General features: G+C 39.5%; 6 protein-coding genes across 16 annotated transcripts in view; 4 read left to right on the top strand and 2 right to left on the bottom strand.

The window, feature by feature from the left end:
* Positions 1-32,816: 32,816 nt before the first annotated feature.
* On the bottom strand, positions 32,817-37,923 carry LOC116053734 (vimentin-like). The gene is made up of 7 exons (XM_035998199.1): positions 37,560-37,923; positions 36,186-36,225; positions 35,034-35,129; positions 34,624-34,785; positions 33,557-33,686; positions 33,082-33,265; positions 32,817-32,970 (listed from the first exon to the last, which is right to left on the bottom strand). Exons 1-7 carry the CDS (start codon positions 37,805-37,807, stop codon positions 32,904-32,906), a joined length of 927 nt encoding a protein of 308 aa, XP_035854092.1. The 5' UTR covers positions 37,808-37,923; the 3' UTR covers positions 32,817-32,903.
* A 9,962-nt stretch (positions 37,924-47,885) lies between these two features.
* Positions 47,886-73,135, bottom strand: LOC116053728 (GTPase IMAP family member 7-like). Of its 9 annotated transcripts, XM_035998189.1 has the most exons (6): positions 72,924-73,135; positions 72,651-72,734; positions 49,386-49,749; positions 49,127-49,182; positions 49,008-49,037; positions 47,886-48,820 (listed from the first exon to the last, which is right to left on the bottom strand). In XM_035998189.1, exons 1-6 carry the CDS (start codon positions 72,931-72,933, stop codon positions 48,252-48,254), a joined length of 1,113 nt encoding a protein of 370 aa, XP_035854082.1. In that variant the 5' UTR covers positions 72,934-73,135; the 3' UTR covers positions 47,886-48,251. The 9 variants fall into 9 exon arrangements, with proteins under 9 accessions (XP_035854082.1, XP_035854084.1, XP_031160715.1 ...); XM_035998191.1 differs by lacking the exons at positions 49,386-49,749; positions 72,651-72,734; positions 72,924-73,135 and adding exons at positions 56,019-56,024; positions 72,314-72,631 and having other exon boundaries at positions 49,127-49,176; XM_031304855.2 differs by lacking the exons at positions 72,651-72,734; positions 72,924-73,135 and adding an exon at positions 50,026-50,242 and having other exon boundaries at positions 49,127-49,186; positions 49,399-49,833.
* LOC116053729 (GTPase IMAP family member 7-like) lies at positions 50,077-51,345 on the top strand. Of its 2 annotated transcripts, none has more exons than XM_031304860.2 (2): positions 50,077-50,248; positions 50,396-51,345. In XM_031304860.2, the coding sequence occupies exons 1-2, from the start codon at positions 50,230-50,232 to the stop codon at positions 51,088-51,090; spliced, it is 714 nt and encodes a 237-aa protein (XP_031160720.1). In that variant the 5' UTR covers positions 50,077-50,229; the 3' UTR covers positions 51,091-51,345. The 2 variants fall into 2 exon arrangements, with proteins under 2 accessions (XP_031160720.1, XP_035854095.1); XM_035998202.1 differs by having other exon boundaries at positions 50,171-50,244; positions 50,395-51,345.
* Positions 73,060-74,104, top strand: LOC116053730 (GTPase IMAP family member 9-like). 2 transcript variants are annotated; one of them, XM_031304861.2, is made up of 2 exons: positions 73,060-73,145; positions 73,293-74,102. In XM_031304861.2, exons 1-2 carry the CDS (start codon positions 73,127-73,129, stop codon positions 73,985-73,987), a joined length of 714 nt encoding a protein of 237 aa, XP_031160721.1. In that variant the 5' UTR covers positions 73,060-73,126; the 3' UTR covers positions 73,988-74,102. The 2 variants fall into 2 exon arrangements, with proteins under 2 accessions (XP_031160721.1, XP_035854096.1); XM_035998203.1 differs by having other exon boundaries at positions 73,067-73,141; positions 73,292-74,104.
* A 13,388-nt stretch (positions 74,105-87,492) lies between these two features.
* LOC118494352 (NACHT, LRR and PYD domains-containing protein 1b allele 3-like) lies at positions 87,493-94,130 on the top strand. The gene is made up of 2 exons (XM_035998201.1): positions 87,493-88,687; positions 92,940-94,130. Exon 1 carries the CDS (start codon positions 87,543-87,545, stop codon positions 88,263-88,265), a length of 723 nt encoding a protein of 240 aa, XP_035854094.1. The 5' UTR covers positions 87,493-87,542; the 3' UTR covers positions 88,266-88,687; positions 92,940-94,130.
* Positions 94,131-103,561: 9,431 nt separating this feature from the next.
* LOC118492929 (LIM zinc-binding domain-containing Nebulette) overlaps positions 103,562-144,179 on the top strand; it is a 54,850-nt gene continuing 14,232 nt past the window's right edge. Inside the window, exons 1-2 of the mRNA XM_035998204.1 lie at positions 103,562-103,900; positions 110,457-110,551. Of these exons, the coding sequence (XP_035854097.1) occupies positions 103,832-103,900; positions 110,457-110,551 (164 nt within the window). The 5' untranslated portion in view covers positions 103,562-103,831. The remainder of the gene's footprint in view (positions 103,901-110,456; positions 110,552-144,179) is intronic.

A 144,179-nucleotide genomic window follows, 5' to 3' on the forward strand; every position in this document is an offset into this window, starting at 1 on the left:
AAAGTGTCTTGAGATAACTCTTGTTATGAATTGATACTATAAATAAAATTGAATTGAATTGTTTTTTTTTTTGGTATACTTTTAGAAATAAAAGGACACTTGTTTCAGGGTGAATAAAACTACTCTGCCATGTTGGGACTCTTTTTCCGGCTGCTCTAAAAACCAAACGTCCTGTTAAGTCAGACTCATTTCACCTCAGGATGATTCCATACACATCCCGGTTTGTCACTGGACAATATCGGACCCTTCCGATCCAGGATTTAAAATTTTTTCAGAATGCTGCAAATGCTGGTATAATATGAAAATGGCTGGTGGACTTAAGACACAAAATAATAATTAATTGAACAAATCAAATTTCAATATAAATATTTTTTGTTGTTTATCGAGCTTCAGTCCAAAACCATTGATATCGGATTCTGCTGTAATCGCATCAAAGACACAATGAAAGTGTTGGACAGCAAGCGACAGGATTTTGACCGTTTTCACGTACACTTTGAGGAAAGGTGTGATGAGATGGAACTGGTTCACCGCGAGACACTAGAAGGGCTGTTAAACAAAACAGCCCTACTACTGCATTCTGGACAATGTCAATGTTCAGATGAAGACCAGGTTTGTGGATAACTTTTCCGATCTCGACTTTATTGGACTGGTAGATTGCAAAACGTTTGAAGAGATGCTGCACCAGTTTGATGACAACAAACTGGAGAAGCTGTCAAAGTATGCAAGGTACTTTGACTGTTGAAAAGTGATATTGTGGGATTGTATAACTCACAAGAACTAAGGGGCAAATCACGGACACAGCTTCTTGACTTTTTAAAAGAACATGACTTGGAAGCAACAGTTCCTGAAGCAACAAGGTTGCAGCAACTGGTCTTGACAATATCAGCCACTACAGCTTCGATGGAGTGCACAATTTCCACCCTGAAACGGGAGCTAACGGGAGTCTAGCTAGTTAAAGCATAACTCTCGCCAAAATGCAACCTAGGGTCTTTTTGTGAATGTACCCGAGTCAAACTTTCGTTTAAAAGCATAATTAGGACGAATCGCCACTTTTAAGATTTACCGTATTTTCGTTTTTGGGTCAAATGGCCTTTTGAATGGGAGTGCTAGGGGCACTTTTATGCTAGCATCAAAATCGCTATTTTTAAAACACTAAGAAGGCTCGACACAACATGAGACTTTGCTCCAAGTATCACCAGGGGCTCTACACCTTAACGGAAGCATTGACAACATTGGTTGTGTTCAGAGTTTACTAAAAAGAAAGGTTTTGAACAACTCACCATAGCTCTTGTTGTTTCCGGCCGCTACCACCTCGGCAGTCAAAACGAGTCGATATCCGAATGCGAATGAACAGACTCCATATGAGGCTCCTTTTTCAACTACAAGTTCAATATTGTTTTTCAAAACAAGAAATAATCCGTGCATTTATATGGAACTAAGCTTTAGGAGTTTTCCATCTTTACTCTCCTCCCTGTTATGTTGCATTCGGAAATCGATTGTTTTTGATAAAATGGCTGAGGCCGGAAACAACAAGAGCTACAGTGAGTTGTTCTTTTTAGTTCTTGCTCTTTTTAGTAAACTCTGAGTACACAGACAATGTTGTCAATGCTTTCGTTAAGGTGTAGAGCCAGTGGTGATACTTGGAGCAAAGTCTCATGTTGTGTCGAGCCTTCTTAGTGTTTTAAAAATAGATATTTTGATGCTATTATAGTAGTGTCCCTAGCTCTCCCATTCAAAAGGCCATTTGACCAAAAATCGAAAATACGGTCAATCTTAAAAGTTTGACTCGGGTACATTCACAAAAAGACCCTAGGCTGCATTTTGGCGAGAGTTATGCTTTAACTCGGGAAACTGACAACAACAAAGACGAACACTAAAAATACCTCAACAATGGGGGATAAAAGAACAAGAGACCAAGGTAAAAAAAAAAGCAACAAGTTGTTCACATTTTCCTCAAACAAAAACGTGACAGAGGACGTCATGGAAGTGGTGAAAGCAGGAGATATGCACTCATATACTAACGCTGACTCAGAAGTAACTGCACTCCCAGACTCAGCGCCAACTACTCCGGCTACAAAAAAAGGGAAAACAGAGCCCGCTCTCTCTGAGATGCAAGATAATATTGTAAGGCTTGTGGCTGAAATAATTAAAGAAAATGATGACTGCCTCACAATACTGATAAAGAAGAATACTGATACAATTGAGGATCTGAAGAAAACATCAGTTTCTTTTCCAAGAAGTATGTGACACGAAAGAAGAGATTACAACAGTCAAACAAGTTAGTGATGACCATCAAAAGAGAATAACAGTAATGGAAGATAAGATGAACGAGATGGAACGATACCACCGCAGATGGAATGGCTATATGGATGTGGAGCAACATGTCGTGGACATCTGCAGCGCAATCATACCAAACGCCGGAGAAGATCTACGCTTCCACAGTGACATGAGCCACAGAATTGGGAGAGAGAGCGGTAAAACTAGGCCAGTGATAACAACAACAAGATAACACGATTTACATCCCGATCGACGTAAGAAATGCTGTGGAAATGTACAAAGGAGTCTGAGTTCCTCAAGATAAAGAAACTGAAATTTAGAGAAGACTTGACCACAAAAGACAAGGAAGCGCGCAACAAATTTTGGCCACGAATTGAAGAGGCACGCAAGCAGGGAAAAAAAGCCTTCTTTGTCGGAGCCAGAGCCTTCGTTGATGGTAAAGAAATCAGAGTGTAATAGTTGATGGAAAATAAACTCCACACAACTGGGGGGGAAACAAATATGAAAAGTTACATGTTTGCTTTGTTGAAAGCTTAGTTCTAAAGCATAGATCTATTCTAAAATAAAACAAAAGAGAATGGTGTTCTGAAGTAATTGAAATACTGAGATTCCACTTTTTAAGGCATTTTCATCCCAAAAGCTATTTTCTCTATGTTAGGAAAGCACAGTCTCAGGGGTCAGAGGTATATATTCTTATGCCTGTTTGTTGCAATTTATTTATATTCAAAAGGTGAAGAAAAGCATTTTGCACAAGGATCATTTAACACCAGTTTTTCTAGATACTTTTCTGCTCTATTGTTCAACCTGTCTTTGTCACTTTGTTCATTTAATGTAAGAAGTATACAAGAACAGATGGAGGAAGGCTATTTTTTTTATTTTGTAAGAGTTTCGAGGCAGATTTTTATTTTCTTCAAGAAACTCATGCCTTACCTTCGGATTTCAATTTTTGGAAAAGTCAACAGGGAGATGACATATGGATGGCTTATGGTAATAATAACTCTGCTGGTGTAGCTATTCTAAAAGGAGCCTTTCAGGGAAAAGTACTTAAAACAGTTTGATTGATGACAGCTCATGATTCTGGAAGGTGGATTATTTTAGTTTCTGAATGTTTGGATGATATTTTCATTGTGGGTAACATATATGGATATAATAACAGCCAAAGAAACACTATTTTATTTGAGGAATTTGAAAATGAAATCTATACTTAGAAGGTATTCATACTATACTGAATACCTTCATCAATGCTAAACTACTGTTGGGATTGGACTAGTATCAGCAATCCTACAAAAGATTGTCACCGTCAAAGATTTTTAAAAAGCACATATGAAGAATTTAATAACGTATGCTTGCATCTTAATTGTTGTGACATATGGAGAGTAAATAATCCAGATCACTTGGAATAACAAAGATTTATCAAAAAGATCCAGGATTGACTTTTGGCTTATATCAAATGAATTAACAGATAAAGTAAAATAAGTCAAAATACAACCTTCAATCTTTACTGATCACAAAATTATATCTTTAACATTGCATACAAAGAAGCAGTTAATTAGATGTAATCCAAATTTCTGGAAATTGAACAATACACTTTTATGTGATAAAATCTTTAAAGAAAAAGCAGAGGAAATTATATATACAAAATTTCCAATTCAGAATATGGCAATTAAAAGGGGTAAATAATTAGCAAAAGAGAAAAGATTTGAACAAGATAGAATACTTAAGAATATAATTTATATGTATGAAAAAGACAATATGTCTCAAACAGATAAGTTACCTGAATTACACTCTGAGTTGGAAAATGTATATCAATATTTAGTATGGGGTGCTTTTATCAGGTCTAGACGGAGATGGATAGAACATGGTGAAAGGAACACTGAATATTTTCATAGTCTGGAAAAAACCAATGCCAGTCTTAATAATATACATACATTTAAGATTAAAGAGCAGATATCTGAACATTCCGCTGAAATCTTGAATTTTGTGGAAGAATTTTATAATTTCTTTTATTCCGAGCAAAATACATCAGATTTTTTCATCTCTATGACAAACGAGGCATGAGGTATTGACCAAACTCAAAAAGACATCTGTGATCAAGCGTTGTCACTCTATGAATTAAGAAAGAATATTAGTAAACTGAAAGATAATAAAGCCCCAGGTATTGATGGCCTCACTTACTAAAGTGCAATTTTGATATTGATAAAATCTCTCTTCAGCTAGCTAACTTTCATAGACAGGTCCTTTTATGTTGGCTTCTTAATTATAAACACAATTTTTCAACCTACAAACATTTGATATGGAATAATAAAGATGTAAAGTATAAGAACAAGTCAATATTTTATCCCAATTGGGTCCAAAACTATATTTTATTGATTTCCCAGTTGATTAATGACAACGGTCAATTACTTAAAAATTCAGAAACCTTGATGAAGTTTAATATTCCAATAATTGCACGAGAATATAGCATAGTATTTGATGCTGTACCCATGGGTTATGTAAGACTGCTGCAGGGTAATGTGTCTAATGACCAGTCAACATTTAGAACAGATGTTTTATTAAAGGTGTTAACGTTACTTCTTGTTGACGTTCAAAGTATTTTCAAACAAAAGGAAGACTAGCTCGCTCCTCCCTCCGCCTCATCCTGTTCCCTTCCTTCTGTGCTTCAGCGCACTAACCCCCCCAAAAATCCTTCTTGTCCATTATTGGCTGAACACTGGAACACGGTTTGTGTATGTTTGCATGGTCCAGAGGCCTGTACTACGAAGCAAGATTTGGTGTTAACGAGCTAACTTCAGGTTCAACCCAGGTTTTTCTGTATCACGACGGTGGATTTCTTGTTACCGGGTTCAATCACCGTGGTAACTTATGCTGAACACCTAACCTGCTTGGGAGCAGGTTAGGTTGGAGATTAGAGATCAACCGGTGTTAAAGCACCGCCTACTGACCAATCAATACTCGATTGATAATGGCGTCACCGTTCTTAGAAGATCAGCTGGAGCTCGGTGGAGAGAGAGAGAGAGAGGGAGAGAGAGAGAGGGAGAGGGGGAGAAAGGGGTGCGCACATAAAAGTTAAAACATTTGGAGACCGACAACCCCGTTAACATTCCCTGATGTGTATATTTATGAAATACATAGATTGTAATGGGAGGGAATTACATATCAGCTCGGCTTCTTGAGCCGTGTGTTGCCAATGCACACATCAGTTTGAATTATGTTTTTATATATTTTATTTGATCTCACGATCGCTTCCACTGCCAGGGTTGCAACTGAAATAACAGGCTAAAGCAATGGCAGTTTATGGAAAGTGCACAAGGGTAATTATGGTCAGATCTAGTGCCTGACTGATGGGGAAGTGATATGGATAAACGTTGTGATTTACACATCTACAGCATCGGCTATTCTTTTGCCAGCTTTCCTCCTGTTTTAGGAAGCAGCGACTGTATTGCGTTTTGCCTGCAAAACCGTGTCTGTGTTCTTCATATTTATGTAGAATTATAATTTCCTCTTCTTATGTAAAATATGCGGTTCTGGTAGATGTTTGCGATTGGTCGTGGTGCGCAAACACCGCCTCTTTTATGTGAACGCGCGCGCCGCTGGATTGGGAAACCCTGGGTTGACTGAACTAGTTGATAACCAGCGTCGTGATACAGGTTATGCGGGACCACGGTTGTTAGGTTAGTGAAGCCGGATCACTGAAAGAAATCCTGGACATGTTGATCTTGATTCGTAGTACAGGCCTCTGGTTGGACCACTTTGTTTTTGTTGGCGTGTGTGGACCCTAGGCTGTCTACAGAGACTGCGTTTTTTTTTTTTTACAGTGTGTTTAGGGGACCGGCAGCTCGTGGATAGTGAGGAGAGGTTTGCTGTATGGGACAAAAAATGTTGTAGCCTAAAAAACGCGTCACATCGCTTAGAGCACCTTTAAATGGCATTGACATAAAGGATAAAAAGTGCAATAATAGATATTTTAGACATTTGACACATTGCCCCACAGATGCTCAATGCAAACATTATTGGAATAACCACTTTGGGAATATCAATTGGAATTTGATTTTGACCTATTATAATAAATATATTGTTAATAATAAAGTAAATGAAGTATATTTCAAAATTGTCCATTTCATCTACCCAACAAATCAAATTTTAAAGAAATATAAACATGACCTTTCTGAATCCTGCATAGTTTGTGGTGTTTTCACAGAGAAGAGTGCACATTTATTTTGTGAATGTTTTTATGTCAGATTGTTCTGGATTGATGTGGAGGAAGTATTTCATGTATTGTGTGGCTTGAGGAAAAAACTACAACGTAGAGACATTATTTTTTACAATTTAGGAAATAATTTGAATAAATGCCATGTTTTCATTTTGAATCTTTTAATTTTATTTGGAACATTTTATATCCATAAATGTAATGGTCTGAAAGAAAACTGAATATTCACCAATTTAAAAATGACATAAAATTATATTTTGAAACTTTAAAAGGACTGACAAATAAGAAAGCCATCCGGACTCTGAACATTTACAATGCGTTACAACCTCTTTAATGTAAATTTCATGCATCCCTTTTTCATGTAGCCTACTGTATGTATTAATTTAATGTTTTCAATGTATATGTGTATCTGCACTTGAATAATAAAGTTTTTTGAAGAAAAAAAAAGAACGAAAAGTGCGGAGCCGTGCCTCTAACTCACTAAGCCTCGCCTCCAGAGCAGCGAAAAAACTACATTTATTACATGTATCTTTATCTCTAAAGGAGGCAGAGGAATAACTAAACATCTGACACACAGAGCAAGAGAGAGCAGGAGAGGGAGAGGAATTATCCATGGCTAATGGCTAAGCTAAAGTAGCTAACAGCGTTTTAACAATTGTGAGACCAGCGAGGCAGTCGCTGTAAGAGAAGAGAACTATAAGTGCTTGAGCAGTGGCGCAACTACACAGTGTCAGAGGGGTATGCAGCGACAATTTTGGCAGAGCTCAGTACGTTTGCTGCAGCAGAAAACTAGCGTCCGTGACACACGGAAGCACCGGAAGTAAGACAATACGCTTACCGTAAACGTCAGCAACATGAGAACGTCTACAACGTACCTCATCAATCTTGTTATCTGCATCAATGACCGTCTCAGGGAGCGTGGAAGAAGAGATCCCTGAGGTACAGAGCAGGAAAGACGCCAAGGAACCAAACAGAGGAGGATTAAAACATTGGCTATTTTAAAAGTATCAGATATACTGATGATGCTCACTCAGCTCCCTTGACTGATTGTGAACACAGAAAAATGAAAATGAAAATGAAAGTTGAAAATTAATCAGTAAACTCACCAGGAAGGAGTCTATATGTGTCATGCCTCTAAGCATGAGTCAGATGAGAGGTTGGGACTTAACCATAAAAGACCAGAGAAGAGAGGGAAGACTGAATGGAAGTGGGACGATACACACTTCCTGAAAGAGGTCCACGTTTACAAAAAGACTCAACTCTTACTAAATGTAATAACCAAACAAGTATGTTCATTAACCAATTTGCCAGAATAGATAAATAAAGTGTGGGGGGCAGAGAGCTTGCTGCTATCAGTGTGCCAATTGGGTATTGTGTAAATAAGTCAATTTAAATGAGTAACTTTTATAGTAGATTTTAATTGAATATGCTCTACTTTACTTCTGGTTATGTGAACGAGTGAAACAATAAGAATAACCCTAACCATTGTAGCCTACTATTCTCAGATATTAATTAAAAAAAACAGCTGGAGCAGAAGAAGAACTCTGAAACAAACTTGTGTATTCAGTTACAGGATCAACACTGTCAGCCTGAACCAAACAGTAAACTATAACTGGTGAAATGCCGTAATCTACTGGACATTTAATGTATAAGTTCTTAATGTGCTCACTTCTCAAGGAAAAGAAGTCTTCATGTATAAATCACTGCTTTAATCTTTTGACATTCGAGTTATATTTGAAAGAAAATAGCATACAATAAAATACCCCAAACCTTTACTAATTAACCCTTGTGTTGTCCTTGGGTCAAATTTGACCCGTTTTCAAAGTTTTTTATAACAAAAATATGGATTTCTTTCAACCAAATTGGCCAAAAATAACATGGATGCATGATGTCCGTTGTATAGAAACCATGCAACATTCTGCAGGCAAACTTAATGGTTACTTTCATTGCATTTTAGGTGTTTTATTCAATTATTTAGCATTTTATTTTTTAAATGGTTTTAAAACAGTATTCTGACTAAACTTTGACATATACCAGTCTGTGATCCACTCAACATCCTCTGATCTTAAGTATTAGTCAAAATAATTAATAATGTTTTAACTCAAATCAGGTATAATGTCATTTAAACTAGGTTTATTGATCATGTACAAAGAAAGCGTTAAAACAATTGACAAAAACAAGCGTTAAAGCGTTGAAAAAGCGCCATAAACAAAGACAACAAGTTCATGATGGACAGGAAGACAACACAAGGGTTAAGTACAACACTTGAATAAATGACCTTAGTTACTTTCCACCACTGTTGAACAGATGACATTTCATAAAAGCTATTAAACTATAAATACTAACACCAGCTCAGCCATTCCTCACGTGATGATGTGATAAACTTCCCAGATAAATGAACTTGCTATAATCTTCCTTTGTAAGTACTACATGTATGACTACTACATGTCTTGAGAAAGGCCCTTGACAGAATCGTTGATGACCATTAAATCAATGTAGAAGTGTTTGTGGGACTTTTCTATTTTCTTTGGAAATGGATCTTTGGGGGAATGAATTCCCTGCACCACAAAAAAGACAAAGCAAGTTGTGTGAGTGTTGCTTTCTAATCATTTGGTTTCAACACTGTAGTTATATATATATATATATATATATATATATATATATATATATATATATATATATATATATAGTGTAGACAACTCATGTCCCCTACAGAGGACAAGACTAAGACCATGAAGGTGTGTCCCAAATTTAATGGCAATCCATCCAACTGTTGTAGAGATATTTCAATAACAACCCAAAATGACAGAATATTAGCTTGTATTTGCTTAAGGAAAACTCAGAAGGATTACTGAAGTCATTAGGATGCATCTTTTGGGGAACTTGAATATCTGCATCATGGAAACCCATCTGATAGTTGTCCAGACATTTTACCCAAATATCAACCTCATGGTGGCGCCAGAGTAAACATTAAAGGATCAGAAGTCAAGGACCGCAGTGCATTGTACAGATAATTGTTTTCCTTGATAAATGAGCTCTTTAGGAACTTATACATCAAATGTCCAGTAGATGGTGATACTTCACCACCTATAGTTGACTGTTTGGTTGAGGCTGACAGTGTTGATCCTCCAGAGTCAAATTACAGAAGAAGATTAAAAAGGATTACTCATACAAAACAATATGGAAGGTAACGACTTTTGGGAAAACAAGTGCTCTAAATCTATACATGCACCTTTTCATAACATCAGTTTCTTTGCAGGTGGAGCCTTGAGAAGTGTAGGATAATGATTTAAATCACTGGTGGCAATGTACTGTATATAAGTACTGACCCTTTTGGGTATATGTAGGTGTGTATGTATGTATATATGTAGAAAGTTTTCTGGGTAAGTATGTTCTTTAGTTTTTTTGTATGATTTATTTTTATCTTTCTTGTAAATTTTTTTCCTTGTCACTTTGTTTGTTACTCTTAAAACATGTGAGATGGTTGGGCCTTATATAAGCTGAAGCTTCTGACCCTATCCTTTGGTTACGACCAATACATTCATTCATTCATCCAGAGGAGCCACCAAATGGAACTTTTGTGAACAAGAGTTACTTAATCTCCAACATCCTGTAAAATAAAATGGCATCAACAGTTTACAGTAACTCATGTCAGCCAGCAGGTGGCTCTAAACATCCTCACAGTTTCCTCTCATGTTCAGTCTGTAAAAACAGCTCAGGGAGATTCCCCGAAGAAAAAGTAGTTCACACAGCATCATCAAAAACCGGAAACCCAATTTAACTAACCAGCTGCACTATTAGAGGCCTACTATTTAGCTCTTATATTTTAACACTTGATCAGATACAAATACACTTTTATGAAGAAACTGGGCTATTGTGTTCAAGGTCTCTTGCAGAAAATACTCTTAAAATGAATGCATCACCTGTTCATTTAGCTTCAGATCAACCCAAGATGTTCACAGAGAAACGGGTCGGCCTCACAGAGGAACTCAATCATTCCATCAGCTCCATTTCCCTGGATTTATCCTGATTGATTCCTGGCATAAAACCTGCTGCATTGTTTATCATTCCTGTTTCTGTGAGGGAACCAGGTGGAGGTTGACCTAACTTGTAGCCAGTAGAAGCGTAGGTATATGGAGAAACACTGCCAAGTTTCTCACAGATTTGTTTTAAATGCATGTCTTGTGAGCTATTTGCTCCTGTGAGGGTGTTTCTCAGTGCGTGTGCAGCATGCGGAAGAAAGTTGCTGGCTTTTTTACTTTTGGTAGATAAATCTACATGCCGTTCAATGTCAGAAACAGAATCAGAATCAGGATACATTATTGATCGCATCCAGGGAGAATAAGACAGAGGGTATTCAGATGAGTTGTGCTCAGCAGGAACATGTGGCAAAATTTGTTCAAGAAAATTATGATCACCTCCAGGCTCACTTTGTGACTCCACCGGAAATCCATATGACTCTTTTTTTTGTTTGTCTCCAGTGCTGGAGCTTAAGTGCTGAACAGAAAAAGGAAAACGTGTAGGTTTAAAGCTGGAGTTGTCATATTCTGACTCGCTAATTTTCATGATTTGAGTCGGTTTAGATCGAGGAGGTTGTGACGTAAATGTGGGATCTAGAAGAACATCTAGAGGATGATGTAGCTCTGGCTCACACTGGATGTCTTTGTCAAGAGGGACAGTTGTTGGTAAAACCTGATCTCTTTTCTCTCCCAGTTCAGCTTCAGTTTTTCTACTGCTTGATGATTCAATTGATTGGGGAGGGGAGGACAAAATGGGGAAACGATGAATTTTAGCTGCAGACCTGCCTTTTTCAACAATGGAAAAGGGACGATATCTGCTGACATGTTGGCTTTGCATCTTATCCTGAACATCCTCCTCTGAAAACTTCTCATCTGCATTCATCTGTTTTTCTGAGATCAAAATTGGACTTCCTTGAATCTTTAAGTCATTTCTGTCTTCATTGAACTCCTCCTCCTCCTCCACCTGTGGTGCGTCACCTGTCCTCCTCCATCTGTGTGCGTCATGCCCAGCAGAAGGGCGCAAGGGAGGCTTTCTCTTCTTTCGTTCCATCTTTCAACTTGATTTCACACAGAAACCTTTAAAACATCTTCTTCATGTTGGCTGCTGTTTTTTCTTTCTGGTTCCACACCCTAAAATAAAGCAGAGAATGGAACATTGAAATCATTTTTAAAGTATAAAGATCTTTTCTTTATTCCCTTTTTTTTCTTCCGATGAAATTGCAAGTTGTGTTTTTTTTTGGTATACTTTTAAAAATAAAAGGACACTTGTTTCAGGGAGAATAAAACTACTCTGGGTTAAGTGTTTCTATAGTAACCAAAAAGGCTCAGGATTCTGCAAATGCTGGTATAATATGAAAATGGCTGGTGGATTTAAGAAACAAAATAATAATTAATTGAATAAATCAAATTTCAATATATCTGTCAGTGGCTGGAAGATCTTATATCTGATCTTATATATCTTATCTTAAAATAATTTCACATCCTGGCCTGGGACACGCATTCATACGTTTTGATAAAGTAGTCTACTTAAATTGTTTTGCACGTGTCTTTCGCTGTACGTTTTGTTGGTAAATGTGAGATGTTCAGAAACAAGGAAATGAATTTGGCAATGCACGTGTGTTACGTCAACTTGTTCTCACACTGCTTGGTCAGAGGCTCTCAGCGTCACATACTGACGCAAAAGTCTGCTACGTGGAACTGCTGTGATTAGTTGAAGTCACGGGGAATTCCGGTTATTGGTCAAATTTGCGGTAAAGTTAAGGTATTTTAACTGACTGGTATTGAAGAAAAGATTGGCTATGTGGCTGTGCTAACAGTCAGCGGCTGTACTGCTTTTTTTCAACGAGTCAGACTGTTTGGACTTCAACGGGATACTGTGATTTGAACAACCTGCCGGCAGCTTTAACCAAGCATGAAAAGTCGTGAAAAGCAACATGACATCATGACTTTGCGTAAACATACATGCCACTTTCCGCATGCTATCTGTACGCATTTTGAGCTATCCGCGCGTATGTCTACGCCGCGTGTATGTCTGTCCAGCCTGGTCTCACAGCAGTTTGTGTAAATGTCACGTTATTTTAATCTATTAATACGTGTTCACAGGGACGTTTTTCTCGTTTTTTTATGTGGTGGCAGCACAAAAATGTGAAGTAATGTATTTCAATGGGAAGCATATTTCATGGCCACAAAAATGGTAGGGAGTAGTATAAAAAGCCGAAAACAGGACTTTCACCTGGGCGAGCGGGGATCGCGTCCCGTGTGTGGCGCTTTGTTTCCCATAGGGTTTTTCCTAAACCCAACCTCCGCCATCCCGTTATTGTGGCGCGTCCCCCGTCCCCCGTGGCCGCCTCCCAGCCGTCTCCCGGCATCCTTTCCCCGAGAAAATAACGTGACATTTACACGTAAAAAACGAGAAAAACGTCCCCGTGAACACGTATCAATAGATTAAAAATAACGTGACATTTACACGAACTGCCGTGAGACCGGGTTGGTCTGTTGTATACAGCAAGTTGCATTTTGAGCTATCCGCGTGTATGTCTATTCACTATTGACAATGAGGACATACTTCATGGTACATTGCTGTCACGTGACGATTTGGGAGGTGTCTGAGCCCGCTTACCATTTTGGGATCCTATGCTATCGGTTGCCAGGGGCAACAGTGTAAGAGCGACACAGAGACGGAGCAGGAAAGACGGCTCGAGGAATTAGCATCACTGCGAACGGGTTGGGTTTAGGAAAACAAGAACGGGGTTGGGTTTAATAAAAGAAGAAAGCAACGGTTGAGTTTAGGACATGTGACACGCGGGACACGATCCCCGGTCTCCTGGGTGAAAGTCCTGTGGTTTACCCATCCACCACCCTGACCAACCTCCCTACGGATTTTCGCCCTTTCATACTACTCGCTACGGCGTAAATTCACACGCAATTGCAAGGTAATGTAAGTCAATGAAGGCCAAACGGCGTTGATGAACACACTAAAAAGCGAGTATTCGTCTTGATAACACGCCAATAATGGCATATGAATTGGCGTACATATGCCACTTGATGAAAAGGTAAAGGAAAACCGAGAGGTATTGAAGGATCTGATAAATGCGACCTGCTTCCTTGCAAAGCAAGAGCTTGCTTTTCGTGGCAATGATGAAAGCGCTAGCTCTAGCAATAGGGGCAATTACATTGAGTTGCTGGATGTGCTAGCTGGGAAAAACGAGAGGTTGGCTAGACATCTTCGTACATCTACTGTATAAAACGAGTTTTACAACGCTGTGATCGACGTCTTCGCGAGGAAAGAGCGGCGGATTGATTTTATGTAGAAATAATCTACCGATTGGTGAGTCAGAAACAATTTTGGGCTTAATATACCTATCAGAGAATGTTAACGGGGTTGTCGTCTCTAAATGTTTTAACTTTTCTGAGCGCACCTCTCTCTCTCCCTCTCCCTCTCCCTCTCCACGCACCGAGCTCCAGCTGATCTTCAAAGAACGGTGACGAAGTTATCAATCGAGTATTGATTGGTCAGAAGGCGGTGCTTTTAACACCGGCTGTTTGTGACTTTGCCTAAGATTAAGTGACAAGTGTACTCGCCCTGTTGTTTATTTGGACATTAGAGTAGCTTTCAGTATCTCCATGCAGCATTCATTGGCTACTCTTACGGCATTTTAATGCAGATACTGCAGCATTGGAATGTGTGCAGCAAAACTGCCCTTAGAGCAGCCAATTCATGTTTCATGCAGATACTAAAATGTGTCCTGAGAACAGTATTAGAATATGTGTGAGTAAGGATGCAGAAAAATGCCCTTAGAGCAGCCAGTTCATGTTGCATTCATATAAGGTGCCCTCAGAGCAGCATTAGAATGCATGCAGCAAAAATGCCTTAAGAGTAGCCAATGAATGCTGCATGGAGATACTGAAAGGTGCCCTGAGAGCAGTATTAGAATGTATGCTGCAAAAACATCCTTAGAGCAGCCAATTGTAGACCTAATGTCATAAGGTGCCCTAAGAGCAGTATTACAATGTGTGTAGCAAAAATGCCCTAAGAGCAGCCAATGAATGTTGCATGGAGATACGGTAAGGTGCCCTGGGAGCAGTATTAGAATTTATGCAGCAAAATTGCCCTAAGAGCAGCCAATGAATGTTGCACTGAAATACAACAAGGTGCTCTAAGAGCAGTATTAGAATATACGCAGCAAAAATGCACTAAGAGCACCCAAGAATTTTGTTGCATGTAGCTATGACAAGATGCCCTGAGAGCAGCAAGAATACCGCAGCAAAAATGTCCCTAGACCTAACATAAGGTGCAATGAGAGCAGTGTAACTTGCAATCATTGTTAGGCTCTCGGTTTGACCCAAAACACAGAGACAACCCCACGGACACAGATAACAGTTTGAAGAGAGTTTTATTGGATAGTCTGTCTTGAATGTGCAGTGAGGGCAGAGTCTGGGCAGGATAGCTTCAGGACGGAACTGAAGCACGAGGCGGGCAGGCAGGGGAGAATCAAGGGCAGGACTGAGACTCAAAGCAGGCAGGCTGAGAGAGTCCACTCTTGACTCACCGAGGAATCCAGTTGAGAGAGATGAGGGCAGTGCTGTGTGGAGGTTGCTAGCACAGCAGACTTTTTCTCACCAGGCTAAGGTAATTAACAGAATATAAGCTAACATTAGCTATGATCCTGTAATTTCTTAGAGCTAGCTAGCTAAGCTAGTTAAATAACAGCTCGATAGAAGAACAAGCTTCACTTTAATCCAAATACTTTAATATCTTGACATTTTCTAATATAGTTCAACATAAAACATACCATTACCTTAACTGCAACAATCTCCTTCTGTTTGGGAAGAGTAATGTCTCCTGAGTCCTGAAAAAAATTCAAATAATCCTTGTCCCGCCTCCTGCTCTCGCTGATTGGACGGCTGCGAGAACCATTAAGATGCAATGCTGCCCTGAGAACATATTTCAATAACTATAAGTCCAACCTGCAATGAGCGCCTGACTTGAGCTCAGTGTGCTGTGGTAAATGCAAAAACCACAAGAGGAAGCTTCAGAACTAATGCACAACACACGACTTTGTCACTACTCATCAAATGATATGAACATATATTTTCCTCAGCAGAGTTTGGAAATAATGCAGAATCATTCACTTGTTCATTGTCACTGATACACACGTTTAACAGCAGTGGTGGAAGAAGACTCAGATCTTTTATTTAAGTACAAGTAAAAAATACCACAGAGTAGAAAAACTCTGCTACAAGACATATTTTCACATATAGTTAAAAGTACATATTTTATCTGCTGGGTAGCTTCTAAATTTGCCTTGTGGATAAAAAATGTATAACCTTAATCTGTGATATTACATCATAATATATTCGTTGATTATATTATGTATTATTAATCAGAATCTGCAAAGTAGTTAAAGATATCAAATGAAAGTAGTTGAGTAAAAAGTGCAATATTTCCTACTGAGATGTAGTAGGGTAGATTAATAAAGTAGCATAAAATGGAAATGTTTAAGTTAAGTACAAGTACCACACAATCATACTTAACTTAACTCTTGAGTTAATGTACTTAGTTACTTTTGTTGAACAGTTGACATTTCATAAAAGCTAATAAACAATAAATACTAACGTCGCTCAGCGTTTTCCAGCACGCTCAACTTTTTTCCATGTGATTAGAATAAACCAAACTTAAAATAAAGAAAATAAATGCACTTCCTATAATCTTAAATTCTTACCAACTCACAAACACATCACATGTCTAAGTATTATAAGTTGTAGCTGATAATGAAGATGTTATCACATCAGTTTAGTCTCAGACTTACCGGTGAGCTGCACAGGGAGTTCAGACTTCAAACGTTAAAAAGACAAAAGATCAAATGTCAGAGATGGTTGATGAGTCTCTGATTACTTCCTCCTGCAGTTTTCTTCTCAATGTTCACAAAACCAAAACTTAGAAAAACTAAACAGGCTGAATTTGAACAAGAAGTTAATTTCATTCTTTCATCCCTCCATTAAAGAACAAACATATAAAACAAACATGCAGCCTCATGTTGCTGTAATGTTTCTATATAATAAGGACTGAGTCTCTGCTTTAATGAGGTGAATTCCTTTTTTAACTTTATGTAACATGTTGGTGTGTTATTGATCTATTCATTACGGCGCCCCCTACTGCAATTAACTGACAATACAGCAGTGGTTCCCTGGGAACCCTGATATGTTTGTCTTCTACACAGAACTGGGAGTTTCAACACTATATGTTTACTGAAGTGTAGATAGTCGACTCATGTCCCCTACAGAGGACAACAAGACTAACATCATGAATGTTGTACCAACAGTTCTTTGCTCCCACATGGTTAGATGTTATTTAACACAATGAGAAACATGATTATGAAATTATATTAACAGAGAGGTTTAATATTACGGTTATTTTCCAATTGCTAAAACACAATTTTGCAAACTAGGCTGGTTTTATCAAATTACTTAACACAACTCACAAAACCACACACCCAAACTGCAAAATACCTCATATATCCTGCAAAATGAAGCACTGCAACCAAAACTACATATAGCATTATCAAAATCAAACTTTTGCACCACATTTTTGTCTAAAAACAACTACACACTGTTGGGCATAATGAAAAGCACTCTCATCTTTAGTATGCTTTGCCATAATACTAAAATAGTGCAAATTGTAGAAAAATCTTCAGATTGTTCAGATGCACAGAAATATTTGCACACACACACACACACCCACACACACACACACACACACACACACACACACACACACACACACAGTGCGTGCCACTTTGTGGGGACCTGTCATTAACATAATGCATTCCCTAGCCCCTTACCCTAACCTTAACCATCACAACTAAATGCCTAACCTTAACCCTTACCCTCACCCTAACCATAACCTAATTCTAACCCTAAAACCAAGTCTTAACCCTCAAACAGCCCTTTAAAGTTGTAGGGTCCAGCATTTTGGCCCCACAAAGCTATCCGGACCCCACAAGTATTATGTATTCCCGGTTGGACCCTACGAATGTAGTTAAACAAGAACACACACACACACACACACACACACACACACACAGAAAAAGAAAAATGCAGAATAAATGTGCAGAAAAAAGAGGTGCTCATCTGTAGTCTTTTCATAGTGCTTACTTCCTGATTGAAGTAGTAACAATGACCCATTGAGGTGATTGGCCAGGTGGTACATATATTGACCAATCAGCTCATGTAGTGTCATTTTGAATGGCAGTGTTTTGAAATGGCAAACATGTGACTTTATGTCAGATTGTTGTGTCTTATGCAGAGAACTGTGTTCGGTGCATTTATAAAGTGCCATTTTGAATTGCAAAATGTATGTAAAGTAGAAAATGTGTTTAGACTTTTGGAGACTTGAGAAGAGTTTTTTTTGTCATTTTAGTGTGTTAGCAATTAGAAAAAACTGTAAATAGGTTTTTAATGTTTAGACTGAAATGTAACATAATCATTCATCTAATACACAAAATATAACCCAAAATATTACACCAGAATATCTCCTTACATCTCCAGTGTTTTCTGTTAACAAAGACAGACATAAAAGTATGTTGGTAATATCAGTGCTGGAGGGACAATAAGTACATTTACACGTAAAAAAAAAACTACATCTGATTTACATGATTAAGAAATAAAATGAATTACAAAACATTAAAGCAGTGCATTGTACACAATGTTTATTTTCCTTGATAAATTACCTCTTTAGGAACTTATACAACAAATGTCCAGTAGATGGTGATACTTCACCAGTTATAGTTGACTGTTTGGTTCAGGCTGACAGTGTTGATCCTCCAGAGTCAAATTACAGAAGAAGATTAAAAAGGATTACTCACACAATACAATATGGAAGGTAACGACTTTTGGGAAAACAAGTGCTCTAAATCTATACGTGCACCTTTTCATAACATCAGTTTCTTTGCAGGTGGAGCCTTGAGAAGTGTCTGGACTATCCCTTTAAAGGACTTAAGGAAATGGACATTTACACATTTACATTTTATGACAATTGGACAAACTCTCATCAGCTGAGGAACTTGTTTGATACAATCAGAAGCTCCAGAGGAGCCACCAAATGGAAGTTTTGTGAACAAGAGTTACTTAATCTCCAACATCCTGTAAAATAAAATGGCATCAACAGTTTACAGTAACTCATGTCAGCCAGCAGGTGGCTCTAAACATCCTCACAGTTTCCTCTCATGTTCAGTCTGTAAAAACAGCTCAGGGAGATTCCCCAAAGAAAAAGTAGTTCACACAGCATCATCAACAACCGGAAACCCAATTTAACTAACCAGCTGCACTATTAGAGGCCTACTATTTAGCTCTTATATTTTAACATTTGATCAGATGCAAATACACTTTTATGAAGAAACTGGGCTATTGTGTTCATGGTCTCTTGCAGAAAATACTTAAACTGAATGCATCACCTGTTCATTTAGCTTCAGGTCAACCCAAGATGTTCACAGAGAAACGGATCGGCCTCACAGAGGAACTCAATCATCTCTGAACTAGCAGCTTCACCTTTCTTCCTCACTGTGTCGACAACAAAACGAGCTTTGTCTCTTGTGTTTTTCATTGAGTCCGCTGACTCCCTCTCAGAATCAGCCATCACCTTTTTCTCCAACAGTTTGTCCAGCAGACTTTTGAGAACAGGTCCTGATATCCCATCAATGAAGCTGCTCCGTATGTCCAACAGCCTGTCATTAGGACGGAGATTCACAGTGTTCTGCACAAAAGGCATTCTTACTACAGTGGGGAAAAGAGTAACCTCCCTTTCCCAGACACTGTGGGAGCTGTTGGTGTCCCTCAAAAACAGCTTAATGTCTGTAAGGAGCTTTTTTAATCTCACCTGAAATGATGGGAAGAAGTTGTCATAGTTGTCACAGTCAAACTCTGCTTCTGTTGGTTGAACTAGAACTGAGTCGTCTTCAGGACAAGTGGACAGAGAGTATTCCTGCTGTGGGTGCAGTTTACAGTGTGGGGATGTCTCTATGTAGCTCTCATCTCCAACTAACTTCTTCCGGATGCGCAGCACATCCCGGAGAACAACGTTCCTCGGTAGCAGCAACACATTGAGGATGGATCTAAGTTCAGGATCAGCTGGGGGCCTGTAGAACAGCAGAACCAGCGCTCGGACCAGGTCAGGTGGTGAATCTTCATCCTTGACATTACCGAAACCAGAAAACCCTGTGATGTTTATAATAACATGAGTTTCTGTTATCCTATGAGGGCTGATAAACTCAATGTCCTCATCGTTCACATGAGCAACTGACAAGAAATCACATCCACCTGTGGAGCGGATCTCACAGTGTGGGAGATGAAGCTGACACACCGACTGCTGCAGACATTTGATGTCAAACAGGGGTCCTGCAGGCTTCTTGTGATGCTGGGCCAGTAGCCTCCTGTTCCAAGGGACAATCCTGTAAACCACATCCCCTTCTCCCTCCATGTGGAACACCAGGCCGGTCACACTGCACTGGTACAGGCCTGGGCAGGAGCATTGGAACCTGTAGGTTTCATCGCTTTCATCAGCAGTGATATCAGGTGTAAACTCCTCAAAGCTGGTTTTTAACAGCATGTCAGGTAAGCTTTCAGCTCGTGTAAAGGTCTTGTTCTTTTCAGAGGTTATTTGATAGGATATTTGGTTATTTAAACAGGGAGTGTTCTGGCCACCACAGTCATTTGGTACACTATATCGGCTCATGCCATCTTTAACGTCATAGGGGTTGGTGAGGTACTGAAGGTTGGAAGGAACAGCTGTGCCAGGTGGCTCCATTTCCATTGGAGCATCACTGTCACCTATTGGTTTGCTTTCAGACTGCACAGGCGAAAACTGAAATGCATTTTTTGTTCTGCTTCCTTCAGTGCAGTGAGGTGCATACTGGATGACTGTGGGTCTGACTTGTGGACATGGACGTGCAGCATCATTTGGGGCTATGGACTGAGAGCAGGTCGGTTTACTGACAGTAGAACTGGAGTTAGAGAAGCTGGTTCCACCATCATCTGTTTCTTCACTTTTTGGAAGATGTGAGTTAGGGTCTGATAAAGGAGAAGAACTAAAATGAGCTTGTTTATATTTCAGAGTTTCCAGGTCATCACACCCAAACAACCTACCAATGCCTCCAGTAATACTTCCACACTGATTTCTCTTTCTGAACTGGCGTTCATCAGCGTAATGATCTAGATGAGACTGAGTTTCCTGGTCAGCACAGGCATTTGGTATGCTATATAGGCTAGCCATATCAGATGACGCATCCTCAAATGAGCTTAAAATATCGTCATAACCATGGTCATCAGAGGGGTTGGGGGGGCAGAGGTACTGAAGGGTGGAAGGACCAGCTGTTGCATGCAGCTCCATTTCCCTGGTTTTATCCTGACTGACTCCTGGTGCCGAAGCTGCTGCACTCATTCTTGTTTGTGTGAATGATGGAGGTGGAAATTGATCGTACATGTAAACAGGGGAATTACTGGTAGAAGCACATCTAAGGGAGTAGTTCTTATATTTTTCGGATGTTATGTGACTCGGTGTAGGCATGCTCTTAGAATGAAGCAGGCGACGGGAGTCTCTTCTAATCCAACCAGGATCTGCAGAACTGGAGTTAGTGAAGCTGGGTCCGCCATCATCTGTTTCTTTACTTTTTGGAAGATGTAAGTTAGGGTCTGATGAAGGAGGAGAACCACCATGATCTTTAGATGTGCGAGTTTCCAGGTCATCACAGCAAAACAAGCTACCAGACGACCCACAAGTGGTAAGAGGAATACTAAAGTGTCTTGCCTTATTTTTCTTCTTTCTTCTCAAATTCTTGTAACTGGATTTTCTAAGATCTAGAGGAGACTGAGTTTCCTGGTCAGCACAGGCATTTGGTACGCTATATCGGCTTAGGTCATCTAGCTGGAATAAAGAAGGTTTAAGGTTAAAGCTGGAGCTGCCATATTCCGACCCGCAACTTTTCATGATTTGAGTCCGTTTAGATCGAGGAGGTTGAAACATACATGAAGGATCTCTTTTCTCTCCCAATTCAGCTTCAGTTATGATGCTGCTTGTTAAATGAAGTGATTGGCCAGGGGGGTACAAAATAGGTAAAGAGACGCAAAATGGAGAATAATAAGAGGGTGAGGGAGAAAGGGAAGAAATACTGAAGACAGTTTGGCTTTGCATCTTATCCCGAACATCCTCCTCTGAAAACTTCTCATCTGTATTCATCTGTTTTTCTGAGATCAAAATTGGACTTCCTTGAATCTTTAAGTCATTTCTGTCTTCATTGACCTCCTCCTCCTCCTCCTCCACCTGTGGTGCGTCACCTGTCCTCTCACAACTGCCTGCGTCATTCTCAGCAGAGGAGGGCAAGGAAGGCTTTCTCTTCTTTTGTTCCATCATTCAACTTGATTTCACACAGAAACCTTTAAGACATCTTCTTCATTTTGGCTGCTGTTTTTTCTTTCTGGTTCCAGACCCTAAAGTAAAGCAGATAATAGAAAAGTTTATTTCTTCATTCCTTTTTTTTCTTGCGATGAAATTGCAGGAGACAGTGAAAATTACAAAAAAAAAGTTGTGATTTTTTTGGTATACTTTTAAAAATAAAAGGACACTTGTTTCAGGGTGAATAAAACTACTCTGGGTTAAGTGTTCCTATAGTAACCTTACCAGAAAGGCTCAGGATGCTGCAAATGCTGGTATAATATGAAAATGGCTGGTGGATTTAACCTTAAAAATTTGACCCATTTTCAAAAAGTTTCTACATCAAATATTTGGGTTTCTTTCAACCAAACTGTCAAAAAAAGTAACGTAGATGGTTCCATACAACGTTCTTTACAAGTAAAATAAATGATAAGTTAACTACGTTAATTGAATTTGGGTGTTTCATTCAATTTTATAGCATTTGAAAATAAAAATTATAACAGAACGTTGAAAAAAGTGGGAAAAAACAACAAAAACTTCAAATAAAGTGCAGAAGAAATCGACAAAAACATCGGAAAAAGTGACAAAAAAAACAGGAAAAGTGACAAAAGTGTCGAAAAAAGACGACCAATGTCATACGACCCAGAAAAACTAAAAGTTGCATTGTCGACAGGAAGACACAAAATAATAATTAATTGAATAAATCAAATTTCAACATATCTGTCAGTGGCTGGATGATCTTATATCTGATCTTATATATCTTATCTTAAAATAATTTCCCATCCTGGCCTGGGACACGCATTCATACGGTTCGATAAAGTAGTCTACTTGAATTGTTTTGCATGTGTCTTTCGCTGTACGTTTTGTTGGTAAATGTGAGATGTTTGTGTCACATACATCTCATCTTCATATCAGAAACAAGGAAATGAATTTGGCGACGTACGTGTGCTACGTCAACCCGTTCTCACACTGCTTGGTCAGAGGCCAAAGTCGCAAAGACTGACACGTGGGACTGCTGGGATTGGTTGAAGTCACGGGGAACTCTGGTTATTGGTCAAATTTGTGGTAGAGTTAAGGTATTTGGACAAAATTGCAAGTCACACTAAATTCAAAGAGATTGGTTGAATTTGCGTGAATTGATGCGATTGCGACATCACAAATTCTGATTTATACAGCACTTTTCATAGATGAAAATCACAGTTTAACAATGAAATGAAAAAAAGACATAAGAATACAAAATAAATTAGTTAGACAGCATAAAAACCCTTGTCCAACTAAAATCCTGTTTAAATAACAAAGTCTTTAACTGCTTTTTAAAAGAATCAACTAAATTGAAAGAACATGAAATGTGAATGTATTCTAAAATGAACTGGTAACCAGTGAAGTGATGCTAAAACAGGTGTGATGTGCTTTTGCTTGTGCAAATTTTACCCATTCTCATCTGGTCACCCTAAACAGTGTAAATAATCAACCTGAGGGAGGAGTTGAAGAGTTTGATGGCCACAGGCAGGAAAGATTTCCTGTGGTGCATCACGGTGGAATAAGTGCTTCCTGTGTCGCCACTGTGTCATGGAGTGGGAGACATTGTCCAAAATGACACATACTCTGATCTCAAACTGGGACAGCGTTCGGGCTAGCTGTTGGGGCTCCATCCCTGAATGTTTTCCCAAAAGCCCCAAATCTTTTAGGGTTTTAAAATAACTTCAACTTTGTGTCATTTCACCTCAGTCTCTCTGACTCAACATGTAAATCAATGGAGTAAAAGCTCTATTACTGGGGGGAATATTGCCTTTCCTTCTGTAAACTCTACTCTAACATAGTATAAAAAAAATAGGTTTCAGGCTAACTTCCTACCCTACCTATGTTATTTATGCTCCTAACTTAAAAATAGTAACATCAGACAATTTTTGCCTTTCTTAGGTGGCAGGAGTCAAAATGAGTCATCCTCAACATCTGTTGATCTGATGACGACCGCTGGAGAACAATTAAATACAAAACAGGCTGTGTACGGTGTAGGCTCAACAGGATTATTCTTTCTCATGGCAACGATCCTGTTTTTCCCAAATGATGTACAGATATTTAGGAATTCTGTTAACAAATGGCTTAAAAAAGTGTGCATATAAAATGATGTAAATGGGAATAAAATCTCCCTGGGGGAACATGCCCCTGACCCCCTACATTTGGGCTGAGCCCCAAATTTTTACGTCTGGCTCCATCCCTGATCCAATCAGTAAAGCACTCACTTATCAAAGAAAAGAAGCAATCTGACAGGTGTAACAAATACAGCGGTCAATTAAATGTCGAGATATAAAAAATACAGTACGACTAGAAGAATAAACTAGCAGATAATATTTCATTCCTCAACATTTTACAGTGTTTAAAGAAATGTACTTAGTGACTCTGGACAACTGATATATAGCCTACAACATACTTTTCATTCAACATACCTCATCAATCTTGTTATCTGCATCAATGACCGTCTCCGGGAGCGTGGAAGAAGAGATCCCTGAGGTACAGAGAAGGAAAGACGCCAAGGAACCAAACAGAGGAGGATTAAAACATTGGCTATTTTAAAAGATATACTGATGATGCTCATTCAGCTCCACTGACTGATTGTGAACACAGCAAAATGAAAGTTGAAAATTCACCAGTAAACTCACCAGGACGGAGTCTACATGTGGCATGCATCTAAGCATGAGTCAGATGAGAGGTTGGGATTTAACAAAAAAATACCAGAGAAGAGAGGGAAGACTGAATAGAAGTGGGACGATACACACTTCCTGAAAGAGGTCCACGTTTACAAAAAGACTCAACTCTTACTAAATGTAATAACCAAACAAGTATGTTCATTAACCAATTTGCCCGAGTGGAGAAATAAAGTGTGGGGGGCAGAGAGCTTGCTGCTATCAGTGTGCCAATTGGGGTATGTGTAAATAAGTCAATTTAAATGAGTAACTTTTATAGTAGATTTTAATTGAATATGCTCTGCTTTACTTCTGGTTATGTGAACGAGTGAAACAATAAGGAGCCAAAAGAATAACCCTAACCATTGTAGCCTACTATTCTCGGATATTAATTAAAAAAACAGCTGGAGCAGAAGAAGAACTCTGAAACAAACTTGTGTATTCAGGTACAGATCAACACTGTCAGCCTGAACCAAACAGTAAACTATAACTGGTGAAATGCCGTCATCTACTGGACATTTAATGTAAGTTCCTAATGTGCTCACTTCTCAAGGAAAATAAGTCTTCATGTATAATGCACTGCTTTAATCTTTTGCAATTCATTTATTTTATAATAATTTAAGTTATATAAGAAAAAGCATATAATAAAACACCCCAAACCTTTACAGTCCTACTTAAGTACAACACTTGAATACATTTACTTAGTTACTTTCCACCACTGTTGAACAGATGTCATTTCATAAACGTTATTAAACTATAAATACTAACACCAGCTCAGCCTTTCCTCACGTGATGATGTGATAAACTTCCCAGATAAATGAACTTCCTATAATCTTCCTTTGTAAGTACTACATGTATGACTACTACATGTCTTGAGAAAGGCCCTTGACAGAATCGTTGATGACCATTAAATCAATGTAGAAGTGTTTGTGGGACTTTTATATTTTCTTTGGAAATGGATCTTTGGGGGAATGAATTCCCTGCACCACAAAAAAGACAAAGCAAGTTGTGTGAGTGTTGCTTTCTAATCATTTGGTTTCAACACTGTAGTTTATATATATATATATATATATATATATATATAGTGTAGACAACTCATGTCCCCTACAGAGGACAAGACTAAGACCATGAAGGTGTGTCCCAAATCTAATGGCAATCCATCCAACTGTTGTAGAGATATTTCAATAACAACCCAAAATGACAGAATATTAGCTTGTATTTTCTTGAGGAAAACTCAGAAGGATCACAGAAGTAATTAGGATGCATCTTTTGGGGAACTTGAATATCTGCATCATGGAAACCCATCTGATAGTTGTCCAGACATTTTACCCAAATATCAACCTCATGGTGGTGCCAGAGTAAACATTAAAGGATCAGAAGTCAAGGACTGCAGTGCATTGTACACAAAATTGTTATTTTCCTTGATAAATGAGCTCTTTAGGAACTTATACATCAAATGTCCAGTAGATGGTGATACTTCACCAGTTATAGTTGACTGTTTGGTTCAGGCTGACAGTGTTGATCCTCCAGAGTCAAATTACAGAAGAAGAATAAAAAGGATTACTCATACAATCAATATGGAAGGTAACGACTTTTGGGAAGTGCTCTAAATCTATACATGCACCTTTTCATAACACTGAGTTTACAACACACTCACACGAATCAACCCAAGATGTTCACAGAGAAACGGGTCGGCCTCACAGAGGAACTCAATCATCTCTGAACTAGCAGCTTCACCTTTCTTCCTCACTGTGTCGACAACAAAACTAGCTTTGTCTTTCTTAGCTCTACCTATAGCACAGTTTGGAGATAATGCAGAATCATTCACTCGTTCATTGTCACTGATACACATGTTTAACAGCAGTGGTGGAAGAAGACTCAGATCTTTTATTTAAGTACAAGTAAAAAATACCACAGAGTAGAAATATTCTGTTACAAGACATATTTTTACATTTAGTTAGAAGTACATATTTTATCTGCTGGGTAGCTTCTAAATTTACCTTGTGGATCAAAATGCATAACCTTAATCTGTGATATTACATCATAATGTATTCGTTGATTATATTTTGTATTAGTAATCAGAATCTGCAAAGTAGTTAGATATCAAATACAAGTAGTTGAGTAAAAAGTGCAATATATTCTTCTGAGATGTAGCAGAGTAGAATAATAAAGTAGCAGAAAATGGAAATGTTTAAGATAAGTACAAGTACCACACTATCATACTTAACACTTGAGTTAATGTACTTAGTTACTTTTGGTGAACAGTTGACATTTCATAAAAACTATGCACTGGAATGGTTTACAGGGATCGTTAATCTTATTAGTTTCACCTGTGCTTTTTCCTGACAAGTAAAAATGTCCTCTATGAATAATGTAGGCTGTATTTGCTATTATTGGTAGAAGAAGCATTCAAATCATTTGAGTAAAAGTAAAGGATGCAAAAACTATGCAAATACTCCATTACAAGTAAAAAGTCTTGCAACTAAAATTGTATAAGTAAAAGTATAAGTATTAGCAACGGAAAGTATCAAAAGTATAGTTTCTCGAGGTAGAGCTTTTAGGCTGCATGTACAGTAGGCTTCTGTTAGATAGATAGATAGATAGATAGATATAGATAGATAGATAGATAGATATAGATAGATAGCTAGATAGATAGATAGATAGATAGATATAGATAGATAGCTAGATAGATAGATAGATAGATAGATATAGATAGCTAGATAGATACGTAGATAGATAGATAGATAGATAGATAGATAGATAGATACGTAGATAGATAGATTTTTATTGATCAGACACACAACACACATACAGAATCTACATGAAATAATAATAGGATAGAATACAAGAACAAATATTTAAAATATATACAAGTTGGGAATAAAATGTACAACTACTTAAATAGTATTACTAAAGATACTATACTGTTGTATACTGTTGGGTAGTTATAGAACAATGCATCATCTTTTATAAACTGATCATGTTTTTGTATGAAAAATGGATCTTAAATGTAGTAAAGTAGAAGTTCAAAATAGCATAAAAACGAAATATCCAAGTAAAGTACAAGTAGGCCCTACTTAAAAAAACAAAAAACAAAACAGTAGCCTACTTGGGTAACTGTATGTGTTTTTATTTTTTTATTTAACCTTTATTTAACGAGGTAGGCCGTTGAGAACAGGTTCTCATTTGCAACGGAGACCTGGCCAAGAATAAAGCATAAACGTGCAAGACAACATACAGTTTCACATTCAATACACTATAAGAATACAGAGTACAATAAGCTATATGAAGTGGAGATTAAGTAGGCATTACAAAGCTGGCGCAAAGTGAGGTGTAAGTAAGTCGGTGGATATGCAAAAGATGAAATAAGATAGACTTTATTAATGCCACACTGGGGAAATTCATGGGCCTCAGCAGCTCAAAAGAAAAAAATTCAGAATAACAGAAATAGACATAAAGTGATAAGGTAATAACACAATATACATGAATACAGAGTCTATAACACTGCTGAGATATAGTAAAGAGTCAAGAAACAGTTAGTGCAAGTTGTGGTCTAGTTAGTGATGTAGGTCAGTGATAACACAGAAAGCATGAAAAGACTATAAAGACTAAGTCTATATAAAATGCTGAATGTGGTGAAGAGTCAATATACAGTTAGTGCCAATAGTGGTTTAGGTGGTAATGTAGGAATAATACAATATGCATGAATAGACAGACTGTATAAATGCTGAAGGAGTCAATGTAAATATGAATAGAGAGACTATATAAACGCTGAAATGTAATTGTGTGTAAAGCACACAGCACAGTATATTATGATTTCTTTGCAACAAATGCACATTAAACCAACAGGTGAGTAACTTCTTACGTTACAAGCTCAGTAACAGTTAATCGTACTGTTTTGTTGACCATCAGAAGTCTTTTTCTTCAAAGTGCGTTTAGCTCCATTTAGTCTTGTCTGCTCAGCACCTCAGACAGCACCTGGCGGGGAACTCTGCCATCCTGTTTGGCAGCTTCTGTCTGGGTCTTCCTAGCCTGACCAGCCAGACCCACATCCAGATGTTGGGTCTGGGAACTCCCCATTGGCAGGGCTCAATCCGAGGGGCGGGATAAATGGTTGTCTTTCAAATTCTGTCTGCACGCAATAGGATAGCGCTACAACCAATCAGAGCAATGCTTCTTTGTTTTCAAGTAGCAGGGAATTCACGCAAATTACATTTGCTGCTACTAGGGTGCATCTAGATTTCTAGGCTAGGGTCCTCCGGCTCTGAACCCACTTTCACCAACGCGTTTCTTGTCCATGTTAGAGCAGAAGTCACCGAGCCCATCACCAAAAAAAGGTTAAAAAGCTTCAGTCAGAATCGGTTACTCTGAGTTTACCTCTCATGCCGCTCAAAACCGTTTGAAACTTGACACAATAAAACAAAACAAAATGTTGTATATCTATGCTTGACACCATGTGTGTTTAAAGGAGAATTCCGGCCAATTTTTAGGTTAATCTTGTAACTACCGCACTACTGTTTTTTTAGAGAATAAACTTCAAGACGTGACATGACATGTTCTCTGGGGGACATAGCCAGACCACCGCCGCTCCGTGGATTGTTGCCTGGGGGAACACACTCACCGGACGACAGCTAGCAGCTAGCAGCTATCGGCAGGATCGAGACAGGGACCAGGGTAAGTGAATTTAAACAATGTCTGAGTTGAAAACGCATCTTTTGTGTGGAGGCAGGGAATAGTGGACCCAAACGCAGAGATGAGGCAGGCAGGCGGGAGATAGGTTGAGCTTGATTATTTAATGATAACAAAAAACGGCAGCTCATGGACTGGAAAAGAACACTGAAAAACTCACAAAGACAGGGCAACGGACACCAAAACAATCTGACAAGAGGAAAAGGGAACACAGAGGTTAAATACACAAGGTAATGAACAAATGAGGGACAGGTGATACAACAGGTGAAACACATCAGGGCGGGGCAGGGTAATCAACAAAGGCGGGAAACACAGAGAGTAAAACTAGACCTGACAAGACAGAAAACAGACTATCAAAATAAAACAGGAAACAGGAACAACAGACAGAAAACATGACATCAACTAAACGCAGACACTTGACACAACACTAAACACCGGGGAGGACAGAGAACACAGGAATAACAAAACATACACAATTCAGAATAAACACAAAAACAGAAAACCTACAAAACAAGGCATAAATCTACAGAATAAAATATACAACAACAGAACATACACAAATGAACAATACAGACAACAAAAATGAACAAACCGTAACAGCATCTTGTTGTCACGTAAGGGCCCTGTTCGTGTTGCACAGACATTTTAATTGCATTTTGTGTCTGTTAAGAGGCACAAAGGCACTCTAAAACTTGCCCCGACAACTGCCGTTTTAGCTCAGTGGAAGCTTGTACGTAGCTGCAGCTACTCCGTGTTGCCTGCACCGATTCGGGTTGTTTTTTTTTCAAACGAAAGTACACGCATATTTATAGCCATCAAGATTAACGTAAAAATTGGCCGGAATTCTCCTTTAACTCGGCGAAACCAACGAACAAACCCCACGTCTGTCATTCACAACCCGTTAGCTTGTCATTTTTAGATAAATTCACCGACAGAAAGATATCAAATTGATTAAAGAACATAAAAAGTTTAATCAGAGAATGTCGGCATGTCTCCCTCGGTTTGTGTCTCCTCCGACAGACACGTCACATACGTAAGTTGCTCTGCCGACAAACGCGGATCTCTCGGGCCAGACCGGCGAAAACAAGCAACATTAATTAACTGCCAAGTATCCCAGATTATTCAAATGGGCAGAAGGACACATGCACTGACTTAAAGATGCCTAATATTCTTTATGATAATCATAAAAATATGTTTTTAATTTATCTGGGATGAATGTGATTTTATCAAGCATCATGCTACTTCTGAAAAAAACGTCTGCTGTAAATGATCCACCACTGAAGGTAGTTCAATTTGCATTAATCACCAACAGATGGCAGTCAAATGAAGTATCTTATTTTCCACACATTAGATCGTATCATTGGGTAGCATCAATCATCATGATCTGAACAAGTGACCTGTGAGTAAAGGAGCATAACTTTGTAATGATAAAATGTTATTTTGTCAAACTTGTGTAGCAATGCAACAATGTAAAATATCTCCATGACAGAGGCCTGCATTCAAAATCTTATTTGAATAAAAGCACAGCAGTGTTATCTGCAAAATGCACAAGCATCAAAAGTAAAAGTACTCAATATGACGCAGAGTGTCCTATTGTGTTATAGGAGGCTACTGTATTTGATACATGTGTGAGAAGTACTGTAAGCTGGTTGAGGTGCAGTACGGAGTTTATATAAGATGATACTCTGACGTCCCGTTCCCATGAAGGCAGCACGGAGCTGCACCACACAAAGCCTAAAGAAACACTAAAGAGAAGAAGAGTTACGATCCACCGTCTCGTCCCGTCGAAGTGCTGTAAACTGGCAGCTTTTAATGTTGCAGGCCACTGTTTTTTGCAAGTAGTTTAAAGTGTAAACTTGTATTGTTGTGATTCGTTGGTGTAAACTCGCCTTAAAACTAACGCCCCCCCAAGGGCATCTCAACACATAAAAATCATGATGACTTTGTTAATACATCTGGACAATTTTGTCTCCAAATCAGAATTAAGAATAATGTAAGCTTTTTAAGACTGGTTGCACAATTTAGTTACTAGCAAATGTGGATGTTGTTACTTAAAATATGACAATTTCCCCCTTTTATTCATATGAGGAATTATTTTACTACTTCTACTTCATCACCATAAAAATATTACCAGCAATACCAGCAAATACCAAATACCAGCAAAGTATTACACCTTGTGTGCACAGTATTGAGATACAGTCCTACTGGTTTATTGCAGCATACAGGCAATTGTGACATATTTAGCATACAGATTTCCTGGAGTGTGCATACTGTATTGATAAAAAAAATTCTACTTTGGTTACAAAGAAAGATTTTTGTAGATGTCAAATAGGATTTCTATGTTATCTATGTCATTATTGTGTCTAAACAAATGTGACAAAAGAGAATACAAAAGAGGAGGACGCAAAATACAGTCTGTGTCAACTAACAGGCTTACTTGTTCAACACTTATAAAAGGCACTTTTCAAAGCTGTTTGCTTTTTGTGTTGATTTTTTGTTTGCTTGTAGCCCAGGTGAAATGTGTTTCTTAATATTGCTTTGTTGATTATTTGGCAAACACATTATTACTTGAAGAGGATCTAATGGCTCTGGAACCTTAGGCCCTCAGGCCGTCAGAATTTTGACTCCAATTACCCTTTCTCTAAACCGTCCCCTTCAGCGTATTCGTTGATCCTATTAACCGGAGGACTGTAATAAAATTAATGAGACAATAGATTTGCAGTTAACACTCTTTAGTGACAGTATTTTAAGATTACAATACACATGTGGGCTCAAAACTGAGACTAGGTATCCCTGGCAATCAGACACAAAGTACAGGACTCAGATCCACGAAGCCTCCAAGATTCTGAGCCCTGAATTATGACTTGCCCTGTCTATTTATCCTCCTCTCCGGGTACTCCGTCGGGCTCTTCTTGCTCCCCGTGACCTTTTCACCGGGCGCCTGGACACACACACACACACACACACACACACACACACACACACACACACACACACACACACACACACACACACACGTGGGGACCCGCCATTGACATAATGCATTCCCTAGCCCCTTACCCTAACCTTAACCATCACCACTAAATGCCTAACCTTAACCCTTACCCTCACCCTAACCATAACCTAATTCTAACCCTAATCCTAAAACCAAGTCTTAACCCTCAAACAGACCTTTAAAGTTGTGGGGTCCAGCAGTTTGGCCCCACAAAGCTATCCCGATCCCACAAGTATACTGTATTCCTGGTTTTTGGACCCCATGAATATAGTTAAACAAGACCACACACACACACACACACACACACACACACACACACACACACACACACATATCTACCAACTGTTTCCTGCCATTGACCCAACTGCCATGTCGTGTTGTTGACCCAACTGCCATTTCCTGCCTCTCTTAGACACACACCCATATCCACAATTAGTACACCACATTTAGATGAAAATTACTTCTATTTTAATGGTGGTGGTAGTGGCGGTCCTTGAAGCTTCAAGCCATCATTGGATATCTTGCTTTTTTCCCCCTCCTGAACAAGAATGTAGAGGACAAAGAAAAGGTTAGCAAGGTTGTCTGAGCTTAAATTATCATCAGAAAACTACTTCATTGATTGAAAATCACTTGAAGTGGATTCTACCGAGGATTTTGGTTTGGCGGTGGCGATTCTGGAAATAGAGAAATACAGTCCAAAATCAACATTTGTGTCCTTGTTTTATGTGATGAATGTTAATAAGCATCTCTGTCAGCTAGACATTTTGAAGATCTTCATCCTTCACCTTTCCTCCTCTACTTCCAGCAGATTCTTGTAGAATGCAATCTCTGCGTCCAGGTCCATCTTGACATTTAGGAGGTCCTGGTACTCCTGGAGGTCACGGGCCATCTTGTCATTCATTTTCTGAATGTCCTCCTCCAGGCGGCTGACGGTTTTCTTCTCCACTGAGAAGTTGTCCTCCATCTGTGCTAGCTCGTCGTTCAAGGATTCGATCTGGGACAGCAACCAAATGGGATCGAAATGATACTTAGGCAGTGAAAATAACTTCAAATAGAAATAAAATAAAAGGGTGATTTTTTTTTTTTTTTTTGCTTTTGTGATCTGGATGTGTATCCATTTGCTGTGTCATTAATTAAGCATGCAGCTGTTTCTGAACTTTTTGTGTTCCATTTGTTTGATTCCAGCTACAAATGGATTGAAAAATGTAGGGTTTTGCATTATTATCTTGTGCAGTACACTGTAAGCCTAATGTTGCATACTCACAGTTCCTTTAAGGTCATCCACCTCACGAGTAAGTGACTGAACTTTGCGCTTATGTTCATTGGCCTCTTTCTTGGCCAGTTGCAAGGCATCATTATTCCTCGCTGCCGCTTCGGTGAGGTCAGCAAACTGGTGATCCCAGTGACAAACACAGAGAGCACAGGGTAGAACTGAGTCAACTGTTCAATAAATGATGAGTCAGAGATTGAGGAAGAGTGACTATGGCAAATAGCGTGAAGCATGTAATGAAAGATGTGGCCACAAGAGGCTTGCCGACACTAGCTGGGTGGTTGAAGCAGTTTTGAGGTGACACTGTTCATGACAATCCAATGTTCAATGGTCATAAAGAAAGGAAGGTTCTACTTTACTGCATTGCTTTTCAGTTTTTTGGCAGATGATTTAATGCCTTTTTTAAGAAAAAACTTAAAAACAGCTGATTTTTGGGGCCACATGGGGCAGTGGAAACACGCTGTGAACACAATAACTTTTTAGGTTGATATGGGGAACTTGTTAGCAAACAGTCAACACCTATTTACAAATCAAGCAGATGAGGAGCAACATTATCATTCATTTGGAGTTGTGTTTCTGGCCACCTGATGAATGTAAGTCCAATATTCACTCTATTTTAGCTGTGTTTTGGTCTCTACTAAGTCCTGGGGGAAATATGTGTCTCCTTAGCTGCTAAATGCTCCTCAGAGTTCACCAGTTAGTAGCTAACTTTGTCAGCCATCTGGTGCTGGGCAGGTACTGCCTACTGCAGCCAAAAACAGTGCTGACGAGGGCCATGAAAAATGATCCAAAACAGTACAGTTGGGGGTCAGAAAACCAAAACAAAGAGCTGAAAGACACTAAAATGCTTTGTAGAATTAAGGGGATCTGCAGAGTCAGGTGGGTTTATCGCTAGGACTAATAGTTTGCAAATCCAAGTAGTCATGTGATCAATTACTAGATCTAAAATGTGCAGAATGTGGGATTATATTCAAGCTTTAGTCCATTCATCCTGCTGCTTTAGAATTTCTTGAACATTTTTTAAATTACACCACATTCTCTTGTAGAAAATCTTTACCTTGGATTTGTACCGTTCCTCAGACTCTTGCATGTTTTTGGAGGCCAGTTTCTCATACTGCTGACGGACGTCCCTCAGAGCATCTGTAAGGTCAGGTTTAACCATCCCCCTGTCCACCTGCACATACTGCTGCTGCGGCTGGGTCTGCAGCTCCCGTATTTCCTGCAATAGAATCAATAGAACTGTCATGTACAAATACTTTTTTGCTTACTCAGATGACATACAGTACATTGAGGACAGTATTGCGAGTATGTAGACTTTTATTTTAATGTTCATTTATATACTATTCAATGAGTTTCCTAGCTGTATATAATTGCACTGATGCATTCAACCCTATATTTGGTACTCTGACCAGATTAAAAAATACCTCAAATTATTTGGCCCAGTATTAAAAAAAAAAGGTAGCTTACCTCCTCATGCAGCTTCTTGAGGAAGCTGATTTCTTTCTTGAGTGACTTAACCTTCTGCTCTAGGTTTAGTCTGATGATTGTAGCATCGTCCAAATCCTGTGTAGTGACACTCACTCTTAATAAGGTTACTTGTGAAAGTGACATAAATTATGCATTATGTGTTTGCTGACATAGAAAGAAAATACTCTCTCAAACATGCTGTACAGACACACTCACACAACAACCATGTACACACAATGACCCATTGCGTAGCGAGGAAAGGTCACAAACACATGCATCCAGTAGAAGTCAACTCCAGGCACCTGACAAATGTCACTGCCACCAAGTCCTCCAAACTATACGACCATATAAGCCGTTTATTCCTAACTAGCTTTTGTGCAGCTAACACCTAGCCTAGCTCCAAGGAGCTAACGGCTAGCTTGGCTGGGCGTAACCAAGCAACCACGGGTTTTGCCCCTCCCCCTCCTATTTTCACATACACACACACACACACACACACACACACACACACAGACATGGTCACTACATGTCTGTCGTTTGCTTTGTTTTGTTGTACTTAAAAGAAACGTATATTGGTTTTAATTGATCAAAGGATTATTGATTGACCATTGAGAATTTTGAAGTTAATAAATTCTACTATACTTTAATTAGCAGTTGTTTGTGATTATTTGTGTATTATTGTATTAATTGCTGGTTAAACACAGGTCAGTGCTCGGATTTCACCCTTCCACTGACAAATGAGACTATTCCACAGTTCAATATTGGCCCCTGAAGTTTCAGGGTGGTGCCCCGTTTTGATTGTTTGTTGATTTGATAAAGTTATTAATGACCATATTCATAACTAATATTGATAAACATCTTTGATAATATGCCAATAATCTGATCTGTACACATACCGGAACCCAACATTGCACATGCGCGTGACATACGTCACGACCAAACGTTAGTGATTGGTTATGGCAGATCCAGAGTGGCTCTGGGCAGATCCAATAGTGTTAAACTTCAACAAGGTTGAGTACGCGTACCCACCTTCAAGGAAGTTAACACTTGTCAATGGAGAGGCCAGACTCTGTACAAATGAAATGTACCAGAGTCTGGTAGGACCAGGCTAATTATTACTCTCTTTGCAAAAATCCTGAGGCAGAGATGTACCTGACATGCCTTCTCTCGGTGGGTTATCTCAGCCTTCAACCTACAGAGACAAAAAGCAGGCATTTTATTATTATAGCTGATGGGACTCTTCCCTTCCACCTTAACCCTCGTGTTGTCTTCCCGTGGACCATGCAACTTTTTGTTTCTTTGGGTCAAAATTTAAACTTTTATTTAACGTTTTGGACGTCTTTTCGACACTTGTTGCTTTTCCACCAATGTTTTTTTCACTTTTTCGTAACGTTTAACGTTTTTTTCTGCACCTTTTGTCACAGCCTGTCCGTGACTCAGGCTGTGTGTTTCCTTTTTTTTGGGTTTTCGGTGTGTGTGTGTGTGTGTGGGAGTGTGTGGAGTGTGTGGGCAGGCGTGGCTTCCTCCAGGGCACCTGGCTCTCCAGCGCAGCAGCAGGTGATCTACTAATCAAGCTCCAGCTCTAGTACTCCTGTTATCCAGGCAGCCAGCGCCAGTTTGTTCAGTCTACCAAGTGGTAACTACTCTCGGCCAAAAGCTCTAGTCTCTAAGTGAACCTGTTTCAAAGTTTTTCTTTATTTTAACACTATGTCGTTTTTTCTGTGCGCAGACGTTGGAGGTCTACAGTATCTTCACTTCCAGCCACGCCACCTGCTGTGTGTGTTTTCGAGCCTGCCTTGCCTACCTCCGCTCCTACACTCCATTTGGATCACCACCATCCTGAGTTATATTGCAAGATTTCTGTTCGGCTAAACTTTCATTAAAAGAACTGTTTTCAAATTCCATCCATCTAGTTTGTGTTCGCTCTTGGGTCCAGACCTCACCCTAACACCTTTGACGTTTTTGTGTGTGTTTTTCCCCCACGTTTTTTAAGCTTTTGCCAACATTTTTTTCACTTTTTCAAAGTTCTTTTATAAAAAAATATATATATATATATTCAAATGCTATACAATTGAATAAAACATGTGAAGAGCATTGTAGGGAGCCATCCACATTATTTCTTTTGAAAATTTGGTTGAAAGAAACCCACATTTCTGATATAGAAACTTTTTGAAAATGGAGGGAGGACAACAGGAGGGTTAAAAGCATGACATTAAACTATTTTCTGCCTCCCCAGCTCTGTTTGCCTTTTCTGGCTCTGGCTTTACTTCTTCATGAGTACATTTCAGTGAGAGAGAAACTTCACTCAGACACAGAGCTGGTATATATACTGTATATATTTGACTAGTTACTAAAGTATAACCTGTAATTAAGTCTATATAACAAGGTTATGAATAAATGGGGTATGCACATAGGCTTACTGATAATAACGAATCTGATTTATAGGCTTACAACATAACAAAATCTGTATGGAGTTTCTTAAACATCACACAGTGGAGAACAGAGACATCACGCCACGCCTCCTACTTCTCTTTCAGTTTATTCCGGTCAACTTCCACCCGGGTCTTCGCTTCGGTGAGCTGGTCCACCTCCTCCGTCAGGTCCCGTATCTTTTCCTCGTACTGAGTTCCAACCCGGGATGTGCCTTTGCCCCGCAGCTTCTCTAGCTCCACCTGTTGTTTCTGGTTCTGCTCCTCCAAGAAGGGGACCGTAGCAATGTATTTGGCGAAGCGGTCGTTGAGCAACTTCAACTGAACTTTCTCGTTGCCAAGCATATTGTAAGAAGACTGTGGAGCTGTTCCATACAATATTTTGCTGGTATTTTTTCAGACAGTAGCTCGGTGTTGCTCGTGTCCTGACTGCATCAATGGAGTGTGCCTGGGAAGGCGTTTCCTAACCCATTACTTATTTATAGTCTCCTCCTCATGCAAATAACTCAACAATGACAAGTAATAACTTGATGATCCAGCATGTAATAAACATACAGTGTATCAAATATGTCAGGGGAGACTCTTTCGCTCCCTGTCTGTCTTTCTTTCTGTTTCTCTTTCTTTCTCCCTTCGCTCCCGAGCTGTCAGTCCTCCAGTGCTGCTGACTAGCTGAGATTCAGTGATTGTGAAGGGAGACGCAGGGCAGCTAAGCCAGGGACACTCTACACCTCTCAGCCACACTGCACTGGTGCTACTGGGTGCACTGTGCTCTTTACAAAACACAACAAAAGAGGTTTTGTTATGTTTGTCGACTAGATAGCAGCCTGAACACACAAATATTTATTTCACAGAGAGTATTTCACAGAGATCACATTTTTGCTTTGAGGGCTCAGGTGGCAGCAGTGGATTGAAGTTGGCATGTTGCCCCTAAGACATGACTGTGCAGGGACAAACCCAGCTCAGTGAGCTGGTCTTATCTTTGTAAAGCATCAGAGGCTGGGGAAAACATCAAACTATAGTCTGGCTTTGTCTGAGTTAACAGTTTAAGTTGTATCCTTATTGTCTGTATCGTACTAAACAATTTAGTTTACTTACAGTATCTGCAAGATCATTAAAAAGATAATTTTTTGTAACCCACATATCTACATTTAGTTTTTTTTCCCTCCTGTTGTATGCAGTGGTGGAAGAAGTATTCAGATCACTTACTGAAATAAAAGTAGCAATACCACACTACAAAATACTCCGTGACAGTCAAAAGCCCTCCATTCAAAAACAACTTTGATTAAAAATACTGGCAACAAAATGTATAATGTATTAAAAGTAGTGATTATGCAAAATGGCTCCTGTCAGTTTTATGTCATCATATTACTAGATGATTATTATTGATGTATTCACTTGTACTTTAATGTTGTAATTGGTCCAGATGGAGCTAATTTTATTTGCCTATATACTTTTGGGTATAATTTAGGGGTGTGCAAAAAATGAGATTCAGTCTCTACCGATTCAAAATCGATTCATAGAATTCCAAAAATCGATTAATATTTTTTTTTCTTGTTTTGACACTATTGTCCTGAAATGACATTACCTGGCCATTCCCATAGATGGCGCTGCATCAACTGAACTGTTGATCTTAATTCATTTCTGAGCCTTGTCCTATCTAATGTTGACTGTGCTGATGTTTTATTAATGCTTCATTGTTTTTGAATGTTTTTATGAATTATTATTATAAAAAGTATATCTCAGCATTTGACTCAGGAATAGGCTAAGTGCTGTGGTGAAATTAGTATTGAGATCTTTTAATTTAGGGGAAACTGTATGTGTGTATGTGTGTGTGTGTGTGTGTGTGTGTGTGTGTGTGTGTGTGTGTGTGTCTGTCTGTCTGTGTGTCAGTGTGTGTGTGTGTGTGTGTGTGTGTGTGTGTGTGTGTGTGTGTGTGTGTGTGTGTGTGTGTGTGTGTGTGTGCCAGTGTGTGTCTCTGTGTGTGTGTGTGTGTTCTTGTTTAACTATATTCATGGGGTCCAAAAACCAGGAATACAGTATACTTGTGGGGTCCGGATAGCTTTGTGGGGCCAAACTGCTGGACCCCACAACTTTAAAGTGTGTGTGTGTGTGTGTGTGTGTGTGTGTGTGTGTGTGTGTGTGTGTGTGTGTGTGTGTTTTTTTTTATGTTTCCTCATTCCCCAAAACTCAAACCAACACTTGATTAAGTGTCTGTAAGAAGAAGCAGGCACAGAGCCAGAAGTATGAGGAAACAGAATATCAGACCCATCAGCAGATGAATGGGAAAAGGTGTATTTGGGCAGACATGTTCCGGGACCTCCCTACATAGTTGGAGATCTCAATGTTAAACCCAACACCCTTCTGTCAGACAAAGCAGGTGGAGAACTGAATGTGACTTTGCAGCTTCTCTCGCTCCCATTGGACCGAGATCAAACGCTCAGAAAATTCACCTAACCGCTGAGTGGCAGCAGCCGGAGTCTGAGAAGGGTGGGGGAATATTTGTGGAATTTGTTTCAACACAATTAAACTTGACATGATTGATATGAGGAACACATCAGGTGATGCTGTTGCACAACAACACTGAACCAACTGGTTCATGGGATGTAACGTTTACTTTAGTTTTCTTTGAAACTCTTGGACTGGACCAATGTCAAAGACTGTTGTTTCCATCAGTCACTTAGACACAAAAACATAGGAAAATAATAAAAACGTTTGTGCGAATTTGAGGACGTTTTTTCTCTCGAATTTTGGCATTTCCATCAACATTTTCTAATGTGATACTTCTAAATGCGCATAAATACATTGATGGAAACATGACTTGTGTCAGATAAAAGCAAGTGCCTTGCAGTGGAAGGTGGTAAAATATGTGGACAATTTATTAAAGGGAAAAATCCCACGAATTTGAAAGTACATTTGAGAAGCGTGCACAAGGAGGCTAACCTAGCTTACCTTAACAAGATAAAGGAGAACGCAAAGCCCCCTTTGCCTGAAACAGAAGGGTCAGTGTATCTTTTGGTCATTTGATTTTCATTTCGAAAACACGAATGATTTTCATTTTAAAATACAAAATTTGAAATTGAAATACAAAGCGTTTTTTTCCTTTTCCTGGTTAAAAGGGCATGAGAGATATTTTAAAATATGCTTTGATATTCATTTTCTATTTCATATAACAAAAAATAAAATCACTTGAAAATAGAAATGAAAAAAGGCCTGTTTTTTTCATATTCAGAGACCGGATGTTGTCATTTCCAATGCAACAGCGCCAGTGTACCAGTGATGCTTTCAGCACAGGCAAAAATGACTTTGGAACATAGACTATTAATATTAATATTTACACACTATGCTTTGGAACCCTACTCTGATGATGCTTGAGCGGACTTTTATTTCAAAATGTCACATTTATTTATTTCTCTCTCCCTGCCTCCCTCCGTCTCTTAGTACCGGCATTCTGCATCATGACCCCACACAAATTGCAACAGAAACTCTTTCAACTGATCTAGCCTCATAAAAGTCTCCTCTATAACATATAAAAAGTCCTAAGAAATCCAAGTGGTGGAAAGTATTGAAAAATAGGTGAATAGGGAAAATATTTTAACTAACAAATATCTCCATTAAACTTCCCCAGTTGATTATTTACATTAAGACAATCTTGTGTATTACAAGTATTCTGAACGTGTATGTTTAATTATGCAAATTACTGAGGCATTGACTTTTGAAATATGTGCTTATTTGCATAAATAATGGTGTTTCAGTAATTTTCAACTTGGACTTGAACTTATATGTTATAGAGGAGACTTTTATGAGTAAATAAACATTTGTCAGATTTTCTGTTGCAATTTGTCGGAGATTCACTCCTTTTTTTCTCACAAAATGCTTTTACTATCTCCCCTGAAATAAATAAAAGTAAAATTTAGGCTATTGAACTATATTGACTAATTTATATCTTTATATGTATTGCCTCATTTATTCATTTCAGAATGTATTTCATAGCCATATTTATGTATGTTTATGTAAAGAGTTGCAAAAAAACGGAGGATCAGTCGCTCAGGAAGTTGGGCTACAAGTTTCCCTCAACTGCAGAATCAGACGCTGCGAAGCGGAAGCTAACTTCAACGTGGTGTCAGATGAGTCTATACAGTCTATGGTCACATCATGTTTGCGCCATTTTCAGCGCAAAATCTCCTCACATTTCTTGCAGAAAATTCTCTTGCACCCCCACTTCCCTGTAATATGCGCACAGAGATTTTCTGCACATGACAGAGTAAGTAATTTTAAAGTTATCTTTAGCCTGTGCTGAAAGCAACACTGGTACACTGGCGCTGTTGCCTTGGAAATGACAACATCCGGTATCAGAATATAAAAACACAGGTCCTTTTTCATTTCTGTTTTCTAGTGATTTTATTTTTGTTATATGAAATAGAAAATGAAAATTAAAGCATATTTTAAATTCCTCTCATCCCTTTTTGACCATGAAAAGGAAAAAACACCTTGTATTTCAATTTTCAAATTTTGTATTTTAAAATGAAAATCAAACAATCATTCGTTTTTTTGTTTTTTAATACCTGTTTATGAAAGAAAAAAAATGTAATGACCAAAAGATACACTGACCCAGAAGCTAACCCCGGTACAGGGTATGGATGTATGTCGATTTAAATAAAAACAAATGAAAAATGCACTTTTAAAGAATCTGGGTCTGAAGAAAACATAGCATCAGATTGAATGACATACCCATCAGTGAAATCACGGAGTGTACCATCTTCAACCAGAGGTGGGTTAAAATTCTGCTGAGCTGCACTTTCATCTTTGAGCATTGCTTTGAGGCTTTGCAGTATTGGGATATTATGACGGTGCTGTTCTGCCCTCTATCATTGTACCCAAGTGAGATTTCAACAGGCTGAACATATGTAGTTAAAGTGTGTCTTGTAATATTGCAGCCTTTGATGGTGCGCAGTAGCGGAGATAGTGTGGGTGCATGTGTGCGGCCGCCCCAGGGCCCCGTGCCAATTAGGGGCCGGTCAAACGCCGCCGATCTTGCGTCACTTGACGAGAACGGGGCCCAAAGTGACACGTTGCAGATTATTATCTGAAAGAAGCTAATTACGTTCTCACGTTGTGATAATCCAGCTCTTCTTATCAAACATATAGATAATAGTGCCATGTCAGTTATATAGTGTGGCACTGATTGAGAGCACTTGGCCTGTTCAGGACCATCGCTGTCCATCAGCTGTCGCTGTCCGTGGTGCTGAAACATTTTTACTTGACTGGCAAGCTGTTTTCTTCGTCAAAACGTGTGTCTTTTCTTTGTGTTTTATTTGACATATAGGCTTACTTGGCTCAACAAGTGACACATGCATTCATCAGTTATTTTACCGTTTTTTTTAAATTTTAAAATGACTTGGTAGCAATGAGCCCCATGATGAAGCTCCGCCCCCACTGTACTGAGAGTCTAGCTCCGCCCCTGATGGTGCGTATTGTTGTCCTGTAGGAAACATGGTCTAGAGGTTCTTCCAGTGGTCCAATAGGCTACAGTGCCCTGCCAGGGGACTGCAGATGTAAATTAGCCTGTTGCTAACTCTGGTACAATGCATCAAATGGTAACATTTATGTTTTAAATTGTACAAAAAATAAATAAATAAATAAAAAGAGAAATTATTGACCCATCCTCCAAATTAAACGGAGTCACTCAGGGCAGAGAATCAGGAGGAATGATAATTTGGTATGAATCTGAATATACCGATTCAATAGAATTAATCAAAAGAAGTGAATTGTATATCAGCTGACAAAGACATATGCATCTGCCCCACATACAGTACATTCTAGACTGAATGTTGTCATGACATTGTGTAAAGACATTGTTGTCGTGTTTTTTAAGTCAACTGTTTTTAATGTTTCCTCATTCCCCAAAACTCAAAACAACAGTTGATTAAGTGTCTGTAAGAAGAAGCAGGCACAGAGCCAGAAGTATGAGGAAACAGAATATCAGACCCATCAGCAGATGAATGTGAAAAGGTGTATTTGGGCAGACATGTTCCGGGACCTCCCTACATAGTTGGAGATCTCAATGTTAAACCCAAAGTTACACCCTTCTGTCAGACAAAGCAGGTGGAGAACTGAATGTGACTTTGCAGCTTCTCTCGCCCCCATTGGACCGAGACCAAATGCTTCGAAAAGTTACCTAACCGCTGAGTGGCAGCAGCCGGAGTCTGAGATTAAACTTGATCTGATTGATATGAGGAACACATCAGGTGATGCTGTTGCACAACAACACTGAACCAACTGGTTCATGGGATGTAACTTTTACCGCCGAGACCACATCACCCCTGTTCTCCACAAACTCCACTGGCTCCCAGTCAAACACAGGATCAACTTCAAAATACTTCTCCTCACATACAAAGCACTTAATAACCTTGCCCTTCAATACCTCTCCGACCTCCTCACCCGTCACACTCCTGTGCCGCCTCAGGTCCGTCGATGCAAACACACTCAAGACCATCAGGACTAAGCCCCGGACCTGGGGCGACAGAGCCTTAACAGCTGCTGCACCAACCCGGTCTCACGACAGTTCGTGAAATAGTCACGTTATTTGGATCTATTGATACGTGTACAGGGACACGTTTTTCTACTTTTTTTCGTGGTGGTCACCACAAAATTGGAACGTTACTATTTTTCGAACTGCCATGCAACTGGGGGAGATGGTGACAACATGATCCGCGGTCTCTTGGGGACACAACAACCGGGAATTTAAATGCTGCATGGCGGAGACAACTGCCATGACACTGGCCTGCTCTGGGGAATGCAAAAACGGTGACGCCACACGCGGTAGACGGTGACAACAACGGCCGCCGGGACACGATCTGTGGTCTCTGGGGGACGCAACAACGGGGGACGCGCTACAACAACGGAACGGTTGTGATTAGAAAAAGAGAAACGGGGAAAGGTTGTGGTTAGGAGAACAAGAACCCAACCAACCTCCTTACGTGGATTTTCGGCTTTTCAATAATACTCGCTACCATAATCGTGCTGTTATCACGTAATATGCTTCCCATTCAAATACATTAGTTTAAAATTCGTGCTCACCAACACGATGAAAACCAGAAAAACGTGTCCCTGTACACGTATCATATAAGGTCATAAATAACGTCACTAATTCACGAACTGCCATGAGACTGGGCTGGCTGCACCCACCCTCTGGAACGCCCTCCCCGACAACATCAAACAGTCAAGCACCCTACCATCCTTCAAACAGGCCCTCAAAACTCACCTCTTCAAACTTGCTTTTTTCCTGTTAACAGACTATCCCAGTTTTTCCTCCTTTTCATTGCCCGCCTCTCCTGCTTTACCTGTGCTTGTCCATGCACCTGTTTTTATGTGTTTTCCTTTTCTTTTTGTCTGTCATGTAACCTTGTTTATATACCTTTTGTCTGTTTGTAACCAAAACTGTAAAGCGTCTTTGAGTGTTTAGAAAAGTGCTATAAAAAATAAATGTATTATTATTATTACTTTAGTTTTCTCTGAAACTCTTTACGCTTAATACTGGACCAATGTCAAAGACTGTTGTTCCCATCAGTCACTTAGACACAAAAACACAGGAAAATAATTTTTTCGAATTTTGTCATTTCCATCAACTCCAATCTATATGGCCACATAAAAACATTGTGGACATGTCTATGTGATCTGCAGTGCTTTAGATATTCAGTCAGTCAGACGCATTGAAAGTCACAAACACTACAAGCTAACATAATGGTAATCTAACGTTAATCCTCCCTCCACCAAGCAAATTCAGATTGTTCAAAGAAAAAGAAACTGCAGCCTTGCAAACTATTGGCTGGTTGGTTTGTGTACAGAAACCATAGCAACGCACAGAGCTGACCATAAGCCTGCGGTGAAAACTCTGATTGAGACACATATTCTGAATGCGCTGTATACATGTCCGAAAAATGCCTCTATAACCAGAATAATACCGGAATATCCCACGACTTAATCAGAAAATGCTAAATTAGGAAAAAGGCCTTTTTCTGAATATCTAACGGGAATATGCTGTTTACATGACATATATTGTCATATTTGAAATAATGGAATATTGGTGTGCATGTAAACGTGTTGTCTGTCAGCCTCAACCAAACCGTTGGTTAACCAAAACTGGTGAAATATCACCATCTTCTGGATATTTGATCTATAAGTTCCTAAAGAGCTCACTTATTAAGGGAAAGGACCATCATGTACAGTAATGCACTGCTTTAATCTTTAATTTCATTTGATTACTTATTCACTCTCCACCACTGATATCAACAACATTTTTTTTATGTTTTTGCTTTTTTATAACAGAAAATAATTGACAATTGTGGAAATATTCTGGTATAATGTTTTAGGTTTTTATCCTTTTAGCCTACATTAGATCCCTGCACCACAAAAAAGACAAAGCAAGTTGTGTGCGTGTTGCTTTCTAATTATTTGGTTTCAGCACTGTAGTATGCATATTTTTTTTAAGTGTAGACAGTCAACTCATGTCCCCTACAGAGGACAACAAGACTAAGACCATGAAGGTGTGTCCCAAATTGAATGGCAATCCATCCAACAGTTGTAGAGATATTTCAATAACAACCCAAAAATGACAGAATATTAGCTTGCATTTGCTTGAGGAAAACTCTGAAGGATCACTGAAGTCATTAGGATACATCTTTTGGGGAACTTGAATATCTGCATCATGGAAACCCATCTGATAGTTGTCCAGACATTTTACGCAAATATCAACCTCATGGTGGCACCAGAGTCAAAGTTAAAGGATCAGAAGTCAAGGACCGCCAGCATGGCTCATGATCTCACAAAGTTAAAGTAAAAAAAACAACTTTATATTAGAAATACAGTTGATAAAATGTCAAAAAAATTGTAAACAAAGTGGTATCAATGAAGAGAAAAACAGGCAAACAATAAGATTAAAAGAATTCAAGATAATTCAGTTAATTAAATATAAATGTGACAACAGTAACATCCATCAATCTTCTCTTCTTTGCTCCAACATGGTTAGTTGTTATTCAACACAATGAGAAACATTAATATAAATATATATTAACAGAGAGGTTTGATATTAAATAGGCTTCAAATGTTCAGATGAAAAGGTCACTCAGGGTCATTTACATCTCAAAGTAAATATTAATTCATCTAGTAGTCTTTTCAAATAACATCAGTGGTACATTCATCTAAAACATATGAGAACCATTCATCTAAAACAGTTTTAGGCTAAAATAATACAGATGTAACCCAAAATATTACATCAGAATATCTACAGATTTTCCATTTTTTGTACATACACAAACATGAAAGTATGTTGTTCATATCAGTGGTGGAGAGACAACAAAGTACATTTACTTAAGTACTGTAAAAGTTTGAGGTATTTTCATTATATAGTAGGGCTTGGCGATATGGAGAAAATTAGATATCACAATATTTTTGACCAAATACATCAATGTTGATATTGCGACGATTGTATAGTTGACTATTGGTGCTTTCACAAAATATTATTTACAATTAGTTTGTAGATATATAATCATCAATAGTATCACTTTACTGTAATGCAGCTTTTAAAAATCAGGAAAATAGCATTTATGCCATGTTACGATATCCACAATCTAAGGCGATATCTAGTCTCATATTTCGATATCGATATAATATTGACATATTGCCCAGCCTTATTATACAGCATATTTTATACCTCTACTCCTATTGTTCTTTTTACTCCTCTACATTTATGTGACACATGTATTTAGTACTACTTAGTTACTTTAGGATTAGGATGTTACCTACATAAAAACAACTTCAATGATTAGAAGTGGTTGATAAGAGAGCACATTAGGAACTTATAGATCAAATGTCCAGTAGATGGTGATATTTCACCAGTTATAGTTCACTGGTTGGTTGAGGCTGACAGTGTTGATCCTCCAGAGTCAAAATACAGAAGGAGAATAAAAAGTTCAGAGTGCAGAAACATTACAAAGACTTCAAATATGGTGGGAGGGATAGGCCGACACATTTGGTTTCATGCTATAAATGTCGAGACCAGATTCAGTCTAAGTGTTATATTTTATAGTTAGTTGTGATATTTAATATTAAACCATGATGTAATTTTCTATTTACATATTCCAGCAGAGAAACATCACCATATAAGATATTTTTTCTGTATGTTTAACGGTTTTAAATAGATAAATATTAATTTATTTATCCTAAAGTTATTTTGGGGGAGTCAGCTCTATCACAACATTAAGTATAACATTTCCCTCTTGTTCTCTATGACTCTAAATTTATGCATACACCATTTTATAACCTCTGTATCTGTACAGGTGAAGCCCTGACAAGTGTATGATAATAATTTAAATTACTGTTTCTGACAGGATCTGTGTGGTGGAATTACCAGAGACCAAAGAGACACTGAGTTTACAACACACCTTTATTTATTGTTAAATGTATTGTTAATGTCATCACAGTTTACAAAGGTTAACAACGTGAGAAAGATGGAGCTCTTATACAGAGTAAAGAAATACGTTTGGTTTATTTAACAAAATCCTTTAACTTATTTCAGACAAACATATATGAACAAAATATAAATATCTGATTAAATGCTGCTAATTAAAAAGTAAAAAGAAAATCAAAATGTAATTTGTAAAGTGTAATCAACCCCTTCAAGGTATTGAATTATTTCCCATGTAGTCTATGTCTATCTAGAAGGAAGAACAATTCCATCCTGGCTCTTCATTCACCTGACCTGATACGTTCACATTCTTCTTTCTTTCTGCTGTTATTTTAACATCCTGTCCACTATCTCCATCAGCTTTTCCACTTGATCTGGACCTGAATCACTGTTCTCAAAAAGAACACACCTTCCACCACACTTCTCAACTATTTTCTTGAGATCAGGCTGGCAGCGATGCAAAAAATCCTCAAAGCTCATTCCTCCTTGCTCCAGATCTTTTCCACGAGTAAACAGGATGACTGTTTGTTCTCTAACTTTGCTGCCAAAAACTTTTCCCAACTTTTCCAGTATGTCTCTCTCTCCGTCTGTAAATCTGCTAACATGAATCACAAGTAAGTACACACAAGGCCCTGACTGACAGAGCTCTTTGACCTTTCTCACATGTTCCCCACTTGATGATTTCCTCTCATCGTAAAAGATGTCTGAGGTATCAATGATGCGTACACGTCTACCGTTTATCACAGTTTCTGCCTGCTGGCACTCTGTGGTGACTGGTTTTGAACTGGCTTTTGATGTGAACCGTTTCTCTCCAAGGATTGTGTTTCCACTTGCACTCTTTCCAGTCCCGGTCATTCCCAGCAGAACAAGGTTCACTTCGGTGCCAGAGGGATTTCCTGTATTGATGTAGAACAAAAAGAACTTCAGGGAACTTTACAATTATCTGTTTTCATAATTACAAGCAGCTGCTTTCTTTTTGTTTTGTTTAAAAAAAAGTGGACTGCTTCAATAAAACACAAAACTACTTAACATAACTACACATTTCTGTAACAATTTACTGAGTTCAGAAAAGACAGGTCTCACTTTTTAACCTCTTCCTGGAGTCAGTGAAACCTAGATAAAAAGGCCAAATAAGAATTTCTGTAATTTGACTATAAGTTGGTAAAATAGAATAGCTGTTGCTGAGAGAGATTGTGGCTTACCTTCCATCATTGGGGAGGGTGATGTTGGTGTAGATGATGCATGTTGGTCAGTAATCCTGTAATGCAGAGGCAGAACCATATTACAAAGATACAAAGATGTTTACTTTTTAGTTTATCTTGTAATAGTATGCAAACAATTACAACAGTCCCCCTGTAGATTAAATTACTAAATGTTGTATATGGTATGTATAAGTCTACACCAGTATATTTTTTACTTTAGGTTATGTCCAATCCTGCATCTACATGTTTCTTCTTTCACCTTTTCCTCACATTGGTGGGCATCAGATGTCTGTCTTGAGCCAGGTGGGTCAGTTCACTGAAAAGGTGATCCATGGTGTAGCATTTGAATGGGTAACGATCAGACTCCTTACAGCCGAAGGGCAGCACAACTATGAACTTCTCTGTGGGTTTTCCAGTTATTCTGTGCAGATTTTCTACCTGCTGCCACACCTTGTCTGGTGAAAACCCTTCTTTTACCACCAACAAAGACATGTCTGGGTCGTGATTAGCAGCAAATACTTTTTTTAAGTCATCACATGCTGTGTCTGATGGACATTTGACCTCATATATATCATTTTCATATATGTCAGTTTTTTTCAGAACATTGGTTTTGGGCAGCAGAGGTAACTCTTTCCCTACGATGACGGTTATTAGGGCTTTCTTCAAATGATCTTCACTTCCCAGGACAACGACTGAAATCCTCTTACCTGTGAAAACAACACACATAACGTCATTTTAAACCTGATACCAACAATACATTATTTTTTATACATGGTATCATTTCCACTTGATTATTCATATTAGGTTAACTTTATCTGAATAATAATGTATTACTAATGTAAAGCAAAGAGGGTATCAAAAACAAACAAACTTGATAAGACATTTATTGTAAAACTTACAGTGAGACATGATCCTCAGATCCAGTGCAGCAAAAGACTGACAAGCTGTGTGGTGTCTGCAGAATGTGCTGGTCTCTGCCTGTTTTATATGGAGCTGTTACACAAACATAATGGGGCGTGGCAGCTGTGTAGCTATCATATAAATGAGCAACCATCTTTAAGCCTTTATATTCATCTTTGTTGAGACAACGCTGCTGGGAGAAGATGGCTTCATTTCCTGCTGGTAAGACTCAAAACAACAATTTTAGTTTTTATCTCCTGCATGTATAACTCATTTACATTAACATCTATCACACTAAAGTGTTTGTACATTATGCCAATGATATGCTCTTACAGACAGCTTTAACAGAAGTTATGAATTGTATTGCAGGTCCTGATTTGAGAATCGTGATGATTGGAAAAACTGGTGTGGGCAAGAGTGGTGTTGGAAACACCATTCTGGGAGAGAAATCTTTCAAATCCTGTCCCAGTTCAGAGTCAGTGACTGAGTCCTGTGAGAAAGGTGTGACACGCTGGGGTAACAGAGTGGTTAGTGTGGTAGACACACCAGGGATCCTTGACACTAAGATATCCCAAGAATTCATCAAAAGAGAAATTGTGAAATGTGTGGAAGTCTCATGTCCTGGTCCTCATGTGTTCCTGCTGGTCATCCAAATCGGTCGATTCACCAACGAAGAGAAAAATTCTGTGGAAGCCCTGCAAGCGCTGTTTGGTCCTGAAGCTAACCAGTACATGATCGTGCTGTTTACCCGTGGTGGTGATCTTGGAGACATGACTATACAAGAGTATGTGCGTGAGGGCCAGCAAGACCTTCGACGAGTCATCCAAAGCTGTGGTAACAGGTACCACGTCTTTGAAAACACCAGAAAAGACAGAAGTCAAGTGGTGGAACTAATCAAGAATATCGATGACATGGTTGCAAGAAACGGGGGGGCATGCTACACAGATGCCATGTATCAAGAAGTGCAACAACAAAAGGAAAGTGGAGGTACTCCCTCATACAGCTTCCTCGGTGCACTGATGCTCCGTATTGCAGAATTTCTAATTATTCTTGCTCGTCGCTAAATGACCATAATCAGTAGTCTAAACATATCATCAATATCCAGTTAAAACAAGACAGCTTCTGTACACATGTGTGAACATATGGAATACATTTTAAAATCTTGGACACACACACACACACACACACACACACACACACACACACACTTACAGTAGGTAGTGTAGTGCTATTTTGTGTGGTGTCAGGTTATCACACCCTTGATTGTAAAGTATAAATGTCTCACAGGGTCATGAGAAAAAGAGTTTTAAAGATAAAATGTAGACAGAATAAAGCCTGATGTACTACTAACATGACTTGTCTCTGCTACAGAAACCTTTTCTTGATTTTATAAAATAATGTCAATTAGTTTTTTCAGAACTTAATTGTATGTGATTTAATTTTCATTTATTGAAACATGACCTGCTTGATTAAACATGTATGCCTGAAAAATGTTGTATTAAGTATTCTGTATACTTTATTATGTAAAGGTAAGGTGAAATAAAAGTATATATTACTAAAAATCTGATTTTCATGGATTTGTGTTCATTGTAATGTGAATTGAGAGATAGCCTACATTATTACTGCTGTTGGTATTCTTAAGTTACATTTAGCAATTACAGCAATAAACCATTTTTTTCACAGCAAATATTTTTACTCATTGTAGCAGAAATGAACAGAAAGGGATTTCGTCAGTGATGGCTCAGTTCTATCAAGTGTCCCAGTAAGACGTAACAGTCAGCCAGCATGCACAACACAAGGAAGCTGAAACTAGCTCACCTACATTAAATGCAGTTGTTTTTAATGTTATAAATGATAGCTGTGCTTCTCCTGCTATGAAATGCCTGAATGTCTGCTGTGAAAAAGATATATTATGAATCAATGCTAATATTTACTTATTGTAATACTCTGACCATAAATAATGGGACTGAGAGGATGCCGGTCATGTATTTGCAACTTCTAAAGTTACTGTCCAGCTATGAAACTTTGATTTATGTCACTCCTCTCATTTTATGACAGCTCTCTTTGATTTTTGGAGCTTGTTAAGCACTTTGGTCAACTATGGTTGTTTTTAAACGTGCTATATAAATAAAATTGAACTGAAGTGAACTGAACACTCTGCCTACTATAATACCAACAGGAAATGCTTAAAATCTATGTATTATTCACAGCACAGGGGGATCAAACAGGATTCTGATATCTTGTATTTGTACCTACACATATTTTCACACATATCTATTTAGGGACCCTGCATAATTTGTTCATCAAAACTTTTTTTCATCTTTAACTGTGAAATAGCACACACTTATCCTTGGTGAAAAGAGGTTTCTGCAATATTTTCTTTACATTTTATTTTCAGGAATAATTTGCAGTATAAAACGAAAACTACTAAAGATCCATAAGGAACAATGGAGGGAGGATATTTGGAATAAGTTCAGAAACAACATCCAAATCAAAGAGGGTTATTATACAGAACCAGCGTATAATAGTTGTCTGTATATTTTTTGTCTAAAGCATTTTAGGCATTCATAAAATTTTGGTGGACAAATTGTAATTAGTGCATAAAGTTGGTGGTTTTTTTTGTGAAATGACCCAGATTAAAATATGCAGCATATATACAGTAATCAGCACCTGGGGCCAGCATGAGTAGGCTACATAAAAAGCATACCATTGCTATTATCAGTGCATTTTTATATATATCTCAAAGTCTAGGCAATTTTTGGCCCATCACATTTTTTAGTGGCATTCTGAGATTTCTTCGGGCATAATGTCCCTTCATTTCGGACAGGGCACAGAACATTTAATTTACAGAAAGGGCAGAGTCCCTTGTTCTCAGGAGCTGGTATCTTACTTCTGGCAACTGAGGTAGAAAGATGTAGCCTGAAGCTATTCCTGAAGAGCAGCATTAAATGTGTGTTTTTGTGATGTTGAAGTTTATCTCTGAAAAACAGAGTTGAGGAACCCTGATTTGTATTTGTCCTCTGATGTTATTTTTATTTTAGTAGTTTTACATAAAGATATATTTGTCTTGACAAGATTTAAAAACATACAAAAGAAAACTTTATCCATCATAATAGGACATTTCTGTCATTAAAAGTGAATGTTTTAAAGTGCTCTCTTTTTGATTTTGTGGAGTTGTACACACTTAAAAATGCTGGGTTATTTTAGTTACTTATATGCTGGATTAAGCCTGGAATGTATACATTTAACCATAACTGGTTTACAAAATGGTTAAACATATAACCCTTTGCATTGGGTTGATGACGTTGAAAAAAATCCAGGCTTCAGTTTCTCAACATTGCTGATCCGCCATCTTTTGGATGACATTGTCGAGAGGACAAGATGTATGAGGTAAGATGTCTCACCTCGACTGCATTAGAAATAATTATTCCTGGTTATTTTTGTTTATCAATTGGTCAAAATCATAATTAAATTGCATCCATACTTAGAATACAGTTAGGTTATTTCACTAAGGATTATTATTTAGGAAGATCATAATTGTCATTGACATTTAGCTAACTGCTAGCAATGGTAGCTCTACTAACATCAGCAAACGTCAACTGGTTAGATGAATAATATTTATAAATAATCTAAATAGGAATTGTTAACAATTTGTTCCATTGTTATAGCTCAATGGTGTTTTTTGCCTCCAACGGCGCCTTCCAGGCAGCTAACCCTAATCTTAACCCTACACATAACCGTTGCCGCACTGCCTAGGAGAAGACGTTGGGGGCAAAAAACACCAAAGACCATTGTTATAGGCTAATGTGTACAATTTAACATTGTTATTGTTAGCCTATCAGGAAGTTAACACTAGCTAACATTAGGATAGCTAACGTTAAACAATAATAGATTTCAGGAAGTAACATATAGTCAAAATGATATGGTTAAACTTAAAATTACCATGCTAAAATTGGTGGTACCCTCAGAATGTAATAGTTTAGTATAGTTACAAGTGAAAGGCAATCGTTTTGTTAGAACACGAAAACCCTAAAATCACTATTTATCATGTCATAGAACTTAAAATGTTTCAGACCAACGTGAATTAAGCGATAAGCCCCAAGGGGCTGCGGGTTTAGGTAAGGGGAGTTGTTTGGCACGACGCAGGGCTTATTGCTTTTCTAGAACAGTCACTACAAAATGACATGAAGATCTTATATTTTGAAAAATGTAAGTAGAGGGATAACAAATGTATTAGATTAGTACATTATATGGGAAATGATAGTGCTTGAAAAGCAAAAAGAAGATAATAGAAAGCTTTTGTCTCAAAGTAGTACTAAAAAACGTTATACAAGGTTGGCAGGTCTGTGATGAGTAGTCCTAAGCAGAAGTGTGTGAATGTTGAAGGAAACTAGATTGACATGGGATGACCCTTTCGTTTTCAGGTGCCATGCCCAGAACTTGCTGTTTTCACACCTTCCCCAAGCATTTCCACACAGCAGAGAGTTACATTGGAGCAAGAAGGCACATTTGTAAGCATTGTTTTCTGCAAACATACAGTTGCTGTTATTATTCAACACCATACTTAAAATTGATTTTCTGAGCTACATTAACAAAATGTTATGAATATTTAACGCCCCTCAACCCTTTTCCATGAAATTCTGGGTGACTCACCAGAAGGCCGAGACTTGCTTACTAATCTTGACGAAAAGCATTTAATTACACACACTCAACGAAGATCAATGGTGTGGTTGTTGGTGTCTAACTTAATGCAACGCTTTGGAGAGAAGTGAGTATCACATCATCACATTCGTATTGTCTCTCAGAATATATTAAATAGAGCTGTCACTTTACATTTGAAAATCAATTCTGCAATCGAACTAGCCAACCAAAACACTTTTCGAATGCCAACAGAGAAAATAGATGTGGGAGCTGATTTTTGCAAACTAGTTTTGTGGAACTCATGTTAACTGTTGAAAAAGAGGTAATATGGGACCTTTAACATTTAACATAAAAAACATGTTGGGATGTACCTTCATGATTTAAATTGTTGTGCTTGAATGTTGCAGTCACTGCGAGGGTCCTTGGTGTTTCTTTGCTCCCAACGTCTCCTCCCAGGCAGCGCGGCAATGGTTATGTGTAGGGTTAAGGTTAGGGTTAGCTGCCTGGAAGGCGCCATTGGGGGCAAAAAACACCATTGAGCCACTGCCGGCTCTTACCTGCACTGTTGGTAGTTTTATCTGCTTAGGGACCGTTCGGTATTTATGGAATGGACCACCGGAGGAAAATAGGGGAGGGTCATGTATTTTTATTATTTGTTGAGGGGAGGGTCACCCAAAAATGTTTAGTCTTAGAGGGGTGGGGTCACCCAACTTTTGTATTCATGAAAAAAGCAACATTTCAAAGTGGCTTGTTTGGTGCATATTTTTTCATGTAGCTCTCAGTCTCTGCCCTCCTTTGCTACCAGATGGGTCTGACCCATGAGTTTGCTGGGGGGCAGAGGAAGCACAGCCCCCCTGGTGGCTGAAACGGGTAATTGCATTGTTTAAAAAATGAGTGGAATAATTAATTATATTTGGCATGACCAGATATTTTATAAATATCTTAAATAACACATCACATCAGATTTCATATACTGCTTTAGTAAAAAAAATATTACCTGGCTGACGATGGGAGCAGCAGGACGCAAAAAATGAAAGTTACTGTTGCACTAGTCTGGACATCTTGTCGTGCCAACCTTGCAATAAAGGTTTCCTAAATGCCATGTATATAAATGTGACGTCAGCTTACTAATTGATTGCAGGTTTTGTGTAGTTTTGGACTTTTATACGTTTATTCCACTTTGTTTAAACGGCGAAGTGGAGAGGTCTCGTTCACCTGTTTGGAGCTGGATGGTGAATGTGACGCCTTGCTGGATACACCGTGACTCTGTTTGTGGATCTACTAATCACTGTGAATTACTTTTTTTTTCGTGTCATTGGATTACAGCAAAATACGGATAATTTTTCTCAATGCAGGGCTCCAGACTAACTTTTTTCACTAGGAGCACAGTGGCCCCCAACTGAAAATTTTAGGGGCGCAACCAGAAATTTTAGGGGCACACACCGTAAATCAACATGCTAACCAAATATTCACATTTCTACTAATTTCTACTGTATTACTAATAAATACTTTGATAATAGATGCAGAAATTACAATGTGCTGTTTCAAATTCAGTGTCACTTTTGAAGATGCAACATAGAAGGTTAACATCAGGACCATCGCTGTCATGAAAAAAAAAAAAAAAAAAAAAAAAAAAAATATATATATATATATATACATATACACACACACACACACATACCAGCTCTAGTCTACAATTACAATGAATTCAACTTAAAATTAAACATGCATTGTTTAGGCTACTACTGAACCAATATCGGTACCGATACCTGAAATTCGGTTCCGTTACCCAACGGTACCTTTTTTTTGGTACTTTCCCTCTATAATTACAAAACAATTATTTCAGTTGTAAAAATTATTGTCAAACCTATTTATCCTATGTACTTAGAACATTATGTTATTTTATTAATTAAACAAAATCCTCCTCCTCCCAAACCCATCCCTACAACCTATTAAATTTAATAACTATTCATTTCTTACTCACTGTAACTTTTATTCTTGTATTTGTATATTCTTTTTTAGCCTGTTTTATTTTCATGACCAATTGCTTGCTAATTTAATTTTTCATGTAAAGCACTTTGAATTGCCTTGTTGCTGAAAGCTGCTGTAAAAATAAAGTTGCCTTGTTGCTGAAAGGTGCTGTAGAAATAAAGTTGCCTTGTTGCTGAAAGGTGCTGTAGAAATGTAGTTGCCTTATTGCTGAAAGGTGCTGTAGAAATAAAGTTGCCTTGCCTTACAACTTCAGCCTGTCAGTCAGTCCCCAGGGCACAGAACCACTTTTGTGCCTGCTTAGGAAGTGTAACGTCAACAGCACCGCGACCGCTTTTGGCTCTCCATTAATATCATATCGCAGCAAACGCTGTCTGCGTGAAGTTTTGAAAAACTGTAACCACACTTGAAACCACTTTACCGGAATTTCCGTGACTCACTGTGACTTCAACAAAACTGCAGAGCCGACGTAGTTCGCACTGTCCGCAGCTATGCGTGTGTGTGCGAGTGTGTGTGTCAGAGCTCCGCTCTCTGTCAATTTTCAGAGAGGACAGATAAGCTTGAACTTACCCGCTCTCAGGTACCAAAATTTCGACGTTTAACGTGTAAAAAACGGGGGCAAATTTACTGGTCGCACATGTGCGACTGGATGTAAAATTCAGTCGCACACTCTCACCATTTGGTCGCAGTCTGGAGCCCTGCAATGTGTCTTAAGGGACTGTTCGTTATTTATTTAAGGGGCCACCAGAGGAGTTTTGGGATATTTAGGCTTAAAAGACTTGACCCTCCCCAGGAATAATTTTTCTATGACCCTCCAAAATGATTTGAAAAAGAAGCATGACCCTCCCCTTATGTGCTAGCTTGCGCTTAGCAAAGAAGTACAGATGCCATTTGATTTTTTTACAGCCATGACATACATGAGTTAACATGTATAATGTATAATCTAATTACGTATGTGCTAATTTGCATAAATACCACAACAGATCTAAACATTGGGTATAGCCAGGTGAAAATGTCTTGTTGAATCTTGTTGACATATAACAGTAAAGGACTTAATGTTAAGGTCTCAATGGCACCCATTTAGGCTACCCATGAGCATTAATACATAGAGGCAGGATTAAGTACTAGCCTTTATTAATTATTATTGCAGAGATGGGATTTGGGGCAGGGTCCGTGGTACTGTGTCTAGGGGATGAGTCTGAGGGAAGAACAGGTCCTACTTTTTGTCTTCTGCATTCTCCTTCCCGTTGTCTCCTGTTCTTCATATTGAGGATACAAAATCAGTTGAGTTTGCTTCTGTTGCAATTTGTTCAAGGTTGACCCCTATTTTGGCTTAAAATGACTGGACTATATTTAGAGGAAGCATACTTTCGTCCTTTGTACATGGAAGAATGACAGGAAACATTTGTTAGAAGAATGACAGGAAACATTTGTTAGAAGAATGACAGGAAACATTTGTTAGAAGAATGACAGGAAACATTTGTTAGATACGTGTGGGTGTTCACGAAGGTAAAAAGGTCACAGAGAGCATACTGAGGTCTGTACTACCAAGCAAGATTTGGCGTTAACGAGGTAACTTCAGGTTCAACTCAGGGTGTTCTGTACCACGAAGGTGGATCGCTTGTTACCGGGTTCAATCGCCGTGGTAACTTATGCTGAACACCTAACCTGGTCGGGAGCAGGTTAAGTTGGAAATCAGAAATCAACTGGTGTAAAAGCCCCGCCTAATGACCAATCAATACTCGATTGATAACGGCGTCACTGTTCTTAGAAGATCAGGCGAAGCTCGGTGCGGGGAGGGAGGGAGGGAGGGAGAGAGAGAGAGAGAGAGAGAGAGAGAGAGAGAGAGAGAGAGAGAGAGAAAAAGAGAGAGAGACAGAGAGAGAGAGAGAGAGAGAGAGAGGGAGAGATGCGCTCATGAAAGTTAAAACATTTAGAGACCGACAACCCTGTTAACATTCCCTGATGGGTATTTTTATGAAATATATAGGGGGAGGGAACTACATATAGGCTATCGGCATGTTTTAGGAAGCAGCGACTGTACTGCGTTTTGCCTGCAAAACCATGTCTGTGTTCTTCTTATTTATGTAGAATTATAATTTGCTCTTCTTATATACAATATGCAGCTATGGTAGATGTTTGCAATTGGTCGTGCTGTGCAAACACCGCCTCTTTTATGTGAACGCGCGCACCGCTGGATTGGGAAACCCTGGGTTGATTGAACTAGTTGTTAACCAGGGTCGTGACACAGGTTATGCCGGACCGCGGTTGTTAGGGTTAGTGAAGCCGGATAACTGAAAGAAATCCAGGACATGTTGATCTTGATTCGTAGTACAGGCCTCTGGTCAACCAAACGCCTGTCTAAACAGGTATGTCTTGATCTGTTAACACTAGATGGCTTTCGCTTTGCATCGGACCAAACAACGCCCTTAGCTTTTTGGGGTGTGTGGGGTGTGTGTGTGTGTGTGTGTGTGTGGGGGGGGGATAATACACAATTTCACACAATTATGGGTAGATCTCTGATTTGTCAAACACAGTTGTAAGAACAGTAAGTTAGTAAAATCTATTTATAAAGCGCTTTATAGGGGCATAACACAACAAAAACATGACATATTGAGAACACAATACAAAATCACTATTACACAACAATACTAAAAGTGTAGACATGGTGCATACTGGACAAACAAATACCTGTCTAAACAGGTATGTGTTGATTTTATCTAAAGACACTATTATGGACTATGAAAGAAAAGCTTCATCAAAACAAATGACCTTTGCTATTTGTCCGGGGCGGGGGGGTTAATGTCATGCAGCTTCACCTCTCTGTAGCTCTGTGACTGCAGACAATCTCGCACTGAGGTAAGGTGGAAGACTGAACTTAAATACACAAGACAGGGGAGACAATGAGACACAGGTGCAACACATTAGGGCAGGGACAAGTAATCACACAGGCAGGAAGATATACAACAGGAAAGTAAAACAAGACAACACAAGGGAGAACAGAGAACCTTGGATGCAACATAACTTCCTCAAACTCAACAGCGATAAAACAGAATTCCTCCTCATTTGCTCCAAATCCACACTCAGCTAAATCGATTACCCCACTCTCACCATCAATGGCACCATTGTCTCCCCATCTCCCCAGGCCCGCAACCTTGGCGTGATCTTTGATTCCACCCTCTACCTTGAGCCCCACATTCGTCATGTCATTAAAACCTCCTTCTTTCACCTCCGCAACATCGCCAAAATCAGACCCTCTCTCACATCCCCGCTGATGAAACGCCTTCATCTCTTCCCGACTGGACTACTGCAACTCACTTCTCCTCGGCATCAGCTCTACCTACATCAACCGACTCCAACTGGTCCAGAACTCAGCCGCCCGACTCATCACCCGCTCCAAATCCTGGCACCACATCACTCCAGTCCTAAAACAACTCCACTGGCTTCCCATCTCCCACCGGATCACCTACAAAATCCAACTCTCATGGTCCCTCAGATCCACCTCAGCCGGTCTCCTCTCCATCCACAAGTCCAACCTCTGTAGTTTTGGGGACAGAGTTCTCCAGGGCAGCTCCCAGGGTCTGAAACTCCCTCCCCCAAGATATCCGCACCTCTGAGTCCCTCACCATCTTCCAGTCTCGCCTCAAGACCCATCTCTTCACCACTGCCTATCCCTAGCCCCACGCCCCCCTCCCTTTTCGTCTGTGCCTGAATCTTGTTTTGTTTTCTACCTTGCCCTGAAAGCAACTTTGAGTCCTTGAAAAGCGCTATACAAATTAAATTTATTATTATTATTATTATTATTATTATTATTATTATTATTATTATTATAACCTACAAAATAAAACAGGAAATGGGAAAACTAACAGAAAACATGAAACAAACTAAAAACAGAAACTTGACACAGGGACGAGACATGACAGTTTTAGTCGTGCAACAGAAAACTCAGATTGGACAGATAGTCTAGCTAGCTGTCTGGATTTACCCTGCAGAGATCTGAGGAGCAGTTAACCATAGTCCTCACAAATCCACCGGAGGTTAGAACGCCAACACAGAGACAGAGGAAGGAAGCTTCGAATCTCTATGGTCTCCAGTAATTCTACCACACAGTGATTTAAATTATTTTCCTACACTTGTCAGGGCTTCGCCTGCACAGATACAGGGGTTATGAATGTCTACATATATTTAATAAAGTAGAGAAGATGGGAGAATGTAATCCTTAACATTGAGATAGAGCTGACTCGTTAACCCCAAAATAAGTTTTAGATTTTTCCACTTGAGACAAGACCGTCAAGTGCTCATAAAAAAAGAATCAATGTATGTTCACTACAGGCTAAACACTGTATTGCTACCTCATGGAAGAGCACTGAGGCACTTTCAGTGGGATTATGGTTTAAGAACCTCTCCAACTGCTTAGCCATGGAACATATGCCAACAAGGGGAAAATTCAGAGCTTCTACAAACTATGGGGACAATACCTTGATAATCATCTACCCAGAAGTCTACCAATAACTGATTCATGCTACTGTATACTTGTTACTGTCAAGTAAAAAGCAGGTTTTTTTTATTTATTTTTCTTCTTTCTCTCAAGCAACTTTGTATGTGTGTGTATGAGTATATATTCATAGGTGTGTACATGTACACGTGCATATATGTAGATCCTGATATCCAAATAAGAGTTATGTGTATGGTAGGTTATGTATGTGGTGTTATGGTGTGGCAATTTTGAAAAAATTTCAATAAATATAATTTAAAAAAAAAACATTCTATGTTCCCTGTATGATTTCTGAGAAAGGACATGAGTTTGGATTGTACTGCATCATTGTCATTCAGTGTGCATCTTATACATGTCTATCATTAGAGTGCCACTGTGTGATCTTTCCTCAGGATTATTTGTTTCAGTGCAGTCATTACCACTCATGTTGTACCTGCATCAGTAATGTGTCTTATTAATGAACCAATTAATTAATGGACACATTTTTCCTTTATGAGATAGTGTATACTATAGGGCTAGACTTGGCTTGGGGAGTGGGGGGTTGCTGGTTTAAGTCCCTGCACGGACCAATTACGGAGTGCAGACTAGTAGCTGGAGATGTGCCAGTGAGCAAGGCTCCAAACAACCAGCTGCATGTGCAAAGGTCCTGTTTGTGCATGTACATATTTGGGCCTGTGTGTGTGGACTAAAAACTAACATTTTGATTAGAAGAAATAATTACATTTAAAAAAGTATACATCATTCAGTGTGCTGATGTGCTGCAATAGCAGCAATCGGGGGCTTGAGCCCCCCTAAAAAGGGTCTAAAATCCCTGAGAGACGAGCTGCTGCACGTCATCCACAAGCGACAGCAGTCGGCGGGGACGAGGCAGCCGGTAGCTGCCTTCAACCTCCTACCTAACAGTCGGCTCTATCGCCTAGTTTTTATTATACTAATAAAGTGTTTTTAAAACCAAAGATACATTTTTACGTGTAAGTAAGTATTAGCCTCACGCTAATTTATCAAGACTAGGCCTACCGGCTAAACTAACGCTAGCTTCATGGCAACCTCTACACCTGGCGAGTCCCCACTCCCCCTCAGGATTTCCTCGTTGTTCAATAATACAAACAAAGAAATTGCTGACCTCAGGGAAGATGTTCGTCGGCTTTCCGAGGACTTAAAAACCAAAGATGCTTTGTTAACCGCCTGCTTGGACGTGGCTCATAATCAGTCGCTCCGGATCTCATCTCTCTCGGCGGCCTTCCAGGATACCGCGCCATGGGACCCAGCTGCCTGCCCACGCCCATCGTCCTGCTCGACACCGGTTATCAAGCCACCCTGGACTGAGGTGGTTTGCGGCCGAAAGAGAGCCTCGGGTAGGGCTCCATCGCTTCCTGCCCTCAGCCTCTCCAACCGCTTCAATGCTTTGTCGGAGTCGGAGCCGGTGGTGGCCAGTGCGGCTCACCGGGCTCGCCCCGCTTCAAAGCAGACTGACCAGCCGTCGTCACGGAAGACGATTGCTACCGCGCGGCGAAAGCTTCTGAGGGATGCGGTAGTAAGACGGTCCGGTGGCCTACACTGCCTGGATCGGCCAAATGACAACGTTCCTCAAAAACAATCTCCACAACCGAACGGTAAGCATTCTTCCTCTTCTTTTCCCTGCCCATCTGAAACCGACACTGACTGTTTTGCTCCCGTCACCGGCTACCCACACCCCCCCACTCCTCGTCCGCTCTTCCCCCTAACCACAGTAATTATTGGGGACTCCATCACTAGAGACCTACGGTTTCATAATGCTGTCACACACTGTTTTCCCGGAGCCAAAGTTGCAGACATCCTGGCTAAAGTTATGGACCTGATACCCTCATTTCCGACCTCTATCAAACGCATCGTGGTCCATTGTGGACATAACGACATGTCCACTCGGATTCAGGAGTGTGAGCGCACAAGGCGAGACTTTACCACTCTCATTGAGGCTTTAAAAAGCACTGGGAAGTCGGTTTTTATTTCGGGCCCACTTCCATCTCTAGGTCGCGGATCAGGCCTCTTTAGCAGACTACTCTCCCTTAACACCTGGCTCCAGCTCACATGCAGTATTCACAGGATAGGTTTTATTGACAACTTCAATCTGTTTTGGGAACGTGGCTCCCTGTTCAGCAGGGATGGGATTCATCCCAATACACGCGGAAGCCAGATGCTACGTGGAAATTTGCACCACGCCCTGCATACCCAGACCTCTGATTGACTGTTTACATCCCGTAAACACTCCCACAAGCACACTGACCAGACACACTCTCCCAAAGTCAATAATCAGAGATACAGCGCTATACGCCCCTCTGTGCTCCCTTCAGAGCAATCACCCATTCATAATCCCATAACCACCGTGTCTGTCCCCCGACTGAGACCGTTTAAACCAAACGCTAACAAAAGAGGTGCTATACTAAACAACCTAATTGGAATTAAAACAACCACTGCAACGACAGAACAGAATAGGAAAATCAAATGTGGACTATTAAATATTAGATCTCTGTCATCGAAAGCATTATTGGTAAACGAATTGATATCAGATAACCACATTGATTTATTCTGCCTCACCGAAACCTGGCTGGGCCATGACGAATATGTTAGTTTAAACGAAGCCACTCCTCCCAGTCATAATAATACCCAAATTCCACGAGGCTCAGGCCGAGGAGGGGGAGTTGCAGCCATATTTGACTCGAGCCTGTTAATTAATCCTAAACCTAAACTAAATTATAACTCGTTTGAAAGCCTTGTTCTTAATCTTCAACACCCAACATGGAAAACAGTACAGCCAATTATATTCGTTGTTGTTTACCGAGCACCAGGTCCATATTCTGAGTTTTTATCTGAATTCTCAGAGTTTTTATCATGCGTAGTCCTTCAATCAGACAAAGTACTTATTGTAGGTGATTTTAATATCCATGTGGACATTGAGAGCAATAGCCTTAGTACTGCTTTCAATTCACTGCTAGATTCTATTGGTTTCAGTCAGAGGGTGCATAAGGCCACGCACTGTTTTAACCACACCCTCGACCTTGTGCTAGAATATGGCATCAAAATTGACGATTTAATAGTATTTCCGCAGAATCCTTTATTATCAGACCATTTTTTAATAACTTTCGAATTCCTACTACCAGACTATACGAAATTAAATAAAAGTTTCTACACTAGATGCTTATCTGACAGTGCTATAGCTAAATTTAAGGAAGCTATTCCAACAGCACTTAACTCAATGTCATGCCTTAATATAACAGAGGACTGTTATGTTAACTCTAGTCCCTCCCAACTTGATAACTTTGTAGACGCTGCTACGGCCTGCCTACGGACTACTTTAGACTCGGTTGCTCCTCTCAAAAAGAAGATGATGAAGGAAAGGAAACTAGCACCTTGGTATAACTCCCAAACTCGCAAATTAAAACAAATCTCACGAAAACTTGAAAGTAAATGGCGTTCCACCAAACTGGAAGAATCTCGTGTGGATTGGCAAGATAGTCTAAAAAATTATAGGAGGGCCCTCAGAAATGCCAGATCAGACTATTACTCAACACTAATAGAAGAAAATAAGAACAACCCAAGGTTTCTTTTCAGCACTGTAGCCAGGCTGACAGATAGTCACAGCTCTATTGAGCCATCTATTCCTATAGCTCTGAGCAGTGATGACTTCATGACCTTTTTTAATGATAAAATTATAACAATTAGAGAAAAAATTCATCACCTTCTGCCCACAGCTTCCAACGACTCACCATTGGGCGCAGGAGGGCTAGAGAGAACGATAAGACCTGATACTTATTTAGACGGCTTTTATCCTTTAGACCTCCAACAATTAATGTTAAGGGTCTCTTCAGCTAAGCCAACTACCTGTCTCTTAGACCCCATTCCAACGAAGCTACTTAAAGAAGCACTACCCGTGGTCAACACCACATTACTAGATACGATCAATATGTCCTTATTAACGGGTCACGTACCGCAGTCTTTTAAAGTAGCTGTGATAAAACCTATTCTGAAAAAACCCAGCCTCGACCCTGAGGTCTTAGCCAACTATAGACCTATATCTAACCTCCCGTTTCTCTCCAAAATCCTTGAGAAGGTAGTCGCTAATCAATTGTGTGACTTTCTGCATAGAAATAGTCTATTTGAAGACTTTCAGTCAGGATTTAGAATGCATCATAGCACAGAGACGGCACTGGTGAAAATCACTAACGACCTTCTAACTGCTGCTGACAAAGGACTTGTCTCCGTACTTGTCTTATTAGATCTTAGTGCTGCATTCGACACTATTGACCATACCATCCTCTTACAGAGACTGGAACATTTAGTTGGCATTAAAGGAATCGCACTAAGCTGGTTTAAGTCCTATTTTTCTGAGCGATCCCAATTTGTTAATATTAACGATAAACCATCCAAATACGCTAAAGTTAGCCATGGCGTTCCTCAAGGCTCAGTGCTTGGACCAATTCTATTCTCTTTATATATGCTTCCTCTAGGCAATATTATTAGGAAACACTCAATTAACTTTCACTGTTACACAGACGACACCCAATTATATCTGTCAATCAAGCCAGACGAAAGCGGTCAGTTAGCTAAACTTCAAGCGTGCATTAAAGATATAAAATCCTGGATGACCCACAATTTTCTGATGTTGAACTCAAACAAAACGGAAGTTATTGTGCTGGGACCCAAGCACCACCGAACTTCATTATCTAAATATATAGCTACCCTAGATGGTATTGCCCTGGCCTCCAGCACTACTGTCAGAAATCTAGGAGTCATTTTTGACCAGGATCTATCCTTTAACGCCCACTTAAAACAAACCTCAAGAACAGCCTTTTTCCATCTTCGTAACATTGCCAAAATCAGGAACATCCTGTCTCAAAACGATGCTGAAAAACTAGTCCATGCATTAGTTACTTCCCGGCTGGACTACTGTAATTCTTTACTATCAGGCTGCTCAAATAAGTCCCTCAAGACCCTCCAGCTGATCCAGAATGCTGCAGCACGTGTTCTGACAAGAACTAACAAAAGAGATCACATTTCTCCTGTATTAGCTTCTCTGCATTGGCTTCCTGTAAAATCCAGGATTGAATTTAAAATCCTTCTCCTGACCTACAAAGCACTAAATGGTCAAGCACCATCATACATAGAAGAGCTTTTAGTACCTTATTGTCCCACTAGAGCACTGCGCTCCCAGAACTCAGAGCTACTTGTGGTTCCTAGAGTCTCTAAAAGTAGAATCGGAGCCAGAGCCTTCAGCTACCAGGCTCCTCTCCTGTGGAACCAGCTCCCAACTTGGGTTCGGGGGGCTGACACCGTCGCCACATTTAAGAATAAACTGAAAACCATCATCTTTGATAAAGCTTATAGTTAGGGAGTGAGGAGTTGCAGCATAGTAGAGTAGAGTAGAGGGAGGCAGGAAGTACAAGCCCGTTCCGGCAGGGGAGAGTACGAGCCCGGTCCAGGGCCCCTCTCTTTAGCCTGCCTCTCTTAGTTATGCTATTATAACTCTAGACTGCTGTGGGAAGCTCCTTCCAAGGACACAATGAGCCGCTCCCTCTTCTCTCTTTTCACTTGTCTCCTTTTGTGTGCATCTTAGTCCCAGAAATGCCTGTTACTAACCTAGCTCTGGGGAGTTTTCTCCCCGGAGTCCCTTTGCTTCTTCTTCACCCAGAACATCGCCTTGGAATTGGGTGGCACCTACACCGGGGTCCTGGGTGCAGCTGACGCTATGGACTTACTACACCCTGCTACGCTCTGCGTTTCCCCGCAGTGTCCGACTGCGTCCTGCCGCGTCCAACCGCGTCCACCCAGGCTGCTGTGCCACACTACACCCCGTAACGCCCTGCTGTGCCCTACTATGACATGAACTACTATGACTACCATTGTGATCACTGCTTCACTATCTTTATTATGACTATTATTGCCACCATTCACCACTCCCCCAACTGGTGCCGTCAGACACCGCCTACCAAGAGTCTGGGTCTGTCCGAGGTTTCTTCCTAACAAAAAAAAGGGAGTTTTTCCTTGCCACTGTCGCAATAGCTACTGCTAATGCTTGCTCTTGAGGCAACCACTGTAATAGTTGGGGCTTCGTAAAGTACAGAGTTTGGTCTAGACCTACTCTATCTGTAAAGTGTCTCGAGATAACTCTTGTTATGATTTGATACTATAAATAAAATTGAATTGAATTGAATTGAATTAAAATCGCCCATGATGCAGACAGACAGGATGTAAAAATAACAGCAGAAACAATAACTGTATTACCAAAAAAATAATGTGCTATCATGTTATTTCTTTCCTTATAAAAATAAATAGGCATTTAATCAGGGATTTATTTTCATATTATGTTTGTTGAAATTGAAAAAACCAAACATATTTCTTTACTCTGTATAAGAACTCCCTCTTTTTTACTTTGTGAACTTTTGTAAACTCTGATGGCATGACAATTACATTAACCAATAAAACCCATTTGTGTTGTAAACTCAGTGTCTCTATGGTCTCTGGTAATTCCACCACACAGATCCTGTCAGACACAGTGATTTAAATTCTTATCCTACACTCGTTAGGGCTTCATCTGCACAGATACAGAGGTTATGAAGAGGTGCATACATTTAAATTACTTGTTGCAACCAGAAAGTATTTTATTGTATCAGTAAACCATGTACTTTAAAGTTTATTCTTCTGGAGGATCAACACTCACTATGTTTACATGCACATAATATTCCGACTAAGCTGTTTACACAGCTAATGAAAGTGAATATTCCACTAATATTCCCGTTTACATGTAGCTGTGCAAAATAGTATTTTTTTTACAAACTTGTTGGACAGACCGTGCGAACACAGCGTCTCTCTTTCACTCCTTCAACCAGATTCTTGAAAAAGTCGGCGTAGCGATGTGTGTGAATATCCAAAGACCTGTTTATATCCAAGTCTTTGATAATGTTTAAAAGTAGCTATGTTTCTCCTTCTTCTCAGGTTTGCAGCCTTGCAAACTGTTGGCTGGCTGGTTTGTTTACAGCAACCATAGCAACACACAGAGCTGACCATAAGCCTGCGGTGAAAACCCTGATTGATGTAAGCATATTCTGAATGTGCTGTATACATGTCCAAAAAATGCCTCTAAAACCCGAATAATACCGGAATATCCAACATGTCTTAATCTGAAAATGCTATATTTGGAAAAAGGGCTTTTTCTGAACGTCCAACGGGAATAAGCTGTTTACATGACATGTATCATATTCAGAATATTGTCATATTTGGAATAATAGTGGAATATTGGTGTGCATGTAAACATATTGACTGTCAGCCTGGACCAAACCGTTGGTTAACGAAAACTGGTGAAATATCACCATCTACTGGACATTTGATCTATAAGTTCCTAAAGAGCTCACTTATTAAGGGAAATAGCCATCATGTATAATGCACTGCTTTAATCTTTTAAAATTTCATTTGATTACTTATTCACTCTCCACCCCTGATATAAACAACATTTTTTATGTTTTTGTTTTTATAACAGAAAATAATGGACAATTGTGGAGATATTCTGGTATATTTTAGGTTTTTTATCCTTTTAGCCTACATTTGATCCCTGCACCACAAAAAAGACAAAGCAAGTTGTGTGTGTTGATTTATAATCATTTGGTTTCAGCACTGTAGTATTTATATTTTGAAGTGTAGACAGTCAACTCATGTCCCCTACAGAGGACAAGACTAAGACCATGAAGGTGTGTCCCAAATTTAATGGCAATCCATCCAACATTTGTAGAGATATTTCAATAACAACCCAAAATGATAGAATATTAGCTTGTATTTGCTTGAGGAAAACTCTGAAGGATTACTGAAGTCATTAGGATACATCTTTTGGGGAACTTGAATATCTGCATTATGGAAACCCATCTGATAGTTGTCCAGACATTTTACCCAAATATCAACCTCATGGTGGCGCCAGAGTCAAAGTTAAAGGATCAGAAGTCAAGGACCGCCAGCATGGCTCAAAGATCTCACAAAGTTAAAGTAAAAAAAACAACTTTATATTAGAAATACAGTTGATAAAATGTCAACAATTATAAACAAAGTGGTATCAATAAAGAGAAAAACAGTCAAACAATAAGATTAAAAGAATTCAAGATAATTCAGTTAATTAAATATAAATGTGACAATAGTGTCATCCATCAATCTTCTCTTCTTTGCTCCAACATGGTTAGTTGTTATTCAACACAATGAGAAACATTAATATAAATATATATTAACAGAGAGGTTTGATATTAAATAGGCTTCAAATGTTCAGATGAAAAGGTCACTCAGGGTCATTTACATCTCAAAGTAAATACTAATTCATGTAGTAGTCTTTTCAAATAACTTCAGTGGTACATTCATCTAAAAAATATGAGAACCATTCATCTAAAACAGTTTTAGGCTAAAATAATACAGATGTAACCCAAAATATTACATCAGAATATCTACAGATTTTCCATTTTTTGTACATACACAAACATGAAAGTATGTTGTTCATATCAGTGGTGGAGAGACAACAAAGTACATTTACTTAAGTACTGTAAAAGTTTGAGGTATTTTCATTATATAGTAGGGCTTGGCGATATGGAGAAAATTAGATATCACAATATTTTTGACCAAATACATCAATGTTGATATTGCGACGATTGTATAGTTGACTATTGGTGCTTTCACAAAATATTATTTACAATTAGTTTGTAGATATATAATCATCAATAGTATCACTTTACTGTAATGCAGCTTTTAAAAATCAGGAAAATAGCATTTATGCCATGTTACGATATCCACAATCTAAGGCGATATCTAGTCTCATATTTCGATATCGATATAATATTGACATATTGCCCAGCCTTATTATACAGCATATTTTATACCTCTACTCCTATTGTTCTTTTTACTCCTCTACATTTATGTGACACATGTATTTAGTACTACTTAGTTACTTTAGGATTAGGATGTTACCTATACATAAAAACAACTTCAATGATTAGAAGTGGTTGATAAGAGAGCACATTAGGAACTTATAGATCAAATGTCCAGTAGATGGTGATATTTCACCAGTTATAGTTCACTGGTTGGTTGAGGCTGACAGTGTTGAGGCTGACAGTGTTGAGGCTGACAGTGTTGATCCTCCAGAGTCAAAATACAGAAGGAGAATAAAAAGTTCAGAGTGCAGAAACATTACAAAGACTTCAAATATGGTGGGAGGGATAGGCCGACACATTTGGTTTCATGCTATAAATGTCGAGACCAGATTCAGTCTAAGTGTTATATTTTTTAGTTAGTTGTGATATTTAATATTAAACCATGATGTAATTTTCTATTTACATATTCCAGCAGAGAAACATCACCATATAAGATATTTTTTCTGTATGTTTAACGGTTTTAAATAGATAAATAGTAATTTATTTATCCTAAAGTTATTTTGGGGGAGTCAGCTCTATCACAAGATTAAGTATAACATTTCCCTCTTGTTCTCTATGACTCTAAATCTATGCATACACCATTTTATAACCTCTGTATCTGAGCAGGTGAAGCCCTGACAAGTGTAGGATAATAATTTAAATCACTGTTTCTGACAGGATCTGTGTGGTGGAATTACCAGAGACCAAAGAGACACTGAGTTCACAACACACCTTTATTTATTGTGAAATGTATTGTTTATTATGTCATCACAGTTTACAAAGGTTAACAACGTGAGAAAGATGGAGCTCTTATACAGATTAAAGAAATATGTTTGGTTCATTTGACAAAATCCTTTAACTTATTTCAGACAAACATACTATGAACAAAATACAAATCTCTGATTAAATGCTGCTAATTAAAAAGCCAAGTTAAAAGAAAATCAAAATGTAATTTGTAAAGTGTAATCAACCTCTTCAAGGTATTGAATCATTTCCCATGTAGTCTATGTCTATCTAGAAGGAAGAACAATTCCATCCTGGCTCTTCATTCACCTGACCTGATACGTTCACATTCTTCTTTCTTTCTGCTGTTATATTAACATCCTGTCCACTATCTCCATCAGCTTTTCCACTTGATCTGGACCTGAATCACTGTTCTCAAAAAGAACACACCTTCTGTCACACTTCTCAACTATTTTCTTGAGGTCAGGCTGGCAGCGATGCGAAAATTCCTCAAAGCTCATTTCTCCTTGCTTCAGATCTCCCCCACGAGTAAACAGGATGACTGTTTGTTCTGTAACTTTGCTGCCAAAAGCTCTTTCCAACTTTTTCAGTATGTTTTTCTCTCCATCTGTAAATCTGCTAACATGAATCACAAGTAAGTACACACAAGGCTCTGACTGACAGAGCTCTTTGCACTTTTTCACATGTTCCTTAATTGATGATTTCCTCTCATCATCAAAGATGTCTGGGGTATCAATGACACGTACACATCTACCGCCTATCTCAGTTTCTGCCTGCTGGCACTCTGTGGTGACTGGTTTTGAACTGGCTTTTGATGTGAACTCTTTCTCTCCAAGGATTGTGTTTCCACTTGCACTCTTTCCAGTCCCGGACATTCCCAGCAGAACAAGGTTCACTTCAGTGCCAGAGGGCTTTCCTGTATTGACGTAGAACAAAAAGAACTTCAGGGAACTTTACAAGTATCTGTTTTCATAATTACAAGCAGCTGCTTTATTTTTGTTTTGTTTAAAAAATAATTGGACTGCTTCAATAAAACACAAAACTACTTAACATAACTACACATTTCTGTAACAATTTACTGAGTTCAGAAAAGACAGGTCTCACTTTTTAACCTCTTCCTGGGGTCAGTGAAACCTAGATAAAAAGGCCAAATAAGAATTTCTGTAAGTTGCTACAAAACATATTGGTTCTATATGAATTATTTCCCTTTACTAAAGTTAGTAAAATAGAATAGATGTAGCTGAGAGAGATTGTGGCTTACCTTCCAGGGAGGGTGATGTTGGTGTAGATGATGCAGGTTGGCCAGCAAGGCTGTAATGCAGAGGCAGAACCATATTACAAAGATGCAAAGATGTTTACTTTTGTTGAATTTATCTTGTAATAGTATGCAAACAATTACAACAGTCCCCCTGTAGATTAAATTGCATGTATAAGTCAACACCAGTATATTTTTTAATTTAGGTTATGTCCAATCCTGCATCTACATGTTTCTCCTTTCACCTTTACCTCGTGTTGGTGGGCATCAGATGTCTGTCTTCAGCCAGGTGGGTCAGTTTACTGAAAAGGTATTCCATGGTGTAGCATTTGAATGGGTAACGATCAGACTCCTTATAGCCGAAAGGCAGCACAACTATGAACTCCTCTGTGGGTTTTCTAGTTATTCTTTTCAGATTTTCTACCTCCTGCCACACCATGTCTGGTGAAAACCCTTCTTTTACCACCAACAAAGACATGTCTGGGTCTTGATTAGCAGCAAATATGTTTTTTAAGTCATCAGCTGTGTATGGTGGACATGTGACCTCATACATATCATTGTCATATATCTTAGTTTTGGACAGTGGAGATAAGTCTTTCCCTAGGATGATGGTTATTAGGGCTTTCATCAAATCGTCTTCACTTCCCAGGACAACGACTGAAATCTTCTTACCTTTGAAAACAACAAACAAAACGTCATTTTAATCCTGATACCAACAATACATTATTTTTTATACATGGTAACATTTCCACTTTATTCATATTAGGTTAACTTTATCTGAATAATAATGTCTTACTAATGTAAAGCAAAGAGGGTATCAAAAACAAACAAACTTGATAAGACATTTATTGCAAAACTTACTGTGAGCCATGATCCTCAGATCCAGTGCAGCAAAAGACCGACAAGCTGTGTGGTGTCTGCAGAATGTGCTGGTCTCTGCCTGTTTTATATGTACCTGTTACACAAACATTATGGGCGTGGCAGCTGTGTAGCTATCATATAAATGAGCAACCATCTTTAAGCCTTTATATTCATCTTTGTTGAGACAACGCTGCTGGGAGAAGATGGCTTCATTTCCTGCTGGTAAGACTCAAAACAACAATTTTAGTTTTTATCTGCTGCATGTATAACTCATTTACATTAACATCTATCACACTAAAGTGTTTGTACATTATGCCAATGATATGCTCTTACAGACAGCTTTAACAGAAGTTATGAATTGTATTGCAGGTCCTGATTTGAGAATCGTGCTGATTGGAAAAACTGGTGTGGGCAAGAGTGCTGTTGGAAACACCATTCTGGGAGAAAAATCTTTCAAATCCTGTCCCATTTCAGAGTCAGTGACTGAGACCTGTGAGAAAGGTGTGACACGCTGGGGTAACAGAGTGGTTAGTGTGGTAGACACACCAGGGATCCTGGACACTAAGATATCCCAAGAATTCATCAAAAGAGAAATTGTGAAATGTGTGGAAGTCTCATGTCCTGGTCCTCATGTGTTCCTGCTGGTACTCCAAATCGGTCGATTCACCAACGAAGAGAAAAATTCTGTGGAAGCCCTGCAAGCGCTGTTTGGTACTAAAGCTAACCAGTACATGATCGTGCTGTTTACCCGTGGTGGTGATCTTGGAGACATGACCATACAAGAGTATGTGCGTGATGGCCAGCCAGACCTTCGACGAGTCATCCAAAGCTGTGGTAACAGGTACCATGTCTTTGACAACAACAGTAAAGACAGAAGTCAAGTGGTGGAGCTGGTTAAGAAGATCGATGACATGGTTGCAAGAAATGGGGGGGCATGCTACACAGATGCCATGTATCAAGAAGTGCATCGACAAAAGGAAAGTGGAGGTACTCCCTCATACAGCTTCCTCGCTGCACTGATGCTCCGTATTGGAGAATTTCTATTTATTCTTGCTCGTCGCTAAATGACCATAATCAGTAGCCTAAACATATCATCAATATCCAGTTAAAACAAGACAGCTTCTGTACACATATGTGAACATATGGAATACATTTTAAAATCTTTGACTGACACACACACACACACACACACACACACACACACACACACACACAGACACACACACACTGTATGTGATTTAATTTTCATTTATTGAAACATGCCTGACCCAGACCTGCTTGATTAAACATGTATGCCTGAAACATGTTGTATTAAGTATTCTGTATACTTTATTCTGTAAAGTTAAGGTGAAATAAAAGTATATATTACTAACAATCTGATTTTCATGGATTTGTGTTCATTGTAATGTGAATTGAGAGATAGCCTACATTATTACTGCTGTTGGTATTCTTAAGTTACATTTAGCAATTACAGCAATAAACGCTTTTTCACAGAAAACATTTTTACTCATTGTAGCAGAAATGAACAGAAAGGGATTTCATCAGCGATGGCTCAGTTCTATCAAGTGTCCCAGTAAGCCGTGACAGTCAGCCAGCATGCATAACACAAGGACCCTGAAACTAGCTCACCTACATTAAATGCAGTTGTTTTTAATGTTATTAATGATACCTGTGCTTCTCTTGCTATGAAATGCCTGAATGTCTGCTGTGAAAAATGTATATTATGAATCAATGCTAATATTTACTTATTGTAATTCTCTGACCATAAATAATGGGAGTGAGAGGATGCTGGTCATGTATTTCCTTCCAAAGTTTCCAGCTATGAAACTTTGATTTATGTCACTCCTCTCATTGCATGACAGCTCTCTGCCTACTATAATACCAAAAAGAAATGCTTAAAATCTATGTATTATTCACAGCACAGTGGGATCAAACAGGATTCTGATATCTTGTATTTGTGCCTACACATATTTTCACACGTATCTATTTAGGGACCCTGCATAATTTCTTCATCAAAACCTGTTTTATCTTTAACTGCGAAAGAGCACACACTTGGTGAAAAGAGGTTTCTGCAATATTTTCTTTACAATTTATTTCCAGGACTAATTTGCAGTATAAAATGAAAACTACTAAAGATCCATAAGGAACAATGGAGGGAGGATATTTGGAATAAGTTCAGAAACAACATCTGCACGATTTTATCCCATATCACCTACTGTTTGACAACCTGGTCACAAGCAAGCAATACTTCTTTCAAACCACTACTCTCCCTATATAAAAAAAAAACTCTTAAAGTACTTGATAGGAAACCCATTTGATTAGATATAGGCCTACAGATCTCTATCTTATGTACAAAATTCTACATGGACTGGCTCCTCATGTATTGAGCCAGTTTGTAAACACAGTACCAAACGCTTAGAGATCTACAAGGAGTGCAGCAAGAGGTGACTGCATTGTCCCGTTGAGGAAAAGTGCATTCGGCCAAACAGCTTTTTCAGTCAGGGCTGCTCGTGAATGGAACCTCATTCCAACTCACATTAGGAATTTTAAAACTGACGTTTCTTTTTATTTAACTTAAAGAAGTGGCTAACAGGTAATCAGGACTGTCAACATTACATTTAGACACTAAATCTTGCTGCTATCTTGTCTTTCCTGTCCTGCCTGTTTGTGCCACTTGTGCCATGCCTATGATGTTGTTGTTACATGAACTGACAGTTTGGCTTGTGTGTGTATGTGTGTGTTGGTGTTGATGTTGATATTGACCAACTGTTCTTGTTTATATGCTAATCTTGTCATTTTTTTTTTTAAATTTAATTAAAAAATTTTTTTCACATTTATAGTCTATTTTACTTGTACTGGTCTAAACCTATATGTACTATTATAATCCTTTTGTCTTTTTAGGTGTGACGTATGATCTGTCCAGGGACAGCAGATGTAAAATAGCCTTTTGGCTAATTCTGGCACATTTTACATTTCTATATGTATTATTATTGTGCATTGTCCCTGTTAAATAAACCTGAAATTAAATTAATTAAACATCCAAATCAAAGAGGGTTATTATACAGAACCAGGGTATAATAGTTGTCTGTATATTTTTTTGTCTAAGGCATTTTAGGCATTCACAAAATTTTGGGGGCACTTAAAAAAATTGTAATTAGTGCATAAAGTTGATGTTTTTTTTAATGTGAAATGACCCAGATTAAAATATGCAGCATATATACAGTAATCACCACCTGGGGCCAGCATGAGTAGGCTACATAAAAAGCATACTATTGCTATTATCAGTGCATTGTTTTATCAATAAAATAAAGAAGCTGGTTTTTAGAAACAAGGACCATGGGTGTGTGGCCACAGCACAAAAGGAACTGAATTACCCCCTGAAGAAGGTGAGGGAGAAACATACATCTGCCATTGAGCAGAGCTTCAATTCTAAGGACAATAAAAGACTCTGGGACTGCATGAAGAACATTACAAACATGAAATCTATGAGGAAACACATTATCACTCTAGATGAACATGACAGCTAACGGACTGAATGACTTTTACCTCAGATTTATGACAAATTACTTTTTTTTCAGGAGGGGTCCGAGGCCTTAGAGACCATCACTAACTCTGAGGCCCCTGAACTGTTTAAAATCGAGCCACTGATGTACTGTCCGTTACCAACAGATTCTCACTCCCATCTCGTAAAATACGGACGCTTGTTCAGGTGCCTTTGTCGTTGTTATTGACGATAAAAGTCTCCTTTAGCGTCATATCTAAATGCATGCTTGGTCGGGACTATTGGCGTCACTTTTGAACGGGTTTAGGAAACGTGACACGCGGGACACGATCCCCGGTCTCCTGGGTGAAAGTCCTGTGATGTTTGACCCATCCACCCCCCCAACCAACCTCCCTATACGGATTTTCGGCCTTTCATACTACTCGCTACCGTTGTCGCTCTTAGTGCTACGTCATCTTCAAACCCTGTATAGCTGCTGCTCTCCCCGGTACGTTCTACTAACACGCTGAAGGGCGCTTTTTTCGTCGCTTCAGACCAGGCGCGTAGTCAGTAATGGGCCAGGGCGGCACTGGCCCACCCACTTCACTCACTGGCCTGCCCAGCCAAGTTTGATCAAAATACATTTTGTTATTAAAAATATTCAAATGTATGTAAAAAAGAAAAAAGAAAAAAAGAAATAGTAACATAACTAGTTGTGTGTGTTTAATGTGTCTTCTCTTCTGATTAAAACTAAACTGTTTGAACCATAGAATAAGGATCAAACAATTAGGACACCTTCGGAACGTAGTTGGTTGCTATGGTAACACCAGGCAGACTCTCCGGGCTACCTTGAGCAGTTAACGTTAGCTAGCTGGCTTTTTAGACAATGCACCAATGTACTGTTAAAAGTTACCGCGACAACAATGGCTTCTCTTTAAAGTGGTATGGACAGTTTTCTTGGATGGAATACAGTTTAAATAAGGACAAGCTTTTCTGCAGCATGTGCAGACATTTCCCCAGCGGAGCTGACAGCCAATCAGCCAGAGAGGAGGCCCTCACAGCGGAAACATTAAGTAAAACGGGTTTCATGCTTCTTGCATTATTATTTAAGTAACCTAGTAACCTTCCTGTTAAGTAAGAAATCGTGAACACTGATGATGGCTTCTAGCTGAAACGCGTTTGTGTTTTGCCCACATTAAATAAGAAGATAACTTATCTGTGAGTGACGTAGTTTTTAGTTTTCTGTGATCCTGTCACTGCCGTGGACGCCATACACTGTCTAAGATTCGCCGCCTTGCTGGCCACTTTTCATTATATCTTTCATAATTTAAACAATGCTTGGCTGGAAAGTTTTCATTCTTTGATTTTCTTTTACTGCTGGTAGGCCATTTGCTGCTCATGATCTGACCATAGTCCTGAAGCAACAATGCTTTATGAATGCACAAAGGATATGTGCGATTTCTGTCTGATGTAGGCTATTCTATGTCATGCAGTATGTAAACACCTTCTCTGCTGTTTGGGTTCATGTTTAGTTGCCACTTTGTGCAATAAAAGGGTTAATTTTAAGACGGTGCTGTGCAGAGCCAATGCTGCTGGTTCTGCCGGTGCAAATATATTTTAGCCTGAATAGGTTAAAATCTACAGGTTTTTGTCTATATTGTTGTGTACAAACTTTTTAGACTGAGTTTTGTTGGTTGAACATGTTGTAGAGACAGTACTGCTATTGTTGTAATGCAGTATATGTTGGAAGGTAAAATTGTAGCTCTTTTTTCAGTTTGTCCTTTATTTCGTCTTTTTGAAAATGGCCCACTCACTTTTGTACTGGCCTGCCCAAAATACTATTTCTGCCTACGGCACTGCTTCAGACGCTGACAGCCACTGTCCAAACGTCCGTATTTTATGAGTTCGGAGTGAGAACGGGTTGCTGTTACATACTGAATGATTTGATTGAAGTTATGCATGTGTTTGTATGTAGCTGTTGTCAGCACTTTTTGCCTAAGACAAATTTCCTTTGGGACAATAAAAGTTTATCGTATCTCCTATCTTATGTGTCACGTAGCTCTCCGCAAGCAGAAAAAAGAGCATCTTACTGTAAAATGCAACTTCCTGGAGCAAAGGTAGGCCAACCAATTAATTAGCAGTTAAGAAATAGATAGTATAGCCTATTTACCTTTTCATCATCATAATCCATTTCTATTATTTTAATAATAGGTTATTGGTATAACTGATAATATTAATCGGTTAAAAATCATTTGAAAAGTCAACTAAGTCTGCTTTTGTTAATTGAGTGACAGTGATTTCAATCAGTGCAAACTAGTAATAGCCCTACCCAGTGTTTACTAGTATGTTAAATGTGGAACAAGGAATAAAATGGTCCTGGACAAATGTTTTGGGAACATCAAAAGTGAATACAGAGCCAAAGCTCTTCCTCCTCTCTCCAACTCTGACCACTCTATAGTCTATCTCATGCCCACATACAAACAGCGTTTCAATCCAGCTAGCCCCAACATAAAACAGTGCTGCAGTGGATTGAGGATAGTGTGGAAACACTCAGAGGCTGTTTCCTTAGCACAGACTGGAGCATCTTCCATAACTTATATAACTACTTATAACTTATAACTACATAAAGGATGGTAAACACTAAAAATGTTTAGTGTTTACCATCTTTGATTGGAGTAAAGCACACTGCAACGTGTCATCTAGGTAAAAAAGTACAAGCCAGCACTTTCTGAAAGTGATATGGACGTTGTTAACCTTTCATCTGTGTTAATGTACTTAAGAAATGTATTAGTTTATAAGTGTGCATGATTAAATTGTGAGGATGCGCAGCAATACATTGACTGTATTCATGACTTTTGAACAAGCCCTACCAATATCCTTTATTATCAAAGTACGTTGGCATTTCATCTGATACTTGTTTTACTGTTTCTGTTATAAATCAATAAAGGTGACCTTTAAACTGACCTCAATTGTTTTATAAAAGATACCATAAGATACAGTAATGCCAATGTACTCGTAATAAATATAATAGCGGTGTGTTCAAAAGTCACTCAAACATTTATCACTGCGTGTCCTCCTCACAATCTAATTAATCATTTACCTATACGATCTATTTTACTTTCGGAAAGTGACACATCACTGACACTATGATAATAATATCCAAAACACAACATTAACTCTCAATGGTTCCTGTGACATTAGAAATACTTTCAAAATACTAATGTTTAAAAATACAAAAACAACCTTCCTGGGTGCTACATTAGTTAACTTTTTTGTTTTTGGTTTTACAATTGCAAGAAGGAAAATCAAGTCCTTTATGAATGAAATCTCCGCAATGTCAACTAGCATGCAATTCGGATGGATTTTGATTGGCTTTCAGGGTTTCTATTGTTAGTCAAATCACTCTGAAAATGATCTCAACAATATCGTTTACCACTGTTTTTACACAAGTTGTTGTGTGGACTTTACTTCTAGATGGACATAGACTACACTGGTAATTCCACCACACAGATCCTGTCAGATACAGTGATTTAAATTCCTTTACCTACACTTGTCACAGACACAGAGGTTATGAAAAGGTGCATGTATAGATTTAGAGGTGTAAAACATGGGGGAATTGTAATCTTTAACATTGTGATAAGTTGACTTGTTTCCCCCAAAATCATTTAAAGAAAAATAAATTACTATTTATCTATTTAAAACGTTTAAAAATACAGAAAGGATATCTTATATTGTGGGGTCTTTCTGCTGAAATATGTAAATAGAAAATTACATTATGGTCCAATATTAAATATCACAACTAACTAAAAATATAACATTTAGACTGAATCTGGTCTAGACATTCATAGCATGAAACAAAATGTGTTGGCCTATCGCTCCCACTATTTTTGAAGTGTGTGTAATGTTTCTCCACTCGTAACTTTTTATTTTCCTTTTATATTCCATATACAGCCTCAACCAATCAGTGAACTATAACTGGTGAAATATCACCATCTACTGGACATTTGATCTATAAGTTCCTAATGTGCTCATTTATCAACCACTGATAATTATTTGTTATTTTTAAATGAGTAAAATCCTTATCTGAAATTAAGTAGTAACAAATACATGTGTCAAATAAATGTAGAGGAGTAAAAAGTACAATACAAGTAGAAGTATAAAATGAAAATACCTCAAACTTTGACAGTACTTAAGTAAACTACTTATTGTCTCTCCACCAATGATATGTGCATATGTTTTTGTGAGTGTATGTTAACAAAAAAAACTGAAATATGTGCAGATATACTGGTATAATATCTTGGGTTGTATTTGTTTAATCATTTTAGCCTACAACTGTGTATAAATGAATGATTCTCATATTTTTAGATGAATGTACCACTGATTCACATACCTGCAAACTAGTCGCTTTTTGGCGAAAATCGTCATTTTGAATGGGAAAATGTCATCCACGTGAATCATGTAGATCCGAAGAGTTTTTATTTTTTGGGGGGGGGTCCGACCCAGTGCCTTAACGACCGTTCTCTACCGGACTGAATAGCAACGCGGATTTTGGTGCCTTATTTAGCTGCCATTTAAATGCCTGCGCTTCTCTCTGATGCTCCGAAAACGGACGTTAGAGGGAACTGAAACATCGCCACACGGGACGCTAGTCAACACTACACTCGACAGCAGGTAACATTAGCCTACCGTTAGCTAGCAGCTGGAGTAAACACGGTTAAAATGCTGACAGCTAAACGGTGTAAAGTGTGTCTGTATTTCACTGGAGAGGATTCCAACAGTCTGTAGCTGCCGTTGTCTGAAAAACAACACAGATGTTGCGTTCACTTGAAATTCCAACAGGTTCTCACACTCATCTCGTAAAATACGGACGCTTGGTCAGGTGCCTTTGTCGTTCTTATTGACGCTAAAAGTCTCCTTTAGCGCTATAAGTAAACGCGCTTGGTCGGGACTATTGCCGTCCCTTTTGACGCAGTTATGTTAAGGAAAAGGTCGTGGGTGGGCTTACGGTTCCGTGACACGCGCGAAGAACGGGATGGTTGGGTTTAGGAAAGGGTCGTGGGTGGGCGTATGGTTCTGTGACACGCGGGAGGAAAATAAAAAGCAACTATAGCAAGTGTGCCAAGCGGGATGCGAACCCCGCTCTCCTGGGTGAAAGTCCTGTGTTTGTTTGACCCATCCACCCCCCCAACCAACCTCCATATGCGGAAATTTGCCCTTACATACTACTCTCTAAATCCTCTCTAACTGCTGCTCTCCCCGGTGCGTTACACAAACACGCTGAAAGACGCCTTTTCCGTCACATCAGACGCTGACAACCACTGTCCAAACGTCCTTATTTTACGAGTTCGGAATGAGAACGGGTTGGAAATTCGCCTTGCCAGCCTCGTGCTGCATTCAAAGTTGTTGTAAAATACCCTTTTCCCATCCAGTGGTTGTTTTTGTCGTTTAACAGGAATTTACTGGTGAAATAAGTTATTGTTATTCCATTTTTAATAAATCATTTAATTTTGACCCTATGGCCTTAGCAATACACAAGCCATTCTTTAATGTCGCCGACATTTTCTTTTTTTTGTAGATCAACTTTTTATTGTTTTATATTTTTGAACAGACAAATACAATTGAACAAGATGCTCCTTTATATATATATATATATATATATATATTTTCTCGGGAGGGGGGGGATGATGTGTCACCTTTTTCAGCTCTTCTGAGTTTGCAGGTATGGATTCAGTTGTCATTGAATAGGATGTTATTGAATTGAATACTTGTTGAAATTTCTATTTGCTTTGAGATGTAAATTACCCTGAGTGATGCCAAATGTTTCAGTGTGAACATTTATATCCTATTTAATATTAAACTTCTCTGTTAATATAGATTCATATAGTTTTTTTTTTTTTACTTTGTGAGATCTTTGAGCCATGCTGGCGGTCCTTGACTTCTGATCCTTTAACTTTGACTCTGGCACCACCATGAGGTTAATATTTGGGTAAGATGTCTGGACAACTATCAGATGGGTTTCCATGATGCAGATATTCAAGTTCCCCAAAAGATGCATCCTAATGACTTCAGTGATCCTTCAGTTTTCCTCAAGAAAATACAAGCTAATATTCTGTCATTTTGGGTTGTTATTGAAATATCTCTACAACTGTTGGATGGATTGACATTAAATTTGGGACACACCTTCATGGTCTTAGTCTTGTTGTCCTCTGTAGGGGATATGAGTTGACTATTTACATTTTTAAAAAAAATATATATATACTACAGTGTTGAAACCAAATAAGTAGAAAGCAACACTCACACAACTTGCTTTGTCTTTTTTGTGGTGCAGGGAATTCATTCCCCCAAAGATCCATTTCCAAAGAAAAGTCCCACAAACACTTCTACATTGATTTAATGGTCATCAACGATTCTGTCAAGGGCCTTTCTCAAGACATGTAGGTATCATACATGTAGTACTTAGAAAGGAGGATTATAGGAAGTTCATTTATCTGGGAAGTTTATCACATCATCACGTGAGGAAAGGCTGAGCTGGTGTTAGTATTTATAGTTTAATAGCTTTTATGAAATGCCGTCGGTTCAACAGTGGTGGAAAGTAACTAAGTAAATGTATTCAATTGTTGTACTTAAGTAGGCCTGTAAAGGTTTGGGGTATTTTAATTGTATGATATTTTCTTTAAAAAATAACTCAAATAACAAAAGATTGAAGCAGTGCATTATACATGAAGACTTCCTTTCCTTGAGAAGTGAGCAAATTAGGAACTTATACATTAAATGTCCAGTAGATGACGGCACTTCACCAGTTATAGTTTACTGTTTGGTTCAGGCTGACAGTGTTGATCTGTACCTGAATACACAAGTTTGTTTCAGAGCTGTTTTTTTATTATTAATATCCGAGAATAGTAGGCTACAATGGTTAGGGTTATTCTTTTTGGCTCCTTATTGTTTCACTCGTTCACATAACCAGTAAAGTAAAGTAGAGCATATTCAATTAAAATCTACCATAACAGTTACTCATTTAAATTGACTTATTTACACATACCCCAATTGGCACACTGATAGCAGCAAGCTCTCTGCACCCCCCCCCTCCTACACTTTATTTTTCCACTCGGGCAAATTGGTTAATGAACGTACTTGTTTGGTTATTACATGTAGTAAGAGTTGAGTCTTATGGTAAATGTGGACCTCTTTCAGGAAGTGTGTATCGTCACACTTCCATTCAGTCTTCCCTCTCTTCTCTGGTCTTTTGTGGTCAAATCCCAACCTCTCATCTGACTCATGCTTAGAGGCATGACACATATAGACTCCTTCCTGGTGAGTTTACTGGTGAATTTTCAACTTTTATTTTGCTGTGTTCACAATCATTCAAGGGAGCTGAATGTGCATCATCAGTATATCTGATACTTTTAAAATAGCCAATGTTTTAATCCTCCTCTGTTTGGTTCCTTGGTGTCATTCCTGCTCTGTACCTCAGGGATCTCTTTCTTCCACGTTCCCGGAGACGGTCATTGAGGCAGATAACAAGATTGATGAGGTACGTATGTTGTAAACAGTTGTAGGCTATATATCAGTTGTCAAGAGTCACTAAGTACATTTCTTTGAACACTGTAAAATGTTGAGGAACCAGAGTATTTTCCTCTCCTGTTATTCTTTTTACTTTTTTACAGTTAGTTGACCGCTGTATTTGTTACCACTGTCAGATTGCTTCTTCTCCTTGATAAGTGAGTGCTTTAGGAACTTTTGGATCAGGGACGGAGGATGGGTTATCTGGATGTCTGGCTGTCCCTTAAGTACTGCCTTCACAGGCGGATGAGATACAGGTGTGGTGAAAGGATTCAGTGCAGGTGTATGAAGGGACCAGGCCAGGCAAACGACCGCCGGGGGAGTGACAGAGGAAGAGGCACGAACACAGAATAGACAGAACACACACCAAGCATACTACAGATAAAGACAAACAAAACAAACACAGTCACTCACATACAAGTATCACGGCCGGGGATTCGTGACAATTATACTAGCAGCCAGATAGTCTGTTTGTCCTAGATTGCTGACAGAAAATGCTGCGGTTTAAACTTGACTCGTTTTCATGGTACACATAAAGTTCTACATTAAATATTTAGTCAACTACTGCTGTTGCAGCGTTTAATTTTTATTTTTACCAAGCGACACCTGCTCATTAGAAGTTTCTTTTGTTTAGTGGACTATTTGTGCACGGGACGTTCCACAGGAGGGCTCTTTGTGTAACGCTCAAATACACGTGATTTCTCACACGTAAACAACACATAGACAACACGTAGCCACACATAGACAACACGTAGACAACACGTAGACAACAAAGTATGACGCACCCTGTCTGTAGTTCCACATTTACAAAAACTCAACTCTTGTAAGTCAGAAATAAAACTGATGGTAGGAATATCTGTAATATTTACAAAAACTCATAACTGAACAAATGTATGTTTATTAGCAAATATGTGTGAGAAATAAAGTGTGTGGGCAGAGCCTGCTGCTATCCATGTATCAATGAGTGAATGAGAGACAACATTGTAACGCGCTGTATAATAGTCCATTTAAATGAGCTGCAAACATTTATGGTAATTTTGATTTAATATGCACTGGTTTTTTTCCAGGGTATGTGAGCAGGTGAAACACTGAGGAGCCAAAAAGAATAGAGTGGATGAACAATTAAAAAAAAAAACAGAAATCATGTAAAAAAGAATAGAGTGGATGAACAATTAAAAAAAAAAACAGAAATCCTGTACTAGCCTATTAGATGTCAAAGGGTAAGGGAAGTTCAAAGGGTAAGTGAAGTTCATCTATGGCTGAAGAAGGAAGTCAAAACACGGAAAGAGGAATAAGCCACGGCTCGTTTTTTTTGACCTACTTTTAAAATAGCCAATGTTTTAATCCTCCTCTGTTTGGTTCCTTGGTGTCTTTCTTGTTCTGTACCTCAGGGATCTCTTTCTTCCACGCTCCTGGAGACGGTAACGATGCGGATAGCGAGATTGATGAAGTATGTTGTAAACAAAAGTATGTTGTAGGCTATATATCAGTTGTCCAGAGTCACTAAGTACATTTCTTTAAACACTGTAAAATGTTGAGGAACGAAATACTATCTGCTAGTTTATTCTTCTACTCCTACTGTACTTTTCTACATTTAGTTGACCGCTGTATTTGTTACACCTGTCAGATTGCTTCTTTTCTTTAATAAGTGACCGCTTTACTGATTGGATCAGGGATGGAGCTAAGTTAGGCTGCATAAATAACATAGGTAGGGTAGGAAGTTAGCCTGAAACCTATTTTTTTTATACTATGCTAGAGTAGAGTTTATAGAAGGAAAGGCAATATTTCCCCCAGTAATAGAGCTTTTACTCCATTGATTTGCATGTTGAGTCAGAGAGACTGAGGGGAAATGACACGAAGTTGAAGCTATTTTAAAACCCTATAAGATTTGGGGCTTTTGAGAAAACATTCAGAGCTGGAGCCCCAACAGCTAGCCCTCACTCTGTCCCAGTTTTAGATCTGACTATGTGTCATTTTGGACAATGTCTCCCACTCCACGACACAGTGGTGACATACAGGAAGTGCTAGACTTATTCCACTGTGATGCACCACTGCCTGTGGCCATCAAGCTCTTCAGCTCCTCCCTTAGGTTGATTATGTACACTGTTGTATATGCCCTAGTAACCTATTTTGACTTATTTATTATCTCTATTTTTACATAAATGTTGTTGCTATACAATTTAGATTAATGCACATATTTTAACTTTCCATTTAAATACCTTTTTATTATTTCTACTCTGTTTACATATTCCTATTCTATTTTATTCCTTGTTTACATATTTCTTTTTTTGTTTCTTATTTCTATTATATGGAGCATACTTACCTTACCCAATCCACCCCAGAATAGTTTGTTTACAATTTACTTTTAGATTTTCTAACTTTATACTGTAAAAATGACTTACATTTTCTATTCTCTGCTTTATTGCTGTCTTGGACCAGAAAGAAAAAACAGCAGCCAACATGAAGAAGATGTTTTAAAGGTTTCTGTGTGAAATCAAGTTGAAAGATGGAACGAAAAAAGACAAAAGTTCCCTTGCCCTTCTCTACGGAGTACAACGCAGACAATTGTGAACCGACAGGTGATATACCACAGGTGGAGGAGAAGTTCAATGAAGGAAGTCAAACTTCCATCTCAGAAAAACATAAGATAAAATAAGATGAGAAGTTTTCAGAGGACAATGTGAGGAATAAGATGCAAAGCCAAAATGTCTGCAGTATTTCTTCCTCCCCTCCTCCCTCTTTGGAATTTCATTGTTCACCTCTAATTCGTCGTGTCCCCATTTTGTTTTCACCCCACCAATCAATTGAATCACCAAGCAGCAGCAAAACTGAAGGTGAGGTGGGAGAGAAACGAGATCAAGTTGTACCCACAACGACAGTCCATCTTGACCCAGACACGAACCCTTTGCCATACTTCCTTGGTCCATCACAGTTGGAACTAACTCCAGGAAATCTGTCACAGAAAATGTATATGTCAGAACATGGCAGCTCCAGCTTAAATGTTCCACCTTCTTCCTTTTTCCATCCATCTGTGGTTGGTCAAAACTCTCTGCCTGTCTATTCTGACCATGAACAGCCTTTAGATGTACTACCAGAAGAACAAAAGACAGCAACGTGACAGCTGTGACTGTGACTCCCTCCCGACAGTCTCCTTTCATTAATGCGTCAGAAGAAGAAGACGTTTACGTTGGGCTGCATCACCGTGGTACCAACCGACATTCTGCTTTGATTAAAAAAGCCCCAAAGAGAAAATCCAATTGCATGACTTTCAGAAGACAGAAGATAAAAAAAGACTGTCTGCACTGAGGTAAGCAGAACACAAGATGCATTTCAACTTTCATTTATTCAGTCTGGAAGCGAATCTATAAGTGACAGTGATACCTCGATGGAAATGGAGGCAGCTGTTACAGCTGTGAACTACTCAGTCACAAACACCCTGCCAGCCCATTCTCTCCTCCAAATCTTCTCCTCAGATCCTGGTTGGAGTAGAAGAGACTCCAGCTGCCTGCCTGAGTCAAATAAGTCAAATAACCTCTGAAAAGAACAAGACCTTTACACGAGCTGAAAGTTTACCTGACATGCTGTTAAAAACCAGCTTTGAGGAGTTTACACCTGATATCACTGCTGATGAAAGCGATGAAACCTACAGGTTCCAGTGCTCCTGCCCAGGCCTGTACCAGTGCAGTGTGACCGGCCTGGTGTTCCACATGGAGGGAGAAGGGGACGTGGTTTACAGGATTGTACCTTGGAACAAGAAGCTACTGGCCCAGCATCACAAGAAGCCTGCAGGACCCCTGTTTGACATCAAATGTCTGCAGCAGTCGGTGTGTCAGCTTCATCTCCCACACTGTGAGATCCGCTCCACAGGTGGATGTGATTTCTTGTCAGTTGCTCATGTGAACGATGAGGGCATTGAGTTAATCAGCCCTCATAGGATAACAGAAACTCATGTTATTATAAACATCACAGGGTTTTATGGTTTCGGTAATGTCAAGGATGAATATTCACCACCTGACCTGGTCCGAGCGCTGGTTCTGCTGTTCTACAGGCCCCCAGCTGATCCTGAATCCCTCCTCAATGTGTTGTTGCTACCGAGGAACATTGTTCTCCAGGATGTGCAGCGCATCCGGAAGAAGTTAGTTGGAGATGAGAACTACATAGAGACATCCCCACACTGTAAACTGCACCCACAGCAGGAATACTCTCTGTCCACTTGTCCTGAAGACGACTCGGTTCTAGTTCAACCAACAGAAGCAGAGTTTGACTGTGACAACTATGACAACTTCTTCCCATCATTCTAGGTGAGCTTAGAAACACTAATGAAACACATTAAGCTGTTTTTGAGGGACACCAACAGCTCCCACAGTGTCTGGGAAAGGGAGGTTAGTCTTTCCCCCACTGGAGTAAGAAGGTCCTGTGGGCCGAGCGCTGTGAATCTCCGTCCTAATGACAGGCTGTTGGAGATACGGAGCAGCTTCATCGATGGGATATCAGGACCTGTTCTCAAAAGTCTGCTGGACAAACTGTTGGAGAAAAAGGTGATGGCTGATTCTGAGAGGGAGTCAGTTGACTCGATGAAAAACACAAGAGACAAAGCTCGTTTTGTTGTCGACACAGTGAGGAAGAAAGGTGAAACTGCTAGTTCAGAGATCATTGAGTTCCTCTGTGAGGCCGACCCGTTTCTCTGTGAACATCTTGGGTTGATCTGAAGCTAAATGAACAGGTGATGCATTCAGTTTAAGAGTGTGTTGTAAACTCAGTGTCTCTATGGTCTCTGGTAATTCCACCACAGATCCTGATTCTTATCCTCCACTTGATACAGAGCTTATGAAAAGGTGCATGTATAGATTTAGAGGACTTTCCAAAAGTCTTTGCCATACGTATTGTATTGTGTGAATAAACCTTCTCCTGTATTTTAACTCTGGAGGATTAACTGTCAGCCTCACAATATCTGCTGGCCCTTTAATAAAGGGTGATGTGACTGGAGAGTCTGCTTACCTAAGTCATGTCACTCTTCAGTCTCGGGATTAGCAAAGCACATTGGAGCATCATTTAAGTAAAATAAAAGCAGACTTTTTCCCTCACACGTCATAATTACTATCCACCCAGTTTAAACTTTAAATAACTAAACACAAAGTATTTAAAACTGTATTATTTCTTTGTTTTTCTGTGTTGATTGCAATTTCAAACACATTAAATAGTTCAACGTTTTGTGTACTACTCTTCTTTGCTTTCTTTCTAAGAAAGAAACTTAAAGATGGATCCCAATCTCATGTGTGTGTATTGAGAACTGAGCTAGCATCAGGATGTAGATGAGCATTTAGACTAGAGGCAGCTTTGATGGAGTTAGACTTGTGAAACAGAATAGTGTCAGTAGTCAGGTTATTGTAAATGAACGGGCAGAGACTTGATTTCCCCGAAACATATAGAGATAACAGAGGTAGAAAAACCTGTTACACAATGTGGAGGGTGTGGAGACAAAACTTAATCAGTGTGGAAACACAATGACAGAGAGCGTCCGTGTTTGATAAAGAAGGGCTCAACATTCATCGCAATATTTAGAACATAAAACGTTTGAAGAATCAAGTAATAACACACAGCTTGTGTGTTAATCCAGCCACAACACGGGTAAGAAGAACTGGTCATTTATTCTGACGTTATGACTGTAAATGTGTATAATGTTGTCTTAGCAAGCATATTTTCATTTATCAGTTGAAAGATCTGGTTTATTTTTTTAATTTATATATATATATATATAATATACCTAATTCATGTTCATGTTAAAGCCATTGGTCAGTTAAAGTCTAAACAGAAACATGCGCAAACATGGCAAAGACGATCGCATGAACAAATGAGTGAACATATCATTTTGGATAGACCTTTCTCACAGTGGGATTTTTGATTTGTCAAAAGCAGTTGTAAGTAAAAACATTTTTAATAGACTACATCCAGTGACAACAATGCTGCCTTTGATTTAGATGTTCAATCTGCAGGTACTATGTGTTATGCATGGCTCACTGGGACAACTACTTTATTATTATATTACTCTTGTCCTGCTAGGAGATGTCAAAATGTGACTGTAAGAAAGGTTTTTGTTATTTCACAACACTACATGGCATAGTACTTACGGTAATTTGATCTGTTTAACTTATTTACTCCCTGTCTGTTTTAATTTAGCTGCGATGAAATGTGAATTTGTCAATTACATACGTATCACTTAAATATATTTGTATCTGTTATTCATTCCATTTGTGCCTGTGTTGTTATTTGACACGTTGCTATTAGACTATTTTGTAGTTTTCTCTCTTCTTTCTGCATTCACAAGTATATAATATTATTATTATTATTATTGATAATCAACTGTGTTTATAACACACTTGTAGAATTGTGTTTTAAAATCCATAACAACTTTATACTTTTAAAGAATTTAAATTGTTCACTTTGTTGGGGGGGACACAAACAGGATTTTGTTTTGATAAGTGGGGGGGAACACGTCCCCCCTCTCCCAAGTGGAAATTACGCACTAGCAAGAATCGGATAAGAGGTTGTGATTAACTGATAAAATACCAGAGAAGGTAGAGAGGAGAGACTAAACAAGGGGTTGGATGACACACCCTGTCTGTAGTTCCACATTTACAAGAAGACTCAACTCTTAAGGTGAAGCTCATCAGATAAATCCAAAATAAATCTGGTGGTAGGAATATCTGTAATATTTACAAAAACTCATAACTGAACTAATGTATGTTTATTAGCAAATATGCATGAAAAATAAAGTGTGTGGGCAGAGCCTGCTGCTATCCATGTATCAATGAGTGAATGAGAGACAACATTGTAACGCGCTGTATAATACAGTCCATTTAAATGAGCTGCAAACATTTATGGTAGATTTTGATTTAATATGCTCTGCTTTTTTCAGGGTAAGTGAGCAAGTAAAACACTGAGGAGCCAAAAAGAATAGTTGATGAACAATTAGAATAAAAAAATTTGTAATAGCCTACTAGATGTCAAAAAAGGGAAGTGAAGTTAATCTGTGGCTGAAGAAGGAAGTCGAAACAAAAGAGAAAACACGGAAAAAGGAATAACCAAAATGAACACATAGGTCTCACGAAGTGTCCAGAAAGTCCTATTTTTGACAGACACAAGCACGGAGATCTCCTGGCTTCTGTTGCTCATTGAGCTCCACTGACTCTGATCGTGACCTTTGTGAATGCAGCAAAATGGCGTCAGCTGCAAAACATGAAAGAAGAGAAAGAGAAGAATCATGTTTCAGCAGAGCAGCCAGAAGTATCAGGAGAGCTCTGTGCAGGATTTGCAGAGGTAGAGATAGTTCTCCACCTGACACCATAGACTTTCCACTCTCTGAAACACCAAATCTACTTAACTCAATGCATGTTTGCGATGGGGGTAATGCTAGTGATCACATCTATACTAGATACCAGCTTGACAGGGAAGACGAGGTACCACTGTGTTTGTCTTCTCCTTCCCCCTCTCAGCTGAAAGCTGATGGTGGCCTCAGCTCAGCCACAAATGTTGCTGCCCCTCCTGAAGAAAGCAACACCCAAGATGCATTTAAGCTTTCGTCTGTGCAGCCTGGAAGCAAATCTATAAGTGACACTGATGCTCCGATGGAAAGGGAGGCACCTGTTAGAGCTGTGAACTACTCAGTCACAAACACCCTGCCAGCCCATTCTCTCCTCCAAATCTTCTCCTCAGATCCTGGTTGGAGTAGAAGAGACTCCAGCTGCCTGCCTCGTTCTCTCAGCATGCCTTCACTGAGTCAAAGAACCTCTGAAAAGAACAAGACCTTAACACGAGCTGAAAGCTTACCTGTTAAAAACCAGCTTTGAGGAGTTTACACCTGATATCACTGCTGATGAAAGCGATGAAACCTACAGGTTCCAGTGCTCCTGCCCAGGCCTGTACCAGTGCAGTGTGACCGGCCTGGTGTTCCACATGGAGGGAGAAGGGGACGTGGTTTACAGGATTGTCCCTTGGAACAAGAAGCTACTGGCCCAGCATCACAAGAAGCCTGCAGGACCCCTGTTTGACATCAAATGTCTGCAGCAGTCAGTGTGTCAGCTTCATCTCCCACACTGTGAGATCCGCTCCACAGGTGGATGTAATTTCTTGTCAGTTGCTCATGTGAATGATGAGGGCATTGAGTTTATCAGCCCTCATAGGATAACAGAAACTCATGTTTTTATAAACATCACAGGGTTTTATGGTTTCGGTAATGTCAAGGATGAAGATACACCACCTGACCTGGTCCGAGCGCTGGTTCTGCTGTTCTACAGGCCCCCAGCTGATCCTGATCTTAGATCCATCCTCAATGTGTTGTTGCTACCGAGGAACATTGTTCTCCGGGATGTGCTGCGCATTCGGAAGGAGTTATTTGCAGATGAGAACTACATAGAGACATCCTCACACTGTAAACTGCACCCACAGCAGGAATACACTCTGTCCACTTGTCCTGAAGACGACTCAGTTCTAGTTCAACCAACAGAAGCAGAGTTTGACTGTGACAACTGTGACAACTTCTTCCCATCATTTCAGGTGAGATTAAAAACAATCCTTACAGACATTAACCTGTTTTTGAGGGACACCAACAGCTCCCACAGTGTCTGGGAAAGGGAGGTTAGTCTTTCCACCACCGGAGTAAGAAGGTCCTGTGGGCCGAGCGCTGTGAATCTCCGTCCTAATGACAGGCTGTTTGAGATACGGAGCAGCTTCATCGATGGGATATCAGGACCTGTTCTCAAAAGTCTGCTGGACAAACTGTTGGAGAAAAAGGTGATGGCTGATTCTGAGAGGGAGTCAGCGGACTCGATGAAAAACACAAGAGACAAAGCTCGTTTTGTTATCGACACAGTGAGGAAGAAAGGTGAAGCTGCTAGTTCAGAGATGATTGAGTTCCTCTGTGAGGCCGACCCGTTTCTCTGTGAACATCTTGGGTTGATCTGAAGCTAAATGAACAGGTGATGCATTCAGTTTAAGAGTATTTTCTGCAAGAGACCATGAACACAATAGCCCAGTTTCTTCATAAAAGTGTATTTGTATCTGATCAAATGTTAAAATATAAGAGCTAAATAGTAGGCCTCTAATAGTGCAGCTGGTTAGTTAAATTGGGTTTCCGGTTGTTGATGATGCTGTGTGAATTACTTTTTCTTTGGGGAATCTCCCTGAGCTGTTTTTACAGACTGAACATGAGAGGAAACTGTGAGGATGTTTAGAGCCACCTGCTGGCTGACATGAGTTACTGTAAACTGTTGATGCCATTTTATTTTACAGGATGTTGGAGATTAAGTAACTCTTGTTCACAAAACTTCCATTTGGTGGCTCCTCTGGAGCTTCTGATTGTATCAAACAAGTTCCTCAGCTGATGAGAGTTTGTCCAATTGCCATTGAAATGTAAATGTCCATTTCCTTAAGTCCTTTAAATGGATAGTCCAGTTCTCTTCAAAGCCACCAGACTCCTTGTGACTGCTTTGTGTTGTAAACTCAGTGTCTCTATGGTGTCTGGTAATTCCACCACACAGATCCTGTGAGACACAATGATTTAAGTCATTATCCTACACTTCTTAAGGCTCCACCTGCAAAGAAACTGATGTTATGAAAAGGTGCATGTATAGATTTAGAGCACTTGTTTTCCCAAAAGTCGTTACCTTCCATATTGTATTGTGTGAGTAATCCTTTTTATTCTTCTTCTGTAATTTGACTCTGGAGGATCAACACTGTCAGCCTGAACCAAACAGTCAACTATAACTGGTGAAGTATCACCATCTACTGGACATTTGATGTATAAATTCCTAAAGAGCTCATTTATCAAGGAAAATAACAATGTTGTGTACAATGCACTGCTTTAATGTTTTGTAATTCATTTTATGTCTTAATCTTGTAAATCAGAAGTAGTTTTTTTACGTGTAAATGTACTTATTGTCCCTCCAGCACTGATATTACCAACATACTTTTATGTCTGTCTTTGTTAACAGAAAACACTGGAGATGTAAGGAGATATTCTGGTGTAAGATTTTGGGTTATATTTTGTATTTTATCATTTTTGCTTACAACTGTGTATTAGATGAATGATTATGTTACATTTCAGTCTAAACATTTAAAGCCTATTTAATATTAAACCTCTCTGTTAATATAAATTCAAAATCATGTTTCTCATTGTGTTAAATAACATCTAACCATGTGGGAGCAAAGAACTGTTGGTACAACATTCATGGTGTTAGTCTTGTTGTCCTCTGTAGGGGACATGAGTCGACTATCTACACTTCAGTAAACATTTAGTGTTGAAACTCCCAGTTCTGTGTAGAGGACAAACATATCAGGGTTCCCAGGGAACCACTGCTGTATTGTAAGTTAATTGCAGTAGGGGGCGCCGTAATGAATAGATCAATAACACACCAACATGTTACATAAAGTTAAAAAAGGAATTCACCTCATTAAAGCAGAGACTCAGTCCTTATTATATAGAAACATTACAGCAACATGAGGCTGCAGGTTTGTTTTATATGTTTGTTCTTTAATGGAGGGATGAAAGAATGAAATTAACTTCTTGTTCAAATTCAGCCTGTTTAGTTTTTTTAAGTTTTGGTTTTGTGAACATTGAGAAGAAAACCACAGGAGGAAGTAATCAGAGACTCATCAACCATCTCTGACATTTGATCTTTTGTCTTTTTAACGTTTGAAGATTGAACTCACTGTGCAGCTCAACGGTAAGTCTGAGACTAAACTGATGTGATAACATCTTCATTATCAGCTACAACTTATAATACTTAGACATGTGATGTGTTTGTGAGTTTGTCAGAACAAAGTTGAGCTGGCTGGAAAACGCTGAGCGACGTTAGTATTTATTGTTTATTAGCTTTTATGAAACGTCAACTGTTCAACAAAACTAACTAAGTACATTAACTCAAGTGTTACATTAAGTATGATTGTGTGGTACTTGTACTTAACTTAAACATTTCAAGAAGGAAATATTGCACTTTTTACTCAACCACTTTCATTTGATATCTTTAACTACTTTGCAGATTCTGATTAATAATACAAAATATAATCAGCGAATAAATTATCAATTTGTGAATCTATTTAAAACACCTTTAACCAAATATTGCGACTGCAGTCTGCTGCACTTGTTACCCAATTCTTACCGATCACTGACACTTTATGTCTGGATTTAGTACTGTTGATGTTGTTTTATTTAGTTATGCCTTTGCTCTCTGTAATTCCCCCAACAAAAACCAGGTGTCATTAAGTTGTATTAATCACGAAATAATAATGGAACTTTTAAAGTACTGCACTTAATATTGCTGTAGCCTATTCATTTACTTTTTATTTTGTTGTCAGATCAATGAAGTTTTTTTTGTTTCAATATTTAAATGATCTTATTTTAGTAATCTCAAATCAATAACTCTGTTTAATTGATTTTAAGCCTTAATCAGCCAGCAGGGGGAGTCATTTGCTCACTGATGATCAGAATGAGTGGTTGGGGTCAATCCTTACTGTCAGTGAAACATGCTGTGAGGCTACCGTTTTACATATTACACTGACAAATTAGCCCATTAAAAGTAGCCATTACAGCCTACCTATAATAAATACAAACTTGCCTAATGTTTAATGTGTGTAGAGCATGGCATATTTAAAGTGCCCATATTATGAAAAAAACACTTTTTCTGGGATTTGGGGAGTTCTTTTGTGTCTCTGGTGCTTCCACACACATACAAACTTTGAAAAAAATCCATCCATGCTGTTTAGAGTGAGATACGGTTTCTGAATGTGTCCTGCCTTTAGTCTCTGGGTGAGCTGTTCAAAATCGGCACGGCTTGTGACGTCACAAGCCGAAACGAGCAGGCTAACCGCCATCATTAGCTTGCTACCTCGTTCTCAATAGCAAAGCACTGCTACAACACACAGAAGTTCACCATAATCTACAAAAGAACTACTTCCATGTGCGCCCTCATTTAGAAGTCTCCCAGCTAATCCTGCCTTGTAACTGACCGAAGTTGTAGAAACAGCCTTTCTTTTACTGTCTATGGAGCTAGCTAGCAGACATGATCTACATCTGAGCAACTGCGCATGTGCAAGTGCAATCAAAGATAGTACAGAAGAAGAAGAAGAAAAGAGGTCTCACTCTGTAGCTAAAACAGAGACCAGCTGAAAAGAGGAGCTGCAGCAGTGAGAGAGAGCACTGCAGTACAACAAAAATATGGTGTTTTTTCAAAATTAAACCATGTAAACCTATTCTGGTACAACCTTAAAATACAATTATGAACCTGAAAATGAGTATAATATGGCTGCTTTAATGTATCACAGCCATATTGGTATCAGCATATGTTAATCACTACTGTAAGTAAAAAGAAATTGCAGTTCAGAAATGGCAAAGAAGAGAGAAGGAGATTAAGAGACGGTGTTTTATGGTGTATTTTAGATGTCAATGTGTAGCTGAGTACTTGGACACAGTTGTTAAAGTTACTAAAAAGTCAAATTCAAGGCTGAGATTTTAATGTTGGTAATAGTCCTCCATTATAGAAAGACAAACAGCCTTGCTGTAAATATGAAGTAGGGGTGACAGGGCAGAAAGTGTGTGTTTTGTGATCATGCTGCACCCAACAGCCGAGTTCCTATCGCTGACATTCTTCTGTCTTCACTTACCTGCACCAGAGGAGAAGTCGAACATTGTGGCCCACCTTTGCTTGGATCTTTTCCACACTACTTGGCATCATCCAGTAGGCTGGAACGTCAGTGACCGTCTTGGTCCCGTGTATCCACACTGCTTCTTTAATTTTAAAACAGGAGAGCCCCAACATGTATGTTAGAGTCTGGTATGCCAGCCATGCATGTGCAATGTGCACACTTCACCCATGTAAGGTCCTCAATGAGCAGAGTTCCATTGAGGCGTTGAGGGTGCAAAACCTAAAACATAAAAAACATTAAAAAAAAACAAACAATTAAGACAGCCTTGACATTTACAGGTTATCATCACAAATACAGAAACTAGACCAAAACAATACAGAGGCAACAGCAACAACAGTGTTTTGGCTGGAAAACAGTGAAAGTAAACAACTTAACCAAAATGTGGCCTTAACACCATGGATGCTACAAGGATGATATGTCCTATTTATTGCTTAAAGCTAAATTATTGCTTTACCTGACTTGTTATGACAATGAGGGTTAATGCTGATAAATCACTTTTCCAACAAATGCAGCTAACGGTTACAACGTAATATATGAAAAATTACATATGAGCAAAACCTTGATATGCAATATGTGAATTAATAAAGTTTCTTAAAAAGTTTCCAAAATTTAGTTTTGTTTTGTTCCGACATGAGGGGGTGTTCACCTAACTTTTCCCGACGCAAATGAATTTGAATGAAGGAAGTAGCTTAAGTCGTAATGTGGAAATGGACGCTACAAAGAAGATATCTTGTATTTATTACACAAAGCATTTAAACAACATGTTCATTCTCTAAAAACACTAAATTATTGCTTTACCTGACTTGTTATGAGGGATGCTTATAAATAACTTTTCTAACAAATAGGTCCCTCTATGACATGGAAAGAAAAACACTATATGTGAGCAAAACCTTGATATGCAATATGTGAATTAATAAAAAGTTTCTTACCTTCAATCCAAAATTGACTTTGCTCCGCCTTGTTTCTGCGTAGTATGACGTCAACCTGTGTGCCAAAATTTTCGCCGACCTACTGAGGATGTGTATCCTAAGTCATAATGTGCAAACACAGTGGACGCTACAAAGAAGATATGTTGTATTTATTACTCAAAGTATTTAAATAACATGTTCATTCTGTAAAACAACTGTTGTACATGAGTATGACTATGAGGGTTAATGCTAGTAAATAACCTTTCTAACTAATAGGTCCCTCTATGATGTGGACAGCAAATAACAGTTACAACCTAATGTATTAAAAAACTACATTTGAGCAAAAAATGTATAGGCTACTTTATGCAATACGTGAATTAATAAAAAGTTTCTTACCTTCAACCCAACCGCCATGTTTCTGCGCAATATGATGTCAACTTGTGTACCAATTTTGTTTTTGCTGACTTAACAAGTTGTTCCAAGATGAGGGGGTGCAAACGTTAATTTTCCCAACGCAAACAACTTTGAAAGAATGAATGTAAACAAAGAGGTGTATCTTAAGTCGTAATGTGCAAACACCATTGACGCTACAAAGAAGATATGTTGTATTTATGACTCAAAGCGTTTAAACAACACGTTCATTCCCTAAAACCACAACATTATTGCAAATGATTGCTTTACCATGACTATGAGGGTTAATGCTAATAAATAACGTAACAAATAGGTAACTATACAATGCGGACAGCAACTAACAGTTACAACCTAATATCATATTAAAAAGGATGTGAGCAAAATATGTATACTGTATGCAATACATGAATTAATAAAAAGTTTCTTACCTTCAACCCAACATAGATTTTTGTCTACCATGTATCTGCGTAGCATGACGTCAACCTGTGTGCCAAAAGTTTCGCCGACCTACTGAGTTGTTCCAACATGAGGGGACATTCACGTGATTTTTTTCCCGACGCAAACAAATTTGAATAAATTAATGTAAAGAAAGAGGTGTATCCTAAGTCGTAATGTGCAAACACCGTGGACGCTACAAAGAAGATATGTTGTATTTATTACTCAAAGTGTTTAAATAACACGTTCATTCTGTAAACAACTACATTATTGCTTTACGTGACTAGTTATGACTATGAGGGTTGATGCTTATAAATCACTTTTCTAACAAATAGCTTACTTTATCATGTGGACAGCAACTAACGGTTACAACGTAATATATGAAAAAATACATGTGAGCAAAATCTTGATATGCAATATGTGAATTAATAAAAAGTTTCTTACCTTCAACCTAAAATTTCCCTCCGCCTTGTTTCTGCGTAGCATGACGTCAACCTGTGTAGTTTCGCCGACCTACTGAGTTGTTCCAACATGAGGGGACGTTCACGTGATTTTTTTCCGACGCAAACAAATTTGAATAAATGAATGTAAACAAAGAGGTGTATCCTAAGTCGTAATGTGCAAACACCATTGGCGCTACAAAGAAGATATGTTGTATTTATGACTCAAAGCGTTTAAACAACACGTTCATTCCCTAAAACCACAACATTATTGCAAATGATTGCTTTACCATGACTATGAGGGTTAATGCTAATAAATAACGTAACAAATAGGTAACTATACAATGCGGACAGCAACTAACAGTTACAACCTAATATCATATTAAAAAGGATGTGAGCAAAAGATGTATACTGTATGCAATACATGAATTAATAAAAAGTTTCTTACCTTCAACCCAACATTGATTTTTGTCTACCATGTATCTGCGTAGCATGACGTCAACCTGTGCGCTAAAAGTTTTGCCGACCAACTGAGTTTTTCCAACACGAGGGGTTCACGGGATTTTTTCCGACTGAAATTAATTTGAATAAATGAATGTAAACAAAGATGTGTATCCTAAGTCATAATGTTCAAACACCGTGGACGCCACAAAGGAGATATGTTGTATTTATTACTCAAAGTATTTAAATAACATGTTCTGTAAAACAACTACATTATTGCTTTACGTGACTAGTTATGACTATGAGGGTTGACGCTAATAAATAACTTTTATAACTAATAGGTCACTCTATGACATGGACAGCAACTAACAGTTACAACCTCATATCATATTAAAAAACTACATTTGAGCAAAAAATGTATAGGCTACTGTATGCAATTCGTGAATTAATAAAAAGTTTCTTACCTTCAACCCAAAATTGACTTTCCTCCACCTTGTTTCTGCGTAGTATGACGTCAACCTGTGTGCCAAAAGTTTCGCCGACCTACTGAGTTATTCCAACATGAGGGGACGTTCACGTGATTTTTTCCGACGCAAACAAATTTGAATAAATGAATGTAAACAAAGAGGTGTATCCTAAGTCATAATGTGCAAACACCATGGACTCTACAAAGAAGATATGTTGTATTTATTACTCAAAGTGTTTAAATAACACGTTCATTCCCTAAAACCACAACATTATTTAAAATGACTGCTTTACCATGACTATGAGGGCTAATTCTAATAAATAACGTAACAAATAGGTAACCTTACAATGCGGACAGCAACTAACAGTTACAACCTAATATCATATTAAAAACAATGTATACTTTATGCAATACATGAATTAATAAAAAGTTTCTTACCTTCAACCAACATTGATTTTTGTCCACCATGTATCTGCGTAGTATGAAGTCAACATATGTGCAAAAAGTTTTGCTGACTTACTGGGTTGTTCCGACATGGGGGGGTGTTCAAAGTGAATTTTCGCAGATACAAATTTTTTTTTTGGGATTATTCTGTCACCACATGAATGCTCGGCTTTTCTCTATTACAAAATATTGTACATTTATAACTGAATAGAAAAAGAATGTGTTTCTAAAATTAAAAAGACATTTCATGTAATGGTACCATCTAACCTATAGGGGAATTTATTATGGCTGTATTAAGTTAATTATTGTTGTGCATCAATCAGTCATGGCACCATTTAACTCTGTAAATTGTACCAGATAACACATAACCTTCTCTACTCAAACTTTGTCGGTGTGTTCCAGCAGCAGGTTTATTCTTTAAAAGTATTTTCCTGATCTCACAGAGGTCTTACTGTCTGCGTGGAATGAAGAGCAGAGGAGCGCTGCAGTTGAAGGTAACGTTAAAAAGTATGGATTTAAAAGGTTGTGTTACGAGATTATCGTAAATTAGAGAGAGATTGGCAGAGGTGCAATGAGTGAGTGACATCAGTGTGAGTGCATGGTATATATATATATATATATATATATATGCATGTTATATATAAATAAATAACATTGTAAAGGCTACCATACACAATGCATATGAATTATATATAGGCTAGCAAATAATAACAATAAACCCACTATTAATTACATTATCTTAATGCAGTATAACTACTGTAGCATGTAAATAATGCACATAAAATACAAACGTGAGCAAGGGCGTTCAACAATCGCTATTATATCGAATCAACAGCCACGTGCAACCTAGCTAGCAGATGAAGAACACAAACAACGAAATCACCAGCTAACAATGAACTGACAACTTAAGTTATACGACTTACAGTTCTCAAGGACGCACACACGCGGATCTCCACTGGCTAGTTATCCTCCCGACAGCGAGTCTATTTTTCCTTTCTCTCATTTTCCGCCGGGTGGCGTGCGTGCCCGCTCGCGGTGTGAAGCGGCCAAACTTGCCATTGATGTACAAGTGATTACAATAGACCTTTGTGTGTGTTTTGAGAAATATCTTTATACTGCAAGGCTATATTTATTTTATTTTTATTATTTTATTGCCAGTACCTGTTTTCCCCCGTTTTCATACAGAAATATATTATTAAAATATATTGCTAAATATATCACATTTTTTTAGTTTGATATTGGATGTGAAAAGAAGGAAATGGTTCTTCCATAACATTGCACTTAAGATGTGTGTTAATTTCCCACACCAGGAGTAATTTATATAGTTCTATTTTATAGCGATCGATTATCTGTTCAAAAAATGTTCTATGTTCTATGCAAAATGTAAAATGTTCTATTAAAGAAAAGATAGAAAATAAATATTTGTGTGTGCTAAAGTGGTTAGAAAAAAAGAAATCGGTATCGGCTGGTCAAACTCAATGAAAAATTGGAAATCGGAATCGGCCTAGAAAATTGTAATCGGTGCATATTATATATATATATATATATACATATACATATATACATATATATATATATATATATTAGAGATGCATCTCTAATATATATCTCTAATATATATATATATATATATATATATATGGGTGAATTAATGGGTATAATGAATTTGGTATGTGGCTAATGTAATATAATGTATTTATTTTTGTCAATCTTCTGTTAATTTGTCGTTTGTTAGTGTCTCTCCTGCGATTACATTCTAATGTTATTTGAAAGGTAATACCTTTGTGCATGTATTTGTGTAAATAAAGTTTAAAAAAAAAAAGCGAGCATGATGGTGTCGGAGTGTAACTTAGCGCAAGATAGGAAAGACGATGTAAAGTGATTTAACCGTGAACAATAAAACATCAAGTTTTTTTTAAGACCCAGTGGCTTCATCTATCCTTAACCCTGCCGGTAAAGTGAAGGCTGTTTGTCATTGTTACCCCCGAAAAGCATCGGCCATGGAGGTCTTCACTGTGCTTCTCGACCACGTGTTTGCAGTTGTTTTCGCCCCTGGTAAAAGTGTTATCATTTCGGGCAGACAGTGTGAATATTAGAGATCTCAAAATATAGCTTTTGAAGATGCAACGCACTGCTGCATATCACGTAAAATATAACGTTTCGAAATGGGGCTCTTAATAGCCTTAATGTTACCTCAGTTAAAAACGTTAAGCTAATTTTAGCTAACTCTAGCTAACTTTAGCTAACTTAGCTAACTTTAGCTAACGTTAGCTAGCTAATCTATGATAAGTGCTGCACCATTTTAAAGAGTAAATTAAGTTGTGTGTCTCTTAATACACCCATTGTGTGAGTTAGCCGAACTAAAGAGACTTTCTGTCTCCACATACTATTACTGTAGGTTGACTGAATACTGAATCCAGAATTGCTCTTTTCGGTAAGTAAGCTAATTACTCACCATCTGTAGGCTCCAACAGCTGCTAACGTTAGGCTAGCGTTAGCTAGCTGCCAAACGTTGGTAACAGTTTGTAGATTTTACAGCCGAAGAAATGTCCAAACGTCCATAAAAACTTCTCGAATCACTTCTGAGGCATACATAATTTACTTGACGTTGTCCATACGTATTCTCAGTTGTTTCAAACAGTCATATTATTTACATAAATATAGCTAAACACTTAAAAATAATTACATTTCTCAGCCTACATTAGTGTATCTGCTTACTGCGCGGGAGGAATGAAAGCAACAACTGTATATTTTTCAGTTTATATCAGTTAGAGTAAAATGAGTGAACGTATAACAAATATTTAATGAAAAGCAGCACATTATTTTCATTTTAATTACGTTACATTTGAGAATCTTTAAGCATCAATTAAGCAGATACATTTTCTTTTGATCAATAATCATGTTGATCATGTTTTGATAAGTTAACTAATGAATAGCTCTATTTTTTTTTGTCTTAAGTGTCAAAAGTTCGAAATTTTTGCTTAAAATACTTAAACGGTTTAGTTAATAAAACATTGTAGATTATTTTTTTTCACCTACGGTAATCTATGCAGCACTATTTTTTTTAAATTAATTTTAATTGTGTTATTTCATATTTAATTGTTTTATGTTGTTTTATTTATTATTTTTTTTTAATTATTTTTAATTAAATTAATTAATTTTAATTATTCTTATTTATTTTTTAGAAAAACCTCACTTTTCGTATAAAATCGTATTTATTTATTGAACAATGTTCATTCAATTATTTATTTTATTTATTTATTTATCTTTTTCTGTCATTTTTTTTTTTCATTATTATTATTTTGAAAGGAACGTAAAGCCACGTCCTGTTTTCTCCCGGCTAACTTCCTGTTTACGTCGTGCTAGCCTCCGCTAGCTTGCTGCCAATGGAGTGATCGGTCCCAGCAGCGCAGCATCCAGCCTTCACACCGGACGGTGAGTCGCAGAGTGAGGGAGCAGAGCCGCGGTTTCTCCGCTACATTTCCATCTTTTTCCACTTTGTTTACAGTGCGAAGAGTGGCTCAGTGGAGACATTTTGGGACTCTCGTTCTGGACAACATTTGACATCTCTCGCATAACAAGTGGAATTTACCGGTTGGGGAGCACAGAGGAGGTTTTGGAGGATGAACCCCCAGTGTGCCCGCTGTGGGAAGATTGTCTACCCGACGGAGAAAGTCAGCTGCCTGGACAAGGTAAGCACTTTGTTTGTGGACCATAAAAACATCCAGAATCACTTAGGTGTATTTATTTCGCACTTACTGTGTCTGATAAAACCTTGATAATAACCTTCAAACTGGCGCTAATCCGAGTTCAAAGATTTGAAGTTGTTTATTTTAAGATATTTATTGTCATGTGCACAGCAATTACAGAGAGTCAGTCGATTCCAGTGACAGTCTTAGCTCTTAGGCTCCCTCCAACAATACTCATTAAATATGTATAAAAAGTAAATCATGCAAGTAAAAAAAGAAGATAATCTTAGACATAAAATAGAAATCAAAGTGTATATATGTGTAGATAGATAGATAGATAGATATACTTTATTCATCCCGAGGGAAATTTTAGGCATCCATTAGCTTAGACAACATAACACAACAAACACACATACACACATATATCTCACATACATAAAAATCACTCACAGAAATTTAAAGAGTTAACAATTTAAGGTCTGGTATGGACTGACCATGTGATGCAATGACCATGATAAGGTGCTGTGGTGGAGTGTGTGCAATGGTGGTAGTGCAAAAGTGAACAGGGCAGGGATTGAACAGTGCCATAGCTTATTATTAAATATTAACTATGACTATGAAAAGACAAGAATGTAAGACTAATAGAATTGCTTGACAAACAAGAAAATAAATAATATACGTTAAGAACAATATATAACAGGGAATAAGTTATAAGATGTAGATGTTATAACTGTGTAGTAGAAAGGTGTACAGTAGTTGAAAATGGATAAATGAAATGTAAACAAGAATGTACAAAGAATGTAGTAAATGTGTATGTCTACTGAGATGTAGGCTAATATATATATATATATATAGACATATCTATATATGTATCTATATATACATAGTAGGGCTGCCACCTCTTAGTCGATTAGTCGACTAATCGGTCGTTTTGGTCTTAGTCGACTAAGATTTCTTTAGTTGATGAGTCATTTTTTATGCTTATTCATGCTTAATTACTCATTTCCAAGAAACTTATGAGCACATTTCTGGTAAACACAAGATTTAAAGTGGTGCTTTTGCAGGATTAATTGTGGAGAAACTCAGTTTTACAGATGGTTAATTAACTACATTTATATTGTGCTTTTCTAGTCTTAACCACCTCTCAAAGAGCACAGCTCTGTCGATTAATCGACAAAATCATGTGTGTTAGTGTTAGTCGACTAAGAATTTCTTTAGTCGAGGACAGCCCTAATACATATCTATATTTATGTATATATATACATATATGTATCTATATATATGTATATATATATATATATATATATATATATATCTGTGGAGAGATGTAGAGACAGTAGTTGTAAAACTCTTCCTACATAAAAGTATGTAAAGGTAAAGTGATTTGTCGAGTTGTAAGAGATGCAGATGGGTTGTAATGGAATGAAAACATCTTTCACTCTGCTTTTTAGCTTGAAATATGTATCTCAACAAATCAGGCTGACATCAAGTAAAATAAGTGTTTGCCAGAAAAATGCTGTTAAAGTTGAGAACTCAGGATCTGATGCAGTTTTAATCGATTGAGTTATTGATTGATTGATTGGCGAAGGATTGTGTAATCAAATCTCCTTTCCAAATATCTTAGATTTATGTTGACTATAGATCTGCTGTGTCATGATGGACCATTTACTCCAATAGTTTGTTGCAAGAGTGGTACCAAAATATCTAATCCTCAAAGAACAGAAAACAGAAAAAGCAAGTGTCATTGATAATCAAAACCCTCATCTATTAGTGTTCTGTCCTCTGATCTCATGATGGAATATAGTTGATTAATTTAGCACACATCTTTTCTGGAGTTTTTGTTGTTAACAAAATATTCCTTTAATATTCTTTTAGCAGCCTAAATGAGGCCTTTATACACATGCATCATCTAACGATGACTTTATCATTTTTAATGGTAAGTTTAATTCCTGTAGTGTCATGCCAACACAACATAATCCTCTATGATCAGTTGCATCCTTTTATATTTTAGGCCTTGTGTTCTCCCATAAAAAAACCTGTAAATCTGTTTTAGATTAGATTCAACTTTATTGTCATTGCACAAGTAAGGACAACCAGTACAACCAAATGCAGTTTTTACATCTAACCAGTAGTGCAATCATTAAAGTGCTTTTCCTTTATAGCAGTGCTTAAAAAAGACATAAAACACAGAATGCAGTATGATCATTTTAGTCCATTATTGAATTATTAAAGTGCATTAGCAAATAAAGTGCATAGAGTTCTGAGAAATCAGACAGTCCATAGTCCATATAATAGTAGAGACAGAATGCAGTATGTATATAGTGCATTGTTGAGGTGTATTAGTAAAGTGCATAGTTATCAGAGGTAGTCAAACAGTCCATAGTCCATGTGAATATACCACAAAGTAGAAGTTCCTAAATTAAACTGCTATTGTGCCATCTTTAAAGATACATACAGTAAGTTTTGTGGCAAATAAATATTAACACACCATTAAAATAGCACAAGTGGTTATACAAATTAAATAAGGGATATTATAGGAATATTTTAGGAGCATCTTGATAAATACTTTGCCCTTTATTTGCCAGTATACAAAAGTAAGGGTTGATTTTTGTGTTTGCAAGCTAACACCTCTGTAATAGTCTGTTGCATAACTGTGATAAAATATTAATTTATCTTCAGCGGTCTCATGCATTCACTGTCTGTCCTATGAGGCATCCGATGACACAACAGCATGTAGGCACTGCTCATATTAGCTCCCACCTTTCATAATAAAAGACTCCCGTTCCACGGAGCTGTAGCAAATACTGTTTGTTTATTGTGTTATTGTTCAATATCTCTAGACCAAACAGGACTAAATGTACCTTCTGTCCTGAGAGAATAAGGGGGTGAAATGAATAAAAGAGGGAATAAAAGCAGTGTAAGAGGCAGAGCTTTAGAGAGGAGAAGGCTGGCAAAGAAACAAAGAAGTATATGGAGAAAGCAAGAAGGAGAAGGAGAGTGAGGGGGGGAGGAAGAAAGAAAGAAGTTACTTCACTGTCCAAGGATTTCAGACTTCCCTGCAGTCTCTTTCAAAAAGCCCATTTAATCAGGCCCTTTGCAAGACTAGGTGTCACTGCCTTTACATCTTAGCTACAGAGACATAAACACCTAGACTGGGTAACCCCAGCCCGATCTGCTGGTGATTTGATATCACCCTGCAGCTCAGGCTGGAAACCTGCACGTTTTTCTATCCTGCTTCCGTTACAAATCTGCAGGGACCAATCACAAACTGGCTTATCCACCTGGCGCGCTATTGGCGAGTTTAACACGATGACGATAGAGAAGCGACCAAGCAGTTGTTTACATTCAACATGACGGCCACCGTAGCACAGCAACCCGTTGATGCCGCTGTCGCTGCTACGTCACCCGGATCGTTGGTCTGATTGGTTGAAGGACTATCCAATTGCGTACAGAGTCATTTGAACTACGCCCGTTGATCCCGCCTCTTGTGCAGTAGAAAATACAGAGCAGACTCGCCAGACTAATGTTCAATCTTAAAAGATTGAGCTTGGTCTGCTGATAGCCAGACTAATAAACAGCTAAATACATGAGAGAAGTGAAAATAAAAGCTATTTGTCCAGGCTTTAGCGTGCCAATTTGTTTTGCCAATGGAAATTCCAACAGGATCTGCTCTTAAAACGAGACTTTGTGTGTCAGTTACAAGTATTTTGCGGATGATTTGTAGGAAAGGAGAACATTTGCGAACACACTGGTGTTGTACTTTAGGGCAAAACATGTACTACATTTTAAAGAATAGCCTGACCGATACTAAAAAATTGTTAAGGCCGATACCAGTATTAGTATTTTGACGCACGTCATTCAGTCTTATCTGTCAGGTATCTTCCAGACCTTTCAGTACCAGTTCCACCTCGTCATCGCTCCAAGATATTTGATCCCTGCTCTTACTTTTCACCGTTGTTGTTTTTCCTCCAAACTATTTTCTGTATTTTCAACCTCTACATCCATAATTTTCAACCGTTTGACAATCTGCTTCCCGCACATGCCCAGTGTATGCGAATGGTGGTGTGACATGTGATATGCGTTTTCAGACGAGATCATTTCTGATACGGAGCCTAAACACTTCCGTGGACGGAGATCGTTTTAAAAAAAGTAGTAGTGTAGATGTAGAGCTGCAACGATTAATCGATTAGTTGTCAACTCTTAAATTAATCGGCAACTATTTTGATAATCGATTAGTCGGTTTGAGTCATTTTTTAAGACAAAAGTAAAAATTCTTTCATTCCAGCTTCTTAAATGTGAATATCTTCTAGTTTCTTCTCTCCTCTGTGACAGTAAACTGAATATCTTTTGAGTTTTGGACAAAACAAGACATTTGAGGACGTCATATTAGGCTTTTGGGAAACACTGATCCACATTTTTCACCATTTTCTGACATTTTAGAGACCAAACAACTAATCGATTAATCGAGAAAAAAATCTACAGATTAATCGACTATGAAAATAATCGTTAGTTGCAGCCCTATATAGATGTAGCCTTAGTGTGACAATTTACAGTTACAAATTGAACTTGTCAGTGGATTCTGGTTGACAGACTTTGTAGACACAATGTACAATGTACTATGTTTCTAAAATGATACATGTTTTATTGGCAGACATATATACAGATACCAGTCTGTATACTTCAGTAAAACCTCTACTAAAAGTCGTGAATTGGACTCTGATTTTAGTCACACCTAGGGTCGGGTACCGAAACCTCAACCGGTAGGAATCAGACCGGATTAAAACGCACATTTCAGTTCCTCATTTTGGTTCCATTTAATGTGTCGACTGAAATATTTTCCCTCTGTCGCTCCGAAACAGACGTAAAAATATCTCACTTTCTCTGTAGTCTACCGTTAGCTAGCTACCGTAAATGTAGGCTACTTTTAAAATGACATATTTTCCCTCTGGGCTCACCAAAATGGATGTAAAATACTATACTTATTGTATATTTAAGTACTTTAAAACGTTAATGAAAAAAACTCTACGAAAGAGCTTTTCTTTGATGTCATTTTCCGTTTTTCAAGAATCGGTTTAGGAATCGGAATCGTTTTAAAAAGTACCGTTACGGCATCGGAAAAGGTAAAAATTCAAACAATACCCAATCCTAGTCACACCTGGTACCACATCACTCTCACTCTCCATGGTTTTGCATTTGGATACATCATGCTCGTACTGTATATTGCAATTAGGCGCAGGATAAATATAGAAGGCATATTAACAACTTAAACACATAATTTTAGGGATAATTCACTCTAAGGATTTGAATAATCCTAATGCAGGACAGATGGAGGGCGATCTGAACTGGATATTGAACGAGCAAATGTTTGGCAGTGAATGTCAGTTTTCACTCTGCGGTCTTTCACATTTTCACCCAGCCTCCTACTGAATTTATATTTAGACCCTGAAAGATTTCCATTTGCTTCTCTCTAAACACTCCCTGTCAAACTGCATCAACAGAAAGTCCCGAGCAGACAGACCCGCCCATGCTGTTTGATTGACAGGCGGTGTTTGGGAGGAGAAACATCCCACCACTGAGCAGCAGAGGCGGACACAAAACAAAGTTTCGAAAGAAACAGCGTTTAGACAAAAAATACTTATTTGTTGTTTCCGAAACTTTGAATCACATGGCGTGGAGGCGTCCTCTCCACCATGGAACCTTAACCCTTCTGTTGTCTTTCCCTCGACCATGAGAAAAACACTTTTGTTGTCCCTATGTCAATGTTAAGATGTTAAAATGTTACGTTTTTTTTCGCAAACATTTTTATTGTTTTTCCCCCCCCCCAATGTCTTTGTCCCTTTTGTTGACATTTTGTCACTTTTTTGACGTTTTAGCTGCTCTTTCCAAAGTTTTTGACGCTTACTTCCGGTGTTTTTGAAGTTTTTTTTCGTAGTTTTTGTCACTTTTATCCTATATTTTTCACGCTTTTTCCCCTCAGCGTTTTGTCACCTTGTTCGACATTTTCTACGCTTATTTTTCAACCTCCCATATTTCCAAACAAACTTGGAAATGGGTCAAATTTGACCCTAGGACAACGTCAGGGTTAAAGGAGGACAGGCTTCACAAACATAACGAGCAAAACTGAAGAACGTCATTCACACACATTTTTGAATCTTGAAATAGGAAAATAAAAAACGAGAGAGGCTAATTCTCCTGGAGGACGGAGATCCAGATCCAATGTAGATGAGACACTGACAGCCAGGAGAGAGAGAGAGAGAGAGAGAGATAGAGAGAGAGAGAGAGAGAGAGAGAGAGAGAGAGAGAGAGAGAGAGAGAGAGCTAACCCAACTTCCATTATAACACCCAAACCATCTCCACAACCACTGAGGAAAGCCACAAGATGTGGTCGGAAAATCTTCGAAAACACCAAATAAGTGGATCTTGAGATGAGAGTAGGTCTGTCAATAGTGTGAGACATGAGAGCCAGTCTCAGGCCTAAACTGACTCATCAAACCCAACCTTGATATGTGTGTAACTCTGTGTGTGTGTGTGTGTGTGTGTGTGTGTGTGTTGTCTCCAGAACTGGCATAAAGGATGTTTCCACTGCGAGGTTTGTAAGATGACCCTGAACATGAAGAACTACAAAGGCTACGACAAGAAACCCTACTGCAATGCGTGAGTCCTCATCCCTTTCTCTCTCTCCCTCTCTATGTTACATTTAGGTCTCCATCTCTCTTTATATATATACAGTATAAATAACATCACATAACCCCTAATCTTTTGCACACAAACACTGTGTGATGCTCACATTATAATCACTATAATGTGCAAACGATCAGCTTATTCACTTCTATCTAGACTGGATTTCAATTAGAGTGTTATCATTTCATATTTATGAGCTTTCTCCGAGTATAACCACCATCCTCTGGCCGTACTGTGTTATTATCTGCATCTGAGCCCTGCCTGCAGGCCGCTCATATCTGTGTGGTGACCCTTTAAGGTTTTTATAGCAGCGATGGTTACGGTCGGTGGTTGTTTTTCGGTGGTCTTGGTCGCGAGCCCAGCCCTGCTTCGCTCTCTCCCCACGCCTGGTTCTGTTTACAGCCCTGAATCTGGGCATTCCTCTGCACTGTTGACATGCTCTGCTTGTTATTATCTGTGCAGGCATGATACACTACACCGCTATTTATTCCCCCGAAAAGCAAATCTAGTTTGCATGAGACCTTAAAGACACCAGCGAGATTATAAACCTATATCATTTATTCCTACCAGCATCACACTACTGTATAAGTTAGGGGAAATAACCTGATTCTCTCTGTGTGATAATACTGCACTTTGGTATAAAGTTAAAATGTCACTGATGATGTTGCACCTTGCTATTGCAAGCCCACTGGTGCTAATGATATTGCAGTTTACTATTTTATAATGTAGAGATACTTGGTGTTGTGTGTTGTTGTTGTTGTTGTTGTGCGGGGGGAAGGGAGGGTTTAGTGGTCCTGTTGTCTTTTGTCTGTCTGTCTATCTGATGAGCTGTATGGTGCAAGATGAATTTCCGAAAGGATCAATAAATGTCTATCTATCTATCTATCTATCTATCTATCTATCTATCTATGTATCTATCTATCTATCTATCTATAAGGAGGCAAAACCTGGATCCTTGTTTGAGGGATGTTAGTAATGTGTACTAAAAACGTTGTGCTAGTTGTCTTACAGCCACAGAAAGGGAAGCCAGTGGCTTTGACCTGTTCACTGTTGGTTGCTTGTAATGATCTGTGAGTTAAAGCTCCTACCTATAACTCGAAAAGTACTAAATGTCTACTGGCAGCATCATGTTCACGCTTCCCCGTTCATTGTCCAGTAAGCAGCCGGCCAATGCCTTCCAGGGTTTCCCGCAGAAAATGTGTTAGTTAAGGTGGTAGGTTTGCCATCTGACGGGGGGGGGCAACTACACACTACACTGTACTACACACTACACTAAATATTACATTTAAATAATTAATAAATAACCAGCTTTTCAAAATAACAGTAGCAGTTGTGCAACTTTAAGCTCATTAAACTATTTTCAAAAAAAGTGCTGTAACAGTTTCACTGGCATTGCTCCCATTATCCTCCGTGACACGCTCTCTTCCACTTTGCCTGACAACTCTTCTCCAAAACTGCGCTGAGATAACAGAGATCAGCCCACAGCTTCACACACTCCAGCAGATAGTATGCGTGAAATAAAAACAGGACACGTCATTTCACTATGTGTAACTACGCTAACTAACCGTGTGTTGTGAACCGCGTGTAGTGATTAAAAAGCAGCAGCCGGGACGTTGAGAATCCACCGTGAGAGGTGATGATAGTTCCAGTCACTTCCTCATGTATTCACTTGGTTGAAACAAGAGAAGAAAGCCTCACTGATGTGAAGAACAGGACAGAGAAACATATAGAAATGTTCTCTGCCCACCGTATGCCAACAGCTCCAGTAAGTCCATCACCCCGCGACGGTGAATTGGCGATTGTTCTCACGGACACACACGAGCGATATCAACTGGCTAGTTATCCTCCAGACAGCGACGACCTAGTTAAGGCGGTAGGGTTCCCCAGCTTAGGCGGTCGCCCAAGCTGCAAAGTGCTGCGGGAAACCCTGCCTTCTGGTCGCGTTGCGGTGACTTTTGCAAAGGACCCTAGGGTGAAATTACTCCGAACCATCCCTTTAAACTGACCGTTGTCGATCTGGAATGAAGAAGCAGCTGCAGATCATTTCTCACATAAACTGTTTTCAGAAACACATTTCAGTTAATTATTTCCGTAATAAATAAAAGTTTCTAAACGAGCCTGTTTTGAAACCCGGGAGCAGACAGCCCCACGGGTGAAGCGTTCGTCCAATCAGGTGCAGCCGTCGCGGTTGTATTGCTCCTCAGTGGTCGTTGAAGAGAAACTGATAACTGGCTAGTGAGTCAACCATCAAGCAACCGATGCTGGGAAGAAGAGGAGCGATCACACACGTCTGTTCAATGCAGCAGAAGTTTAGAAAGATAATAAATACTGGAGAGGACTTGATTTGTTCATTTGTTATTTTTTGTGTGTAGCTGTGTCACAGAAAAAAAAGATCTTTTGAATTCCAGCTGGCAGTTAAGAGAACAAAAACGCACTTTGTCCACTTCCCCCTCCTGTCTGACACACCAGCATTGACTTATATACAGGTACACACACACACACACACACACACACACACACACAAGAGTGGACATAATGGCAGAGGGGTTAAAGCGATCTTTGACCCTGTGAGGTTTAGGGTTTCCTCTCAGCTGGGGAAACACACTGTCTTTGTTTCCACTCAGACCTCTCTGGTCCTGCTGTAAACAAACAGCACGTTAATCCTAAATGATGACGCTGACCGCTGCAGCTGAACACTTCTTTTCTGTGGTAAAGAAATTCAGTGACTGTTGTGGCCGGTGGTTGGCTCAGTTGGTAGAACAGGCGCACATATGCATAAGATAGACTTTATTAATCCCACACTGGGGAAATTCCTTTGCTACAGCAGCTCAAAAGACAAACAATGTACACACATCAGAATAACACAAATACACATTAAGTAGACATAGGAGAAAAAACATAAAGTACATAAAGTATAAGACCAAGATACACAATAAACACCCTTATATAAACAGACTGTATATATACACACAGATATACAGATGAGTAAGGTGCGGATGAATAGATATGACATAGTGCACAGTTGCATAGAGTTACATAGAGGTTTATGCCTCGACGCAGAGGTCCAGGGTTCGAGTCCGACCTGTGACGATTTCCCCCTCTCTCCTCTTTTCTCACCTAGCTGTCCTGTCCATTAAAGGCGGGAAAGCCCCAAAAAATAATGTAAAAAAAAGAATTCAGTGAACGTGCATGTTGGAATTCACAAGATTTAGCAAGAAACATTAGCGAACTTGTTATAAAAGGTTGTTTGTTTGAGGGCATCTTGAGTCTCTAATAGCAAATCTGCATTTGATAAATACAGAAAATAGTTTTTTGGTTTAAATGTGTATACATTTCAGAGACTAAACTTGGAGAACAGTGGAAGTCCTCATATCTAAGTGACAACATAGTTTGTTTGTAATTCCATTTCCCATGTCAGTGCCCTCTACGGTTGTTGCAAATCTGATTTGGATGTTTAGATTTAGTTTCTGATCGTCCAGCTCTGTGGTTAGGGTTAGGGAGAGACCCTGGTCACGGCTGACTGACTCACCTGTTGACTGCTGGTCAGAGGTGAAACGTGAACAGCCGTCTCCGGTGTCAAAGTCACATTCTCGATTACGTGATCCACTCAGAAGTCCAGGCTGTCATTCCTGCCTTTATGCCGTCATCTTATGTGCAGCCACAAATTAACACCGCAGAGTTTTCTACTTAAATTCGTCCATAATAAGTATTAATATCAATACATGCTTGCCTACAAAAGCAGCTTACATCTTGAAGTTTCAAGCTGAGACAGATACAAACACGTAGACTCCCGTCACCTGTGTGCTACCTTAAAATGCAATGTTTATTTCCTGTAGCTTGTGAACTCTTAGGCTTTGGCTGCATTGAACTCGTAATGTCTGCAGACCGTTCGCGGAGCATATGTACCGCGAACTTTCTAATCTTTTAAAGATTATATTTTTTTGGCATTTTTAAGCCTTTATTTTCACTGGACAGCTGAAGACATGAAAGGAGAGAGAGAGAGAGGGGGGAATGACATGCAGCAAAGGAGCTGCGTCGAGGAGTAAACCTCTATATTCGTGCGCCTGCTCTACCAACTGAGCTAACCCAGCCAGGTGATGTATCTATTAACGGTCTCCACCTGCAGCGCCACACACGGTGTAGGATTGTGTGAGTCACAGGAGAGACGGAGAGCTTTTGCTTTGGGATTGTTGTTTCTTCAGTTTTTTTTGGAGCCGGCACAGAGCTGTGAAACATCGATCTACTGTCAGCTGTTATCAGAGGACGCAGGGCGAGGGAAGCCAGAAATAAAAACAAAAACTCTCAAAAAGAAACTGACAGTCATTAAGTTGTTTCCTGTTCATCTGTAGTTGAATTTAAAAGACACATAGACACTTTATGATCCGTTTCTGTGTAAAAGGGCCGCACACACCTCTCGTAAAATATATAAAACGTTAACGCGTGCTATGTAGCCGGCCTGTTACTCGCTTACTCCAGTCAACCCTCTTTGCCGTCTCGCACACTGGAGCTAATGGCTTCAGAGTGTATTTTCTTTTTCACGCCCTATGTCGGTGTTTGCCCTCAGCTGAAGAATGTCACAGCAGGCTAATGAGGACCTGCAGGGTTATTTATTCCACTTCAAAATATACCTCTCAATAATCACGATTATTTAACACGATAATAAAGAAAGATGTAATCCTTTTACCATTTTCACATTCTCTGCTCTTTGTTCTTAGTTTGATGTGTGTGTTTTTATGTTTGCACCATAAACTAGCACGTTTAATGTCCTTGTATGTACTTACAGTGACAATACAGTCGATTCTGGTTCTGATTATAAATGGCTACTTAAGTTTTATAACCTCCTCCTCGCTATGACAACAAGCTCCTCATCCCACCTTCAGAGAGACTGAGAGAGACTCAGAGCAGCTCTAAAATAAGTCCACTGCGTGGGGCATTGTTCATCCTTTGTCTTTTGGAATAGCGCTGCAAAGATGAATCAAATTTGTTGTCAACTATTAAATTAATCGCCAACTATTTTGATAATCGGGTTTGAGTCATTTCTCTGATGTCAGCTTGTTAAATGTGAATATTGTTCTAGTTTCTTCTCTCCTCTGTAAAACAAGACATTTGAGGACGTCTTCTTGGGCTTTTTGGGAAACACTGAGCCATATTTTTTGACATTTTAAAGACCAAATAACTAATCCATTCATCCAGAAAATAGTCAAAGTCAAAGTCAAGTTTATTTCATCCATAAAAATGGAAATTACAGTGCTCATACCCGCCTAATACAATATAATACAATACATAAATACAATACAAAATGTATAAAAATGTACATTTAAAGTGCTTGTGCATATCAATCAATACAGAAGTGTGTGTGTGTGTGTGTGTGTGTGTGTGTGCAGCTGTGTTTCCACAGGTTGCAGTTTATTCAGGTTGTTAAATGATATTGATTGTTGGCATTTCTTTCAGTGAGCCCTGTAGCTCTCAGCTCAGTAGAAACTATTGCTGTTGCAACATTCATTTACTAAAAAGAGAGCATCACAAAGTGCACTGAATCATGGGTATTGTGGTTCCCTTTCTGTACGGTGCAGCAGCACATCTTCACTTACAGCTTTATGCTTTACTGTAAACTAGGGCAGCAACTAATGATTATTTTCATAGTCGATTAATCTGTGGATTATTTTCTGGATGAATGGATTAGTTGATTGGGTTATAAAATGTCAGAAAATGGTGAAAAATGTAGATCAGTGTTTCCCAAAAAGCCCAAGATGACGTCCTCAAATGTCTTGTTTTGTCCACAACTCAAAGATCTTCAGTTTCCTGTCCCAGAGGAGAGAAGAAACTAGAACAATATTCACATTTAACAAGCTGACATCACACTGACATTTTACTTTTTTTTTTTTTTTTCCAACAACAACAAATGACTCAACTCGATTAATCGATTATCAAAGTAATGGTCGACTAAGTTAATAGTTGATCATTTATTTATTCATCTTTGCAGATTATACTGTACGGCATCCTGCAATAACTCCAGACTAGAAAATACAGAAGAAGGTGAGAAGGTGAGATGCATGATGGTGTTAGGCTCTAGATCCATTTTTACCAGGGCTTCAGATTCGGCTGAATATTGGGCTTTTTGACGGGGTTGGGCGCGCTACGCTGGTCGACGTAATGACGGCGCCGTTGATTACGGGAAGGTGTTTACGTAGGTGGAGCGTTCAATGCAGTAGGCTGTGAGAAAGTGGAAATGGAACTGGTGAGCAGAAAAAGTGTAGTTTGGCAGTACTTTCAGTCAAAAGAAGACCATTCAAGTCCAGCTACATGTTCAATTTACAATGCTGATTAGTCTGGTGGTGGCGAGGACCCTAAACTATACACAACATCACCGCTGTTACAACATCTGGTATGAAACATCTGAAAGAATACGAGTTGTGATGAAGGAATCTACAGACAGCAGCCAGAATGCAGCAACTTCAGGTACGGCAAAGGAAGGACAGTCACTGTTTACTTCATTAATGAGTTTACTGTGTTCATGGACTGAGGATGGGACGAGGATTCAGCAGAATCTCTACCAGTGGATTCAGTATTCGGCTGAACCCCAAAAATTCGGTGCATCTCTAATTTTTACTAAAAGTTGTCAAAGTATACAATTACAAAAACAATATCTAGAGAGAATCCTGTATGGACTTCTGATCTTAGATCCTTTCAGACAGGCGGCAGTGTGTGTCAGTGTTTTGTTGCAGGTATAAAGTAGCAGCAGACATGCTGATGTTTTTCCTCGGCCGGGTTAATTCAGGTCAACCCTCTTTGCCGTCTCGCACACTGGAGCTAATGGCTTCAGAGTGTATTTTCTTTTTCACGCCCTATGTCGGAGTGTGTTTGCCCTCAGCTGAAGAATGTCACAGCAGGCTAATGAGGACCTGCAGGGTTATTTATTCCACTTCAAAACAAAACTGAAAGTTTGACTGTCCTACCACTCAGGTAGGGCTGCTCCTTTATGGACATAAAAATCTTGTTGACTTTCGGTAAGATGTTGTATTTATTGAACTTAAAAAACAGTGAAACCGTTTAACAAATCAACAGTGAAAACACCTTGAACTGTGAAATTTACCCTAATACTTTTCCTGATGAACTTTTTGAATTCACCTTAAAATAAATTACAATACAATGTTTATAGTGTTAATTAATAAAGACAAAATGAGAGTGCACGTTCCATTCAGACCACAAGACAAAAGAAGAATTTACTTGCAAAACCTAATGTGCAAAATAATCGTTTTTGTGACCTCTAGGAGCCAAAATCAGAATCCCGATCAAACGTTGATTAATTGGACAGCTGTTGTCAGGTTCGATGTTGTCTTTCCAACTTCACCCCCTCAGCTTCCACATTAGAAGTTACTCAGTAAGCGATCATACAGAGCCCCCAAAGTCCTGACAGATTAGAAATGTTTGAAGTTGTGGTGCTGGTGGCTGCCTTAATGATGAGGTTAGTTTCTAACTGCAACCTGCTGAAAGTTAGCTCTCAACATCTGTCTGTCTGCCTGTCTGTCTGTATGTCCACCCGTCCGCCCATCCGTCTGTGTCTCTGTCTGTTTGTCTGTCTCTGTCTGTCTGTCTGTGTCTCTGTCTGTTTGTCTGTCTCTGTCTGTCTGCCTGTGTCTCTGTCTGTCTGCCTGTGTCTCTGTCTGTTTGTCTGTCTCTGTCTGTCTGCCTGTGTCTCTGTCTGTCTGCCTGTGTCTCTGTCTGTCTACCTGTGTCTCTGTCTATTTGTCTGTCTCTGTCTGTCTACCTGTGTCTCTGTCTATTTGTCTGTCTCTGTCTGTCTGCCTGTGTCTCTGTCTGTCTGCCTGCCTGCGCCTCTATCTGTCTGTCTGCCTGTGTATTTGTCTGTCTGCTTGCCTGCCTGCCTGTGTCTCTGTCTGTCTGCATGTGTGTCTGTCTGTCTGTCTGTCTGTCTATCTGCCCGTGTTTCTGTCTGTCTGTCTGCATGTGTGTCTGTCTGTCTGTCTGTCTATCTGCCCGTGTCTCTGTCTGTCTGTCTGTCCGTCTGCCTGTCTGCCTGTCTGCCTGTCTGCCTGTGTCTCTGTCTGTTTGTGTCTCTGTCTGTTTGTGTCTCTGTCTGCCTGTCTGTCTGCCTGCCCGTGTCTCTGTCTGTCTGCCCGTCTGTCTGTCTGTCCAGTTAGGTTTGTTAACAGTGCAGGAAACAGCTGCAGACTTCCTGCAGGGATTCTAACTCATCAGTGAGAGTTGTGCTTGTGTAGCAGGATTGTTACATGTGTCTCTCAGCGTACCAACCAGTAATTACAGCGAGTCTGTGCACGGCTCCGGCTCCCTCTGACGCTCCTTGTTTTTACTGCGATAGAACTGCTGTGTGTTGTGAAGAAAAGCCTGACGGAGGCTTTGTTTTTCTTGGCTATTTGTGTCATGCGTCTGATCTGTGTCCATTGTTGAGCTGCGGTCAGCGCTGTGATGACAACAATAACATCTGAGTCAACGGCCTCAGTTCGCCCGCCGTGGCTTTCTGATCATTTCCTCTGCAGCTGCTTCTGTTGGCTCTTGAGGTTACACATTATATGTTCACTAATTTATGGTAAAAGTTCATCCCTCCATAAGTTGATGAAGTTATGAAGAGAATAATAACTGCTGTATCTTTGTCCATCTGAAAGATTTTTTTTTATGTTTACACTGAAACTGCTTTGTTGGCATTGTCAGCTATAGTTAGTTAGTTGGTTAATTATTTTTAGTTTGTTTCTGTGTCATACCAAACATTTGGCTTATCCCAGATGGGATTACAAGACACCGCTATTCAACAGAAATCTTCTGGTCTCACATATACAAATCATAAAGAAAACAGAAAATAAACAACATGACATCATGACTTTGCATAAACATACACGGCCACTTTCTTAAGCCAAGTGGCGTGTTATCTGTACGCATTTAGAGCTATCCGCGTGTATGTCTACGCTGTATACATACATATACTTGTTATCGCCACTTGGCGTGTTATCACGAGAAGGGAGCGACTGTTGAGTTTAGGAAACGTGACACGCAGGTTGGGTTTAGGAAAAGAAGAACGGGGTTGGATTTAGTAAAAGAACAAAGTGACGGTTGGGTTTAGGAAACGTGACACGCGGGACACGATCCCCGGTCTCCTGGGTGAAAGTCCTGTGTTTGACCCATCCTCCTGCCTGACCAACCTTCCTATACGGATTTTCTCTCTTTCATACTACTCGCTACGGCATAAATTCACACGCAGTCGCAAGGTAATGTAAGTCAATGGAGGCCAAACAGCGTTGAGAAACACGTTAAAAAGCGAGTATGCGTCTTGATAACACGGCAATAATGCCATACGAATTGATCATACATACACCACTTCATGAGATCAGTCTGGAATAAATAAAAATACAACAGTACATACAAACAAATATCTACAGATCATCTCATTAAAGAGCTTTTTTTCTCTTCTCCCAGGTTTTCTTAAGATAACTCGCTAATTTATATGTTTCGCAACTGAACAGGCATCTCTGTCTTTGAGCATCATCCATGTTTACAAAATCAAAATCAGTTTTTTAATCTTACTAAACTAAGAGTCATGTTGTTTACAATAAAAAGGACGGTACAACGATACGATACAACTTTATTGTCAGTAGACCCCGACTGATATATCGGTGGGCAGATATTAGGCATTTTCCAAACTATCGGTACCTGCATTTATATAAATTATATATTAGATAAATTAATATTTAAAAAATAAAATAAAAACGGACGAAACACCCTTCAACCATGTTCTGAGTGTTGGCGTTACATAGTTTGTAAGGGCGCTCTACAACGTCGCTGTTGGCAACACTCGTGTTTAACCCTTTAAGTTATATATCTTAAGTTTGTATTTTTATACATTTTATTTATCAGAACTTTAATATATTTTGATGTTCTGTATTTTTAAACTGCATTATCATATTATTTTAGTGAGGACTCATAAATAACTACAAATAACTAATGTTAAGGAAATCTGTTTATGTTTTGTTACGCGTTTCTGGATATATTTTTTTAAAATATATCGGCCGATATATCGGAATATCAAATTTTTAAATCACCAAATATTTGTATCGATATCGGCCTTAAAAATCCTTTATCAGTCGGGCTCTAATAGTCAGTTCACACCGAAATTTATTTGGTGTTCCCCAGCAGCTCTGCCCAAAAGAAGACATACACAGAAAAGAAAAATACACAAAGAGCTAGACAACAATTACACATATAGTACAAAACGAAATGGAACTCATTTTCTAATTCATTTAAACAGCACACGGACAGATCCGATCCTCTTTTCTGTATTAACACACCGTCCAGTTTCAACAGTCAAAGGTAAAAAAAATACCTCATCTCAACTGAGCACATAATAGAAATCTTTGCCTTTCGGACAAATGATATACAATATATAAATGTGCACAGTGATAGATGGTTATATAAAGTGGAAGTGAGGTTTACCTGCAGCTAGATATACAGTGCCTTGCGAAAGTATTCGGCCCCCTTTAATTTTTCGACCTTTTGCCACATTTCAGGCTTCAAACATAATGATATAAAAATGTAATTTTTTGTGAAGAATCAACAACAAGTGGGACACAATCATGAAGTGGAACGAAATTTATTGGATATTTCAAACTTTTTTAACAAATAAAAAACTGAAAAATTGGGCGTGCAAAATTATTCAGCCCCCTTAAGTTAATACTTTGTAGCGCCACCTTTTGCTGCGATTACAGCTGTAAGTCGCTTGGGGTTTGGAGTTTTACAATTTTATTTTTTCATAATTCATGGTCAGTAAACCTCATTCATATGATTTTATACCTTAAAAAGCAGAAATTATGAAATATTTTGACAATTAAGTTAAAATCCGAGGAAGACTTTTGTCAGAGTTTAGTCAGGAAAAGGTTTTAAAACCATTTAAATCATTTAGTTTTTTCTTCCAAATGCTGTAAAATATAATATAACATCCGGAATTCAATGATATCGCGAAAAATTTTGTATTGAACCAACCGTGTTGTTTTTTTTTGGGCAATTTGTTAAAAGAAACTCATATTTTTTGTGCAGAATTTTGAAAAACGGGTCAAGTTTGACCCCGAGGACAACAGGAGGGTTAAGACTGTAGGACAATAAAAAAAGACTTCTACTTTTAGAATAGGGGACAGCCTTAACTTAGCTCTGAGTGTTTGAGTCCAGAGGGAACTTAAAGGTCTTTAGGAGCGCGGCCTCGTGCTTCTTAAGATCCTCTCTGCAGCTCAGAGAGGGGGAGGCTGACAAAGAGGAGGGGGACAAACAAGTGGGGAGAAGGATTACAGGAGCACATGAGACTCAGCACACTCTGACTCAGTGACTTTATGAGGGCTCTCGTGGAAGAAAAAGTTCTCTCAGGTCATATTCTGTGAGGACCGAAGTTCACAAGAATCTGTAGTTTAATTTTCTCTGACCCAAAGAAGATCTAGCCAGGGCTTTTTAATATAAGTTTACATAGGGCTACACGATATGAGGGAAATATCTAACTGCGATTATTTTGACTGATATTGCAATTAAAATATGATTCACGATAGCGGAGGGAATGATCATTTTTGTATCATTGCTCTCATTTTTATAAAAAGTATTAAAATTTAAAAAAATAACGTGATTATAGTGTGATTTTTGCGAGGATCTGTACCAACCAAATTAGTTTTCTGTAGTCTGTAGGATGGGATGTGTAGGCCGGGACGTCTCTGCAGCACCACAATACTTCATTCAGAATGGTTAGACACATATTTTGCCTTCAACAAATATTCCACCGCCCCTGCGATTTGCATATTGCACTTGTCCATATTATATGTATAAAAAAAATATTGTTCATATGCAAAAAATATGCTTAAAGCCATATGGAATGGTAATGCTTGAAAGTTCTGTTTAGTCCGATTTGAGGTACAGTGGAAAACTTTGGTTATACCAGCTGTAATCCTCTAGCTAGAAAGGTCATCTTGGACTTAAATTCAAGCTTATAAACTTGGGAAGTTTTTCATGTACATTTGAGGCAGTGATATGTATCATAAAATGCTTGAAAATTATCACTTTTGATGACAATTTGTCAGGCGGTCGGACATTTTTTTGTCTTTTGGGGTATGTTGAGGGTGATATTTGACAGCAAAAAGGCAGCAATCCCCAGAATCCTTTTCTGCTAGTTCCCCCTATGTGTCAGGATACACCATGCAACATTTTAAAGTTATATGACCATTTATGTAGCTGCAGTACACTTAATATTCACAATTACATCATTCCGCCAAAAGCTTTTTTCCAAAAAGGCTGTTTTTTGGCCCCTGAGACCAAGCGGGGCCGAGTTGGGGGTGGTCGTTATCAACTTGTGATGGCCCAAGGTATAAGATAATAGGAAATAATAGTGAAAAAAAGGTAGCAAAAAACATCCTGAGGAGTGGACCTGGCTCCCGGCCTAATAGTCCATGTTGTGATTTCGATAAAATTGCGATTAATTGTGCAGCCCTAAGTTTACAGGATACAACAGAATGAGCAAAAGCTGAGAAGACGTTCAATTCACAAGTCAGTCTGAGTAGATTCACACAGACTTACAATACACTCTGCTCCAACTAATCAGAAGTGCTTTGATTAAGATGGGAATCTCTGTCGCCGTTAACCCAAACTCTAAACAAACGCTCTCACTCAGTGACCAAATTGAAGTGCTTCCTCTTAACATTAAGCGAGAGCAGAGGCAGACAGACTTAATTAAATCAGGAGTCACTAAAAGTTTGTTGTTTAGAGAAAATAATAGGAACCTAATCAGTGAACAGGAAAGAGGATATTAGGGTAAGAGGGTGTTAATTTTCTTCTACACACTCGTACAACTTGAGTAGAGTGAGGATGGAAATCAGGCATCGTTTCCTTAAAGTTGAAGACATAACTCACATAGAAACACACACATATAGACATATAAACAGTGTCTTTCCTAGGTTTGTGGAAGACTTACGTGCATGTATTTGGCACGGGGTTTAGGGCTCCTCCCTCAAGACAAATGTTACGTTTTTCAATTGCATTTCAACATAATTGTGGACCACTATTATTACATCTGTGTCTAAAATGTTGGAAAAGCTATAGCAGATAATACATAAATAATACCTGCTGAAGAAGTCCACAATCATTAGATCTGAGAAAAGTAATTTAGTTAGTTTTTATGCTCACATTGATTTTACATTCATTCGGCTTAGGCGGTGCCCAAAACGGCTTGTGTGCTGCGCCTGAGCGTTACAACCATTGGTTAAACCCTGATGTATATGTGTGGATTCCTACGTCAGGTCATGGGATGGGCTTTAATCTGGAGTGTGTGACTGCCCTCTGTGATACCTTATGACCTCTCAGCTGTTTTATTAACATGGAGAAACTTATGAACACAAAACTTAAAACATCACATGTAAAAATGTGAAGAAATCACAGAATTTATTATTATTATTTATTATATTATAATCTTTATTCATATGATGTAGTCTGGATCGACGACGGTTCACTTAGCGGATTCAGAACGTATGATCGTTAATATATTAATTATTAGTAATTGTAAGGACTTACAAAGAATATGTTTAGGGCATTTCCTCTCTAACTGGGACGTTTTGGGACTGATTGGTGGGATTGTTGTGGACGAAGTACACACGGAGATACACTGGTAAGAGCTAATGAGGTTTAACCATGTATCAGCTCATTTAGATAGCTCACGTTACTGTATTGTGTCAACAGTTAACTTCATTTAATATTGGATGTGGCATTTTATTTTGCGGGGTGCATATGTTCCACCAAAACAAGTTCCTTCCTGAGACTATTTAGCAGAGCCACCGTCGCTGCGTCCGGGGCTTAGTGCCGCCCGAGACGACTGTGATTGGTTTAAAGAAATGCAAACAACCCAGAGAGTTTTATCCCCTATCCAGGAGTGAATGCTCCTGTAGCCAGACCTTCTTCCGCAGCGCTGTGGAGATCGGTCTGGCAATGCGAGACTAACATATAGAGAATTACCCAAATAATGATCCAGGGATGTTGCAGAACGTGTTTCCTTCTCCAGCTGAACAGAAACATCGTCATCTGATGACTGCATTCATAGCAGGCGTCTTCCCGGGTCAGATATTCATGTTTAATTATGTTACACTTCATGCTAATTAGTAATAATCAAAGCTGCTTATGTAACGCTGAACGCACGAACATGAAGACGACTGATCTGAAATCTAAAAGAGGTCACTAATTCTCTCTCTCTCTCTCTCTCTCTCTCTCTCTCTCTCTCTCTCTCTCTCTCTCTCTCTCTGCATATGTGTGTAAATGAATGTTAACATGACTTCACATGTAGTGGGAATGTTAATAGCAGCTCAGATTGTTGTGATAAAGGCTGAGTGGTTATGTAACGCTGCTGCCCACATAACCAACATCGCTGAGAGGAACCTTTCTGTCTTTTTATTGTTTCACTGAGGCAGTAGAAAAGCAGGAAGGGAAGCGGCTCCTGCAGCAGCTGTAGGATGCATCATTAAGGCGTGTGAGGGGGCTCTCACATCTTCCTCATTTACAACAGTTTGGTTAAAGCCCACTAGAGGTCGTTTGGGCAGGTGGGAATGCAGCAGTCGTACTCAGGTGTGCACCAAAAGCGGACCAAACAAGCGCCTCGGTACGCTTTGAAATGAACTGCGGATGGTCCGTCATCGAACCGCACCAACTACCGTACGTGTACTCCGCAAGTCTGAGCTCCGCCGGCCCGAAGTTGCGAGGGTGGTTTTTCAGCTCACAGGCGCTAGGGGGGAGCGAGACGGCCACCATTCAACCGCGAAAAAAGTCATATAACCATTCCAATGACTCCGAAGCTGTTCAGTTAAGGTAAATCAAGCTAAAAAAAACTGCGTAGTTCCCCTTTAATAAGCCTAAGCGGAGAGCTCACTGCTTAACCTGGTGTAACATGAGAGAGAAGAGAGAGAGAAGAGAGCAACTGAAAGGAGACTGAGTACATATCCAACTGTGAGAACACAAAGATGGTGAGAGCAGCATATTGAGAGAGAGGGAGAGAGAGAGAGAGAGAGAGAGAGAGAGAGAGAGGAGAGAGAGCTGCTGAAAGATACGAGAGGGAAGTTATGTAACCCTCCTTCTAATCTTTCATGGTTTCGAGAATCTGCTAAAAAAAAAAAAAGAGGACGAAGACAGGAACAGGAGGTGACAAAGACGGAGTTAAACACAGTTTTTGAAAAAGTAAATAAATAGACGTGAAGGATTTGAGAAGCAGATAGAGGAACTGAGGCTCAGTCATCACCCAGAGAGAAAACAAAAAAGGAGAGAGAGGATGGAGGGATGAGAAGTGCTCTATTGAAGGCCGTCTGAGAGCGTTATTCGCATGAGTGAGTGAACAGAAAGACGGAGGACAGTGAGGACCAATCACACCAGCCCTGTGATGAGACTCTTCTCTGTTCCCTCTCCCGTTCATGCTGTTGTTGTTGTCGTCTCATCATGTTGTCGGAGTGAAAGGCTGGCAGAGTTTTCTTTCTTTTCCACTCAAGTCTTTTTGCTCTTTTTTCTTCTGCCCTGTTCAGGTCACTTCTCAGCACGACATTCCTCCTGTTTTTGTTCCCTCTGTTTCCATTTTCTTTCATTTCTTTGCCTTTTCTCTTCACTTTTATCCCCTCCTCTTGCCTTTATTTTCTTTCCTTTCCCTTCCTTTTCTTTCCTCTGCTTGTTTTTCCCCCTTGACTCCTCTCCTCGTCTCCTCTCTTTTCCTTTCCTTTCCTCTACTCTCCGTGTTTTCTCTCCTTAACTCTCTCCACAGCTCCTCTCCTTCCCATTTGCTCTTCTCTCCCTTCCTTATTAAACACTAAATATAAAATTCAAAGTGCAAAACAACATTCAAAATGTGCAAAGGTGATCACAGTCACTGCTTATGGCAGAGCTGACATCTAGCATCGCTACAGGCTATGGAAATAATGCACATTAAATACAAACGTGAGCGAGGCCGTTCAACAATCGCTATTATATCGAATCAACAGGCACGGTCAACCTAGCTAGCAGGTGAAGAACTCAAACAACAAAATCACCAGCTAACTTACTTTAAATTTGCAAGAACTATAGACTAATACAATAACAGGCTTAAATAAACCCAAAACATTATTTATACGACTTCAGTTCTCACGGACACAAACAGGCGCGATATCAACTGACTAGTTATCCTCCAGACAGCGACGGACCACGTCTTTTTCTTTCACGCGTGTGGCCGCGCGTGCCCTTGAGATGCACATGACGGCCTTTTGTGCAGCGGATTTTTAATTTTTTTTTGGCGACCTAGTTAAGGCGGTGGGGTTCCCCAGCTTAGGCGGGCCGCGCGAACTGCAAAGTGCTGCGGGAAACCCTGATATCCTCTCCTTTCCGTTCTCTCCTCAACTCTTCTCCTCTCCATAGCTCCTCTTCTTCCCCTTTGCTCTTCTCTCCCTTCCTTTCTCTCCTCGTCTCCTCTCCTCTTTCACCCCCTTCCCTCTCTTCTCCCCTTTTCCTCTCCCTTCCTTTCTCTCCTCTCCTCTCCTCTCCTCCTCTCCTTCCCATTTGCTCTTCTCTCCCTTCCTTTCTCTCCTCTGTCTGCTCTCCTCTCTTTCACCCCCTACCCTCTCTTCTCCCCTCTTCCTCTCCCTTCCTTTCTCTCCTCTGTCTGCTCTCCTCTCTTTCACCCCCTACCCTCTCTTCTCCCCTCTTCCTCTCCCTTCCTTTCTCTCCTCTCCTCTCCTTTCTCTCCTTTCTCTCCTCTCCTCTCCTCTCTCTCCTTTCTCTCCTCTCCTCTCCTCTCTCTCCTCTCCTCTCCTCTCCTCTCCCTTCCTTTCTCTCCTCTCCTCTCCTTTCTCTCCTCTCCTCTGTCAGTATGATAAAGACAGACTGTAAAGGACACCACAGCCTCCTGTCATCTCCTTAATAAAGATGTAAAACTCTTTTATAAAACAGTTAGCCGAGTGAGACTCTCGTCTCCATGGAGACCCGGAGATAAAATTTGCGTCTCTTCGGCTCTAACATCCGCTGCCGGTGTTCAGTTAGCAGCAATAACTGCACAGACATTTAGCTTTCCGTCCTCTGATGGTGACCCTAACACCTGCACTAGGGCTGGTAGGGCTGGGTACCGTTCAAAACCTTTCGTTATCGCTACCATACCAATACGTGACTTCAATACTGGTTCCTAAATCATACTTTTTTCGATACCAATTTTATAAAATCCATTATAACAACAGAAATGACAACATTACGGCACACATCTTATTTATGTTTCAGCTCCTACTACGTTATCGTGCGTAACGTCGAGTTTTTCCTGCATGTCTCTACGACATGTAACGTTAGACAGCCAATCACCAAAATGATTAGATCTTAGTAGAAGCATGCTGCGTGCTGATTGGCTCACTGACGCTGATGAGACTCCTTAAGCCTGGTTCACACGGCAGGATAATTAGGCCGATTTTTAGCCCCGATTCCCCCCTTCCAACAATCTTAAGGATGCTCCGATTATGGTAAAATAATCTGATCAGATATTCCTGCCGTGTGTGGTGTGTTAAGACTGCTCTCGTCTGCTCGGAAGGACGTCGGGACCGCTCCCATCTCAAATTGGGGATATCAAACATGGGGAAAACCCCGGGGACAAACGAGCACGCAGCCTGTGGACTGTGGCGTGTAGCCAATCAGAAAGCGAGGTGACGAGGCGGCGAGGAAAGCACCGGGAAACAACATCAAAACAGCCGGCGGCACGGCGCACCAGAAAGTCCGGTGGACGTCGGAGATAAGTAGAGCAAGTATAGTCCATGCTGGCGTCGTCTCCACTTCTTTGACCATCGCCTTTTCTTTTGATAACGTTTTTTTTCAGTTAAAAACAAACTACAAACTATCGCCACTGCATCCTCTTCGTCCGCCATGATTGTTTACTCTGAAGTCATGTTTGATCTCGAGGGATTTTGCGAGATTTCCCGTCTGACCTGGGAATGCTCGGGAGTCAAATCGGTTCGTGTGTGATGTGTTGATTTTGCCGTGTGCTGCGCACCACACGCTGTACGACCAAAACTGTTAGACCGTGATTTTTTTATCGCCGTGTGTGGGGTCTCTCAGGATTGGAAAATCGGCCGACAATTTTAAAATCGTCCCGTGTGAACCAGGCTTCAGGTATTGAAATTAGTTATTGAATGACGAGACATTTTTCGATACTTGATACTAGGGAGGCAATTCGGTCGGAGCCTGAAAAGTATTGAGTTTGGTACGCAGCCCTAAGGGCCGGGACGATACGCTTTTGTCTCTATTCGTTTCTTTCACGATACATGGCTGCCGATTAGATTTGTGTTGCGATTTTCATTGACTGCGATTGGATATAATGAGTATTGCAATTTTCTTTTCCTTCTTTAACACAACCAAAAGTTGACTGATACACTCCTAGATACAATATATCATGAGGCATTTCTAAAAGAAAATTGAATAGAAATTGTTTTCTAAGAAGAATGCACATCACATGTCAGTCAGTCAGTCAGTCAGTCAGTTAGACGAACATCACATGGATCTTCTGCTTTTCTGCTTTCAGTCTTGATGGAGCCAAAATTATGATATTAATGAACGTCCGTTACATTCAAGCCGTCGCCAAATGAGTTGCTACAAAGCTAGTTAAGACTATCAGCTCCACACAACTCTCTCTGTAGTTCTCAGTATGACTATGTTCAGGAGATTGTGGCGTCCGGCGACTGTCACACGCAGAAACTCGAGTGAAGATACAAGAACAGTTACGTGATTTTGAGTGGAAGTTGTTTTTGTTATATCTTTTATTTTTCGCTCTGCTGTCAATGCTTGTACTCCATCTGGTAAGGACAGTTCAATGCTTTTGTGGAAACATATCAAATTGAAGTTTGACTGATAAAGGCAAATAAATGTGACAAACAAAAGAAACTGATCGACACGTGTCACCATTTTCTGACATTTATAGACCAAACAACTTATTCCTTAATTGAGAAAATAATGGACAGATCAATCAACTATGACTACGACACTGCTGCAGTCTGACGCTTCTGTTGTGAACTCTTCTAATCACAGCGGCTGATCAGCCTGGCAGCCAGCTATTAAATCTTCTGTGTGATAATATCTCTTACTTAAATATGCACGGCCTGAATTAACTCCCCCTCGGTTGTCATGGCCTTTTATCAGGGAGCTGCCACCAACAGTAAAAAGCATTACATATTGGTGATGAAGGTGAAGTAATTAAACACGAGTTGGAGTAGAACTTCAGGCTTTAAAGTCCGTCGTACGCTTTCTAGGAAGCTGTCATGGACCAAGCAGTGAGGCAGTGAGGAGTAGAGTTTTTTATTAACCCCAAAAAATACAAAATAACATAAACCAAGAACTTAATATCTAGACTTATGAAAGAGGTCAACAAAATGTAACTATACTCAAAATCACAACAATCAAACAGGATGTGAAGTAAACAAACAAGTTGTTAGTAATACAAATAATTTAACCAATATCCTATACACACGCGCACACACACACACACACACACACACACACACACACACACACACACACACACACACACACACACACACAGACACGCACACAGACACAGACACGCACACACACACACAGACAGACACAGACACGCACACACACACACACAGACAGACACGCACACACACACACAGACAGACACAGACACGCACACACACACACAGACACAGACAGACACGCGCACGCACACACACATGCACACACAGACACACACATAGACACACACACACACACACAGACACGCACACACACACACACACACACACACACAGACACACACACACACACACACACACACAGACACACACACACACAGACACACACACGCACACACAGACACGCACACACACACACACACAGACACGCACGCACGCACGCACACATAGACACACACAGACACAGACACACACAGACACACACGCACACACGCACACACACACACACACAGACACATAGACACGCACACACACACACAGACAGACACACACACACACACACACACGCACACAAACGCACGCACACACACACACACACACACACACATGTGTTGATCTGTTTTTAATTCAGTACCTTTATTCCCACATTTTTTTGCTGTTTCTTTATATATGTATTCATTTTTATTTTAATAGTTGGAATCAACTTTATGTTGTCTTATTATTTTCTGTTTTTTGTTCTATATAATGTTATGATTTTTTTTAATTATTAAGGTGGAGCCTTCAAATAAGCCCACTGGGTTTTTTGCCTGTTTGTTATCTTTGTCGTTCTGTGAATTTTAAATTGTGCAAATAAACCTAACCCTAACTGAATGAGACATAAGGAGACGTACGTAACCTAATGACACACAATAGGAAACCAAGAATGAACATAAACTACAACTAATACAATGAAAACTACACCTAAATCCACTGGAGAACCTAAAGCACTCCACTTAGACAGTGTGAAATTAAAAGGAAATAAACGTGTAGACTATGACATTGCTGGCTGTTGACCTGTGTGGCCTCGGCCATCACACAAGGAAACATCGGAATATTTCGGTCTTTTAATCTTTGTGACCCTGGTGCTTTTGAGAGAATATCACAGGGGTTTTCCCGCCATTATAAGGTGTTAAAGTCCCAGTGTGTAACGTGTTTAGATGTTCATTATCAAAATCTGTGTTGCCCGTTCACAAACTTGTCCTTTTTCATGAATATTTACCTCCACCATCAATTCCAAGTATTCCTTTTGGTTTGAAATTTTACATTTGTGTTTGCATGAACTGGGGTAGACGCTCCATATTCATGCTCCATCTTGAAATACGTTAGCCGGTAAAGGAGATACAGGACATACTGCTCCACCTGTGTGTGTGTGTGTGTGTGTGTGTGTGTGTGTGTGTGTGTGTGTGTGTGTGTAAGGGACATACAGGACATACTGCAAGTTTGAAGAAGGAAACATGGAGGACCACACGTATTCAAAATCCAAATTTCAGGAACAGGAGTCCTATATTACATTGGACCTTTTAAGTGCAGCACCCGGAGCCGTTTTGGGCAGCACCTAAAGCCAAATGAATGTAACGAGTAAGACTTTTCTCAAATCTAATGATTGTAGTTGGACTTCTTTAGAAAGTTTTGTCTTTAAGCTTTTTTTTTAGTGTTATTTAGTCATGAGCTGCTCTAGCTTTGGCAACATTTTAGACACACATATGCTTGTAATAAAAACAGTACAAAATGATGTGAAAAAGAGACGCAGAGCTACCACAAAGGGACAGAAAGCGACTACAAAGAGACGCCAAATGACCACAGAGACCCAAAACAACCCCGAAGAAAACAAAAATGACCAAAAAGAGACAGAACACGACTACAAAGAGACAAAATCGCCACAAAGAGACACAAAATGTACGGAGAAATTGCAATTTTTTAGAAAAAATTTAAAAACCTTACTTTTTCTTTAGGAAGGACGCCTAAAACCCCGGCCAAATACGCACACCTAAGTCCTCCAAAAAGCTAAGAAAAACATTGTATTAAGTTGCATGTATTTGATCCTCATTTCATTGTGGTTGCTTAATAAATAAATTAGGTTAGATAATAATTAGATAAAACACTTAGGTAGCAGGCAGTCTCTGCTTTCATGTGCTGGACTTTTTACTTCCCAGAGTGACACGGTGGGCGAGGCGTTTTGGGACACATGTTGTACTCACGCATACATGCGCTGCTTTTGTCCATGCCTCGGGGGCGTACAGATGCAGCAGTGTGTCTAATGTCAAACTAGGCCACTGGTTGCAGAGCACAGACTCGCAGCGTGATGGACCGCAGTGATCAGTGCGTCCTTAAACCGCTCCACTGTGTCCTCCTCAGCAGTCTGACTGCTGGCTCGTTTGGTTTCTGCGCTGACGTTGTACGTTGATTTCATTTGAAGTGTTCATTGATTGTTTAGTCGGGCGACAGAGAAGTTTCTGCTCCCAGCTTCTCTTACGTTTGGAGATTTATGTCTACTTTATGTCATCGCAAACTGAATATCTTTGGGTTTTGTAAAAACAAGAAAACATGCACTTTTTAGTATGTGCAACATTACATTTAGTAGTTGTGTTGTGCATCATATTATAACTTTATACATATTTTCCTGTAGTCCTGCGGTACCAATTTCATATTGTTGGTAACCTGCTGATCTTTATTAGAATTTGTTATGAAGGTTTTTGCTACAAAATGTGTTTGAGTCTGCAGGGGCTCCGCTCTCCGTCTCCATTTGGTTTTTCTAAAATATGAAGGATTTTCTGAGAGCTTAACATCAATAGCGTGCACATAGAAATGTTGGAAGTATGGGATCCTATTACAAAATCACTGAGTATATATTTAAATAGTGTAGTAATGACTTTACACCAGGGGCGGAGACAGATGTTGTAAACATTTGAGGCTCAACTCAAAGCTAGGGGGGCCTGGAGAGGGGAAATTTTTTCCCCTCTTTTACACTTACGTCAGCTATTTGAACTATTTTTCAAGCAATGTGATGATAGAATCTTTAAACTGCATGACGTGAGCATGTCTGAAATGGGGAGAATACCCATGAAACCCATTTTTATTCAGATATCTGGAGATGAGGCGTCAAGGGACCCCTTTAAAGGAACACGGCGACTTATTGGGACTTTGTCTTATTCCCCGTATCCCCCAGAGTTAGATAAGTCCATACATACCAGGGCTCCAGACTAACTTTTTTCACTAGGAGCACAGTGGCCCCCAACTGAAAATTTTAGGGGCGCAACCAGAAAATTTAGGGGCACACACCGTAAATCAACATGCTAACCAAATATTCACTCTATCTATAATCTATTTATCCTATGTCTTTAGAACATTATGTTATTTTATTAGAATATGTTATACTCTAAATAAATTAAACAAAAATAAAAATAAAACCCCTCCCTCTCTCCTCCCAAACCCATCCCTACAACCTGTTAAATTTAATAATAATAATAATAATTAATTAATAATAATTATTCATTTCTTAGCCTGTTTTATTTTCATGACCATTTTTAATTGCTCTTTAATGTTTCATGTAAAGCACTTTGAATTGCCTTGTTGCTGAAATGTATTGTAGAAATAAAGTTGCCTTTTTGCTGAAAGGTGCTGTAGAAATAAAGTTGCCTTGTTGCTGAAAGGTGCTGTAGAAATAAAGTTGCCTTGTTGCTGAAAGGTGCTGTAGAAATAAAGTTGCCTTGTTGCTGAAAGGTGCTGTAGAAATAAAGTTGCCTTGCCTTACAACCTCAGCCTGTCAGTCAGTCCCCAGGGCACAGAACCACTGTTGTGCCTGCTTAGGAAGTGTAACGTCAACAGCACCGCGACCGCTTTCGGCTCTCCATTAATATCATATCACAGCAAACGCTGTCTGCGTGAAGTTTTGAAAAACTGTAACCACACTTGAAACCACTTTATCGGCATTTCCGTGACTCACTGTGACTTCAACAAAACTGCAGAGCCGACGTAGTTTGCACCGTCCGCAGCTATGCGTGTGTGTGTGAGTGTGTCAATTTTCAGAGAGGACAGATAAGCTTGAGCTTACGCGCTCTCAGGTACCGAAATTTCGACGTTTAACGTGTAAAAAAGGGGGCAAATTTACTGGTCGCACATGTACGACTGGATGTAAAATTCAGTCGCGCACACTCAAATTTTGGTCGCAAAATGCGACCATTTGGTCGCAGTCTGGAGCCCTGCATACCCATCTCCGTGAGTGTCTTAACTCTGTCTGACGCACCCTGCGCAACATATGCGGGGCTTGCATGATTTCATAATCCCCGCATTTTCGTTGCAAAAAAGTCACATATATCTTAGCAGAAAGTTGAAAAATGTTGCGCTTACTTCACACAAGAGCAGCCATTTTCCCCTGTTGCCATGGGAACGTTATCGCGTCACGCGACGTGAACATCATCGAAAAGCTGCAAACCCCGCGATGAAGCCACGATGAAACCACAGTCTTTGCAAGTTCCCGCAATTTCATCGCATAAAAATTGCATAAATATCCCGCATATTCCATCGCATTTTTTAAGAAAACGTGCCGCATAATCAAGGATTTTTGCCCGCAACAATCACAAAAAAAACTCCGCATTTTTCTGGAAGGACTGGACATTGAAAACATGAAGCCCCAGAAGCCATTCCCCCGCTCTGCCGGTACGTTATAGCAACCAAAATAATTCAATGTCTTGAAACAGGGTGCTTGTGGATATTTTCATGTAGTTTTAGCACACAGTTGTTCTCTGCATGTACACGGTATTTCATGCAGAGAACACAATATTTGTTAAGACAATAATACAGTTGACAGTAGATGCAGTATGTCCGCTGATTTAATATTTGTGTCTTGTGCTGCTGAGCTGAACTGGCAGCAAGGTTGACAGGAGCCAAGTCTGTCCTGAGCCCACACTGAGTTTCATCAACACCTAAGCAGGAAGATGAAGAGTGGCCAGACTGACCTGCACACACACACACACACACACACACACACACACACACACACACACACACACACACACACACGCACACACACACACACACACACACACGGCTGTCATGCCTGCCCTTTCTTCCTCCTCTTCATCTGTCTCCCTCGCAGTGATTCACCAAAAGAGCATCCACGTTGCTCTGTGTCAGTTGGTGAAGAAGCGTCTCCTGTCGGTGGCTGAACACGAGGCTCCGTCCTGCTGTGTCCATGTGCTGTTTGTGTCGTTGTTGTTGACAGTGAGGCAGGACGGAGGACTGTGGTGTCACTGGCTCATCTCCCATCATGCAGCTCACCCGGTATTTAGCTACAGAGACAGCCATGATCAGGAGCCATGCCTCCTGCTCCACCTGGCACCAGGAAGCCGTTGTTGTGTGGATGCATGGCTCTGGGGATACATGGAGCAATGTCACTAGGGTTGGCTACCGAAACCCGGTTCCACTATGGAATCGGACCGGATTAGAACCCAAATTTCGGTTCCTCATTTCGGTTCCATTTAATGTGTCGACTGAAATATTTTCCCTCTGTTGCTCCGAAACGGATGTAAAAATATCTCACTTTCTTTGTCGTCTACCGTAAATAAAAGGCTACCGTAAATGCAGGCTACTTTTAAAATGCCATGTTTTCCCTCTGGGCTCACCAAAACGGATATAAAAGCATATTAACCATTCACTGCACGTGATCGCTAGTAAACATATTACATAATTGATTTTCAGTTTTTCAAGAATCGGTTTAGGAATCGGAATCTTTTTAAAAGTACCGGTTCGGCATCGGAATCGTAAAAATCCAAATGTCTAATATATATCTAATTATTATGTTACCCAACCCTAGACACCTAAATGTCATGCACACACAGTTGGTCGGCCTATCCTTTCCTTCAGACTGAAATATCTCAGCAACTATTAGATGGATTGCAATGAAATTTGTTAAGGGATGTTAATGGTTAACCGTAGGGCTGGATCCGAATATTCGAAAGAGAGAGACCCAAGCAGTGAACTGCCCAGGGGTGACGAGGGGACTGTTTTCCTGCAACAGTCGCTTCATCTCTTTTCTTTCTCTGTGAAATAAAGCCTTCAAGTGCCGTCGGAAATGTTGAACACCACACCCCCTCACCTGCCGATGACGCCAAAGCTTCGAATAATCGCTGTTGTTGGTCCTAACCTTGCACTAGCAAATTGTGTTTTAAAGGTACACCGTGTAGGAATTTCTCCCATCTAGCGGTGAAATTGTATTTTGCATTCAAACGAATAGTGCTCTCTAGCGCCTCGCTTTTTCAAATGCGTGTTGCAACTATGGTAGCCGTTATGTACCAAGAAGCTATGACAACATGTCTTCCAATTTCTGCTATTTTGGCGACGAGGATTCCTTCTCCTGTGGCTCGGCATAAGTACAATCCTCCATTATGAACTAAAGTGCAGCTTTCAAATGTTGCCGGGCCAGTGACCAGCGCCTCTCACTGATCTCCTGACGCTGGCTCTAACGTGACGCTGGCTCTGAACGAAAACGCGTTGTGGATTAGCTAGACAGGTAGGCTAGTGCTCTATGTCCCTCTCAGCCGTTAGAGTTTTTCGACATGGAAGCCTCCTTGGACTTGCCCGTCCGATGTAAATACAGATAAGAAATTCTTCGCTTACGAGGATAAGTCAGATCATTGGCAGAGGTCATTTTACCCCAATGAGGACATATTTATTAATGAAGACATTGATTTTAGCTAATAAAATACTTAAAACATTACACAGTGTACCTTTTAAGCTTTCTTTTCTGCCGAGTTTGTGGCTCGTCGCTGGACGGCGCTCACAGCGGAGAGCAACGTGACACATGACACTATCGATGAGAGCTGGCGGGTTAAATCGGCCGTTCTACACACAGAGTAAAGCAGGCAGAGATGCACAGCTGGCAACCTTGCGGTGAAGACAGGCTCATGCTGTGGACCGCTGTGGACTGTGGAAAGTGGCTGCTTGTGGTCCGCAGCTGTCCACAGAACGTGGAAAGTATTGCCGAGCCTCCCCGATGGGAGAACTGAGACTCTAGACCTCTAAACTAGCGTCCCGAGTACACACAATAATGAGAATGGATTGTAATAACTTTGATCCTCTGACTTTTCATCTAGCGCACTCATCAAGTTACAGATTTGTGACCAAATACCTACAAAAATAATCATATTCAATTGATTACAGCTGTTCTTTGTGTTTATTGCCAATCAGCACATGTCAGCATGCTAAAGTGAGATGGTGAACATGGTAAACATTACACCTGCTTAAACATTACTGTCGACATGTTAGCATTTAGCTCCTGTGCACCTCTGTGTCTTAAGCACAGCCTCACAGAGCTTCCAGCATGGCTGTAGTCTTTGTTTTCAGGATTTGACTGAGGTTGATGGTTGCGTTTTATTGGACCGCACACACACACACACACACACACACACACACACACACACACACACAGACACACACAGACAGACAGACACACACACACACACACACACACACACACACACACACACACTGACGTCTGAATGCTCAGTTAGTCGTTTGCGTCACTGCTGCTGGGAGAGAGGAGATTGCTGTCGTTTGGCAAATGTCACAACAACATTATAGACAATGGGAAATCTAAATCCGTATCCCCACACACACACACACACACACACACACACACACACACACACACAAACACACAAATCAGATGTCTCAACCAAGAATTAAGAGAAAGGCAGGATGTGTCTGAGGGTATTATTGGAAGCTGCGTGTGTGTGTTCTTGTTTTTTGGCAGAAGTTATATTTAGCTCATGTCAGGAGGTATGAAACAGCTTATTGTTTGTTAAGTAGAGTGAATAATGTGTTTTTATCCTAGAACAGTGGTTCTCAACTGGTGGGGCCCGCCCCCCTGGGGGGGCGCGGACACTCTCCTGGGGGGGCACGAGTAGGCTACAGGATGGGAGAAAAAAAAAAAAAAAAATCACATAATGTAATGTAACTACACGTCGCTCGGTCGTGGCTGGGTAGCGTTGCATTTCCTCCCCGACTCATTTCCTGGTTCTCCTTCTCCATAAACAACATGAACTCAAGGAGATAATTAACTTCTCCTGCTCCAGATTTTCCACCGTGGTCATAAAGAACAGGGGAGACTCTTTGTTTCTCTCACTATGACTCTAGAGTCGGTACTCGCTCTAAAGCTAAATGCCGTCACTCTCTCACTTCTCCCTCTACCACACACACACACACACACACACACACACACACACATATGCCGGTTCACGCACACACCAGTGCACAAGTATAAACATCAGGCCACTTACGTAGGCTACAGAGAAAGCTCTGTGTGGAGCCTCCACACAACTGTAAAACAAGTCATCCTCCTGGCGACTTTTTTTGTCAAAAGTGACTAGCGACAAATCTAGCGACTTTTACTGGTGTTATTGGAGACTTTTGTGGTGTTTGGAGACTCGAAAACACGTATCACTCTGCAGTTATGTGCTCAACGAGCAGCGGGTTCTGCCGTGAGCCCCTCCCCCGTCCAAAAGCCCTCACAGGCAGTGTTGCCAACTTAGCGACTTTGTCGCTAGATTTAGCGACTTTTCAGACCCCCTTAGCAACTTTTTTTCAAAAGCGACTAGCGACAAATCTGGCGACTTTCTGTAGAAAAGTCGCCAGTATTGTCCAGCGAGCACGCAAGGTATTTCTCTCCTGTAGCCGCCTTCTGTTCTGTGACAGAGGAGCAGCGGAGCAGCCTCTCCCCTCTCTCCTCATGTGTAGCAGCACTGCGCACAGTGTGCAGGTAGTTAGAAGGGGAGGGGGGACAGGGTGTGCGGGTGCTGGTGTAGGTAGGAGAGACAGCGGGACGCGACGGGAGAAAGACTCCGCTGAGCTGGCCTGGACCTGGGCAAGCCAGCCTTCTTTGAGAATTCTTTATCGATCTTTCTCCCTCCCTTTGTAGAATAAAGAATAAGTAATAATTATAAGGTAAAATAAATTCATGTATTGAATTTGTGATTATTTGGCTAAAGAGTTCTATTTCTTTTTATCTACCTTACTGACAAAACCACTAAGCTTTATACAAATGATTGCGTAATGACGTAAAAAATATGCAAATGAGCGTATGACGTCATCAAACGACTTTTAGCGACTTTTGGAGCTGGTGCTAGCGACTTTCATTGGAAAAGAGTTGGCAACACTGCTCACAGGCGGTCAGTCTCTCAGTAGCCTCGCGCAGCAGTCCCAGCCTGCAGAGAGGAGACACACACCACTCCGCGTCCAGGCTGCACACACGCACACATCGTTACATCATAGCCTCAACTTATTGAAAACAGCTAATCCACATCCAAATTATTTCAAAACCAAACAAAAATAGAGAGATTTCTAGTGAGGACCAACAAGGCAACCTACGCACCACCAGCTGCAAAAAAGCTTTGAAGGTACACTGAAGCATACCTGGCTCAGGTCTCACATTAACATCGCCTACCTGCAAGCTTCTGTCAAAAATGCAGATGATATGCCTACTGTTAGGCCTAGTAATAATAACAGTAATAAAGCATGAATTCATATCAGAGGTCTGGTGCCAATTCCCAATTATAGCAATAGCCTAGTAATGATAATAGGCCTACTACTACTCATGATAATAATAATAATAATGCCTGCAAGCTCACATTAGAAGTCTGGTGCTACTGCCAATTATAACAATAGCCTAGTAATGATAATAGGCCTATCTACCGCTACTGATGACAATAATAACAATAATAATAACAATAATAATAATAATAATAATAATAATAATAATAATAGTGTGGGCCTAAAAATAATAGCCTAGCCTAGGGCTATCTATCTATCTATCTATCTATGCAAGGTGGTGTAGTGGGGGTGGCGCCGGGAAGGGGGGGCCCAACTGCAATGAACCAGCTTTGGGGGGGCCCAGCTTGCAAAAGGTTGAGAACCCCTGTCCTAGAATGTGTGTGTTTGTGTATGCTTGCGTGTGTGTGTGTGTGTGTGTGTGTGTGTGTGTGTGTGTGTGTGTGTGTGTGTGTCCACTCAAAGGGGAAATTAAAGTTTAGAGATCAGAAGCTCGACGGCTCAGGATTTAATTTGAGAGCATGTGGGAACTCCTGTTGAGATTTGTTAAGTCTGAGAAAGTCAACCTGATGATGTCAGAGTGACGTCAGGTGGGGTGAATTTTCAAATATATATGCAGTTGCATTATGAGAAGGGTAGGATCCGGTGTTTTTGAAGTTCGACCCACGGAAGTCAGTCTTCGGCAACCATTTTTGCTATTTAGTTTTTAGTCTTTCTAGTCCAACTTTGTGCTAGTGCATCAGGGAAGACGGAAGTGGTTTTTAGCAGCAAGTGTCCGTCAGAATCTTTGATTTTGTCCTGAAACACAACAAATGATGTAATGAACCGAGCAGACGGGCCGGTTTGTGTCCTGCAGGCGTCAGCTGGCTGTTAAAGACTCCACACAAACTGAGTTATTGTGCCGAACTGCTTGTCCCGCCAGCACGGAGTTACCTTGGCTAGCTGTGTGTGTGTGTGTGTGTGTGTGTGTGTGTGTGTGTGTGTGTGTGTGTGAGAGAGAGAGAGAGAAATATCCCACAGAGCAGCTCTTTGTCTCAAAGTATTGGGTTGCACCAAATGAACAAAGCATCCGTGGTTGCCAGTAGCGACCGGAACAGGTGAAGTGAAACTTTAGGACACAATTAGTTTGTGTGTGTGTGTGTGTGTGTGTGTGTGTGTGTGTGTTTATTTATATAAAACTAAGAGTCACAGAAGTGAAACAGAAGGACTGCTGGCTGGAAAAAAATGCCAGAATTCACACACACACACACACACACACAAACAGAGGGACAGTGAGAAATGGAGGAGAAAGACTGAAACAGGAGGGAAAGAATAGGAATAATCGGCAGAAAAAGTTAGAGGAGCTACATTCATCATTTTCAGATTATGTAAAGGACATGGAGCATCGTAAACTAATTATATCTGCACTGAGTCTATACACATACATCTGCTGGTTTACTTTGTAGCACATAAGAGGTAGCGGGTGCTGTCTTTTCTTTAGTTTAATTTATTTCAGCAAAATTAGCTTTCCGTCAAACAGCAGCCGAGTAATATATTCAGGGTTATTATTAGGTGTATGTGCAGCAACCGAGCCTCGTCGGGGGAACACCTAACGCGCCGAATGAATGAGTGTAACTAAAAGACTTCTCAGATCTGATGATTGTAGTTGTGACTTTTTTAGCAAGTTTTGTCTTTAAAGGTGCTCTAAGCGATGTCACGTGTTTTTAGGCTACAACATTTTTTGTCACATACTGCAAACATCTCCTCACTATCTGCTAGCTGCCTGTCCCCTGAACACACTGTAATAAAACCGTGGTCTCTGCAGACAGCCCAGGCTCCACAAACGACAACAAAAACAAACTGTGCCGACCTGCACCACCAAACATAACAAACAGTGTTCCAGCCAATAACAGACAAGAAGGAGTTGGTTGAGCCATCACCGCAGCAGCGTTAGCACGTAGGCTACTTCCACAATGACTGTTTCAGGAAGCACAGATGGGAGGGGGAGGGGACAGGATGAGGAGGAGGGAGGGGGAGGGGACAGGATGAGGAGGAGGGAGGGGCGAGCTAGCCTCCATTTTGTTTGAAATTACTTTGAACGTCAAGAAGTAACGTCCCCCCCAACATCGCTTAGAGCACCTTTAAGCTTTTTGACTGTCATGTCTTTATTATCTGCTCTCTAGCTCTCTAGCTTTTCCAACATTTTAGACCCAGATATTGAGATAACGGTCTAAAACGATGTGAAAAAGACACGCAAAACTACCACAAAGGAAACAAAAATGACTAAAAAGAGACAAAATCCCACAAAGAGACACAAAATGTATGGAGGAATAGCATTTTGTTTATTGAAAAACGTCACATATTCTTTGGGGGAAGGACGCCTAAACCCCCCCAAGCAATACGCACAACTAAGTCTTCCACAAAGTGAGGGAAAACACTGAGAACTGATACTGATAACTGATTTTACGATTTTTTTGGAATCTTTATATATATATTACACCCGGTGTATTGTTGTGATAGGTCGTAGTGTTATCCAATAGCGTGCAGTGAGATTTTCAAATGCATGCTTGGTGCTGCCCCTCGAGTTGGGTCGTTTTCATTACTCAGTGCCAGACCCTTAATCTTTCAGATTTGGGTCTGGATTTCCAGGCCAGGAAAATAGACAATTGAAAGTTTAACGTTCAACATCCTCTGTTTACCAGTGTTTCTCACCCAAACCAATTTTGTGTACCCTTGCAGTCTAACAAATGTGTTAGTCCTTACACCGTGCATTGTTTACGTTCATGACGGAGTTTCTGAGGCTACCAAGACTTTTGAAAAGAGATGATTCAGTGTGTCTCTTTATGCTGTTATGTTCACCTCCTTTCTGATTGTACAGAGACAAGTTTACCTGCTACGTTTTCATAGAAGCAGAACAAATCATCCGTCTATCGACTGGCCCCTCTGCAGGAGAGAGAGAGGGGGAGATACAGTGTGTGGGAGAGAGAAAGAGAGACAGTGTATGTGAAAAGGAGGGTGGGAGGAATAAAGAGGTGATGTGGGAGGAAGAGGAGGAGGAGGAGGAGAGGAGTGAAGGACAGTTCAGCGGAGTGGTCAAACTGTGCCGCTGAAAACGCTGCTGGCATCGATGATTCAGGGGCTCAATGAATCAGCCAGCTCACAGGAAAACTACTGAACCTAGACTCTGTCAGCCTTTATTTCATTCATTGTACATTGCAATTCTCCTTTAATCTGTTTTATCCGTCTATGTCATGTTTTGCAATTTAATCGGAGAGAGGTTTTCATTCTTACGCCCCTGAAAAAGGAGAGTGATAAGGAAATGTTTCCTCAGATGGACACATTATACTTTTGGTTCTTTCTGTGAAAAAATCTCCTTAAAGAGCCACAGAGGGGTTTTCTGCACTGCTTACAATAAAGACTGGCGCTAGAGTGTGGGAGTGTTTTCCACCATGTCTCCCATCCACCCACCTCATACTGTACTCTGTACAGATCTGTGAGTAACTCACTTCATGCTGTGTGTTCCTGCAGACAAATGCTTCACATCCAAACCCACTGTTGCTGCTTTTAGATACAGAGAACTAACTCATTTAAATATATCTTTAGTGTGAACAAAAAATCTTTTCAAATCGGTCCAGTAGAGCAGTGGTTTTCAAGCTTTTTTCAATAATGTTCCCCCTTTGAACAGTGTTTTAAGCCATGTACCCCCTGACCAGCGTGAATAATTTTTGGTAGAAATAAAAAGTCTCTATAAAGAGGAAGAATACAGCGATGTCAGCGATAGATTTACTAAACAACAGCCTTGGACCTGGAAAACATTTAAACGATGATGATGAGAAAAGGAGAGAAAAACTTGGAAAAAGACGGAAGAAAGAAGGAAGTAAGGCAAGAATAGGTCGGAAATAGTAACAAATACTTAGAAAAAAAACACAGTAGAAAGAAGGAAGGCAACACTAGGGAGACAAAAGTGACAAACAATTTCAAAAAGCAACAAAAACTTCGAAGAAAAAGAGACAGTAGAAAAAAGTAAGGAAGAAAGGCAAGAATAGGTCAAAACAAACGACAAAACCTTCAAAAAAAGGTGACAAACTTGGAGAAAAAAGCCAGTAGAAGTAACTACAGCCTTGAAACTGAAAAACATTTTGCAACAAATGTCACGTAACCCCTTGCAGTCCTCCAGAGTACCCCTAGGGGGACACGTACCCCCTGCAGTCCTCCAGAGTACCCCTAGGGGGACACGTACCCCCTGCAGTCCTCCAGAGTACCCCTAGGGAGACACGTACCCCCTGCAGTCCTCCAGAGTACCCCTAGGGAGACACGTACCCCCTGCAGTCCTCCAAAGTACCCCTAGGGGGGGCACGTACCCCCTGCAGTCCTCCAGAGTACCCCTAGGGAGACACGTACCCCCTGCAGTCCTCCAAAGTACCTCTAGGGGGACACGTACCCCCTGCAGTCCTCCAAAGTACCCCTAGGGGGGGCACGTACCCCCTGCAGTCCTCCAAAGTACCCCTAGGGGGGGCACGTACCCCCTGCAGTCCTCCAGAGTACCCCTAGGGAGACACGTACCCCCTGCAGTCCTCCAAAGT

Source organism: Sander lucioperca, chromosome 23 (assembly GCF_008315115.2).
Source record: "Sander lucioperca isolate FBNREF2018 chromosome 23, SLUC_FBN_1.2, whole genome shotgun sequence".
Classification (NCBI taxonomy): domain Eukaryota; kingdom Metazoa; phylum Chordata; class Actinopteri; order Perciformes; family Percidae; genus Sander; species Sander lucioperca.

What these genes read in the sequence shown, in the direction of transcription:
- LOC116053728 (XM_035998189.1), bottom strand. An exon ending in CATCCTAGGGAAAGACTTAT is followed by an intron (nt 49,750 to 72,650) that starts CTCCACTGTCCA and finishes GGAAAGAGTTAC; the next exon opens with CTCTGCTGCCCAAAACCAAT. An exon ending in CTCCAGGAAGAGGTTAAAAA is followed by an intron (nt 48,821 to 49,007) that starts GTGAGACCTGTC and finishes ACATCAATACAG; the next exon opens with GAAATCCCTCTGGCACCGAA.
- LOC116053734 (XM_035998199.1), bottom strand. Translation starts at nt 37,807, where the DNA reads ATGCTTGGCAACGAGAAAGTTCAGTTGAAGTTGCTCAACGACCGCTTC. An exon ending in CGGAATAAACTGAAAGAGAA is followed by an intron (nt 36,226 to 37,559) that starts GTAGGAGGCGTG and finishes TTGTCTCTGTAG; the next exon opens with GTTGAAGGCTGAGATAACCC. An exon ending in ACCGAGAGAAGGCATGTCAG is followed by an intron (nt 35,130 to 36,185) that starts GTACATCTCTGC and finishes GTCACTACACAG; the next exon opens with GATTTGGACGATGCTACAAT.
- LOC118494352 (XM_035998201.1), top strand. Translation starts at nt 87,543, where the DNA reads ATGCTGTTAAAAACCAGCTTTGAGGAGTTTACACCTGATATCACTGCT.